This window comes from Lagenorhynchus albirostris, chromosome 5, assembly GCF_949774975.1.
Source record: "Lagenorhynchus albirostris chromosome 5, mLagAlb1.1, whole genome shotgun sequence".
Taxonomy (NCBI): domain Eukaryota; kingdom Metazoa; phylum Chordata; class Mammalia; order Artiodactyla; family Delphinidae; genus Lagenorhynchus; species Lagenorhynchus albirostris.
The window spans coordinates 132726513-132870691 of record NC_083099.1 but is presented as its reverse complement, the minus strand read 5'-3'; the positions used below and the strand labels follow the sequence as shown (position 1 = coordinate 132870691).

The window sequence follows — 144179 nt, the reverse complement described above, 5'->3', positions numbered from 1 at the left end:
TGCCTGTTCACTCGATGACAGTCCCAGGATGCCAGCTGTTGGACTGTACTGCTGTACTTTTCAAGGTACTGTACTGTAAGATTTAAAATGTTTTCTTTATTTTTTGTGTTTGTTTTTTATGTATTATTTCTGTGAAAAGTATTATAAACCTATTACAGTACAGTACTATATAGCCGATTGTGTTAGTTGGGTACGTAGGTTAACTTTGTTGGACTTATGAACAAATTGCACTTACAAACACGCTCTCAGAACAGAACTCATTCGTATGAAGGATTTACTGTAGACATTTCTCCAAAGAAGACATACAGATGGCCAAAAAGCACATGAAAAGATGCTCAAAATAGTTATTAGAGCAATGCAAACCAAAATTTCAATGAGGTATCACCTCACACTGGTCAGAATATCCATCATCAAAAAGTCTACAAACAATAAATGCTGGGGAGGGTGTAGAGAAAAGGGAACTCTCCTACACTGTTGGGTGTGGGAGGTTGAAAAGATGAAAACCATCAGGCAATGCAGGGGGTTGTTTGAAGAAGGGCAGGCTCGGTGGCCCAAAAGGGCACAGCAATTCTTATGTGTCACACCCTCCAAGGTGGGTCTAACAGCCCCCAGAATCTTCCTTCCGTGGCTACTTTCTTTTCTCTACCCCTTACTGGAACAGAGGGCCCATCGTTTCTCTTCACAAGCCTGTTCGGCCTCTGGAGAGATGGTCTGACATGCAGACAAGCATTAGGCAGACTGGGTGGGCACCGGTCCTGGCTGGGTGACCTCAGGAAGCTACTATTTCTCTCATGAGTAAATCAGCTGCCTCCCAGGAGTGCTGTGAAGGTTAAATGAAATGATGTACATAAAGGGACAGATAGTAAGTGTGCAGCAAGTGGCAGCTGTCATGGTACACGCCCAGACATACACCAAATGTGGGCAGGAAAGACTGACACACAACCAACCAGACACCGGGCGATATCTGACAGTTCTTCAATGCAAGCATCCATGCATTACAAGTATAGCCAGTGGTTTCTTTGTGTGGCCTGGTTGTGAGTTCATTAATAAAGTAGATGGTGGCCTCTTGGCTTTGCCAAACCCTTTCAGCCAGAGGATGAATCAACTCTTAGCAATCACGATGAACTGCTCACATTCTGAGGCAGAACCAGCTCAACTCTTTTTCAATGTCTGTTCTTGACTAGAGGCACTTAACTCTACCGTGATATTATCTAAAGGCAGCCCAGACTTAGCTTTCTCATAAAAAGTAAAGCCAAAACAATAAAATAAAAAGCAGTGTCTGTGACCGCAAAGAGCAGAGTATATTCTGTGGGTGGTAATAAAAGAAGGTCAGGAGGACCCAATCCTGGGACATGGTGTGGCAGACACGTCTGGCTGAATCATCAGTATTCTGTCCATTTATTTTCTCGATTAAAAAACAAAAAGTGTTCTGGGGTGAGTGGTGGGGGCGGGGGTGGGCATGTAAGAACGCCCATCCTAGAGGATGAGTCACGATTGGCACAGCCTGTCTTTCAATCACCTTCCCCTTGGCCAGTGATTGGCCTAGGAGTGAACATGTGACCTAATACTGGCCAATGAGACGTAAGGAGGGATCTGCTGGGGACTTTTGGGGAAGGTTATTTCCGCCCTGATCAAAAGTGAGGCAGGTGAGGGGCCCCCTTCTATCTTGAGGCGCTCACCTTCTCTCTTACCTCCAGTCCTTTGTGAGACATCTCCAGTTCCACGTTGCAAGCTTCCAGAGAACAGGGATGATGTCTCAGTCATAGCTTTACCCTTCCAGTTGCTGATTCAGGTAAGAAGTTTAATGAGTTATCACAGACATGTGCAACCCATGTCTGCTCTTTGAATAAAGTCATTCTACAGCCATGGTCCTCAGTTGGGGATGACCTTGCTCCTCCACCCCCAATCCCGGCACCAGGAGTTGCTTGGCAATGTCTGGAGACATTTTTGGTTGTCATGACTGGCCAAGGGGAGGGCTGCTACTGGCATCTAGTGAGGAGAGGCCGGGGATGCTGTTAAACACCCTACAATTCACAGGATGGTCCCCCATAACAAAGAATTATCTGGTCAGGACTCAACAGAGCCGACTCTGAGAAACTCTGCTCTGTAGACAACCAACTAGGGAGACTTCCTCTTGATTCTTTTCAGTCAAGATGAAATAAATGTTTGAAAACAAAAATTTTTTTGAAGAGTGGAATCTTTTTTTTTTGAAGTATAGTTGACTTACCGTACTGTGTTAGTTTCAAGTATACAGCAAAGTAATTCAGATATATAGATATAGATATTCTTTTTTCCCCAATTCTTTCCCACGATACTTTATTACAAGATGTTGAATATAGTTTCCTGGGCTAAACAGTAAATTCTTGTTGTTTATCTATTTTATATACAGTAGTGTGTATCTGTCAATCCCATACTCTTAATTTATCCCTCTCCCCTACCTTCCCCTTTGATAACCATAAGTTTGTTTCTATGTCTGTGAGCCTGTTTCTGTTTTGTAAATAAGTTCATTTGTACTATTTTTTAGATTCCACATACAACTGATATCATATGATACTTGTCTTTGTCTGTCTGACTTACTTCACTTAGTATGATAATCTCTAGGCCCATCCATGATGCTGCAAATGGCAATATTTCATCCTTCTTATGGCTGAGTCATATTCTTAAAGGGTGGAATCTTAAGACACTAGACTCCAGGTTATCTTCGCTGATTAACGAACAAACCTGCATGAACAGTTTGCTCTCAGTAGGGAGACCCTGTTCATACTTCACAATTAGTCTACGGCTCCTCAACAGGCCAGCAGCATCGCACAGTGAGAAGGGCAAGGTTATTCCTTTTTTAAAAAATTTTTATTGGATTATAGTTAATTTACAATGTTGTGTTAGTTTCAGGTGTACAACAAAGTGGATCAGTTATACATATACATATATCCACTCTGTTTTAGATTCTTTTCCCATATAGGCCATGACAGAGTATTGAGCAGTGTTCCCTGTGCTATACAGTAGGTCCTTATTAGTTATCTATTTTATATACAGTAGTGTGTATATGTCAATCCCAATCTCCCAATTTATCTCTCCCGCTACCTTTTCTCCCTGGTAACCATAAGTTTGTTTTCTACATCTGTGATTCTATCTTTGTTTTGTAAATAAGTTCATTTGTACCATTTTTTTAGATTCCACATATAAGTGATATCATATGATATTTGTCTTTCTCTGTCTGACTTACTTCACTAAGTATGACAATCTCTATATGTATGGAATATTACTCAGCTGTAAAAAAGAACGAAAAAATGCCATTTCCAAGGTTATTCTTTGATAAAGAGGCCAGTGTGACTGGGGTCTCCTCACCTCAAGGCCATGTTCTGGAGCATCAAGGTGAAGTGAGTAGTGGAGCCAGGCTTCTGGTCCATGGGATGGGATAGCCACTGAAGTGGATGGTGGCAACTCAGATCCTTTCCTTCATTTCTCAGAGAAAAGATCTCTCAACTGACAAAGCACAGCTTGTAAGAAACTCCCCTCACGTGGCCTGTGAGACAAAGAGGGTCTAGAAGAACAAACTGGGGCGACTGTCCCAAGTTTGTGGGACCTCCAGCCAGGTAGGACAGTGACTTGCGGGCTGGTTGCAGTAGATCAGTAGGTGGTGTGGCTGGCTCGTGCTGAGCCAGACCCAAGGCCCAAAGCCAGGCAGTGGACAGAATCCTCTGGGGGCCTGAGGATGCCCGGTCTGGTCGGTCTCCGCACCACCTTGTATGGTGGCTTGTTTTGTTTGTTTGTTTCACTTCCAGGAAAACTGCCCTTGCCGTCTCTTTCCCCTGATTTCACTGTGTAGTTGATTGTCAAGCTACCACACTGGCCCTTCCAGAAATTGCAAACCTGGCCTGTACAATACAAACAGAATTTCTCCCGAAAGCCCTGTTTCTGTCTGTTGCCTCCGTCCCTTCCGACTGCTCAACCACAAGTGGGGTACAGAGGGGCTATCTCTTCCGCTTGCGAAGCCCTCACGTTTAGTTCCAGGAACACTTTGGCTGGCGAAGGTGATTTCTGAGATTGTCATTTTCCCAGCTAAGCTCCAGGATCCCCCCAGGAGAAGAGAAGGCCTGGGAGGGAGAGGGTGCCGGAGTTCCCACTCTACCCCACGCGGAGGCGGAAATGCAGGCGAATTCACATTATTTCTAGAGAAGGTCCCCAGGGGTGCCTGGGCCCTCTGAGGAGTTCGTGCTTTAATTTAGAATTTCAGGGACCAATGCTGGGATTGGGTGAAAGCCTAGAATATCGGAGAACCCCCTGAGTACCTTTCAACCTCCCTACCTCCTCTCCCAGGCTGGTCCCCAGCTCTCCTGCTGCAAACCCTGCCCCCTGGAAGACAGGAACCTGATAAACTCATTTTTACCGTGGCATTCATGATGTCACCCTGTCTTCTCAGGGATTTAAAAAGCAGCACGGAACCTCTAAAAAGGAAATTTGAGAGTCTGAGGTCAGAGTGGAGACTTTGAGTTTTAGGTCCTGGGAAACATTCCTTAACTTTTCCTCTCACTGAGTTCTCTGTTCAACCAACTAGCAGCTCCCCTCTTCAGATAACCGGAGTTCCCCAAACACCAGATTGAGAACCCCAATGATTGTAGGGTCCAATGGGTGAAGGTCTTACTTTTACACCTCAGGAGGAGAAAGGAAAGCAAGACTTCGGCTACACTTGGCACTGAGCTCTGGAAGGACCCCTTAGTGAGACGTTTGTGGCTCTCAGGGACTGTGGACCAAGGACACACACACACGCACGCACATGTGCACACACGCACCCCACAAAGCCGGAACTGCAGGCAACGCAGCAGGGTGGGGAGGAACGGGTAATCTGAATGAACGATTCAGAAGAACCTCACGCTGTTTCGTAGCCTTCTCTCAGCCCGGGCACAGCTCTGGCTGACCAGACAAGGGACGAGCAGGGGAAGGTTCTCTGTAGCTACAAGAGGTTTAGTTGTGCAGCGGGTTTGCCTGTGGGGTGAAGGGGCCGAGGGAGGGCATGGAGGCCTGGACTTGCAAACCCTTCCCCTGGGAGTATGGTCGTCTGGAATATGCCGTGACAGGTGCACATGCCCGATGCTTTTCGTTTGCCTCTGTCCTTCCCAGCTCGGCTCTGCGACCTGCGGGGCTGGCCTGCATTTACTGCATCGCCAGCCTCCCTTCACCTGGGTCGCCAGTGGGAGGCAGCAGCGGAGGGAGATGGAGGGGCGGAGCGTGCGCTTAGGCTGTTTATTCTCCAGGGTCCCTTTCTGCTGAGAGGCTCCTAGTTGGCTGTGTCCATCTAGCAAATGTCACTGCTCTGTTGGCGGTCCTCGCCGCTCCACTGTCCTCTTCACCCTGACGTAACCGCTCGCTGTGCCTCCCCTCCAGGCAAGGGGAGGTAACGGCTCCCGCTGATGTTATCCCCCAGGGTAATGCACCGCCCCTGTTCTTTCTCTAAATCAGCCCACACCTTTGTAAATAGTCCTTTTAGGAAACATCCCTCAATTACCCAGCTTGAGAATACCTGTTTCCTACCAGGATCCAGACCCAGCAGATAAAGAGGAAACGAGCCACCGGGATTCAGACTGGCTCCATGGAGTCTGGTGTGAACCATCACTCTGATGAAAATGATGTGATATTTTCAGGCTTCTAGCTCTTTTCCACTCATCATCTGATGTTGAACTGGCCAGCAAAGCCCCCCACCCCGCAATTCTGTTTTCTCCCCCCAAACTGACAATCCACACTCATTTAAGAAACAGCCCTGGTGTGTACTCTCTCTCTAGTGGGTGGAAATAGAGCTCCAACTTCTCACATGTAAAGCAAGAAAGTTTTTTGCTTTGTAGAAGCAAAAGTTTGTAGAGGAAGGGAAAAGATTTTTACAGAGGGAAAAAAAAGTCCAAAAAAAGTGAAATTATATTTCACTCCCAGGGAGGGTATCTTCCAAACAGGTCTGTGCCCTGAAGTCATTGCTGCCCCAGAAAACATGGTCTTTCTTCCCCCAGCAGCATGCAAGCTCCACAACAGTAGTGATTTTAGACTGTGTCGTTCATTTATACATCCCACGTGATTAGAACAGTGCCTGGCACATAGTGGGTTCAATGACAGGAAAAAGGAAGGAAGGGAAAAGGGGAGGAAAGAAAGGGATGGATAAATCATGGAGATAGACAGATAGATAGGTGATAAATGATTGATGGATAGATATATAGATAGATAGATAGATAATAGATAAATAATACATGAACACAGACCTCTCCCTTAAGCTGAGGGGAGGTATGAGGTACTTCAGGACCCCAGCATCTTACTAAGACATGAGAGTCAGGGCAAACCCCAGAGATGAAACTCCAAGAGCTGTGGCCTGGGAGGCCAGCCCACCCTGTGTGGCCTCTGGTCAGTGGCGAGGGTGGCCGGCATGGCTGGAAGAGGTAAGACACAGACCTTGTGGTCAGGCCACCAGGTCAAGTCCTTCAGCTGGTTCTCAAACTCTAGGTGCATTAAAATCATCTTGGTTGGGAAGGGGGGCTTGTTTAAAATATTGACTCCAAAACCTTCATTTAAACAAACATCCCTTTGTGGTTCTGAGGCAGGTGGTCCCTGGGCCATATTTTGAGAAACATGGCCCCAGAGGACAGAGAAGATTGTTATTCCTGGAGGAAGCCATAGGAGAAGTATAACCTTCCAAGTCATTGAAAAGAGCCCTAAGAGGTGCCTACAGGTGAGCCCACCAGAAGAAACAACCCAGCCTAGAGAACACCTGAAGAAGGACTGCTGGCATAACCCCAGGTACAGGTGTGCAGAGCGATGGAAGCAGAGTTGCCATGAGTCAAGGCAGGGGCTCCCTGCTGTCCTAGGGTCGAATCAGTGCCTGACTCATGGTGAGCTCTCAGCAAACGTGTTAAATGACTGTTTCCAACAAGGAAGGTCTACTGATGATTTCATGGAAACCACACATTTTAATTTGTTTTAGAAATTCTTGGCCTCAGCTGCCCATTGAAATCTCCTGGGGATTTTTGAAACAAAGTCTTGTCATTTGGGTTCTAACCCTGGAGATTCCAATTTAATTGGTCTAGGGTATGGCCTGGGCATTGTTCTTGTTTTGTTTTGTTTTTAAAGCTCCCCAGTGTAATGTACAGTCAAACTGTGAACCAGCGCTTTAGCTGTTAGTGAACTTGTAGGTATTAAGCTGATGTAAAATTGGCCTACAAGAAAGGAAAATTCATATGGTTGAACTTGACATTTCACTTGAAGAGCTGGCTTTGCTTCTCTTTTATTCGTGTCTGTGCTTGGTTGTCAGAGTTAAAAGCACCTCAGCTCAAATGAAGCCCAGGCAGTCCTGCTTTGGGACACTGAATGAGTAATAATTAAAGACAGGCTGGTGCTGGGTCAGAGAGGGCACAGAAACCCTGTCTTCCACGGATGATGACTGCGTGGAAGCTATGAGAGGCTTGCTCTTCCATTTGGGCCAAATAATGAACTTATTCTGCACCTAAGAGCAAATAAAAGATGCTAATCTGAGCCTGCTTTTCTAATTCACCCTGTAATGTAGGAAAGGTTTAACTGGATCCATGTATGAAATGCTCAGAAATCCATGAAGGTAAGTGCTCTGCAATCATTTCCACTTCTTCATTGATAACTGGAGATCTGGTCCCAGAGGGGACCAGTGCAGGACCAGTGGAAGGAAGGGAAGGGGATGATGGAGGAGGCAAGACGCACAATTAGTCACAAGGGAAAAATGAAGCTTCCATCCTTTTTCCTCCCTCTACTGCTGGTCTTTGCTTGGGAAGATGTGAAGGCTGGGGGCTGTACACACATAGCCCTTGCCTCTGGCACCAACTGCTAAGTTCAGGGGGGCACATTTCCCCACCCTGAGGTTTGATGATTCATTAGAAGGACTCACAGAACTTACTGAAAGCTTTCTACTCACGGTTACAGTTTATTACAGTAAAAGGATGCAGATTAAACTCAGCCAAGGGAAGAGAAGCATAGGGTGGAGGCCAAGCAAGATCCAAGTGCAGAGTTCCAGTTGTTCTCTCCCAGTAGAGTCAGGCCAGCATCACTCTCCCAGCACAGGTGTGTGACAATCCACACAGGGTCCTGCCAACCAGGAAAGCTCAGCAAGCCTTGGAGTCCACAGCCTTTATTGGTGCTCCATCGGTTTAAACTTGGCCAGGTCCCCACGTGGTTGACCTCAGTCTCCAGCTCCTCCAGACGTCAGCTGATACCGCATAACCCAAAGCACCCACCCTAAGTCACATTGTTGATGTGGCTCAAAACTTCCAGGCAAACAAAGACACTCCCATCAAGCATGACATCCCAAGGGCTTGGATGTCCCCTCCTAGAAGCTGAGGACGAAGGCCAGACTCTCTCTGGGCAAGGTTGAATTTTTTCCACACAAAAGATGAGACTTCTTTCTCCCTCAAAGGAATCCTGCCATGCGTCGCATTTGCTTTTCTTCACTGGGCCTCATCAATCTGGACAGACTCAATGCCTCAGCCTGTTTGTCTTTTCTAGGTCAGATGTCATCTCCAAACCCTAATCTAGATTAATCCTGAGTCCTCGGGGTCCGCCAGTGATGGGAGTGGAGGTTGGTGAGAATAAGGTTGGTGCAGCTCCCTGAAACCTTCCATGTAGGTGACGTCTACATGCCTTAAGTGTAAGACAAATCGGATTCATTTTTTTTAAAGGTAATCTTGGGATTTTGTCATCTAAAGTTCAGGTCACGAGCAGGTATAACATGAATCTGTCATATTATCTGAGGATACTTAATTCTGTGATGGAGTATAGGAAATGAGATGAGTTGGATGAAATAAGGTGAAGTACAAAGAATGAATAAGCAAGTAGCTTGTAAGACATAAGCAGAATTTGTAAGAAATGTCAAGTATAGATAATAAATTAGTAACCTGTAAGTGATGTTGTATGATTTTTAAAAAAATGGATGGACTAGCAAGACTGCTGCTTACAGATAGAAAGGAATGGAAAGACCAAGTCATAATGTATGGGTCACGCCACCTCTAAGCTGATTGTTTTGTCATCCCTGGATTGGCCACCCGTCTGTGGCACTCAGTATGTCCCATTCTGATCCCCATGTGCTCTGCCCAAGGAATGCTGATAAAATCCACAGCTGTTCAGTAAGCTAGTCGGCAAACTCCAGCTATGACTGGGCATAAATGTCCCTGCATCTCTCCAGCAGAACAAGTGTATGTTGACCCCAGGTGCTTTCTGCCTGCTGACCCCTGCTCAACCTTGGCACCAAACCATCACTGCAGAAGGTTGATGTAGCTGTAGAGACAGGGTGTGGGTATGCCATGTAACTCAGGATTCACGTGGGCTGCCCGCTATGCTAACTATGGTAACTACCCCATCGCAGCCCCTTTGCTTCTTGCTGTGTGTTTTAAGTTGACTTAACAAACCATGAGATTCAAGCATCTTAGTTTGGTCTGTGTGCTGTCTGTTCAGGGACCACTGGAATTGTTTTCAGGGTAGGCTACCACTAGATCAAGGTGATTTCCTACACGACAGCAAGGATTAAATATTACAAACCATTATAAAATGACATACAACTCAGGGGTGGACCCAGCATATCACAGACCTTTAAGGAAGGAAAGAGGAAGGCATAGGCAGGGCTCTCTGAGGCTCCAGGGGCAGCATCTCCTCCCTCGCATCCCTGGGGAGGAGTCTGAATTTTCACGCAAATGTTGAATCAGACAACCCTCTGCCTTACTGATTCCCTTGTGGGAAGGAAAAGTCATGAAGCTAGGATTTGGGTATTTCTTTTGCTTCATGCCAATTAAAATACTAGTATTTTACTTTTTAAATGAAAGAGGATCACCATGACCATCTATGATTTTGTCCTCAGAGGCATTCTACCCGAGAGGAGATCAGGATCCAGGACTAAACTTTTTCTCTCTCCAAGTGGAATGATTGAGGAAGAAGGGCCTTGGAAAAATAAATTATCTTAGAAGAGAGATCTTCCCTAAGAGACTGGACTTGGCCTTGGAGGAAAAAGTGGGAATAAAGTGGAGGGAATGTAGCCCTCAGGAGTGGGAGGTGATTTGCTACTGGGGCAGGGGATTGGGTTTGAGAATCTTCCTCTTCTCATCCTTCCTTCCTCTCCCTCAACATCATCCCCTACTCCTTAATAATACACCCTTCTCCTTAATAATCCCCAGTAATTCTGAAATGGCTCTGAGAGAGTTAAGGAAAAAGATGTGGGCCAAACGCTCTGGGAAAAATATAAATGACCAATAAATATAAGATGTTCAACCTCACTAGGAACTCCAGAAATAGGAATTAAAAGCAACAATACAATTCTTTAGGAGGGTTTTGAACAACTGAGAGAAGTGGTCTCCACTCTTTCCAAGTAAGGAGACCTTTAAGCTTATAACTCCCTAGGTCTGCCTCAAGATGGACATGATTCTGATTTTGGAGGTTTTTTTTTTAATGATAGTGAAATACTACCATTATACCGACAAAAGTGGCAGGTATTTGGGGATTTAATAAAAGCGTGGTCTCCAGGGTTTATTGAAATCATAACTCATGGCAGTCTTGAGAGATGACAGTCATTTTTTTCTTTGCCATTGGTTTTGTAGAGATTTCATTTGGAGAAATCAGAGTCTATAACCAGCACTGAGTTTTGCAAGAGGAAATTATCCCACCTCTGTGTTACCCAGACCCTTCTCTTTCTTCCTCCTAAAAGACTCTCCCATCTATGCCCTGACCCAGTCCTGCCTGTTCACATGTGCACTGGATTCTGAGCAACAGAACTATAGAACTAATAAGCTGTCGATACCTGGGTACCTTCTTCATTAGCAGATCTTCTTCCTTTCCTGCCCAGAGAAAATTGAGATTTGGAAGTTCAGCAAAGAGCTTTCTGGCTGGGTTCCCCTCTGAAATGAAACTGAAACCACCTAGCATCACCTGTGAACAGACATTTACAAGATGGAATGTCTGCATGTCCCCTCCCCCCTTGTCCAGTAGAAGGACAGATTTTTATTCCACACACCAAATGCCATTTCCTATCTCCTTCCCTTCTCAGTTTCCTCCTATTCCATCAAGAAAGAGGAAAGTTCAGAAGTGAACTTGAAACTTCCTGCATTGCAGAAACGCCATAAGGCGTTTCTTTCTCCTGTGAATTGGTCTGTCCCTAGCCTACCTCCAAAAGTTACAGCTCTGCAAAATGTCAGAGATACAGGATGAGTGAGGGCCACCTTCTGCAGGGAATCCAGCAGATCCCTTGGAAAGTTCTGCAATCATTCCAAATGAGATGAAGAGATGGAAACGCTTGCAGTGGGATCATTAAGAACCATTTTCCAGAATTAATGCAAGAAGATTTGATAACATTTCCCTGGCCACCACCATCGTGACCATCAGGAAAGTTCACCAAAGCAGTTAAATCAAACAGCAGGATGACATGAAACAGAAATGCTGGCAAAACCTCCTATTTGGAGCTTCTTTTATAAACTGGTCTAACTCACTACGGTGGTATGTTGTGCCCCAAGCCTTTGAAACTATCAAGCTGGGGTTTCTGGCTGTCAGGGAGGACCACTGACACACGCCTTGCCTTGAAATTCCTGTCTGTGTCCACCCAGGAGCTGTTTGGCATCACACGGATGGCGACAGGCTGGGTGCCAGACCTGCATGCCTATTCCAGGCAGCGGATGAGGATATCTGAGAGGCTGCCTTTCATCCACAGTTTCCCTGCCCTTTGCCAACATGAACTCCTCTGGGAACCTCCCCACCCATCATGCTGAAAGGGGGCAATGCCTGGGATGTCCCTGCCACTCATACTCCTGGCTCAGACTCTCTGAGGCTGCAGTCAGCTGCCAGAAAGAAAGGTCAGGCTGGGGGAAATACATAGGGGGCCCTGGAAAACCCCATCCCCTCGGCAGCAGTGCCAGGTGCATCTGTGGCAGCCAAGGCAAGGGTCCCACCTCATCCACGTAAGCACAGAAGCATCAAGTGGAGGCCAGAGGCAGTAGGCTGTCTTTTAGTCTTGTGTGTCTTGCTAATGTAGTGGTGACCAGCCTTTGTGGAGGATGCTATAGACTGACTTGTGTTCCCCAACACCCCCCCACCAAATTCTTACGTTGAAGCCCTAACTCCCATGTGGCTGTATTTGGAGATAGGCCCTATAGGAGGTAATTAAGGTTAAATGAGGTCATAAGGGTGGGGCCCCAATCCTATAGGCCTGGTGCCATTATAAGAAGAGACTCCAGTGATTCTGTCTGCACTTGAACAGAGAAAAGGCCATGTGAGGACACAGCTAGAAATCAACCATCTACAAACCAGCAAGAGAGGTCTCACCAGAAACCAACCCTGACAGCACCTTGATCTTGGACTTTCCAGCCTCCAGAATTGTGAGAAAATACATGTCTATTGTTCAAGCCACCCATTCTGTGGTGCTTTGTTATGGCAGCCTGAGTAGACTAATACAATAGACTTTTTATGAAAACTGGGCAAGTCCAGGGAAAACCAAGACAAGGCCCTTACCCTACCTGGAGGTCCCCATGCCCTCATTACCCTTCCTGGAAAGCCACAAGTGTATATACTGCAAGCCCCGCTCCCACCACGGGGGGGTCATTTCTCTTTGCCACATCTCCAAGGAGCACAAGCCAGTGCTGGGCTACCGGCTGTCCCCAGGGATGTCAACTCCCTGGCACTTCCACTCCATGCCCTTGCAGGTGAAGCAGATCCAGTGGCAGGCATCTGAAGGACACAGGTGCAAGCATATAGGAGCAAAGCACATGGAAGCTGGGGGATGCACGCGCAGAATGGGTAAAAGGGATTCCTGGACACCTGGACATCAAGAGTGTCCCCTGGTGCTAATATCCTCCCATTTTACAGATGAACAAATTGAGGTACAGGGAGATTAAGTAATTTGCCCAAAACCAGCGAGCTTTTGTTTGAGACACCTTGATTTCAGACTTCTGGCCTCCAGAACTGTAGGAGAATAAATTTTTGCTGTTCTAAGGCACTCTGTTTGTGGTACTTTGTTATGGCAGCTACAGGAAACTAAGCCAGGAGGGCTCTGTAATTATGGACTCAGGGGAACAGTTGTAAGGGCCCTGGACAGTTGAGGGGTGTTTTATCCAGTGGGGACAGCCAGGGAAGCTGCTAAGGTCCTGAGGTGCAAGGGCCCTGGATTCGATGTCCAGGCAAAACAGTTGCTACTGGAGCAGCTCTGCCTCTGCAATCAGCCATTGCTAGCTTGACGTTCATCCGGACCGAAGCAAACCCCAAACTCTTGTTTTCCCTTCTGAGCCTCAAGAACAAGTGTTAGAAATCAGGGCTCCCTATGGACCTGCTATCGCGATATTTCTAAGTCTGGTGGCTTAGTGCACCAATAGCTGAAAAGGAGCATCACTCACCAAGTCTCTTTCTCCCACTCAGTGTCCCCACTCCAGGTCATCAGGTTCAGGGAGTCACCCAGGACACAGGAGACCCAGGGACCTGCTGGCCTCAAAGCCTGGGAAGAGTAAGCACTACCCTCCCTTCTCTTTACAAGTCCACTCATGGCAGGGAAGCCATAGCCCCGCAGTGGAGTAGGAGGCTGCCAAATAAAATGGTATTTATGGAGAGGTTTTAGTGACAGGGCCAAGTGCTTTTGTTATGTATCTGTATTTTGTTAAGTAAATAAAGCTGGTGGCCACAAAGATTGCATATGCAATTAAAAAGAAAAATAAGGTTTAAAAAATCATATATGTTGACAATCGCACTATGGTTATAGAAGATATTATCACTAGGCACAGTCATTAGGATGGTTACTATCAAAAAGAAAGAATATAGCAAGTGTTTTCAAGGATGTGGAGAAATTAGAACACTTGTGCGTCACTGGTGGGAATGTAGAAATGGTGCAGCCACTATGGCAAACACCATGGCAGTTCCTCAGAGAACTAAACATAGAATTACCACGTGATCCAGCAATTCCACTTCTGGGTATAGACCCCAAAAAAGTGACAGCCGGATCTTGAAGAGATATTTGTACACCGATGTTAATGGCAGCATCATTCACAATAGCCAAGAGGTGAAAGCAACTCAAGTATCCATCAATGAATGAATAGATAAAGAAAATGTATTATACATAGTATACATTGTATAGTCATACAATGGACTATTATTCAGCCTCAGAAAGGAAGGAAATTCTGAGACATGCTACAACATGGATGCACCTTGAAGCCTTTATGCTAAGTGAAATAAGCCAGTCTTGAAAGGACAGATACTGTATGCTTCCACTTATATGAGGTGCCTAGCACAGTCAAATTCAAAGAAAGTAGAATGGAGGTGGTCAGGGGCTTGGGGGAAGGATGATGGGGCATTCTTGTTTAATGGGTCAGGTGTTTTAGTTTTGCAAGATGAAAAAAGTTCTAGAGACGGATGGTAGTAACGGTTGCACAACAATGTGAATGTACTTATTGACACTGAATGGGACACTTAAAATTTATGTTTTGTATATTTTAGCACAATTTAAAAAAATAAGGGAATTCCCTGGTGGTCCAGTGGTGAGGACTCAGCACCTTCACTGCCATGGCCCCGAGTCAATCCTTGTTTGGGGAACTAAGATCCTGCAAGCTGTGTGGTGCAGCCAAAAATTAAAATAAAATAAAATAAAATAAAATAATCACTGGGGGAGGGTACATGGGAACTCTCCATACTAGTTTTGCAACTTGTATGAGCCTAAAATTATTTCTAAATAAAAAGTTAAAAAATAATAGTAAGATGAGCAAACCCTATAAAGGGTAAAACTGTATTTATAAATGCATGGGAAAGAATTACAAATGTTTTTAGGCATGGGATTTGGGGTAAACGGTTTTTCCTTTTTTCCTAACCTTCTAAATTTGCTAAAATGCAACAGTATTATTACAATTAGGGAAAAAAATCCCTCACCTTTAAAAAACCCTCTGCTATTTTCTAGTCAAATATAGAAACATGAGTCTCTTGATATTCAAGGGCCAAAACAAAGTCTCATTTTTAGATCCCCAAAGACTCACAAAAAGTTATTCATAGACATATATTTATAGATTTATAAATCTATATTTATAAACACAAATAAGTTTTTATTGAAGGAAATATAATAACCATCCCTATAATGAATGGTGAGATGAAAACCAGAAGAGCAATTGCTGAAAAGACAACAAAGGCATCAGTCCCCGCCCAGGCTAAAGATGGGATGCTCTATTCTGAACAGAAAAGAATGTTATTGTCACAAACAGACTAGTGGCCTTGTCATTGATGATCAGGAAGCTTTTCTACGAAGTTCAGTCACAACCTGGGGGCTCTGGTGTCTTTCATCAGACTCCCCGTCCTTTTCTAACCCCTTCTCCCATAGTAACCCAGCCCACAAACTGCAGAGAAAGTTCTTCTCAAGAAGAAACGTCATTTTGAGCAAAAATTCTCATTTCCTAGCTGACTGGCTGTTATAGGTTAAATTGTATCCCCCCCAAAAAAGACAAGTTGGAGTCCTAATCCCCAGTACCTCAGAATGTGACCTTATTTGGAGATAGGGTCTCTATAGAGACAAATAAGTTAAGATGAGGTCATTAGGATGGGCCCTAATCCAAAATGACTGGTGTCCTTAGAAAAAGGGGAAATTTGGATACAGAGACAGACATGAACAGAGGGAAGATGATGTGAAGATGCAGGGAGAAGACAGTCACCTACAAGTCAAGGAGAGCCCGAGACCACCAGAAGCTAGGAGAGAGGCCTGGAGCAGATTCTCCCTCAGAGCCCTCAAAAGAAACTAAACCTGCTGACACCATTATCTCAGACTTGTAGCCTCCAGAATTGTAATACAATATTTTTCTGTTGTTTAAGCCTCCCAGCCTGTAGTACTTTGTCACGGGAGCCCTTGGAAACTAACACACTACCCTTCGTTTCATCTTCCAAGCCAGTACTTGCCTGACAAGCCCATATCAGGCCACCGAAGGGTAGGCTCTGCCTTTGGATCAGCTGTTGTTAAACTCTCCTTCCCAGACCCAAATCTGAAATGGCTGTTTTCCCCTGTGTACCTCAAAGACACAAATTTGTCTTCTGTGTCCCTCCAGCCCTTTTACCTTGTTATTTTCCAGTCTGGTGAATTGCTCACCAAAAAGCTGACTAATTACACTAATACGCAACTGGAAGAACCCTCCCCCAATTCTACCTTGCCACAGTCCAGAGCAAGGACCACAGGACCTGATGACCTTCGGGATCCATGATGCCAGCCACACTGGGAGGCTAAAGGCAGGACATGTGGCCCTGTGGTAACCTTGCTAAACAGCTGTTATACAGCCTTGCATTTCCCAGGTCAGTTGGTGCATGGCCACAGCCACAGATCAGGGCGCCAGGTTCCCACCATGGGAGGATTGGATGGTGGCCCCAAACCCACAGCTTGTGGCTTGGCCTAGAATCAAGGGAATTCACAGCTCACACACTACATTGGGGAGGGTTGTTGGTGGGTCCAAATGGGATCACGAGCTTCAACTCTGTGTGGTTTGGCAGCATGAAAAACTGGCAATACTAATATCTCCAAACCTCAAACCTCCACTGTGTGTGGAGAAAGGACACTCAGGGAGTCTTCCCCATCCAAATTCTGCAGGGCTGCTCTGCCTGTGCACTACTGACCTCCAGCTCCTTGAAACTGGTGCATGTTGCTTCTCCTGGCTTGGTGGACGGAAGGACGTTAGGTACAAGGGGGGCAAACAACTTGCCATGCTCTTTACTCTCTGAACTACTAAATTCTTGGGCAATCTCAGCATATATCAAGTCCAGCCAAAGGTCAGATCTTAAAACCAGGATGAGATCTGTATTCATTTCATTATTCAACAGATGTTTGCTAAGCACCCACTATGCTCCAGGCACAGCTGTTACTGGGAATACAAGATGAGAAAGATATGATTCCGAAGGCTGAAGAGCAGTTGGGGGTAAAACAGGCAAGATGGATGCAGAAATAGACAACTACAAACTAACGTAATAAGTGAAGCGATCAGGATATGCATCAATAGTTATGGGAGAATCAGAGAGGGGCATTGTGGTTGACTGAATAATGCCCCCCACCAAATATCCACATCCTAATCCCCAAAACCTATAAGTATTACTTTTTATGGCAAAAATAACTTTGTAGATGTGATTAACTTAAGGATATAAAGATATTACCATGTGGGGGAAGTGGGCAGTGCCCTGGATTATCTAGGGCCCTATCTAATCACAGAGGTCCTTACAAAATGGAAGGGAGGGTCAGAGTCAGAAAAAAGAGGTATGATGAAGGAAGCAGAGATAAGAGTGATATAACTTTGAAGTGGTCACAAGCCAAGGAATCCAGGCAGCTGCTAGAAGCTGAAAAGGCAGGAAAACAGCACCTCCAGAAGAAACCAGTCCTGACAACACCTTGATTTTAGCCCCATAAGACTCATTTCAGACTTCTGACCTCTAGAGGTGTAAGAGAATGCATTTGTATTATTTAAGCCATTAAGTTTGTGGTGATTTGTTATAGCAGCAATAGGAAACTAATACAGGCATATGATGACCCACTCCAGGATGGTAGGAGTGGGGACAATGATGTCTCCTTGATAAGAGAACATTGGATGTAGTCTTACAAAATGGGCAGGAAAAGTGGGAGAGAGGGGCCCAGCAGAGAAGACAGCAGATATGTGTGTGGAAATACGAGCAGCTGAGCATGGCTAAAGCACAGTTACAGACAAGGAATGGTCAGAGTTGAGCTTGGAAGATAAGCAGGGACCAGGTTGCACAGAGTGTTCTTGCTAAGCAGTGGGGGTTGTAGCCTGTGGCTATTAGGGAGCCAATGAAGGTCTGTAAGTAGGGCAGTGACATGGTCAGAGTTTAATATTAGGAAGATCAGTGACCAAGTGGATGAAGGGTGGATTTCAGGAGACCAGTTAGATGGTTGTTGCAATAGGCTTGACCCAAGATGATAAAGACTGGTGTAAAGGCTATTGAAGGGAAGTGGCTTCGATGAAGGGGTGGAAGAAGCAAGATCCTGAGGTTGGTTGAACGTGGGAGCTGAAGGAGAGGAATGAAGCATGAGAGCTAGGATTCTGGCCTGGGGGCCTCAGGGCAGAAGAAAACAGAATGGAGGAAAGAGAACAGATTCAGAGGGGACACTTGTAAGTCTGGCTTTGCACATGTTGACTTTGAGGTGCCTATGAGATTGCTGAGATTTCCAACCAGAGACTGAACGCTCATGTCTGAAGTTCAGGGAGATATAGATGTTAACAACTTTGGCTTGGAGGGAGGAGCTGAAACAATGACAGTGAGTGAGGTGGTTGGGGATGGGAGGTGGGGACACCAGCATTTAGAAAGTGGTGAGGGGAGAGGAAATCCAGAGGGAGACAAAGAAGGAAGAGTCAAAGAGATGAGAGGAGAGTCATGGAACTGGGAGGGTAGAGAGTTTCTAGGAAAAAAAGTGTATGAGTCAGCTAGGGCTGCCATAACAAAATACCGCTGGAAGTCCAAGATCAACGTTGGTTTCTCCTGAGGCCTCTCTCTATGGCTTGTATAGATGGCAGTCTTCTCACTGTGTCCTTACATGCTCTTTCCTCTGTGTTTGTGCATCCCTGATGTGTCTTCCTCTTCTTATAAGTTCCCCCAGTTCTATCCTATTAGGGTCCACCCTTATGACCCCATTTACCCTTAATTACCACCTTAAAGGTCCTATCTCCAATTATAGTCACATTGGGGTTAGGGCATCAATGCATGAATTTGGCAGGGGGATATAATTCAGTCCATAACAGAGACAGTCCAGTGAAATAAATGAAAAATACTCATTATATTTGGCAATGAGGAAGTTCCTAATGATGCTGGAGACCAATTTCAATGACACAGTGGGAGAAGACCAGAAGGCAGTGGTGCCTGGTGGATGGAACAGCGTGAAGAAACGGAAGCAGCAAATGTGAGAATATCTTCAAAAAGTTTGGATATGTTGGGATGAGAAGGGGAAGAGAGGGAACAGATCCAAGTTGGAATTGTATTGGGTCAAGGTAGGGCAGTACTGGAGGGGCTCACAGTGGTGTATGAGGCTCTACAGAAGACAGCTTGGTGGGGAACTTCTGGTGGTGGTTCCTAGCCAGATGACATGTGGTCCTTCTAAGGAGAGTGTATTAGTCGGGGTTCTCCAGAGAAAGAGAACGAATAGAACATATATACCTATAGAGGTGTACACACACACACACACACATATATGGGGAGAGAGAGAGAAACACACACACACATATATGGGGAGACACACACACACACACACACGGGGAGAGAGAGAGAGAGAGAGAGAGAGAGAGAGAGAGAGAGAGAGATTTATCATGAGGAATTGGGGACTGAGAAATCCCACAGTCTGCCCTCTGCAAGCTGGAGACCCAGGAAAGCTGGTGATATAATTTAGTCCAAGTCCAAAGACATGAAAACCAGGGGAGCATCTAGTATAAACCCCAGTTCAAAGGCCAGAGATGAGATGAGATATCCCAGCTCCAGCAGTGAGGCAGGAATAAAAGGGGAGAATCTCTCTTTCCTCTGTTTCCTGTTCTATTCAGGCCCCCAATGGATTGGATGATGCCCACGGAGGACCATCTGCTTTACTGAGTCCACCCATTCACATGCGACTCTCTTCTGGAAACAGCCTCACTGACACACTCAAAATTATGTTGAATATGGGCACTCCATGGCCAGACAAGTTGACATGTAAAATTCATCATCGTAGACAAGACAAACATTTTTGACTCTTTGCACCAGGAATATCAGTCCATCCACTGCAGTGGATTTCTGTGTATCCAAAATGGTGGCCCGTGAGACTTGTGGAAGTCAAAGACTGATCTTAAAAGGGACTTGCTATAACCCGCCTTTGCCTGACGGCTGCAGGATTTCCCACACCAAGCAGACAGCTCTGCGCCAGGGGGTTGAAGAGGATGTGCACGTTGCTTCATGTCTGAGTAAAAATGATGGCAGTTTTAAGAGCAAAGAGCCTCCAATTTTGTATAAAATAAAACAATGGGTAAGCTAGACATCTGACTTTTTTTTCAAAAGAAAGCATTGGGAGAAAAAGCCAAGAACATATGGCAAAGAAGAGAGTTCTTGATTGTCATGGAAGGCTTAAGAAAGGAAGGAGCTGGTTCAGCGATGGAGAACGGGGAGTTGCCTTCTCACTCAAAAGAGCAGTGGAAATGCTGAAATATCGGCACACTGGACAATTAATTGTGAGCATGATGGCTGAAGTGTTACAGTCAGATGGAAGAGGACTTGAACACTAGAGAGATTTCTGTGAAAACTTGCCAAGAATTTTAATTCATGAAGTTAAAGCTAAAAAGCCTTGGCATTTGCTCTGATTTTTCAAGGGGGGTTTGAAGAAATGAACAAGCACAGGTTTTTGAGAAAAATAGTAACTAATCATGGAACGTGATGTTTCTATTATGATCCAGAAGCTAAGTTTCAACATTTATGGTGGAAAACTTCAACATCCCTAAGACTTAAGAAAAACACCCCCTTCAAAAGCAAAAGGGAAGGAAGTGTTCATTTGTTTCTTTTGCAACAGTGACATTGTTCATGCTTAATTCATCCCACAAAAGCCAATAGTTGATCAGATTTTTCTAATGCATGAACACAGAAGTCATTGAGAAATGTTAAATACTTAAAAAAAAAAAAAGACTGGCTGTGATTTGCTTCTCAACCATGCCATTGCTTTGGTTCACCACTTACTTTCTGTCACATAGTTTTTGATGAATGAGATTATTTAACTCACTTGATTACCAATCTATGTCACCAGATAAGATTCCAAATGATGTTTAGTTATTAAAATATTTTTAAAATCCACTCACAAAGGAATTGGACTTGGCACTGTTGATGGCACTCAAAAGAACATAATGAATCAGGGCTCCTTGGGAAAATGGCTGCTTCTAGGACAGAGGCAGGGAATACAAGATGAGCCTGGAGCATCTTAGAATGCCAGAAAGTAAGGGAGTGTTAAAAAAAACAGAAGAGAGGAAGCATGTCAAAGGGATGCAGAAACCAACCTGAAAGGGTTCTCAATGCCCAAAACTGGAACAATTTGTGCAACAAAATAAATAATGTATATTGGATTATAACCTAAAGTATAAACTTATAAACCACGAGTCCATACTGATATTAATAAGTGACTGAATAAACAAATGGGCAAAAATAGACATATCTTTCTTAAAGAAGAATTTCAAATAATGTATGTAATACTCCCTTTTCCCAGAGGTAGAGCTTGATTTCCCCTCTTCTCACTTAGTCACTGGCTTCCAAAAACTAGAAAAAGGGAAAAACAGGAACTTGACAACGGAGAAACCTGACAACTCTACCTTTACCAAATGATTGAGGTTCATATCATCATGTTGCCATGTGGCTCCCAGGTACGCCCTGATACAATTGAGAAGGTTGAGAAGGGTACTTCTTCTCCATGGAATTCCTTACAAAGACCCATACTCTGGTCTAATCATGAGGAAACCAATAGAAAAACCCAGATTAGGAGACATTCTACAGGACACCTGGCCAGTATTCCTTGAGACCCGCAAGGTCATGAAAAACAACAAAAGATTGAGAAACTGCCACAGGCCAGAGGAGACTGGGGAGTCATGACAGTTAAATGCAATGTGGTGTCCTGGATTGGATCATGGGATAGAAATTGTCCTATTAATGGGAAAACTGATGAGACCCAAATGAAGTCTGGAGATTAGTTAATAGTAATGCACAAATGTCAGTTTCTTAGTTGTGACAAATATACTCTAATAAAGTAAGATGTTAACAATGGGGGAAACTGGGTAAGGAATATCCAGGTAAGGGGAACTCTCTGTACTATCTTTGTAATTTTTCTGTAAATCTAACATTTTTCCAAAATAAAAAGTCAATTAAAAAAAAGAATATTTTGAATTCCAAGAGAAATACTAAAACAGAATTCCACAAAAGCATTCTGAAAATTGGCAGCAATGCTAGAACACGAGTTCACTATCACAAGGGGCTGAATTCAACTGTTTTTGTTTTATGTCAGTGAGGAATCTCTCCCTAGAGAGTGGGACAACTTGTTCATAGCTCCTTAATGCAGATCAAGGCTGAGGACGCAGGCTACTCGACTCTGGTACTCTGTACAACAGCACAGCAAATTGCCACAAGATAGCTTACACACCTATAGCACTTGCTTTGTATCAGACACTTCTAAGTGTCTTGCATATATTAACTATTTAATCCTCATTTAACTTATTATCCCAAATTCTTATTTTGCAGATGGTTCTGGATTTGATGTGTCTTCCACTGCCCCATGCTAAGTGGCATGAGAGGAGAGTGGATTTCATACCTCCATGTGGAGATCATACTAGCCGTTGGTAGCCCTTCATCTTTGGAGGGTGGAACTAACAGGATTTGTGAATGGACTAGAGGTGGGAGGTGAGGGGACAATGTGGTCCAGGATGATGCTCAGGTTGGGGCTTGGGCAAGGAGGCATCTGTGATGCCCTTCACTACAAGAGGGAGACCAGGAGAATTTGGTCTGAAGAATGAGATAATTTGTTTTGGATACACTGAGTTGAATGTGGTCCTTCTCTGGGGCTTGATAAACATGCCTGAAACTCAGAGAATATTCTGATGTGAAGATAGAGTTTTAGGACAAACAGTATGCTGATCCATGGATTTTGTGGAGAATCGAGACTTCATAAACCCCTGGACACAGCATTCCCACAATTCAGCATCCCCCCTCCCCTCCAGGGTTGTCTCTCTGTGAAAGTCTATGTCAGGAGGTGACCAGATTATCAACTTGGTCCCAGTGTCTGCCTTCCTTGGGGTGGACCTGCAAATCACTCCACATGGTCAGATGTGGTTTCCTCTCCTCCCCGCCTCTGAGCATCCCAAAGTTTCCACCCAAAGCATCACTTCCTAACATACTCAATTCTGAACATCTCGAGACTTCACAGAGTTGACTCCCCCGTGGTTCCCAAGGCCCTGTGTCAGGTCCAGACTTGCCAGGCCTCTGGCCCTGGTAACAGCAGAAGATGGTGACGCATCCATCCACCACCCACCCATCCATCCATCAGCCACTCACCCATCCACCCACCCATCCATCCACCACCTACCCATCCATTCATCATCCACTCACCCATCCACCCACCCATCCACCCACCCATCCATCCACCACCTACCCACCCATCCATCAGCCACTCACCCATCCACCCACCCATCCATCCACCACCCACCCATCCATCCATCAGCCACTCACCCATCCACCCACCCATCCATCCACCACCCACCCATCCATCCATCAGCCACTCACCCATCCACCCACCCATCCATCCACCACCCACCCATCCATCCATCAGCCACTCACCCATCCACCCACCCATCCATCCACCACCCACCCATCCATCCATCAGCCACTCACCCATCCACCCACCCATCCATCCACCACCTATCCATCCATTCATCATCCACCCACCCATCCATCCACCCATCCATCCACCACCCCCCATCCATCCATCAGCCACTCACCCATCCACCCACCCATCCATCCACCACCCACCCATCCCTCCATCAGCCACTAACCCACCCACCCACCCATCCATCCATCAGCCACTCACCCATCTACCCACCCATCCATCCACCACCCACCCATCCATCCATCAGCCACTCACCCATCCACCCACTCATCCACCTACTATGCACCCACCCATCCATCCCTGTGTTGGATGTACTCATGGAGGACCATGAGTACCCAGAGAAGGGCAAGACAAACCATGCTTGGGAAGGTGGAGAGAGCAGTTACACATACCCTCTTCCTTCAAATACTCCTCACAAATCAATTTCCTTCTTTCTATTATCCACCCTCTCTGTGGCCCAAAATTTGCAAGATGGAATGAGTAGACCCCAGACATCGTGACACTCCTAAGCATCCCCAGCCCCTCCTTTAATCCTGGGCTCTTCACGCAGGGTGGTGGAAAGAGAACTGACCATGGAGGCAGATGTTGCCAATGACAAGTTTGAGTTCCTCATGCCTTATTTCTCCATTCTGGCCTCAAATGCATCATCTGTAAATGAGGGAGGTTGACCCTGACTCTGCCTCTTAAAATTATCCCCTGAAATATCCAAAGCAGAGAGGACAATCAGGGGTGGATTCACAATATGCACACTAATTTTGCATCTGAATACATGACATATGTTAGTTTTAAGTAAAAAAACAAAAAAATTGTTTTAATTAGCAGTGAGTTATAAAAGCTCTGCTCCAAGAAGCTGCTTCGTGCTTATCTTGAGAACCCATGTTTCCTGTCGCTCTTTGTGGAATGCCCCAAACTCCTGGGGGGGACTAAGCCCAGGAACTAGGTGACCCCAAGGTCCTTGTGATTCTGTGACTTGGGCCCAAAGGCTCTGAAAGTGAGAATGGCTCACGTAATTGAAGTGGCCATGGTGGGAAGGGCTCTGAATGGGCTCTCTGGGGCTCTCTGACTCAGATGGCACGATTCATCTTTCAGTGGAGGGGATGCTGGTCCAGCCAGTGGCCACACCATGTCATTCATGTTTGAGTAATGGTCATGATTCATCGACAAGACATCATGCAGCTACACATCTGCTCTAGATTTAGACTTTTTCCCTCAAATGTTGACTAAGCTCTCTCTTTTTATGAGCAAGCAAGAGCCCATTTTGGAGAGGCCATTCACAAAGAGAATGGGGAACGGCTTGAATGGAATGTGATTTGAGCACCAGGGCCATGCTCTTCTGTGTGGATGAAGCAGGATGAATCCGAGAATGGGGACTAATAGTGGCACCGGCAGACCGGTGACCAGGACGTTCTCCTGGAGTGTCGCCGCGCCTGTGGATGGAACCACCGCTGGAAGTCTACCAAAAGCAATAAGGAAGGAGCTCTCTTTTTCTTCTTGTCAGGTGGTGGGACATTTTGAACATCTGTGGTCTGTGACTGCATTAGTGCTGGTTGTGTGAACTGGGCAAAGCTACCTCAACTTACTTGTAAAATAGAGACAATCTGACCACTCCACAGGGTTCTTGTGAGGATTAAAGCGGGAGGCCTGAGGGCCAAAGTCTCTGTGGCCTGTTTTGGTCTGCCCACCAGATATTTTTAAAGGGTTGTAGAAAAACAAAAACAAAACACAAAGAAGAATATACCACAGACTGCACGATAATCCGCTAAGCATAAAGTATTTTCTATCTGGCCCTTTACAGAAAAGTCTGTGGGTCTCTGGATTGAAGGAAGAAATATACTTGAAAACAACTGGCTCATGGGTCTAGCATATCGGGGACACTTGGAAAAGGTGGAATTTCACTCCAAAAAAAAGGACAACTTTCTGGGAGTAATTTAGTTGCAAGAAAAGGGTAAACGAGATTCAACATATGGGACAAAATCTGTAGGATTTGTAGAATATATAAATATTACTATTTGGCCTCCCCACCGTGTTAGTCTCCTGGGGCTGCCATAATAAAATACCACAGACCATGCGGCTTAAACAACCGATATCTATTTCCTCACAGTTCTGGAGGCCAGTAATCCAAGATCCAGGTGTCAGCATGTTGGCTTTCTCCCGAGGCCTCTCTCCTTGGCTGGCAGACGCTGCCTTCTCATTGTGTTTTCACATGGTCTTTTTCCTCTGTCTGGTGTCCCCTCTGTGTATCCAAATTTCCTCTTCTTATAAGGACACCAGTCAGATTGAATTAGGGTCCACCCTAATGGTGGCCTTTTTAAAACTCACCTCTTTAAAGGCCCTATATCCAAACACAGCCACATTCTGAGGTACGGGGGGTTAGGCCTTCAATATATGAATTTTTGAGGGCATACAATTCAGCTTATAACACTCTTCTTAAATTAAAGGAAGTATCTATAATTAACAATGCTTATCCCTTTATGTAGAACAAATAGTCCTTACACGTGAAGAGGGGCCATAACTGTGGAACAATGGGAAAGGCCAACCCAATTTTAGGGAACCTTTAAGAGAGAGGCATCTGTACTTCCCCTGTGGCAGAAACATTCACTGCACCCAAAATATCCATATGGTCCCACACATTTCTCAGCCTCTTGCTCACAGGCAGGGCCATAGGACTAGTTCCAGCTCTCACGAAGCTCTCAAGGGCCAGGGGAAGCCCTCCAGCTCGCCCTTCTTGGCTGTAGCAGCTAGAGAAGCTTCATTTTGAGTGGACAGAACTGGAAGCTGGAAGCAGCCTGGATCCCTGAGTCACCACATGGAGGACAGCTACTCTGGAGTCAGCCAAAGTGCATAAATGTTTGTGTAAGTAAGAAATAAAGCTTTATTGCACAAATCCCAGAGATTTGGGGGTGAATTTCTCAGAGCAAAGCCTGATCTATCTAACACACTGGCTGTCAGAGAAGAGTACACTGGTGAAGGATCACAGAAGGCACTACGCTCCTTTCAGACCTGCCGTGAATTCACTACCTAACCTTGGACAAGAAGCCTTAGTCCTGACACAGGCTTGCACTCTGCCCTTTGTTAGCTGGCTGTGGTAACACGGCCTAGAAAAAATAAATTTTGTTATTCCTGAGGGTTTATATATAATATTAGCCAAAGACTTTCCTTTCAAAATAGCTATGGGGGGACTTCCCTGGTGGCACAGTGGTTAAGAATCCGCCAGCCAATGCAGGGGACATGGGTTCAATCCCTGGTCCGGGAAGATCCCACATGCCACGGAGCAACTAAGCCCGTGCGCCACAACTACTGAGCCTGCGCTCTAGAGCCCGCGAGCCACAACTACTGAAGCCCACGCACCTAGATCCCGTGCTCCGCAGCAGGAGAAGCCACCGCAATGAGAAGCCCTCGCACCGCAACGAAGAGTAGCCCCCGCTCGCCACAACTAGTGAAAGCCCGCATGCAGCAACGAAGACCCAATGCAGCCAAAAATAAATAAATAAAGTAAATAAATGATTAACAAAACAGCTATGGGCCATCTTCTGAACAAGGAATATGTTGTGTAACTAACTCAGGCCCTTAAATTGGATCCATTTATTAAATAAAAATGAAGCGTCCTGGCATTGTCCACTCTGTGATATGTCACTGGTTAGTCCGAGTTTGCTGCACATTAGTCTACTCTACACTCCCAGAGCTCATGCCCCCAAAGACCTCCTTATCCGCACACCAGCTCAAACGTGGATATACATGTAGAAGGAAATTGCAAAGGCTGAGATGCTTCCCGCCCTTTCCCACCCCCAGGCCCCTTGGAGCCACAGACATCAGCTCTCAGAGATAAGTGTGTGTCCTGAAAACAGGTCCACAGAAACGAAGTGCAAATACAGACGCCATTTGTGTTTGGAACCAGGTGTCTGAAAAGCACCCTTGACCAAAAAAAAAAAAAAAAAAAAAAACCTGCCACAAATAGTACACTCATTTACCACTCAGGAAATATGCTCCTTTCATTGAAAAGTGATGACATTAAATTGAACCAGTACTGCTCTGCATTATTCTAACTGTGCCTGTAACACCTCGAGGGTCTTACAAAGAAAACAAATACAAAAATCGAGAGGCTTCCAGACCCCCTAAAAATATCAGTCTCACATTCTTTCTGAACTGGTCTCACGTTATGACATGGCTATATAGAAAGTATTTTATTGACTTAATCTAGTAAAACCCAGTAGCCTTTTAACAGCTAACATAGATAACGAGGCTATCCAGGGTCGCTGCTTACTTGGGAGATCTGTTGAGAATGAAAGAGTTTTTGTCCGGCTTCAAGAGTTGCCATACTGAGTGAAGTAAGAGAAAGAGAAATATGGTATGATATCACTTATATGTGGAATCTAAAATAAAATGACAAAATGAACTTATTTACAAAGCAGAAACAGACTCACAGATTTAGAGAACGAACTTACGGCTACTGGGGGGAAAGGGAGGGGAGAGCGTTAGGGAGTTTGGGGTTGACATGTACACACTGCTGTATTTAAAATAGATAACTAACGAGGACCTCCTGTATAGCACAGGGAACTCTGCTTAATATTATGTAACTACCTAAATGGGAAAAGAATTTGAAATACAATAGATACATGTATATGTATAACTGAATCACTTTGCTGTACACCTGAAACACAACATCGTTAATCAAATGTACTCCTGTATAAAATAAAGTTAAAAAAAAAAAGAGTTGATGGTAGACGGAAGGCGTGTGATGCTCAGGAGCTCTATAACTGAATCACTTTGCTGTACACCTGAAACACAACATCGTTAATCAAATGTACTCCTGTATAAAACAAAGAGTTTAAAAAAAAAAAGAGTTGATGGTAGACGGAAAGCGTGTGATGCTCAGGATCTCTATAACTGAATCACTTTGCTGTACACCTGAAACACAACATCGTTAATCAACTGTACTCCCATATAAAATAAAGAGTTTAAAAAAAAAAAGAGTTGATGGTAGACAGAAAGCGTGTGATGCTCAGGATCTCAAGAGGCTGCACAATTTTGAGAACAACTTAAAACAGCAAAGACCTGGCCCACGTGGAAACCCCAAAGATACATGCTGTAAGCACAGCCCGATCTGCTGTTGACTTTCCCCTCTGCCCACGGTGGCCATGCTGATTTCTCTGTGTTCTTTGAGGAAGGTGCCCTGCCCCCCAGACCCACTCAGGGACCCTGGAGAGTCCTTAAACCATTTGGGGTCCCAGTTTTCTCTTCTTCAAAAAAGCTTGGGTTGAACCCCATGATCTCAGGTCCCTTCTGTTCTACATTGTTCTGATTCCTAAAAGAAAACATCATCATCAAAACTAGACACACATTCTTGCCTCCCCCATCCCCACCCCATCAAACTTCAGAGCGAGCTTTGCATAGTGGAAACTGTGGGCCTCTCACTTTCTACCATGCTACACCATACAGGGGAGCCACACTGCAAGGGGGACACAGGGCTTAAGCAAGTCTGTAGATACGAAAAATGTTTTGTGAACAGTTATGAAAGAAGTCAGAACTGGGCCAATCCGAACACCCCGTCTGGACCCCCCTTCCATTCTACTCACCACTCCTCTTCCCCCAACCCTCAAACAAGGACAAAAGCTAGAGGTAATGTGCACAGATGGCATTCTTCATGTGCCATTTTCAGAGTCTACAAGGAAGATCCTGATACGCCCGCCCCCAAAACAGAAAAATGCTGATTCGTCTTGAACTGCCATCTGCCGGACATCAGGCAGATAGATGTTGGCAGACACCCTGTGGCAAGTGAAACGAAGCCGAAAATGCCCTCAGATACCCACACCTTGATCCCCTCTTGTATCCTGTCAGTTCCTGGGCCAAGAACTTTACGTAGAAGATGATACCACTATTTTGCAACGTGCTCTTAGTTTTAAGCTATATTAGCCAATAAATGAAGCAGCCATAGTGAGGGAAAAGTGTATTTCACAGTCGTTATAAAAGTACATATATTTAATAATGGTGACACAAATACAGTCCTTACTTATGACCAGATGGTACAACGAAAGCCGACTTTTCCTCCCGGATGTCACACGAAGATAGTTGTCACTTCCGGCAGTAACTATAGGCTGACTCAGCTCACAGGTGCAGACTACTACTGAGAGACAGTCATGGGTCAAAGAGACAACACGCTTTGTACCTACCAAAGGGATAATCAAGGTCTCCATATAAATATAATAAAATAATAAAGAATTAACATTTCTTCTCTCACTCGATTCCATAGATTTGTCAGGTGCTCACACACACAAAATACAGTTTCCCCCCTTCCTCACTCCCCCCTCACCTCTCACTGGGTTTGGAAGAAACCTGAGTTCACAGTTCAAGTTGCCAGTGGCGATGCATTTGGTCAGTTGTAGGAGAGCCTGCAGCTGCTCTGGAAGCATACGAGGATCGGGGAACACGTCCCAGCAAGCTAACAGCGACACAGAAATGCTCATGTTCTCGAGGCAAGTAAAACACAAGAGAGAGACATAAAGAGCGAGACCAAGTTCACAGGCACGTAGCCTGCAAGCCTGCAGAGTCGGCACTTGCAGCTGGAAACCATCTTCAAAAAGGCTTCTTCGGCGATCAAAAACCAAACACTTCATGTCAAATGGAGAGAGGGACTTTTTCAGATGCTTTTCTTCTCTCGACTTAAAAAGCTCTATTTTCAACGGAAAGTTCTGCAACCCAGTCTGCAGCCATCCAAAGGAGTGCCACCGACAGCGGGGAGCCTGGCTTACTCCCTAGCCCTAGGGCTGGGGCGAGCCCATCAAGGGGGAAGCAGCAGCCCCAGGTCTTGTCAAGGTCAGCCAAGACGGGCCACGGCAGTGGCTTCTGGGGACAGCCAGGTATCCACTGTCTCCTTGCTCAGAGATGTTTGGGGCGGAAGAAGGTCACCAGTGCTGAATGAGAAGAAATGAAGGACCATCCCCACTCCTCTCTGGCATAGGCTGGCTGCCGGTGGAAGGGAAGGCAGGCTTTGCAAATGCTCAAAGGCTGTGGCCTCTGTTCGGGATCAGCGGGCTGGGAGGACTAGCCCTGGGGTGGCCACATTAGTGGTTTCTGGCCGCACCTGCACCAGCCAACAGTTGAAGACTCCAGGCTGCAGTGTAACCTGTCCCCGAACTGACCTCTATCCAACCTGTGCTGATTCTTCTTCTTTTGCCAGTTCTGCTCACCACCCAGTGGTCCCCGCCAAGTGCCAGGGCCCAGACCCCAGTGGAGACAGCCCCCGGTGGGCTCCAAGCTACGCACGGTCAGACAACGCTGGGGTCCGCAGAACACGTACAGAGGGACGGCACAGACACAGACCCAGAGATGCATCTTTGGTTCCATCCTTGGCGAAAGGTGTGAAAACAGAACGTGGACTCAAAGCCTGCGTGAGGAACGCTGCTGTCCTCAAAGAAGATACGATACTGTATTTTGAACGTGATGCCCTCCAGACGAGCCTCTCACAGCCCACGGCAAACTGGCTGAATTCTAAATCACGCCCGTTTCCTCGGCAGCTTGAAAACCGCATTGCACAGAGCTAATGGCGCCTTCCGAGTACCTCCATATCCAACCTCAATTCTCTTCTCTCTTTCCAACTATGTGTTACACTTTCCAGCAGGATCAGGGTTCTGTTGATCCGATGGGAAGAACACACGGCCGGCTATGATCTCGCCCCTGCTGCAGGCCAGCGTAGGCCACCAGCCACTCAAAACATCACCCGGGTGAGCTCTGATGCCCTCCACGCTTATCCTCCCGTGAGAACAGGAGTTTGGTGAAATCAATTCTCATCTCTCCATCCAGGTTTTTAAAAATTATGTTGTTTCGGTCTAATGACATCACATAAAGAAAAATCATCTTCGGAGAAGAGAATTCAACCATTAGCAAGTTTCAACCAAAAGAGAAAAGAAATCTGTCAAGACCTCGCTCGGCAAATGAGTGTCCCCATCGGCCCTTTCCTTTCATTGGCGTCCCCACCGTTCGGATCGGTCTTTGACCAGATGCCCCTTTTTGCTCAGAGGGGACGGTGCTGGTTTCGGAGGTTCCTGCCTGTCCTCCCCAGGGGTTCATGGGACTGGGCGCTCCAGGTCGCCAACTCTTGCCACCCCTGCAGGGATCCACCTCTATGAAAAGAGGAGAAACCGTGCCTGGGTGAACCAGTTTGTGACGCCGCCATCTGACTGCTGAAAAGAGAACGGTCCGTTGAGAGGCGCACACAGAGCACGAAGTGGAGAAACAGCTCAGAAGGGTCTGTCATCTGAGTGGCGCAGAGCCCGATGCTGGCTTCTCACCCCCAGCGCAGTTGAGGGAGGTGGGTGGAGGGTTCGTGAGTGGGTGGGAGGAAGGAGGCCGTGCGTGACTGGAGCTGGATGCACGGGCAGGCAACCCTCCTGGGGGATCCCAGCATCTCCAGGGGGCCCTACTCGGGACTGGGCTGTATGGGCTCTTGGGTCGGTGGGTTTCAGCTGTGGGGACATCGCATGTCGGGAGGAGGTGAGACCGTGAAGGATGCTCTGTGAGAGGCCTTTGAGTCTTCATGCCCTGACAGATGTATGGAGCTGCTCCATTGCTTTCCTTAGAAATGCCAAGAACCCCACTGCTGGCCCAGGTTAACACTGGCCTTTGACCCCGTCAGCCACGTCGAAGGAGAGGCTCACGGGGGCCAGGGGCTGCAGCGGGGGCATGCTGGCCTCCAGGGGCCTGTCTGCGGAGGGCTGCAGGCTCTGATGCCGCTTCCTCAACATCTGTCCGATGCCCATCATGGGGAACCTGCCTCGGCTTTTCACACAGTTCGGGCTCCCCAGGGGCTGTGTGGTGCTGTTGCCGGGCCCCGGGGCTGGGGGACACATGCCCTCCTCTTTGGGGGGGCTGTTCTTATCTTCGTGGGCAAAGGAGACCAGAGTGGGGTGCAAAGGGGTTTGGAGAGGTGACGGGCTTCCGGGCAGCAGGACGGGAGAGAGCGTCCGCTCACCGGGATTCCCTCGAGCCAGGCCTCCAGGGGAGCTCAGAATCCTATAGTGATGGGACGGGGACAGCAGTTCCGTCTGGTCATCACGATCCACAGACTCAAAGGAGCGCACCATATCCAGCATCGGGGGGTCTTCCTTGGCAGGGATGCCAGCGCTCCCAGGCCCCTGCTGAGGGGCCTCTGGTTTCTTGACAATCCTGGGTGTCCTGGGGGGTGGCACAGGGATGAACTCCATGGAGGAGGAAGCCACACAATTGGAGTCCGAGGTTTTGCGAAAAATATTGCGGCAGCCGAAGGAATCTGCACACCAAGAAAGCAAAGGAAACATGAAGACGGCCGCACAAACAGTGCCAATGGCCCACTCCCGCCTGCTCTGACCTCCAGTTCCACTGAGACAGTGTGTTATCCAGGGAGGTCAGATGGAACCATGAAGTGAATGTGCTCAGCATCCCATCCTCCCCATGGGGAATCAGATGGTCTTCCTAGAATGGAGGAGACAGAAGGCTGGTGATGGGAGGCCTCCTGGATTCTGATTTGCCTCATGGCTCCAGCTTAACATCTGTTCTCCTTTCGGTTGCTTAAAATTCCGGACCCTGCCGAAGAGCCTTTGAATGACAAGGTCCACGGCTCTACAGAACGACCACAAAAGTGGGGAAGCACGTGGATACCAGCTCTCTGAGGACTTGCAAATTTGGTCCTCAGATAATCAAAGCTGGAAGGAGGGTTTCCCTCATGACTTTTTAAAAAAAAATTATGGTAAAAATTACATAACATGAATTTTAAAGTGTTTATTTATTACTTAACCACTTTTAAGTGTACAGTTCAGTAGTGTTCAGTACATCCACACTGCTGTGAAATAGAACACTTCACCTTGCAAATCTAACAGTGGTTGCCAGGGGCAACCGGTCTATGAATCTGACTACTCTACGTCCCTTGTATAAGTGGAATACACAGTAATACACAGTATTTGTCCTTTTGTGAGCGCCTTGTTTCACTGAGCACGCTGTCCGCAAGGTTCCTCCGTGTCAGCATAGCACGGGTCAGAACTCCCTTCCTTTTTAAGGCTCCCTCGTGTTTTTTGGTCTCACCGGAGCCTCGCCTAATTCTGAACAGGGGTGAAACACCCTTCCTCTGTATATTTAAGGCAACCAGCTGACCCCCACGGTTTCCATTTCAAGTTGGCACAGACTAGAATCCAGGTTTGCAGACTCTGCCAGAAAAGAAAGGGAAAACCTCCACGAGTTTGGAGGTGAGGGAAGTAAAGCCAAGTTCCTGTGGAACAGGCCCCGTCTTAGCTGCCTTTTCCTACCATCATATTTTATAGGCCCCGTCGGGGCTCAGAGGCAGGAGCAAGCTGCCGCCCCCGGCAGTGATTTCGGGCACAGCCCAGGGCACTGGGAATCCTCTTCACCTTACACAAATAAATACAGTTCCTGAAATAAACCTCCTCCTCGGGCCAGCACAGATGCCCGAGATTCACTGGCAGAGAGAAGGAAAATTTCATCGATGGCTAACGTCTCCAGTGTTCCAGCTGGCATGTGAGGTCCCTGTCCCTCCGAGATGGCTGCGTGCTCCTAACTTGTAGCCCGGCTTCTCCCTCCGTGCCGTCCTGCTTCCTTCACTTCCCCAGAGGTGCAAATCCTGGGAGGACGCCCCTCACACTGGCCCTACTGATCCCCAGCTCAGAGTCAGCCCCGGGGCATAGAGCCTGACACTGCATTGTCCCTGCAAGAAGGGCACAGTCACCAGCCCCGACCCTCGAGCGTGACTGCCGGCTCGTCTTCATCCCATCCTGCCCGGCAGGCAGTAGGCTACACTGGTCAGGAGAGAAAGTTCTAGAGCCAGGCTGCATGGTTGGAAATCTGGGTGCCGTCACTCACCAGCTCTCTGACTTTGGACAACTCTCTGGGCTATTTCCTCATCTCTAGAAATGGGGGCGAGAATGATTTCACTGGGTTGAGGTAAGAGTTGAAACAGTGCCTACCACACAGTGAGCGGTCAGTGCTAGCAATTATATAGGCTCCGGGGTGCTTCTCAGCAACAGGCTCTCAAATCCCAGGAAAATGCAAAGAAACAGAGGACAGTTGGTCCAGAAAAGTATCAAGGAACGCACTCCATCTCTGGGGCTGCAAAGTTACCCCCAAATATGCAGCCCTGACCTAGACTTTCCTTGGGGAATCCACAAGACGCCACTGCCGAGGGTCCTAATAGGATTTGCTGCCTGTTCCCAAGCCAGAAAGGAGGATCCCCCCAGGAGGGACAAGCACAGTCCCTCCAGTGGGGTCCCTGCCTTCCTGAAACCTGCAGAATGAAACTGAACTAAATGGAGGTGTTCTTCTCTGGGTGAGAACCGGTCTCAGAACCAAATGCACCGCGCTGCTTGGTGCTGTTTGAATCTCTCTGATAATTTCCTGCTTGCCCAGGGAACCACTGGTTGATCTCAGACAGTCAGGGCCCTCCTGGAACCTCAGTCTCTTCATATTTCAAACAGAGAGATCGAAGACCGGACTCCACAATCTCTCCCATCCGCCGTCTGTAAGGAGAACCTCTCCCCTACCCCACAGTTGGCCTCAGGATGCTCCCCGGCTCCCTGTGCCCGCCTCCCGGCTCTCAGTGTGTGTTAAGCTCCCTTCTGCATCGCTGGATGCTTGCCCCAGAGGAAGGAGACCCGTATCGATCAGTTATCTCACGTGCTGGATGATGAACGAGGCAGAGTAGCCCACACGCGTATCTCATTCGAGCCACCCGATAGCTCTGGTGGGTAGATTTCCTCACAAGTGAGGGAACCAATCAAGATCCTCAGAGGGGAAGGAACTTGGGCCGCAACCAACTATAGAGCTGGGTTTGAGCACCCTACCTCCACCCCAAAGCCCACATCACTGCCTCTCAGGGTGCACTTTTCTGGTGAAGGCTCCCACAAGAGCACGCCCCCATCACGGCTCCCGCACCAAGATCTCTGCCCCTCCAGTACTGAACACCCATTCCTGGCTCCATGATACCATGCACCCCAAGCTCTGCTCCCGCAATGCCACGCACCCTATCTGCTCCTGCAAAACCATTCCTCTGATCTCTGCTCCTTCATCCTGATCTCTACTCCCGTAATACCTTACACCCTGATCTCTGCTCCCACAATCCCGTGCACCCCATCTCTGCTTTCTCAAATCCTGCCCACACCGGTGGACAACACCAGGCAGTCTGGACTTGCTTATTCTCAGGTTGCCATGCACGCATTAATCCTGCTTTCCCACGGGCACGAGAGGTGTGTCTGTCCCAGGGGCCTACACAGCCACCAGCATGGGGTACACAGTGGCCACGCAGCTGAACACAAATGGCCTGGAGAGCCCCCCGAGCCGACCCACCTTTGTCGGGGAAGCCAGGCTTGGCGGCCTTCCGGTCCTTCAGCAGGGCCCTGGTGCTCTGAATCTGCGTGATGAGCGAGGCTGAGGGCTGTTTGTGCGATGGCAGGCTCTTATCCAACTTCTTGGAAAACGGCCGATGAAGAAAATCCCCTCTTTTCTCTTGTTCTTTGGGCTTTTTATCCTTCCAATCAGAAGCAACATAGGTACTCAGACACACAAAAGAATACACAATGGAGTCGCTCTCTGAAGAGTTATCGAATAGAGTTAAGAAACGCCAGTTTTCCAAAACGCTAGGCTCTCAGCTATGTGTTGAACAATGGAAGCGCTGAGGCCCAGCGGATGCTCCAGGGAACCTCCCTCCCTCCGCCTGGGCCACAGCAGCCTTCGGTGGTCCCCAGGTCCCTGCCTTATGCCGTTTTGATGTGTTCCAACAAGGGCAAGGTCATCCCTGGGCAGTCCATTATTCTAGAACAAGCTGAACAAACAGGCAAAGCAGATGAGGACTCCCGGAAACCTGCTGCCTTATTTATAGCAGAGCCCTACGATTCTGCCCACAGTAGTGGTTTTGCAAAGGCAGTTCTACAAAGGCAACGCAACTGCTTCCTCAGTGCTTGTGTGTTCAGTCAAGCCAGGAGGTGGACGAGCAGCCCACGGAGCCCTGAGCCCGTCTAGGTGAGCTTCTGACCCCTTTACCCGCTCTGGGCACGCGGGCTCTTACTTGCGTACTTAAATTGGCACGATTCAACCACTTGTGCTGTCAGTCTTGCCTTTATTTAACTCAATTATAATCCCTCTGCTAGGAGTGAATTTGACTGTTTTATATATCTTCCACCCCACAGCCTCGGGCATGAAGCCAGGCACAGAGAGAAAGCTTAATAAATAGTTATTGAAATATTAAAAAGCAAAAACAAAAAAGCCAGTGGAAACGGAACTGAATTAAAATTAATTGGGTTCAAGCTTCTGGGAAGGGTGATGCTGCTAAGAGGAAGCTTTTTTCTGGCCCTAAAGATTATGTTTGATGTTTACTGTTAAACAGAGGCAACTGAAACCGGACCTCACCACAAGGGAGGGGGGGAAAAAGAGACCGATTTTCACATTTCTTGCCTTAAAACCTTAAGAGCATTTGCAATTCAAGAGAGCTCATCTATTTTTCATTGATGTTGTTGAAAAGCTTCTCAAGGAAACATCCCCTTGCACTCAGGTAGCCCTTTCTAATGAGGATTTTCAGAGCCTTTACGAACTGGGGTTCATTATGTCCAGGTTTTGAGTGGGAAAGAACGACTGGGAAGAGCTGGAAAGTGGGGATGCCCAGCACCGCCTTGAGCGTCACCATGAGGACAATAGCTCCCCGGGGCTTACGCCTTGTCACCTGGGGAAGAGTGAAGTGGGATGAAAGCAGAGGTGAAACTTCTGCAAACACCCTCCCCAGCTTCTGGACAGCCACTGCCACCTTTACTGAGGATGCCTGGAATGCAAGACACTATTCTAAGAGCACGACCCATGATGAGGCAAATACTGTTATCCCCTCTTGCAGAGGAGCCTGCAGTGGTGAAGAATTCACCCAGAATATACCCAGACAAAACTATAATTCAAAAAGAGACATGCACCCCTATGTTCATAGCAGCACTATTCACAATAGCCAAGACATGGAGACGACCTAAATATCCGACAGAGGAATGGCTAAAGAAGATGTGGTACATATATGCAACGGAATACTACTCAGCCATAAAAAAGAACAAATCGTGCCATTTGCACCTAGAGATGATCATACTAAGTGAAGTGAGTCAGAAAGAGAAAGACAGATAGCATGTGATATCACTTATATGTGGAATCTAAAATACGGCACAAATGAACCTCCCTACGAAACAGAAACAGACTCACGGACATAGAGATCAGACCGGTGGTTGCCAAGGCGGGGGTGGGAGGTGGGGAGGGAGAGGGATGGCCTGAGATTTGGGGCTGGCAGGTGCAAACTGTTACATTTAGAACGGGTAAACAACAAGGTCCTACTGTATAGGACACAAAAATAGATTCAATATCCTGTGATACACCATAATGGAAAAGAATATAAAACAAGAATGTCTGCATGTGTGTAACTGAGTCACATTGCTGTAAGGCAGAGACTGGCGCAACATCGTAAATCAACTATACTTCAATTAAAAAAAAAAAGAAAAAAGAATTCATCCAGGAGCCGGACGGCAACCCAGTTTTTCACAGTCCTCCGTGAAAGTCGGTGTTCTTAACCCTTGACTCCACACTGCCCTCCAGAAGCCCGGGGCAGGGCCAGGCGTTTCCAGTGGCATAGAGAAAGGCTGGGCACAGCGACTGCAGGACCAGGGACCACACTGTAGTCCCAGGGCTCCGGGTCGGCATCTGGAATGCTACAGAGGAGGCCGTGGGCAGGACACTACGGAGGGGGGAAGGGGGCATCTGCTCCAGACCAAGGCTAAACACAATTCTCCACTGCCCCCCTCTCCCCATTTCTATCAAACACTAACAGGCCCCCGTCTCTATGGCAAAGGAGAGTGAGCTTTCACGCTCCCCAGCCTCCCCCAAGCATCGAAGGGCCTGTCCTGCAAAGTCTGGCAGAATTCCATCCTTTTGCTCTGTTCTATCTCTGTTTTTATGAGAAAACTCATAAGTTCTACCTGATAACACCTTAAAAAGGAAAAAAGAAATCAAACACGCTTTCGTGATACATTGTAAAACAAGAGTATTTGGAAGAAAAAACAAAACTGGAATCCCCCCTCCCCCCGCCCCCCGGCCCCTTTTTAAGGATTTTTTTAAGAATGATGAGCACGCCTTCCTCTGGGCTGCCCTGCGTTCCCTACACTCAGACGGCTTCCTGCCGACAGCTTCCTGGGTCCGGCTCAGCCCTTATTCTAACTCTCCGTGGGTTCTCAAAGCTAAAGGTTCCAGGTGCAAACTTTCGGGGGGCCAATATCACCACCCAGATAGAGTTCATCGGGATAACCCGCTGGGTCAGTCAGTCCCGGTGGAAGGGTCACCAGCCCCCAGGAAACAAGTTTGTTTACAAGCAGCCATCCTCATGCCTTCCAAACACAGGTTACAAATGCAACTGATCATCCAATTCTACCTTTTCATTTGCATGGCCTATTTTCTCCAAAAGAGATTTCCCAGGGAGCAGGACGCTAAATTGCCTTATGTAACAGAAACAGATCTTCAGGAGGACTAATTACGCTCCCCCTTTGACATGCCTGCACCCATTCCCGCGCACCCCACCCAGCAACGCTGGCTGCCTTCGGGTCTCTTTGGTTTCCCTTTGATTCTCACGGGAGGGCGGTGCGCCCCTCCCCCGCGTGCGCCTAAGGTTGGGCCATGGAGCTGAAGCTTCAGGGGTCTTCTCTGCCCCCTCATGCTCGGTCCGCACCCCCAAGGCAGATCCAAGAGGAGGCCACAAGCAAACCCCGCACAAAACAGCTTCTTGTTTTCTTTCAACCATGTTCCAACCACCACACATGTGCGTGGACATTTACAAAGCTGGACACTTTGAAAATGTGACCCCTTAAAGGAGTATCTACCCAAGACTCTTTGGATGTCGTGGATTGTTTGATGGAGGAGAGGGAGAAACCAGTGAGTGAGGATCCACTGGGCTACGGGAGGGAGGTGTCTGCAGGCTCGGCAGCCGGGCCGGGGGGTATGGGGGAGCCAGTCCTCAGCTTCTGAGATCTGAGCTCCAGGGCGCGGGTCCCCTTAGACTCTTCCCTGCGACTCCAGGCTCCTGGCTCCAAGGAGCCGCAGCCCTCCCCCTGCCTTTCCCGTTTTGCTCCTGAAGGTACGGCCAGGTGACCTTCAGCAAGTCATTTCCCCTTGAGGGACGGGCCTCCCCATCTGTAACCAAAAGGGTGGGTCCTTCCTAAGCTCTTCGGTTATATACATGAACCCCACATCTCGCCTGCTTCACTGTCTGAAAGGCAAAGGCATTCATTCAACAAGGACAGACGCGGCCACGCCTCCTGGGCCCACCCCCTCAGCCCCGCACCCCCGAGGCTGCAGGAGGAAGTGCTGCCCTGCGGGGCCACCTGCCCCTCACGCGGTGCAGAACTGACCACAGGGTGTCAGTGATGGCACAGCGGAGGGGCCAGGGGACTGCGGGCGAGTTACAGCTGTCCTCTTTGAGGAGCCTTCAAGTCCGCTCAGCATGGGCTTTCTGGAGCCTGGTGTCCCCTTGATGATGAGACAACCTCACCTGGCTGTTTGGAACGTCAGAACCAGCTGCGGATCGTGGACACCTGGGACGGCCCAGGGGCCCAGGTGTTGTCTGCTGGATGATTTTGGCTCCTTGCGGCCCATCCCATAAGTGAAAGCCACAGAGGCCTGATTTTGCCATAGGAAACAACCAACTGAGTTGAGAAAAAAGAGGGCTTGGTTCATAAATTAGGCCACTGAGCCGGGAAGCCCTGGACTGTTGTAAACCCCACTTCTTTTTTTTTTTTTTAATAGAGGATGATGTTGAATAAGTAATTAATTAATCTATTTATTTATTTATTTTTGGCTGTGTTGGGTCTTCGTTTCTGTGCGAGGGCTTTCTCTAGTTGCGGCAAGCGGGGGCCACTCTTCATCGCGGTGCGCGGGCCTCTCACCATCACAGCCTCTCTTGTTGCGGAGCACAGGCTCCAGACACACAGGCTCAGTAATTGTGGCTCACGGGCCTAGTTGCTCCGCGGTATGTGGGATCTTCATAGACCAGGGCTCGAACCTGTGTCCCCTGCATTGGCAGTCAGATTCTCAACCACTGCGCCAAACCCCACTCTTTACAGGTAGAAACACGAACGCATAGCCAAGCGTGTAGTTTTAGCAAGACAATAAAAAAAATGGTCAACTACGCATAGACAGCACTGATCTGATCTGAGGGATTCTGACAAATCCACTTACAACAGGATTCTGCATGGTGGAATTCAGGACAGGATGGAGGCGTGCAAGGTCCAGAGCCCTGGGCAGAGATCTGCCAACCTTCAGGGTCATAGGTGATGGTTACTTTCATGTGTCAAGTTGGCTAGGCCAGGGTACCCCATGTCTAGTCAAACACCAGTCTAGATGCTACGGTGAAGGTATATGGTAGACGTAACTGACATTTAAATTGGTAGGTTTTGAGTAAGGCAGATTAGCCTCTACAGTCTGGGTGGGCCTCGTGTAATCAGTTAAAGGTCTTAAGAGAAAAAGACTGAGGTGTCCTGAGGAAGAAGGGATTCTGCCTCCAGGAGACATGGGGATGAAGCTGAAACATCAGCCCTTCCCTGGGTGTCCAAGCATCACACACATACACATACACACACACACACACACACACACACACACACACACACACACTATTGGTTCTGTTTCTCTGGAGAACTCTGAGTAATCCAACATAACCCCCCAGGTTCTTACCTGCACAGCGTGAAATTCGAGGTCTCTTGTCCAGGTGCCCAGGGAGGCCTGTAAAAAGCAGCATTTTTCAACAATTCAAGAAGCTTCACTTGCTGTTTATTTCCTAAGCTCTACCCCCTCCCACTTGCAGCTCCGGTTGAGGATTCTCCGTTTCAAAGTTTATAGACAAGAAGCCAAACTGTCGTGGAAGCAGGCAGCAGATGTCCTAACGCCTGCCCTGGATAGATTTTCTAGGCAACATTTTTATTAAAGTCTAGGACACATAACACAAGGGTGCTCTGATGATGAGTAAGGGGTTCAATATGTTGCCTCAAACAGCAAAACCACATCGCAATGGCACCCTGATCGGGACACAGAACCCAGGTGGCACCTGGAAGTCCCTTATTCCCAGCATCCTCTCCCTGTCCCCAAAGGTAACCACTGTTCTGATTGCTAACAATTCAGCTTGACCTGATTCCATACTTGATTTTAAAAATTTGTACACGGGCTTCCCTGGTGGCGCAGTGGTTGAGAGTCCGCCTGCCGATGCAGGGGACACGGGTTCGTGCCCTGGTCCGGGAAGATCCCACATGCCGCGGAGCGGCTGGGCCCGTGAGCCGTGGCCGCTGAGCCTGCGCGTCCGGAGCCTGTGCTCCGCAGCGGGAGAGGCCACAGCGGTGAGAGGCCCGCGTACGGCAAAAAAAAAGAAAAAAAAAAATTTGTACAGATTTTAAAATGACACAAAGAAAAATCATTGTAATATTTTACCTTTAAACTTACAGTCCCCGTTATGGGTTTAATTTTATTCCCCCCAAATTGATATGTTGGAGTCCTAACCCCCAGACCTCAGAATGTGGCCTTACTTGAAGACAGGGTCAGGACAGGCCCATCACATCCTCTTTGAAGCTTGGGGGAGGGGGGAGTATGAAAGTCTGCTCTCCTTTGCCTTTGAGAAGAAGGAGTGTTGGTGTTACCTTGACAGAGGTAAGCAAGTTAAGATGAGGTCATCAGGGTGCGTTCTAGTGCAATGTCACTGGTATTCTAATAGAAAGGGGGAAATTGGTCACACGCACACACACGCACACACACACACACACAGAACGCCATGTGAAGATGAAAGCGGAGATCGGGGTGATGCTGTTACAAGCCAAAGAATGCCAGAGATTGCCAGGAGCCACCAGAAGCTAGGAGGCATGAAGGATTCTCCCTCACAACCCTCGGAGGGAACCAGTCCTGCAGACACCTCGACCTTGGGTTTCTGGCCTCCAGAACTGGGAGACAACACACTTCTCTTGTTTAAGCCGCTCAGTGTGTGGGACTTGGTTATGGCGGCCCTAGCAAACGAATACAGTCCCTCCACACCCCTGCACAACTTTTCTTCCAAAACTGCAATGTTACTTTGACGCTCCAGAGAAGCCCTCCAGTCCTAACTTACATTTTGCTACAAATTAGCATTATTCTTCAAGACTAAACAAACTTGGCTCCTGGCTCTCCACAGCTTTAATAAGCCAGTTTAGAAATGATGACTGCTCTGCCACGACCCCCATGGTCCCCCAGGGCCTCTGTCTTAGGAAAAGGAATCTCTGGGGCACATGCCTAAGGTGAGACAAGTGTCCCGCTTTTCCAGACATAATCTCTGCCTGTTACAGGAAGAAGAGGGGAAGAACGTGGTAAAGTCATAAAATGACGGCACTGTAGTCCCAAGAGGGAAGCTCTTTCCACTTAATTCAGCTCCTCCGTCTCCTTGGAGAAAAAGAACCAGGATCGAGAAGAAGAGACCATCACGTGCCCTCAGTGCCCGGACATGGCCCCAGAGCCGCTCCCCAGCCGGCTTGTGTACAACCTTGAACTTCATTCCACGGTTCCTGCTCACAACACCTCCCGCCCCTGCCACTTGGCCGCTTCTCCTCCTGGACCAGCTGATGGTAACTGGGAAGAACTCCACAGAGGCTCTGAGTGGGCTTTACCTGGAAAATCTGGCTTCTTTCAGACTTTCTCACCACTTTTTCTAACTGGCCCCATTCCACTTTCTAGGTTCCAACAGAGAGAGGAGTTGCATCATCTAGTCAGAGCCTGTAATTTAATTAGCACAAGGATCGCTGCAGTTTGGAGAAAACAAGTGGATCACAGAAAATTGAAATGCTGTCTTCCCATTAGCGTTCCTATTGAAACCCTAACCGTTAAATATTTCGACAAATGTTTTAAAATGCTTACTATGTGTTTTCCGGGCCAAATGATATAATCAACTGAGAATAATAATCTGGATGAAAAAAAGAGGCCCCTTTACCATCGCGGTTCTGACACTTAACACACAAGCAGGGCAGGGTACTAGGGCAACCAAGGACATGGGCGTCAGCCACGTGGCTTAGAGCTGCGTAGGCACACACACAGGGGCATGCGGTGCGTCTAAGTTTGTGTTATTACCTGAGGCCCCAAACAGTCAAACCAAGAGGCAGGGGAGCCTAACAGTGACTTCAGTATCCCCGGACCGCAGCCGAGGTGCCCACCCTCCCTACAAGTGACTGTAAGAGGTCCCTCCCTGCCACAGGGCATGGCCATCAGGTGACGATAATTCGACTTGCACGCTATGGTGCAGGGGGTCCCCTACTTTAATCAAGCTAGGTGTCCCACCCGGAAGGTTCGACCTTCCCCAGATGCTGGCCCAATTCTATTTTCTGAGACTAGAACCAAGGTCCACTTGATTATTTCATCTGTTCATCTAGCAAATATTTATTGAGCCTCTACTGGGTGCCAGGCATTGTGTAGGCTCTAGGGACACCGTGAGGAACAAAAGTGACACCGTCCCTGCTCTTAAGGAACTCACAGTCCGAAGTGGGGAAGACATGATAATCAAATAATCCCTGAACAAACAGAACCCTGCCAATGCGACAAGCCCCAGGAAGCAGAACGTGTGTGACCGTGTGTACTGGAGGGATGCAACCCAATGGCAGAGGTCAGAGGATGGCAGGGGTCCACGAGGACGTGAGCTGAAGTGGGAGCTGAAGATACACGTTAACTCAGCAGAGAGGGGTGGGGAGAACATTCTGGGAGAGAGAACAGGGTGTGGCCAGCCCTGGCAGCAAAGAGAGCACAGAGTCTCAAGGCCCATGGGACTGAGCATGAAGCATGAAGCATGAAGCAAGAAGCAGGGCTGTGTGCGGGGCCTGGGAGACAAGGCTGGAGTTGCTGGCAAAGCCAGTTCAATCCGGGGTGTGGTGGCCACGTCACAGAGTTTGCCTTCCAGGTTAAGGAAGCCTTTGAAGGTTTCAAGCGGGGAAGTGACATGGTCTGATTTGAGTGTGAATCGCTCGCTCTGGCCGGTGTGTGGACGGAGCGCCAGGTAGTCACGGGGAAGGAGCGGGACCAGTTAGGAAGGAGGCTGCAGCTGAGGTCCACGCAAGAGGTGATGGTGGCGAGGATGGGTCGGATGGAGAGTGGAGGGGTTGGAGAGTTTTAGGAGTCAAACCAGCAGAACTTGGCGACAGACTGGCTCTCGGGGTGAGGGAAAGGAATACAAAGGTCTTCCAGGTTTCTGCCCTGTACTGAGGGTGGGGATGCCGTTTGCAGACAGAAAATAGGGGCCAGGGGTGGGGGGAGATGGGGGAGGAGAGGTGCGGTTGGTTCCAGGCATGCTGGATTTGAGACCCCTTCATTCACGCCGCAGAAGGTTCAGTGAGCAACTGGCCGGAGGGGTGTGGAGCTCAGGGGAGTCTGGCCCTACACCATCTCTGCTCTCCCTCTCCCAGCCCTAGCAGCCATGCTCCCCGCCCAGCCCCAGTCCGCACCCCCCTGCTGCCCCTCCAAAAGCTTATCTCCGTCCTCAGCAGGCTGGTGCCTCACAGCCAGTCACAGAGGAAGGAGGCCTGCAGCCTGGGGTCGAGGCCAGGGCCCACCCCGGCTGCTCTGAATGCATGCCCTTCCCCCGCCATCACTGGAGTTCCTTCCTCTGCCTCCCAGCCCGCCTGCTCCCCAGCCCCTCTTCACCGCCAGCGGCAGCGACGGAGAGATCTCTGTTCACGGTCCTCACTCCCCCCAATCCACGCAATCTCCTTTCTGCCTTCTCCACCTCCTCCAGGACGAGAAACCGCTCAGCTGTCACCACTGGCTGCTTTATACTTGACCTTTCCCATGTCCTCCCTGGCATCCCTCCCTCCTGGGTCTCCGGCTGCCCCGTTATCTTCGCTAGCTTCTCTGTCATCAGCGCCTCCTTTTCTCTGCCTCCTTAAATGGTACCATCCCCCAGGCTGTGTAGACCGGCCAGCCCCGCCCTCCTCCCGGCCAGCCCCGCCCTCCTCCCGCAGCTGCCCCAGCCGACCCCGCCTCGATGCCCAGGGGTGGCCGCATTTACACGTGGTGCCGGCAGTTCAGCAGCCCCGTCACCGGCGTCACTGGGCTGGCCTGGGCCGTGTCCCACTTGCTTTCTGCTGCCGCCGTGGAGCGCAGCCCGGCTCGTTCCATATTCCACGGAAATGCACTGAGAAGACAGGCGGGCCCCACTGCACAAAACAGCGAATGAGGAATCCTGGTGGCAGGACCCTTACCCTGTGCTCTAGGCCTTGGATCTCGAGTTCCCAGGCACAGTCTCTTAACAAGCATGTATTTGGGGTCCAAATTTGGGGCGATATGATACCAGTTTTTACTCTGAAATCAAAGCGTCTTGGTATTTTCTCTCAGGTACGTTCCAGGTAGCATCAAGTCAGCAGGGACAGCTGACTGGAAAGGACTGTTCCAGATACTTTTTCCTGTTCCTCACTGTACTTTGTTCTCCTGATGCCAAGTGTTACATACACTTATATTTTTCAGCACCTTGTTTTTAACCTCTTGGAGATCTGACAGCGGATTCCACTGGGAACCATCCAGGGAGCTTTAAGAAATACTGACCCCCGATCTCGTTGGAGATCGAGAATGGATCGATGGAATCAGTCTGAGGTGCGGCCTGGGCATCCAGATGTTAAAATGCTCCTCAGGGATTCCACTATGTGGCCACAACTGAGAACCACAGTCTAGAGACTGAACGACGGTGGCCCCGCTGTAAACCATGTCTCAAAGGCTCAGTTAAGTCAGTATTTGTCTTTGGCTACTTTTGTGTCCTAAAATAATGGGTTTCCTTTCCCCGCTTCCCCCCCGGAATGGAAATCCACTCTTCCTAAGGGATCCTGGGGTTTGCTCTGGGGGCCACTCACCTCATAGGGCTCCTTGGTGGGCCTGCACTTTTCTATCTGGTAGAGCTGGGTCTTGTAACAGACGCTGTCCTGGATGTCGGATCTCTACCAGAGGAGAAGAGAAAAAAAGCCTGGCTTAACTCACAGGAAATAGAAATGTCCATTAAGCATTCATTAATTTTTAAACCAGCGCTTGGCTGAGAAAAGGCAGAAAGGGGTTGGCAAGGCACTTAATTGCAGTGCGAAGCCTCATCCAAGGACGAAGCGTGGGGAGAGCTCGGCACCCGGAATCAGGTGACCTATTTCTGTTCCTGGCTCTGCCAGGAAAGGGCCAGGTGACCCTGGGCACATCACTGCTCCTTGCCGGGCCTCAGTCCTTTCATCTGTGCGATGAAGACCACTCTAAGACATGAAAAATGGATAAATAACAAGGACCTACTGTGCAGCACAGGGAGCTAGATTTAATATCTTGTAATAACCTATAATGGAAAATAATCTGAAAAAGAATATATATATATATATATGTATAACTGAATCACTTGCTGTATACCTGAAACTAACACAACACTGTACATCAAATATACTTCAATTAAAAAAAAAAAGCCCTAGTTCCTGCCCCCCACCCCAATAAATGTCACAGCAATTCATAATATAGCTTAAAGAAGAAGACAGAGAACCACACCTAAGATGATCTAGGGGCACTGTTTAGGTGCAATCCTCTCTGGCGACAGGTGAAATTAAATGACTGATTAATTTTTCAGCCAACAAATATTCACAAAATGCCTTTACAGGCTCTCCAAATTAAAATCCACGCTTCTAGGTTTTAGAAAGAGGAAACAAGAATCAAGGGATAAGGGGAGAAATGACAAACAATTAAGTTACAATATTTTACTTTTTTTTTTTGTAGGTTATTAGTCATCCATTTTGTACACATCAGTGTATACATGTCAATCCCAATCGCCCAATATAATATTTTACTTTTTAGTTCACTAGTTCTGCTTTCAAAATTATACACGGTTGTTAGTAATTGGTTAATGATATTCATAACCGGCACAGTGCACAGGTGCAATTAAATTAGCCTTGTGTGGAAATTACTGAGTGGACCAGCTATGGCTGTCTGTGGGGAATAATTCATTCTTAAAAGCAGCCACCCACCTAGACAGTGGTTCTCACACCAGCTATGTCCTATGATTTAAGGTTTAAGTGTGAAACAGACAATAAAATAAGAAAGAACCTTCTCCAGTTAGAACTAAGTTAGTTGAGTTTCCAGGAACTTCTCAGGAAACAAAACCACAGAGCTTTGCAACACGGCACCATTTGTAACCCTGATGCTGGGCAAACACAGCAGATGGCAAGACAGCCAGAGAAGGCAAGACATACCCTAAGAGCTTCACACAAATGTCTCTTACTTGGAATGAGCCGTGTGATTAAGAGTGTGAGTAACCAAAGTTTGCGTCTGTAGATGTGGAGGTAGACATAAGAAAGAAACTCGGGCTTCCCTGGTGGTGCAGTGGTTAGGCATCCGCCTGCCAATGCAGGGGACGCGGGTTTGAGCCCTGGTCTGGGAAGATCCCACGTGCCGCGGAGCAACTAAGCCCGTGCACCACAACGACTGAGCCTGCGCTCTAGAGCCCGTGAGCCACAACTACTGAGCCTGCGTGCCGCAAATTCTGAAGCCCGCATGCCTAGAGCCCGTGTTCCGCGATAAGAGAAGCCCTCACACCGCAACGAAGAGTAGCCCCCGCTCGCTGGAACTAGAGAAAGCCCGTGCGTAGCAACAAAGACCAAACACAGACAAAAATAAAAAATATAATTTAAATAAGGAAAGAAACTATTTTAAAGACAAAAGCCCCTCTATCTTATTGATCAGTATCCAGAAAACTGGTTCTTCCAAAAGAAGAATGTTTGAATCTGCTAGCTCACTCAGGAAAGTAGCAATGTCATCCTTTAAATATGTGAAATCATAAACTTTAGAGTCAGTTTCATGGAAACATTTTTTAAAACGAATTTTTGAACAACATTCATCATTTCAAAAAGAAAATCAGCGTGTGACCCTCCTCTGTTCCTTTTACTTGAGAACTACTTGTCCCTAGCATGGTGATTCCTAAATGGTGTGACCTTGAGCCCATATGAGTGAAAAAAGTTGTTAGCAGGCATCTACAGTATGTGCACATTTATTTATAAATTATAAGCATGTACTGTACTAACATATCATGTACATTATAAAATAGGCAATAAAATAGGAATTTAAAAGGATAAGATAAGAAAGAAATATAGGACATATGGTCTTCTTATAAAAGAGAAATGAGAAATGGCTTCAAGTCTAACATGTCTTTTAAGCTCATCATCATAGGTGAACAGAGGACCTCTGTCCTCTGTTGTGAGAGAATTTCTTAATCCCTCCTATCCCATAATAAAATGATATAAATAACATACTATGTATCAAAGGTCCAGGCTTTCTGAACTCCACTTCTCTCCTGCAGTAGCTTTCCCATGACCATGACACTGGCTCTGAAATCCAGCTGCATATCTGTTCCCTTCCGAAGTTTTGTCCCATCACTGCTTCTGGAGCATGTGTTTTTCCCCCATAAAACATTGCTCTTATTTTTAAATGCCTTTTACTATAATGTTTCTTCTCACGTACATCATTCCTCTGGTGGCTCACCAAAAAAAAAAGGTGTCTGTGGATCATTTCCTGTTGAAGCCAAATCTAGGAAATACCCTAAGCTGAATCCGCTTCGAAACATCTATGCTTTTGTTCCATTGTTTAACAACTCTCCCGTCAAGCTTCTTCATCTATTCGGCAATGTTTTCTAGATGTCTCCAAATCCATTTGCTAATGAGAGACACATTCTGATCACGCTGTCTTCTGGGCATCATTTTGGTCATTTTCTCCCTCAACAGGGAGAACAGCATTTCCCCAACTATTGGTGAATTTTCACCTTTAGCTTTAATGTAAAAACCTCATAAAAGGTTTGTAAGCCTATTGTTTAGTGGAATGTTGTGTGATATCGGGCTATCACATGACTTTAAATAGTACCGAAAACTCTAGAAGTTCCTCTTTACGCTCTGGATTCTAAACGTCTTCCTAACAGTGATGACCCCATACAACCTGATCTCAAGGCGCCATACAGGCAAGGTGAAGGTCATCCTTCAGGAATGGGTATGAAATCAAATTTCAGATGGGCTTCCTGACAATTCCAGGTTTCTCTGGCTGACTTCCTGTTAGATCTGATCAGTCCTCACCATTCTGAGTAGGAGAAACAGAAGAAGTGATATGCAGAATCCATACTGCCTGGGATCCAGTTTTCTTTGCAGAATTCTTTTTTAACCATTGTCCATTTGGAAAGAGTTGATTTAGTCAAAACTACATACTGAAGCATGTAAATTCCCTCATCCAGGCATGTATGAACTTCATGAGGCGGAAGGATGAAGGTGACCAAAGCATGAGGGTACCATGGTCCAAAACAGGCTCCCAGCTCTACCTCCTTCATCTTCAACACACACGACACCTGGACTATCTGATGCCCAGACTGAGTGAAGGGGCCAAGGTTTCACTTTTGTTTTCTAGAGAAGTAAATGTAAATAGTGGCTTTCTCATCTACCATGCTTTAGAGGTGAATGCTTGAGGGGCTCTGCTCCCCGACTTTTATGATTACACAAGCCCCAGTGCATCTAAGTGGGGACCCCAAGGAGAAAAGAGAAACAGAGCCAAAAAGGCAACAAGAAGCTGAAAGGAACAGAGGCTTGAATCTCTCACGAGTCTGCCCAGAGCTTAACTCTGTGGGAGAATATTTTTAAAACACCTCAGATAAAAAGCGCTCCCTGAGAAGCAGGTTTTGCTACTATTGTATCCCACCTTCAGGAAACTCAGCCTCACATTAGTTTCAATTAACAGCTCAGATCAAGTGTCAGTAACTGGGAAACACTTCAAGTGTCAGAGCTCATTTTTCCACAGAGAGCAGAGAAAACCACGGCGGGGCTCCACTCACCCCTGACAAATAGCGCTCGAGCTTCTTGTTTAAGAGGAAGTAGATGGCAAGGATGTGGCAGGCGCGGTTGGAGAGCACGGTGTTGATCACGTCGCTGTTCTTGTAGCCCAGCTTCTCCGTCATGTGCAGCACCACACTCGGGCTCAGGTCTTCCAGGGAAATCCTGGGGGGCGGAGGGACAGAGAACCAGTCACCTCTCCACTGTCGCTGAGAGGCTCCAGGGCCTCCTTAGCGATGCTCACAAACATGACAGCACAGAAATCGCCCCCCCCCACACACAACACACACACACACGCCCCCTCATGAACAATCAGTCCATTCATTCACTCATTCATTCACTTGATTTTTTTTTTTTTGCAGTACACGGGCCTCTCACTGTTGTGGCCTCTCCCGTTGTGGAGCACAGGCTCCGGATGCACAGGCTCAGCGGCCATGGCTCACGGGCCCAGCCGCTCCACGGCATGTGGGACCTTCCCGGACCGGGGCACGAACCTGTGTCCCCTGCATTGACTCTCAACCACTGCGCCACCAGGGAAGCCCTCACTTGACTCTTTATTATGCAAAGTTACATATTCAGAAAAGTAAAGGGAATCGTCTAATAGCTTATGTGTGTACCCAATTCCTGGTTGAACCAGTTGTTAACACTTTGGCTTTCTTTCTTCCTTCCTTCCTCCATCTCTCCCTCCCTTCCTTTCTTTCCTAAAGTATTTTAAATCACAAACATCATGACATCTTCTTTCCTAAACACCTCGACATGCATCTTTAAAAACCAAGGACATCTCCTGTAGAACCACAATACCATCAACACACCCAACAAACTTTTAGTAATCTCTTAATATTCTCTGATATCTAGAATATATTCAAATTTCCCCAGTTGTCCCAAATTTCTTTACAATTTGACATGTTTTCCTTAAAATGTATTTATTGGAGATGGGGTGGGGCCCACACTTAGGTTGGGTGGAAGCTGAGTTGGGAAAGGAGGGTGTTCAGGAGACAGCCCAGAGCGTGTTTGAAGGAACAATGTGAGTTCACAGGTTCACAAATAGGGGATTTGGGGCTCAGCTGTAAAGTAAAGTGCTCTCAGAGGACAGGTTAAAGCTTCTACACAGGAGTATTATGAAGATAAACTCCTTGGGATAAAATGCCAAAGAAATGAATGCCAGGCATTCATTTAACCACTCATTCATTCATTCGTTTATTCAACAAGTCCCTGCCTCAGGGAGTTTACATTCCAGTGGGGAAGAGAGAAAATAAATTCATTTATTCTTCATGACAGTCTTCTGAGTAGGTACCATTATTATCCCCATTTTACAGATGGAGAAACTGAGGGCCACAACAGGGAAGTAACTTGTCCAGGGACACATAGGCAAGAAGTGGCAGCTATGGAGAACACAGAAACAGGCTGAGGGGCATACAGAGTATGTGTGTTGGTAGTGGAGGTGTGTCATCAGAGAGAACGTGCTACAGTCCTTAAGAGAGATGCAAATACAGTACTCTGTGAGCAGAAGGCGAGCACATCTGGCTAGAGAGCTCTGTAACCACCGCCAAAGAGTCTGAAGACATTTCTGGTGGAATCTCAGAACCATAACAGTAGGAAAAACCACACAGTATAACCCCATAATGGTGCAGAAGAGGAAACCGACTTGCCAGGTTCACAGGCCCGTTAGTAGGGGCAGCAAGGGCAGACCTAGGTCTCTTGACCATTGCAACCTAGGTCAGCTCTCCCTCTATTTGGCTAAGTGCCGTCCAAAGAAAAGGTGTCCAAGAAACCACAAAATCTGCTTTCCTCACTCCTGTTGGCTACAAAATCACAAATTCTAGAAAGCAGGTTGGAGTATGGTTGGTATGATTAATGGTTAAAAATAAAAACGTTTGTTTAAAAAGGATACAATTACGTGAAGATTGACACAAGCACTTAACACAGAAAGCACAACTGTTTGAAACTATCTGGTAACAACCGCGTGCTAGCAGCCCTGCCCTAGGTCAGTGACACCACTGCTGCTTGACCTCACTCCTGGCCATGAGATCACTGACATTGGCCAATCAGACCACAGCCTCACGGCCTCACCTCCCAGCCAATCAGATCATGAGTTTTGTGACCCTCCCCCCCACCCCTGGCCCATCACCCACAGCTACACACGGATGGCCCCACCCCCTACCAGGAGCAGGCCCTGGAAGGGAGGGTGCTCTGGGTGTGGGGTGCCACCAGGGTGGGGCTGGGGGTGGAGGAGAGAGGAAGAAAATGAGCAGGGGGGGACACCCCGTCTCTGCCGTTTGTACCCGTGTCTTCCAAATCAGGTGAACTCTGCCCAACGTAGACTGTGGACTGGCTCTTGACCGAGAGTAATATTTTAAACATTTTCAATAAGCAATGCATGTATTTAGTGCTCTCTTGTATCAGTTGTTGAACCTGTGTTATCTCTCCAAGTTGCTTTCTTTTTTAAATTTTATTTTTTTTATACAGCAGGTTCTTATTAGTTATCCATTTTATACATATTAGTGTATATATATGTCAATACCAATCTCCCAGTTCATCCCACCACCAACCCCTCCCCCCCACCGCTTTCCCCCATTGGTGGATGAAGAAGATGTGGCACATATATACAATGGAATATTACTCAGCCATAAAAGGAAATGAAATTGGGTCATTTGTAGAGATGTGGTGGAATCTAGAGACTGTCATACAGAGTGAAGTAATTCAGAAAGAGAGAAACAAATATCGTATATTAACGCATATATGTGTAACCTAGAAAAATGGTACAGATGAACTGGTTTGCAGGGCAGAAATTGAGACACAGATGTAGAGAACAAACGTATCTCTCCACGTTTTGATGATATAGACAATGGTAAAACATGTTCCAGAACACTAGGTATAATTTTGAGTAAATTTGCATTAACTCCAATTTTATTCCACTTTGGTCTAATTCCGTCCTGTGAACCAATGACCTGCTTTCCCTCCCACTCATCTCCAGAGCTAACTGGAGGTGTGGGAGAGTGTCCAGGCCCAGGCAGGACAGGAAGGAGGTATCCAGGGTCGGCTCTAAAAAAAAATGTCTGCTCCCAGAACAGGGAGGGGAGCCTGGCACACAGCAAACATCTGTGACTAACTGGCATGAACATTTATTATAAAGAGTTTACATTTAAAGACATTTTCCTCTTGCCTCATGGGGATATCAACTTGGAGGCCCAAACAAATTAACAGAAGGCTTTAAAGAAGAGTGATATAAAACACAGGACCTTTGTTTTCTCTCTTTCCCAGAAGTAAAACATTGACAACATCTAAAATAATTAAATCTGGGGCTATGAATGTTGGGAAACTATAAAATAGACTTTATAAAGAAAATATTCCTTTCCCTGGTCACATATTCTTATTCCCTTTATCTGTGTGCTGGTAAAACCAGAAAACTAATCATCAAAAGCACATTTTTTTTTGCATTATATATTTTTCACAATAAAGACTGTAAATAACTCGTGTCTTTTCCAATAGTTGCGATTTCTGGTTTCATTACTTAAAAACTGGACATCGATTTGCCTCTAGTATAAAATGCGTAACGAACCTTACCTAAACAGAAGATATTCAGCTGCTGTTTTCCTTAATATACAAGCTCTTAACCGGTTTTACAATCTACCCAACTAGATCATGTGCAGCCTGTGTTGCTTTTGACCAAGTCCAAATGCAGAAATGACCCATCTGGCAAAGCCAGTATAGGTTACTAGAATTTAAGTTTTAATCTACAAAAGCCTGTTTATAAGCTACAAAATGAGATGCCTGGGCCTGAATCTTTGTGAATGAAGATGTGGTCAGCAAGGAGGGGGGGACTGTATTTTTAACAGCGGCTTCACTTCCTTTAACAGCTGCTGCATCGAGTGGATTGATTCTGCTCATTTAGGCCGTGATTACATTAGGCTAATGACCCATTTGGCTGCCCCCGGGGCCTCCTCCTTTACAGAGAGCACACCTGGGCATCCCAGGCAGGCAGAATGAGCCCTGGTGACGGGGCACGGCGCCTCGGCTTTGCTTTCAGTCTCATGCTGGGCTAATATTCCCGGTGTCTATTTCAGGTACTAGCCCAAACCGAGCCAGCACTGGAAACCAGCAGTCTATTTCCAGGTTCCCTTGGTAACCTAAGTAACCTAGACTTTGTTTACATTACCTCCCACAAGTCAAATGCTAGAATTGTAGATGACAGCTATCTATGGCCATGGCGGGTGCAAATGTGGCCCAGTAGCCAGGAGGCGGGTCCCAGCACCGTCCACCCACACCCCCTGAAGTTCTTCTAGAACTTCCTCCCCAAGACGGAGCTCTGCCTGCCCATCTCATTTGGAGAAGTCAGCGCTGCAACTTTCATAAGTCTTGGTGGATGGATGTTTCCAGACCTTCCTGGGCATTTTGAAGATATGATCACAGAGGACACCTCTTCCCTGCCCTGTCAGTGCTCTATCTGTCCCACTTCATCAGTGGTTCTCTTGTCTTCATCTGAGCTTCAGATCTAGAATGCACAGGCCACTCCAGGTCTGAAGGAAGAAGGGACTCAAGGTAGGTCCCAGTCCTGGGGGGTATTGGACCCATAGGTCCTCACGTTGGGTCTAAAGTCACCAAGGGGAGGGTCCTCGTTCCTCCACTCGGGCTAGTTAACAATATGTCAGATGAGTAGGGAAAAGTACAAGGAAATGTTTTCCTGTACCTGCTTTCAAATCTGTACTCGACACCCGCGCATGGGGACACGTGGGCCATCATGAGCTGTCCCTCAGTGATACCTGAGGACTCCTGTGGACTCCTGCCTGTAAGCTTCCCTAAAGATTCCTCCTCACAGAAATGGCACAGGGAGACACGGCCCGAAGCAAAGGACTCCTGCTCTTGACTTTTCTTTCTGCCCCCAACATTTCAGGGCAGGGGACTTAGGGCTGAAACAAACATCGGAGCAAAGAAGTGGCAGAAGAGGAGCCCGGGGGATGGTTTGAAAAGGGAGAGACGCGATTCCACTGGATTCCGCCCGATGCCGACAGGAGAGGTCTTGAGTGGAACACACACACACACACACACACACACACTCACACACACTCAAACATACACACACAAACACACACACACTCACTCAGGTCATAGCTAGTCTACACGGTCCCTTGGTGTGAATTAGAAAGAGGTGCTGCTCTGGAAAAACGCACGCCCTCGGTAACAGGTTTGATAAGGGGAGTGCGGCCTGATTTCAGCGCCCGCACGCCCTCCGCCGGGCGCCCCCTGCAGGGCGCACTCTGCACAGCCACACGGGCCGGCCCCGCCTTCACTTCCTCTTGTGTGTGCAGTGGGGAAGGGCGGCCAAGAGAAGACGTGGCCTTTGCTTGAATCACGTGAAGCTTCCTGTCCAGAACTATTCAGGGGCTCGTAAGACAGGCCCCATCTTGCCCGAGGAGGAGTCCCTCTGAGTGCACTGGATTACCTGTTGGGATAGGTGACATTGCATGGCGCTTTGCCCATGTAATTCTCATTAAGCCAGCGATTCGCCAGTGCCTGCTGGATATTGGGCCTCTTCACAGGATCTGGTTCCAGGAGAGAACGCAGGAAGTTCACGGCTCCTGCAAAGACATTCAGCAGAGAACACGCACGTGTTACAGGCTGAAGGAAGACCCAGGGCAGGGGACCCACCACACCTCCCGAGCCACTGCTGATCTATTTTCTGGATCTCTGGGAGTCATAAGCCAAGAGTTTAAGATATCTGTCCAAGAGGTGCACCTGGAACACGGTAGAGCACGAACCAGTACGGGTCTCCCCACATCCTGTACTTCCCCAAACCACCTGTGGTCTTATGGTCCACCGCTGTGGTTTTATTCTCTGGCCCACTGCTAAAGGTGAGCCAAAGAGGGAGGAAAGAAAGTAAAAAGACAATGCTTGATCTCAAGGTAGGTTTTGAGGAATATATATATATTATTATATATATAATATAATTATATATTTATATATTATATATATACAAATTCTTTTCTCTTTATAGGTTATTACAAAATACTGAGTATAGTTCCCTGTGCTATACATGCATCCTTTAAGATTATAACAGTGGAGACAACTACACAACATGGGAAAATATGTTTATAATGCACATGAAGGTCACAGGCTCCAAAATTGTTCAGCAGGAGAATATGCAGGTCTTCCTATGGACAAGGAATGCCAGGGATTCCTTCAAAATGAAGATGGTCTGTCTTGCTTGAGCTTTGGGACCAGGATATTTTCTTATTTATACTCATTGTATGAAGCATTGTGATATTATCCTTGCAAGAGAAAAAAAATACTCTTTTATGTAGCTTTGTACATGATATCCAATTTCCAATATACCAAGTAATAGATTCCGGAAAATAATCTTAATTTGCTTGGTCACCAAACTTTTCTGTCTTCTCTCCAAAGCTATTTTTCAGTTTTCTAAGATAATCTAAGTTTTCGGTGATAAGTCATAAAAATTCTCACTTTCTCACAGGCTTTAGCTGTCATTTCAAAAACTGTCCTTTACAGAATGATGGGTGTTACTGTCAACCATCTTTTGCGGGGTAAAAATGAAGCCATCAAAAGAGGAGCTAACTCTGATGCCAGAATCAACCCCAAAGAAATAGCTTTTGCTAGTTCAGGACCCCAGGTAACCTCTCCAGGTGGGTTCCCACACAGTTGATGAGGTCACCAGAAGGTCATTTCCCTTTGAGAACGTTGTGGGTAAAAATACATGCGTAGATGCGAGAACAGTCAATGAGGCACATTAACTATTCTAAGTTTTATAGCTGGGTCTCCAAATAAAACTTTTCTAAAATGTTCTTCAATGCTCTGAAAAGCAAGTGGGGCTTCAAAAGAGGGGTTCCTCTTGTTGGAACCTCTATCTCCCTTCTCTCACCTCCCCTATATTGTAAGGTCATTTATATTTGTATCAGGGGCATCTATTGGTCAAAGAAAAAAAGATGTGAGCTAAATGAGTTGAAACGGGGAGGCTATTCAGTAAATGATGTTTCTTTTACAGACATCTCTGTTGCTTACCCTCAAAGGACCTGAACAGCAACCCAGGCTTTCTCAGAGTATGATTAACTAAGCTAAGAACAGAGCTAAGAACAGACTGGATGTGTGTTTTTGTTCTATTTTCAGAACAAGCGCTCTGCGCCTTCACAAATTGCTGATGAGCACAAGTAATTTTAGTTCAGATCTCTACTGGTGAATTTTCTTTCTGTGGACATCACAAATATTGCCTTACTATCCAAAAAGGACTTAGAAAACATGCTTAGAGCTCTTTGAAGTTTGTGTTAGGGTCTTGAATAACCCTATGACTCACGAGCAAAAGGGATTAAAATACTCTCCGCTGTCCTGGAAAGCCATGGGGGGCACAGCCATGAGTCCCAGCCCGTCTTCTAAGCTAGCGCTTGGGGTCTCCACTCGGGCTCAAGCGTAGGGATGGCCCACACGGGGCGCACTCCCTGTCTGTGCTCCATGTCACAGAAGGTACGCACTCCTCCAGTGCAAAACCTGTTACCTCCATGAGCTTCAGCTTTTCCAAAGTCTGGACTGGCTTGTGTGAGCTCCTGACACTGTGCCTAGGGAAATAGCCGCAGGAGACAGACGAAGCCATCAAACATTTTGCTCCAGTGCCGCCCATGGGACGACAGCTGGGGTCTCCCACACCTGAAGCTCCTTCCTCATCACCTCCCAGGAGGAAGCAGCAACAACAATTATTGGACAGTTGAGGCTTCTCAGAAAACTTTTTTTTCATATATATGTATGTGTGTGTGTGTGTGTGTGTGTGTGTGTATATATACACACACACACACACACACACACACACACATATATATAAAAATATATGTATTCTTTTTCAGACTCTTTTTCGTTATAGGTTATACACAAGGTACTGAATATAATTCCCTGTGCTATACAGTAGGGCCTTGTTGTTTATCTATTTTATATATAGTACTATGTAACTGTTAATCCCAAATTCCAAATTTATCTCCCCCCACCACTGCCCTTCCCCTTTGGTAACCATAAGTTTGTTTCCTCTGCCTGTGAGTCTATTTCTTTTTTGCAAATAAGTTCATTTAAATCATTTTTTTTAGATTCCATATGTAAGTGATATCATATATTTGTTTTTCTCTGTCTGACTAACTTCACTTATGACAATCTCTAGCTCCATCCAAATTGCTGCAAATGGCATTATTTCATTCTCTTTTTTATGGCTGAGTAATATTCCATTGTACATATATACTACATCTTCTTTATCCATTCATCTGTTGCTGGACATTTAGGGTGCTTCCATGTCTTGGCTATTGTAAATAGTGCTGCTGTAAACATTGGGGTGCACATACCTTTTCCAAGTAGAGTTTTCTCCAGATATATGCCCAGGAGTGGGACTGCTGGATCATATGGTAGTTCTATTTTAGTTTTTTAAGAAACCTCCATACTGTTTTCCATAGTGGCTGCACCAATTTACATTCCCACCAACAATGTAGGAGGGTTCCTTTTTCTCCACATCCTCTCCAGCATTAATTATTTGTAGGTTTTTTGATGGTGGCCATTCTGACCAGTGTGAGGTGATATGTCATTGTAGTTTTGATTTGCATTTCTCTAAAAATTAGCAATGTTGAGCATCTTTTCATGTGCCTGTTGGCCATCTCAGCAATCTTAACTGGCATTGGCTCAACCCTCACAAATGCTAACACCCCACCTTCAGCATCACTTCAGTGACTTCATGGTGCAAAACCCTCTAGATCTTAACTGAGTGTCTGGAATATATTCTAGGTGCCATCATTGAGGTGTAGTGATGAAAAGGTAAATGTGAAAACCATGAAAGGCATTCACAACTCTGTGATGTACAAGCACCAACAATCAGAAAGAGAAACTGTCTAGAAGCCAGAATTGGCAAGATCCCAACAGCTTAAGCTTTCAAACTACATGGTGGAGAAAAGAGGCAATTCTTCAAAAGCATGCAGAACAGACTCACAAGGGCAATAACACTGTGCTCTTTTTCAGCTCAAATATGGCAAAAATTTTTCCAACTTAATCCAAAAAAAAGAGTGCTATTATACAACAGACGTGGAAAGATCATCACAAACATGAATGATAGAGGACTTCCCTGGTGGCACAGTGGTTAAGACTCCATGCTCCCAATGCGGGGGGCCCGGGTTTGATCCCTGGTCAGGGAACTAGATCCCACATGCATGCCACACCTAAGAGTCCACATGCTGCAACTAAGGAGCCCACGTGCCGCAACGAAGGAGCTGGTGAGCCACAACTAAGGAGCCCGCCTGCCGCAACTGAGACCCAGCGCAACCAAATAAATATTCTCAAAAAAAGGATGAATGATAGAATCATCAAATTAATAAAGATGTGTTAGAGAGACACAATAAAATGGCATATCCTCAATTTGGATGTTTCAATTTTGATATTACTCAAAACATGAGGACAACAGATAAAACCACCAAATCTGGGATGGGGAGGGGAGTGGAGGCATCTTATACTGAATAACATAAAGAAAGATAGGGAAGCAACCCAGTATAGTAGGGAAGTTCAGGTTTGGGGGTCAAGCAGATGCAAATGAAAAACCAGAGAAGCTATATGACCTCACCGAGACTCAGTTTCCTCCTTAATAAATTGGGAATAATAGAACTTACCTTACAGAGTTGTTTTGAGAACAGGAGGTGCTATGAAAAGCACTTACCAATGGCCATGCAGTAAATGACAGCTACTCCTGTTACTGTAAGCTTGTATTCTAGGATGTAAACAAGGCAGTATCATACAGTATCACAAATGAAGGTGGGCCAGGCACGGTGGAAGGGAGAAGTGGTAAACTCGAGGTGCAAAGAACAAAGGGTTGGAGAAGCAGGGGGCTGATGGAAGGGCAGTGGCTGATCCCCCAAACTGAAGTCATTCCCTCTGTAAACAAGATGACCTGAGCTTCCTCAGCAGCTGGGGCACAGCTCTGGGCCCTACCGCATGGAGCCAGATCCCATATCTGAGTAGTCAAATGAATCTATGGGCTGCCTTCCCAGACCACACACGTTAACACAAGTGCCAGAGACTTAGATTCCCTGAGCAACTACTATGTGCCAACGCTATGTTTTGTACCTGGCACAAAGGGTTAAAGCCCAAGTTGAGTAGATATACACATATCCCAATGGCAAAAGAATAAAAGGGGGAGGGCAATGTCCACATTCCTTAATCGTAAAATCAGATATAGAAATGCACTTCATGCTTGTTCATGTCTGACCGGTCAAGACCACAGCATCCTGTAGGAATGTGAAGACCTTTAACAAGCACACACAGAGCTCAAGGCCAAAGTCACAACTGTCTGCCCAGCGCAGGAGCCATGTGAGCTTGGACACCAACTCCAGGGATGCTGACATTGCTGGGAACATTTCTAATTTTTCTTCTGTGGAATTTCCTTTGGATTTTTTATTTTTTAACATTTTCAGGGGTGCAACTTTTACTTCTTTAAGGGTAAAATTAATTGTCACAATCAGAAGACACTTAGAGCCTAGACTGCTAAGGCCAGATAACAGTACTGGAGTAAAAACAAGTTTGGTTCAGAAGTAATGAGACTGATTTCCTCGTGCTCTTACTCTACCTATCCTTGCCCTGCTGCCCAACCCCCCTCAGTGACGATGGCAGGGGCCACTGCCCACCCCCCATCCCCACTCCTCCTCCTACAGCCTGTGGCTCACACTGATAATGCTGTTTGGTCAACGGATATTTCTGGCTTTCTGCCTTCCAGATATATGGTAGGGTTGCACTTCCTCAGTTCCTTTAGCTGGGTGAAGCCATGTGACATGTTTTAGAAAGTTAGGAGTTATGAGTGGAATGTTGGTGGAAGATTGCACTGCTGACAAGAGACCTTCTAGATTTCTCTTTCCCTCTGCACGGATCAGATACATTTGAAATGGTGGCTGCCCCATTGGTCTGGGACCCTGACTAACTAAAATGAGCAGAACCCTTTGACCTTTGATCCAACTCTCCAGACATAAAGCAGGAATGAGAAATGAATCTTTGTTGAATTCCCTGGTGGTCCAGTGGTTAGAACTCTGTGCTTCCAATGCAGGGGGCATGGGCTCAATCCCTGGTCGGGGAGCTAAGATCCCGCATGCCACATGGCGTGACCAAAAAAAAAAAAACAGAGAGAATCTTTGCTGTCTTATGCCACCGAGATCTGGGGGCTGTTTGTTACTGCAGCATAACCTGGGCTATCCTGACTAATACAGTGAGAAGCAGCTCCAGCTCTTTAGGGTCTCACTGGGATTCAAAGTGAACACTGTCTGCCTTTTCCAGGCATGAGGATACAAACAACCTCCTATTGTTCTTTGTATTGGGCCACTTAAGACAAAACAGGCTCTGAATCATAAGAGGAACTTCAGAATCACTCTGAAAGATGGCAGTACTTATGACTATATAACCCTTAAAGAGACTACCTTGAAAGATTGAATTTATTTATAAACATTAAATCTTTTTTGTTACCACAATGAGGTATCATTAGACCCCTATCAGAATGGCTAAAATAAAAAGTAGTGAGAGTATCAGATGCTGGCAAGGATGCAGAGAAACTGGATCACTCACACATTGCTAGAGAGAATGCCAAGTGGTACAGCCACTCAGAACAGGAGTGTTAACAGTTCCTTACAAACCAAACATGTGCTTACTATACAACCCAGCGATTTCACTCCTAGGCATTCATCTCAGAGAAATGAAAACATGTTCACACAAAAACCTGTAAATGAATGTTGACAGAAGATTTATTCATAGCAGCTGGAAACTGGAAGCAACCAGTTGTCCTTCAATGGGTGAATATTTACACTATGGTATATCTATACCATGGACTACTACTCAGCAAGAAAAAGGTACAAAGGATTGATACATGCAACAACTTGGACGGGTCCCAAAGGAATTATGCTGAGTGACAAAAAGTGATATATATATATAAATATACAGCATTTTTGAAAGGACACATGATAGAGTTGGAGAACATGTTAGTGGTTGCCAGGGGTTAATTAGGAGGCAGGGAGGTGGCTGTTGCTACAGAAGGGTAGGATGAGGAATCCTGGTCCTGGGACTGTTCCCTACCTTGACTGTGTAACTGTCACATGACTCTGCACGTGTGATGAAACTGCATAGAACTAAATACACACCAACACACACAGGTGCAGGCATATCTCAATAAGCTCAATGGATTCTAACAAGGTCCTGGTGGTGATATTAAACTACAGTTACTTAAGATCCTACCAATGGGGGAAACTGGGTGAAGGGTAAACATATCTCGCTGTATGATTTCTCACTGCTGCATGTGAATCCACAATTACACCACAACAAAAAGGTGTTTAAAAATTGTAATTGGTTAAAAAACAACAAAAACCTATCTTTATTCTCTATCCCCTTATCCTGGTTTATCTTATTTTCTTTAGAGCACTTAAACTATTAAACATCACACGTGTTTGTTTATATGTTATTTTTTTGCCTCCCCTGCTGATAGGTATACTCTATAAGGGTAGAGACTGTTTTATTCTCCTGGTGCCTAGAGCATTCCTAGCACAGAGTTGATGCCCAGGACATATTCATGGAATAAGTGAATGAATGTGAAATATGGAAGGAATGAATGAATGTGCTTTCATTGCAGCACTTTCAACATTTCCGAAAGCTCTAAAACATAAAGATAACAATTCAATCAACATTTTTCACATTTTCTAACTCCAGGAGTTATGGCTCTTGGTACAGAACTATTTCTTTTACAATGACAGAACTGTGTAACTCATCTTTCTAAGTACGTAATGCCTGCTTTGCTTTCAGCCTCCAGAGATTCGAACCTCCCCAGCAGAGGTGAAAGTATGAACCGAATTAGATAATTACCTATAAGAATGCATTTCAGCTTGGGTGCCATTTGGCAAGCATTAAATTCCGGGTCAGCCTCATGGATGCTTTATAAACTCAAGAAAAAAATACCTGATAACAGTCAAACAAAAATGCTATATTTTAACCATGTTTCATACATTGAAATTAAATAATTACTCCTTTTTTCTTTTTTGGCCACATGCCTGATCTTAGTGAAGCTGAGTTTATTCTAAGGAGCCAATTAAATGAATGTCGAGGCCAAGCCAAGGCCAGGAACTTGAAATGAATTGTGAAACAAACCAAAGAACAAACTGTACTAATCTGCTGGATCTGAAACCAAACCTTAATACGAACTGTTTACTGAAACGTGAACCAGGTAAAGTTGAGCGTACTTTCCAAACACACCTGATGATTCAGTTTAATCAAGTAACCAAACCTATATATATTTAAAAGCTCCTGAACAGGCTCAAAAACTCACATTGCTAAACAAATCCCAGACCAAAGTTGAAGGAAACTAATATTTCTTTACAGTGACTTGACTAAGGAAGACACAACAGAAACGTGATGTTCAACATGCTTTTCAAAGTCAACATTATAATATGGTGAGTTTTAAAACAAACCAGCCTGAAAGTATTGTTCCAAGGGAGACTATACGATCCTTTTGATATGTGTATTTTGTGCAGAAGGAGAAAGTTAGGGGTTCAGAATTACAACGGAAAAAGAAAGGATTGAGGAGAGTGCCTCCTTAGGGATGGGAAACCCAACCATATTTTGCGACTTAGCTTTAATACTAGGAAGAGACCGAGTACAATCAGAGGGTCGTCCTAACTCCAGTGCTGCAAAACAAACACTGCTTCCAGTGGTCAGAGTGCAGCCCTGGACCCTGCATCGGAGTGGCAGGTGCATTACCTGTGGAGAGCTGGGTGGGAAGGGGGTTCATTTCCTTGTCCACCATCTTCTGGTACAAAGCCCTCAGGCTAAAAGGCTCCACCGTGAAAGGCAGGGTCCCGGTCAGCATGGCATACATGTTCACACCTCTGAAAAGAGAGACACCAGAGCATGAGACCAGAAGAAGACCCCGGGGAGAGGATGACAAAGAGGACGTGGGCTTGGGGAAGCTGCAGTCCTGCCACTTTCACGTCTACCTCGGTGCTCCTTCTTGGTCATTTTCTAGAACACTCAGCTCTTCTCTGAAACAGCAAATGTGAAAGGCGTGGGTGAAAGCACAACTCTGACGATTTGCACAGGCAATCAGAAGAGGTTAAAGAGCTTCAACATGATACAAATGAACTTATTTACAAAACAGAAACAGATTCACAGACATAGAAACTTATGGTTACCAAAAGGGGAAGGGGGGGATAAATTAGGAGTTTGGGGTTAACAGATACACACTACTATATATAAAATTGATAAACAACAAGGACCTACTGTATAGCACAGGGAACGCTACTCAATATTCTGTAATAACCTATTATGGGAAAAGGATGAGAAAAAGAATGGATATATGTATAACTGAATCACTTTGCTGTACACCTGAAACTAACACAGTATTGTAAATCAACCATACTCCAATATAAAATTAAATTAAAAATTAATAAATAAAGAGCTTCAAGAGCTATCCCAGTAAGGAGGGGAAACTATGTCCCTTCCTTCTGGAAGGAAGTCCAGACCAAATGATGTGAAAAATACCTGGGGAACCTCATATAAATAGGAACCTCGAATAAAAGTAGGTCTGCCGTGATGTGGTTTTCCAAGTACAGTTTAAAAGGTGGATCCTGGAGGAGGCCAGACCAAAAACTACACAGCAAGACCCTGCCCAGGAGGTCAAGTCACGGCATAGCCGGCGTGCCTGGTTACCACTCAGCCCTTTGAGACAGAAGTCTCAGAGCCCACACTGGTGTTCTGCTCTTCCCTTGAGTTCTGTTTTGGCCTGTCACTGGAGACATTCCTTTGGGGGTGGGGAGGGGAAAGGAAGTCTCTTTCCCACTCTTATTCTCTATCTTATTGTTTATTGAGAGATTCTGCCACCCAGCTCTGGACCAGTATCTCAGATGTGGTCAGAATACCTTCCGAACGGGCTTAACTATACTTCTATCCAAAGCCAAGCTAGAGAGCAGCAACATCTCTTGGAGGCTTTTTATTTTCCTGATGTGAAATCCTAATATCATTTTGATGAGATTTCCTGACGGGGATGAAATGCCTTGCCTGCCAAGAGGTCTGAAGTGTTCAAAAGAGCCCAAGGGAATGTTTTAAAAAGAGGCAACAGGATCTCCAGTCAAAACAAATCCAATGAGACGGACTGAAATGAAGACCCTTGGGGCCCGATTCCACCAAGGCGCCTCTGAATCACAGCGCTCTGGAGAAGGACAGGTACAGAGCCCACAGGCTCCAGCTAGAGATCATTCTCGAATCGCAGGCATATGCCAAGACCCAGCTCCTGCTCTGTAACTCGCAGTCGAGTTAGGGAGACTGATACATCAACATTCATTCCACAGATGCTTGCAGGTCAGCTCTCTGCCCCAGGCAGTGGAATAGATGCTAGCTCTGGGGCGGGTGGGGAGCCAGACAAGGAGCCGCCATCTTGGACTTAGAATTGGGTGAAGGCTGACAACCAGCAAGTCAACAAATAAACAAGCACAGTTCTTTCCAATAGCGAGTGCAGAGGGGGTACGAAAATGCTGAACTCTGCTGCCCTTGACACCAGAGGAGTGGAATTAAGGGCGACAGAGGACTATAATAAGTACGTGAAGATGGGAGGCCTCTCAGGGGTAAGTATATGTGTGTGAGCTTATCTGTCTTGGCCGGCTGGATATGAGGAAACACTGTGTAGACTAAGAAATGGAGACAAGAATGAACAAAGCACATGCAGAGCCGTTTAGAGCAGCGTTTTCCTGTGTGTGCTCAGTGGAACACGTTTCCCAGGACAAGCATAGATGTTGGGTGAATAAACCTATGGCCAGATAATCTGGGGAGTAGTCGCCTGGCATTAAGTGGATGAGGGCTCAGAATGAGCAGGAGACTGTGTCATGTTGTTATTAAAGTCTGAACGGGAGGGATGGCGTGCAGTGGAAAGAGAAAGGCAAATCAGCAATAGAGATGTCTGAAGGGGATGCAAGATGCAAACATGGAAAGCCGGATGGTGGTGGTGAGCGTGATAGAAGACAGGAAGCTGGTGGTGAGCGTGATAGAAGACAGAAAGCCAGTTTGGGGGCAGAGGGAAGGGGTGTTAGGGGATGTAACCTGTCTGAGAAACTGGGATGCAGTGCTGCATTGTGGGTCTGTTTGAGGCAGAGCCAACCATCCTTGCTTGGAGGATGCTTGGAGACTAATGAGAGGGGAAAACTAAGAGGGCCTCCAAATTTTATCGTTTTTGCATCAAAGGGGTCTTGGACACACGGCTCTTATGGATGGAAACCCCATGAGACACTCCACGAGGTTGTTGCTGGAGACCCTTGAAGAACCTCAGAGTCAAACAGCTTCCAACCTCCGTAAGGCAGCTCGGGCCACTCAGGGCAATGCATGGGGAGGGGCTTCAGATACGAAGGCCAAAGGCTACAACTTCTACCGGTTGGCTGTGGGACACGACCAGTCAATCCTGTCCCCGCTCACCTCTGTGTGCCTTAATCCTGGCTCTGACACTCACACCTAAAGCTGAACAGCCTGGTACTTAAACAATATCATTTTTCCCACAGGTGTTTTACGGTACCCAACCCATACAGTGATTCTCAAACTGAGGCCCAGGGACACAACTTCAGGGGCTCAGCAGTCCTACTTTTGCTTTTCTTGTGGTGACAATACTAAAACATTTGACAAAGCCCAACCAGGGACATGGGCCGGCCGCCATGTAACCCAGTCACCCTCCAACTGTACACACTTGACTGCAGTGCCTGCTTTTGCGTTTGTGTTTACCAACACACACTTTTATTAAGGTGTGTGCTAACATATATCACCTTTATTATCATAGGCCAATGAGAAAGGAGCAGAGGTGGACTTAATTTGTCAGTGATGTCTCTGTGCTTATATCTGTGGGAAAGAAAGCCTCCTGATTATCTGAAGAGTGTGGTGGTTCCCAAAGTGTGGTCCTCAGGCCAGCAGCCGAGGCATCACCTGGGAACTTGTTAGAAATGCAAATTCTTGGGCCCCGAGCCAGACCTACTGAGTTTGAAACTCTGGGAGTGGGCACCCGCCCCCCACGTGCTTCCCGTGCACACTCAAGGTTAAAAGCCACTCAAAGAGTGAAAAGTGGTGAGCGAGTGCAGTGATCACAAGCCGGGACTGAGCAGCTCAGAAAGCCTGTGCCCAGCGGTGAGAACCACACTCGGACCGTGTACAGCAATTCAGCTCCCACCCACAGGAGCCTTAGCATTTAGTGAATGTTGCTCATTTGAATATTTGGGGGTTCTTTTAGTCTTGGTTAGATTTAACTTGTAAATGAGTTTTGGTTTTTCATTTCTACAGGACCCTAAATAAAAGGAGTTTAATTTTTTTTTTTTTTTTTTTTTGCGGTACGCGGGCCTCTCACTGTTGTGGCCTCTCCCGTTGCGGAGCACAGGCTCCGGACGCACAGACTCAGCGGCCATGGCTCACGGGCCCAGCCGCTCCGCGGCATGTGGGATCTTCCCGGACCAGGGCACGAAGCCATGTCCCTTGCATCGGCAGGCGGACTCTCAACCACTGCGCCACCAGGGAAGCCCAAAAGGAGTTTAATTTTACATGCAAGCACAATAAGTAAAACTTAAATAAAAATCACGAGTCAACACGCGGGGTTATAAGAAGAGTGAACGAGACTGAAATTTGACGAATATCGCCCTATGACCGTTTCTATTTCCCTTTATCTTTAGGGACACAGAGCATCCTGTGACCCTAGGTGGGGTGCCTGAAGTAGTGCAGAATGCTACATAAGGTAGCATGTTACGGTAATGGGACGGGGATCCAACTGAAGAAGTTTGGTGAGTGTGATATGGGGTCAGAGAACTGACTCTAAAAGCTTTATGAACTTTCTTCCTTCAAGGAGTTCTTAAGACGTCAAACTGCTTGTCTCCTTGTCACCCCTGGCTGCAAAAGATGACAGAAATCTCCTCCAGGGCTTCCCTGGTGGCGCAGTGGTTAAGAATCCGCCTGACAAAAAAAAAAAAGAATCCGCCTGCCAATGCAGAGGACACGGGTTCGAGCCCTGGTCCGGGAAGATCCCACATGCTGCGGAGCAACTAAGCCTGTGTGCCACAACTACAGAGCCTGCATTCTAGAGCCTGCGAGCCACAACTACTGAGGCCGCGTGCCACAACTACTGAAGCCCGCGTGCCTAGAGCCCGTGCTCCGCAACAAAAGAAGCCACCGCAATGAGAAGCCCGCGCACCACAACAAAGAGTAGCCCCGCTCACTACATCTAGAAAAGCCCGCGTGCAGCAACAAAGACCCAAAGCAGCCAAAAAAAAAAAAAAAATCTCCTCCAGTCACTGCCGCTTTCCACGATCTGGCGGTGACCACAGATAAAGGTAGCAGATGCTTGTCTTAAAAATGGTGCCCGTGAACTCTGTGGTCAGACCAGGATGGAGCAAGTGGTTTTTATAGTAATTCTACCTGATTATTTCACCAAACTCACTCCAGGTTTCCATTTCTCTTGGAGGAGTTTATCATCAACAAAAAACAGTCACAAATCTGTAAAGAAGACCCAGCTCTCTCATCCAGCGTCTCTCATCCATAAAACGTGGATAATAATAGTACCTACATCTCAGGCTGTATGAGGGTCAAATGAACTAAGCCACAGAAAGTGCTGAATGCTGTGCCTGGCATAAGTTTACTGCTTGATAAATGTGACCTGTCATTTCATCACAAAACTTTTAGAAACGAGAGATAAAAAGCTACCATTATATTTGTACCTTATTGCCAAATAATAATAGAAACGTACATTAATAGTCCTACAGCCTCAGCAGATTTGAAAAGGGAAACCAGACTGAGCATCTTAATTCCCCTCCCCTAGAGTTTTCATACACGTTTAATATCTGGATAAAGAGAAATCCAGTCCCTTTGACATTTCAGAAGGATGTGAGAATACCAAGGGAAAAATGTGGAATGCGGTTTATAAACCTCTGTAATCCCATAGAATTAGTAGGAGTTTCAAAACATGCTCAGAATTTCCTGATGTGCCTTTTGAAACATGGTCCATGGGCTTTCTAGCTTCTCCATGGCAGACATGGGGCCCCCAAGAACCACAGGTAGTTTTAAAGAAAGAAAGTAATGAGATGCTGGGATGAAGGAGGGCAACAAGCACATACAATTCAGGGTTTTCCAAGCAGAAAGAAATAAGGATGGAAGCAAATCCAGAGAGACTGGCCAGGTGGAATACTGTGATGTCAAGAAAGAAGGAAAAAGTGTCACTGAAGGGCAGCTGGAAGAAGAGAGGAAGGGGCCCCAGGAAATGTAAATGTGGAATCTTTGGGATTAAATCAGGAGCCAAATGGTGGTCCTGATATTAATCCGAAACACAAAAATATTCCCTGGAGGAAAAGTTGGGGTATCACCTGGCATCTCTGAAAGGAAAGACATAGAGTCGCAGCTCCCTGGAGAAGTCAGCCAGCAACTTTAACAAGACACAAGGGACAAAGCAATTGGCAGAGCTATGGTGTCAGGGGAGGGTGTGGATACGGGTTCTCACAGGGCCGGTGGGCAGCCCAGTTTATACCAGAGTGAAGCTGAGAGAACCTTCAGCTGACACACCTTGCTTCTGTGTGATTCTTCAAGAAAGAAACTGCCTTGGAAAAATTAGAACTCTCCACTTAAAATCAATAACCTTCCATCTTTCAGTATCAGTTTTCAGTACAACTTCTGATTTAAGGTCTTAAAAACAGAGCAGGAACAGATCCATCCATTTGGTAAATCTCAAAGTTCACAACTGCTCCATTCAATGGTCTGTGTTCAGCAAGAAATCATTTTCTTGTGGATTTTAAGGCTTCCACCCCCCCCACACACACACACTTTTCCTTTTCCTCTTCTATTTTAAATGCACGTGCTGGCTACAAAAACAAAAAAGTCTTGTATTTTATAACTGAAAAAGCTCAAAAGCTAAAGAAACCTTCTCTTTTAAAAGTCAAAGGCTCTAAACTACCCAAAAGAAGCCATCAGGCTCCTCTTTCTGCCTGCTTCTCCTGCCATCTTTCATTTTAAGGGGGCCTGAATGAAGAGAAAACGCTATCCTTCCAGATTTGAGCCCTGGAAGTAGCTGATGGTGTCTGGCAGTACTTTTACAAAACAGAGTCTGAGGACTGGAACAAATTCTCCCGCTGTCCCTCCTGAATGCTTAGGTCTATATGGGGATAGTAGGGCTGGGAACAAGATGACACCCCTCGGCCAACTTGTCTACCCAAAGGGACAGCACTGGAACAGAGATTTCCCACAAAGTGAAAACAGACTCACTGAGCCTGGGAAGGTGGTCTGGGTGTATTGTGCAGGACACTCCACTAAGTACCAGGTCTTCACAAAAATGCTTCCCTCACCTCAGATGCCCCCACGAAAGCAAAGAGCAACTTTGGTGAAAAAATGTTGCATTCTCAATGTTTTGGGGATAGAACTCTCACTTTCTGTTTTCCCTACCCTTAGAGATTCACGGAAGTTCTCCCAAGAGCATTGTAATATTTTGAAAATTAAGTTAATTTGGATTCTTTTCATTTCAAAAGTACATCTGCATTAAAGGGTTTTTTTAATTAGCATATATGCCACTCTGAGGAAAAGTCAGTTGCCATAAAAAAAGTTCACTGCACCAGAATGGATATTTAATTTTTGTGTCTGAAATTTCGAAATTCACTGGAGATAGAAATATAGATATTTCATTCACAGGGGTTAAAGGAAAGAAGCAAATGATCTTAAAGGTATTCATAGGGCTTCCCTGGTGGCGCAGTGGTTGAGAGTCCACCTGCCGATGCAGGGGTCGCGGGTTCGTGCCCCGGTCCGGGAGGATTCCACGGGCCGCGGAGCGGCTGGGCCCGTGAGCCATGGCCGCTGAGCCTGCGCGTCCGGAGCCTGTGCTCCGCAACGGGAGAGGCCACAACAGTGAGAGGCCCGCGTACAGCAAAAAAAAAAAGAAAAAAAAAGGTATTCATATATAGTTCAAATACAAAAACAATGACCATTGAAAATAACGGGAGTCCCCCAAGATAGCACACGTCTTTTTCCATTTCCATTGTTAATTCCTGATTCACTAGAGGAGGAGGATCCTGGGGGCCCCATTTGTGGGGAAGAGCTTTCTTTCCCAAGCTTCCCTTGAATGACAAGCTGGTTTTCTTCCTGAGTCAGTGTCAGAAGTCTTGAAGAAAGGCCCCATCCCTCTGTCAAGGTCCAAAAAAAACCTCTGGAGATGGGAGTTTGCTTTGATTTCGGAAGCAAACTCTTCATTTTATTTTTTCAGAACAATAAAAGGGATGTTTTATAATACTGGTGTCTGACCCAGGGAGAAAATTGGTCCCACTTTCACTCTCTTTTTAAACAGCCTTTAAAATTAAATTCTCTTTGGGTTTTCCATTTCCAATGCCGCCAGCAAAGTCGTGGGCACCAAACAGAAACCTAACCAGTGTCTCAGACACAAACATCCCAAAGCAGTGGAAAATTAATCTCTCAAAGAAGGTTCTGAAGTTTTGTTTTCTCCAAGATTAAGAGCAAGAGGAATCAGACATTTCACAACTTCCCGCCTTTGAATAGGCTGTTCCCTCTGCCTGGAAAGTTTCCCCTCCTTTTCTCCATCTGGCAAACTCCATGTCATCCCTCAGGAGCAGATTAAAGGCTCCTCTGATGCCTTCTTGAATTTAACCCAGCTGGGCATCCTCATTTGTTCTCAGCACCGTGCCTCCTGACATGCTCTATTTGTTTTCAGGTGAGACTTCTAGGTCACCTATAAGCAGGTATCTTGGTCAGCTTGGGCTGCCATAACAAAATACCACCGACAGGGTAGTTTAACCACCAGAAATTTATTTTCTCACAGTTCTGGAGGCTGGAAGTCTGGATCAGGGTGCCAACGTGGCCAGGTTCCGGGGAGGTCTCTTTTCCTGGCTTGTAGACAGCCACCTTCTCCCCGTGTCCTCACACGTCAGGGAGTAAGCAAGTTCTTCTTAAAAGAACACCAATGCCATCACGAAGGCTCCACCCTCATGACCTGCCAAAGGTTCCACTTCCAAATACCATCACACTGGGGGTTACGGCTACAAAATATGAATTTGGGGGGGAACACACTTGTCCATAGGAGTAGATAAGTATGTTCAATTGCAAAACAAACAAACAAAAAAAGACAAAGGCCACAAATTCCTTGCTACTCCCCCATCAGGGGGTGGAATCTACCTCTCCTCTTGACTCTGGGCTTGGCCATGTACTCTACTTTGCCCAAAGAGACATGAGAAAAGGTGACACAGAGGCCTCTTGAAAAGTGCTTCTGCACCAAGGCTTGTCCTCTCTTGCTCCAGGGACTCTCCCACCATTATGTGAATGAAATTCTACATGTTGGTGGTTTTCTTTTGTTTCTGGTTTTCATGCAGCCAATAATGTACGGGGAACAGCAAGGACTGAGACTTCGGTATATGGTCTGACCTTTTGGTGACCTCTGCTGGGGGGCTGTGAGGGGTGACCAAGACTTCAGCTAGTCCGTTTCACTTGTCAATTAGCGCACTTGATTCACTGGGAAGGAGAATGGCTCCTGGGATCTGGAGTGGTGAGTTTTTACTCACCTTTCACCTTTCCTGAGATTGCAGAGCTTAAACAAAGGAAATCTCACAATTCTGGAGGCGCAGAGTCTGTGATGAAGGTGTTGGCAGTGTTGGTGTCTCCTAAGGGCAGTGAATGAGCATCTGTTCCTTGCTGCTCCCTGAGCCTCTGGTGGTCTGCTGGCCATCTGGGGTTCCTTGGCTTCTAGATCCATCACCCTGATCCCTGCCTTCATTGTCACATAGTCTTCTCTCTGTGCCCAAATTTCTCCTTTATGTGAGGACACAATCATATTGGACTACAGCCCATCCTAATGATCTCATTTAGCTCATTAAAGACGCAATCTCTAAGTAAGGTCATATTCTGAGGTCCTGGGGTTTAGGACTCCAACATACCTTTTTCTGGAGGGACACGATTCAATCCATAACTTTTTGTTACCCACCTGCTTATAATTGTCCAATAGTCTCTCACTACCTTTAGGGCAAAATTCAAACCCCTTCCCACCCCTTCCCACTCTACAGCCTTCACACATCCTGTTCTGTCTGCCTACAGCCTTCTCCCACACCTTCTTCTTCCCATAGCTGATTCTTCTCATACTTAGGATTTGGCTTTGAGGTCTTCTCAAGAGGCCACCCCCAGCCTTGTTCCCTGCATCCCGCCCACTTCTTCCACAGCCATTACCGCACTGAGTTTACAGCTTTTTAAAAAATTGTCCGTCTGCCCCACTAGTCTGTAAATCCTACAAGAGGAAGTACAACATAGTAGAAACAGTAGAGGGTGACGATGAAAGGCAGACTCCAGAGTCAAACCCCCTCGGTCCATCTTGGCTTGATCGCACACAAGCTGTGTGTGTTATCTGGGCAAGTGCCTTCAGCTCTTCATGCCTCAGTGTCCTCATCTGTAAAGTGGGACAACAAAGCATTCCCTTGAAGCGCTGTGAGGCAGACGAGATGAGCTAAAACTCGCAGAGCCCTTGGAACGCTGCTCGTCACTCAGCGGGAGGTATGTGAGGGTTAACAGTGATCATTACAGGAGCAGGACGGACCATTGTGCACTCAGAACTCGGCACAGGGCCTGACTCCACAAATATCTGCTGAATGAACAAATCTCTAGTAAGCCAATATAGGGCTCACATAGCTTCCTTTTGTTTTTCAAGCTTTATCAACAGCTTCTAAAAAGGGCCGAGTTTATACCATCCCTGTGAATTAGGTGTGGGTCATGTGGTCTCATCCCCTAGGGAATGTTCCAGAGTGTCAGCTAACACAGAGCTGCTCTGGGGAAACCTTGTTTCTAAGAAGGAATAAAACATGACCCTTTGTAGCTGAGCAAGGGTAAGAATTTACTCCACCTCAACTCCCCACCTCAGGGCACCAGAACAGGGACTCAAGGGGCTGCGGTTTCTGGTCTACCTGGACGCATCCCACACGGGCCTCCAGAGCTTTGCCGTGATCAGCTGAAGCCCAGTGTCTGTAAAGTGTCTAACCGTTTATCAAAGGCTTTGACATACATTACTTGATGGTATCATGACTAAGAATATTGGCCCTATTAGAGCTTTCAGAAGACTTTCAGCTGTACATCATCTTCTGGAAAAAAATGCGATTAAATGGAGGTTAGTAAAGAAGTGTCCAGCTGCCCCAGACACAGCCCCACCAGGCCAGCAGCCAGGGTGGAGGCGGGAGGCGAGAGTCCAGGCATCCTGGTCTCGGGTCATCTCCATTCCTCCTGCAGCTTCCCCTTTACCTGCCCTCCTCCGAGGCCACCATTACTTCTGGGTAGAATCACTGGATGGATGGCGACACAGCAGGTGGCAATGGACCAAGTCCCTTTATTTTATTTTATTTATTTATTTTTTAATTTATTTATCTTTGGTTGCGTTGGGTCTTCGTTGCTGCGCGCGGGCTTTCTCTAGTTGCGGCGAGCATGGGCTACTCTTCACTGCGGTGCGTAGGCTTCTTATTGTGGTGGCTTCTCTTGTTGCGGAACACAGGCTCTAGGCATGCGGGTTTCAGTAGTTGTGGCGCGTGGGCTCAGTAGTTGTGGCTCGCGGGCTCAGTAGTTGTGGCTCGCGGGCTCTAGAGCTCAGGTTCAGCAGTTGTGGTGCACGGGCTTAGTTGCTCCACGGAATGTGGGATCTTCCCGGACCAGGGCTCGAACCCGTGTCCCCTGCATTGGCAGGCAGATTCTCAACCACTGTGCCCCCAGAGAAGTCCCAAGTCCCTTTATTTTAATCATGGGGCCCCAAAACTAAGAAGTGGAGCATCTGTGGTCACTAAATGTGGATTCCTTTCCCACGTCAAGGGACTCAGAAGAAGAGGTAGGAACAAAGTCCGAGCTTAATACTGACCCTCAGATGGTGCTGTCTTTTGCAGCCTGTGCTTTTCATTTTCCTTTGTATTTCCCCACACAGGATAAATGATTTGTCCCCATCTTAGTGTTAGCACAAGGGGACGAGTGACCCCAGGCTGGTTATAAGGCCAGGCGCTCTCCTACAGCTCTGACAATCCTTCTTCCTTCCTGCCTTCCTTCCTTCCTTCCTTCCTCTACCAGCAGTTCTAGACTTTGCGGAGATGCCTGCTTTGTTAGTCGTGGGCCAGAAAGGGTCCCTCTCACACAGGCTGAGCTTCATCACCATGACAACCAGGGATTATACTGTATTATCCAGTCCCCTCTAGAGCAGGACCTCAAGAGCAAACTGTCACCTCTTCTCCAACCTCTCTTTCCCTTTGATCACTATGTCGCCCACCCCACTGCCTGTCACCACAGTTACGTGACACCCCTGAACCCCTGGTCTTTCAGACTCCCCATTCTCCACATTTTTTTTTTTTTGTACACAGATCATCCCTCTGAAAGCTTTCCATTTAGCCTAAATACGTACCCTAACTGTTAAGCAGAGAGAATGATTATAGACTCAAACTTTCATAGTCACCCATTAATAAGTAAATACTTATTAAGGGCAGATTATGTACCAGACACTTATGACACCAAGAATGGATTTCACCTGTGTATTGACTCTGATCCATTGGTGTTGGCTGCCTGGAGGGCTGTGTTGAGAAGGATTCTGAGGCCCGTCTGGGCACAGTATAAAAAGAGTCTGGGATTAGCATTGCCAGTCACACCACCCAGCGCACCTCAAAGAGAAGGTATCCTCTGCCTCTGCTTCCTTCTGCCACTCCCCCCTACCCCAGTGGCCCCCAGCAAGTCGGCAGCACACGGCACCCTCTCTACCTGCAGCCTTCACACATCCTCTGGAGAGAGGGAAGGAACCGGAAGCTCAGGCTGAGGCGTGAAGAGCCCTGAGTGCAAAGCGCAGCTCCCATACCTACAGGCTGGGGGGCTCTGGGCCACTCTAACCACAGAGCTGCCCTCCTGTCTGTGTAAAAGAGGGTAAGAGCCGGCCTCACAGGTTGTCCTGAGGAGCAAAGGGGACAGTTAGCTTCCTTCGTTCCTTCTTTCCTACCTTCCTTCTTCCCTCCCTCCAACCCTCTCCAGCCCAGGCTCTGTGCCAGGGGCTGAGGCATCCCCGGAACAAGAGATGGACTCTGCAGTGGTGACACTGGACTAACACTGGAATGTGGGAGTGGATGGGCCATTCAGAGAGCTGGGAAATGGCATTCCAGGCAAAACCAACAGCGAGTGCTGGCCAGGGGGGAGGGGGATGGGGGGGCTTGAGCAAAATAGGTGAAGGGGATTAAGAGGCACAAACTTCCGGTTATAAAATAAATAAGTTACTGAGATGTAACCTACAGCATAGGGAATATAGTCAATAATACGGCAATAACTTTGTACAGTGACAGATGGTTGCTAGACCTATTGTGGTGACCAGTTTGTAATATACATAAATGTCGAACCACTGTGTTGTACACCCGAAACTAATACGATATTATACGCCAACTCTACTTCAATAAAAGAAAAGAAATAGCGAGTGCAAAGCCCAGAGGTGGGGAAGACAAAACAGAAGCTGACATGTGTGAAGAACCGTGAGTAGAGGGTGGGGTGATAGGTGCAGAGGCAGGAGAGGTGGGCAGACCCATGAGGTCTGGGGCCAGGCAGCAAGGCTGGGATTTACGCTGATGCTGGTGAAAAGCTTTGGGAGACTCCAAGCAGGGGAAGGATATGAGTGACCCGTGAAACCAGAACGTGATCTCGGCGAGGGCACGCCTCTGTTTTCTTCCCTTCCGGCACGTTAATGAATTTTGATAAAGGCCTTTCGGGCAGTTGGTGGAGAAAAGACAGAAAGAACAGAGGTGGAAATCAGGACCCCAAAGAATCACTGCATATATATCCCAGAGCCTATAATTATAATTCATGCTCATCAAATACTCAAAGGTTATTTCATAAGAAGGGAACAGCGGAGACAGCAGGAGGGCGCATTCAGTCTTAGAAGCTCAATAACTCACATGGACCAGACATCGATTTTGGGGCCGTATTTCTTCCTGGCAAGGAGTTCGGGCGCGGCGTACGCGGGGCTGCCACACTGTGTGCTGAACGGGTCGGAGTGGCCCAGGATCCCGGCACAGTTGCTCAAACCAAAGTCTGCAAAGAGGGGAGGACAAAACCAGCCCTGAATTAGAAAACCATGGAAATGAAAAAGGGGGGAGGGTTGGGGGAAGCAGCAGGAAAGGAAACATTCTCTCGGGCTAACACATCATTTCACATCCAAAAGGAAACCCAGCAGCTGTGAACCGTAACCTCTGGGTATGGGTCTCAAGACAAAAGTTTCCTTGCTGAACTGGAAACATTTTCTATCAGGCCTCACAGTCAAATCCAGCGAGAGCTAAAAAGTATGTTGAACCAAAACATATTTTCATCAAATCTTGGAAATGAGTCATCCAGAAAAAAAGACAGGCTTGCTTTCTAGGACTAAAGGCAGAAGGAGAAAACGAGCAGAAGTCCTTGGAGTCAGCCTGCTGGCTTCCAAGTGGCCAAGTGGGAAAAAGCCGAAGGAAGATTGATTTTCTCTGGCTGGTGTTGGTGTCACCCCAGGTGACATGCGATCCCACCAGTTAGAGTTGACTTTTTTGGCTGAATTCTTTCATTTCATGCAAGTCTCTTAAAAATGCTCCTAATGCATGAGGCAACATATGGTGATTTGACGAGGGGGGAAAAATACACTCAACAATTTAGACAACGCTGAGCGTTGGCCGGAAAAATAACGCCAGAAAGATAGCAATGAGAACTAGACTAAATGACCTCCTAGCATTGCTTTGGTCCTGGATGATTAAGGCAGGGGGGAAGAAGAAAGAAGCGCCCGGGCGCCTCTAAAGCCATACTGGGTCCATTGTGCCTTTTGTGCTGTGTTTACTTTTGATCTTACAGATCCTGTAACTGACAGGTCATTAGAGGGCTGTTAGTGTTAGGTGCTCATCTGATATCTTTCCTCCGCTTCCTTGATTGAAGAATTAAGAGCATGGCTCCTCCTTTGAACTTCAATGTAAATATTATGGTTCTGGTCCCCAAACAGAAGGCTCAGCCCCCGGGGCTCAGTCAGAAAGGGGCTGTGGTCGGAGACAGGCTCCACATCGGGAACAAAACCCTCGCACTTTCTCAGCTGGCAAGATATACATCTAATTTCGTTGACTGTTTTCTCCTTGAGGCTAACACGTCTCCACCTGCAAAGCCATGGCTCTCGTGAAAGCTGCGGAAAAGCTCAGGAAAGGAGAGACACAGGGTGGGTCAGTGCTATGAGTCCGCGAAGCTACTCACACACCATGGATAGAGATGCACCACCAAAACTTCTCCCCACAGTCGCGGGTGTAAGCCGTATAAGGAAAGAGCGCTTCTGAACAGAACCCCAGGACTTCCCTGGTGGCTCAGTGGTTAGGAATCCGCCTGCCAATGCCGGGCACATGGGTTCGAGCCCTGGTCCAGGAAGATCCCACACGCCGCGGAGCAGCTAAGCCCATGCGTCACAACCACTGAGCCTGCAGTCTAGAGCCCGCGAGCCACAACTACTGAGCCCGTATGCCACAACTACTGAAGCCTGCGTGCCTAGAGCCCGTGCTCCGCAGCAAGAGAAGCCACCACGATGAGAGGCCCACACGGCAACGAAGAGTAGCCCCTGCTCGCCGCAACTTGAAAAAGCCCGCGTGCAGCAACGAAGACCCAAAGCAGCCAAAAATAAATAAATAAAATGTTAAAAATAAATAAATAGAACCCCATCCAGGCAGAGCTCTGAAAACACATCAAGGCTCTGAAGATCACCCAAACTCTTCAGCTCAAGATTCAAATGAAGAATCAGAACCAAAACTGGGGTGAGGAAACCAACCAGGAATGCTGCCTGTTCACATACTTGACTCTTCTTTCGTTTGGGGGAGTTTTTTAAAATATGATTTTATTCCTTTCTCTTAATCTCCCTCCTCCTCTCTTCCTCTGCTCTCTACTCTTCCACTCCCACCCTGACAAATAGGGGGACAAAAGGCCCCGATTTCTTTTCCCATCGGCCCAGCCTGCACTAGCAGGCCGCACGTAACCTGCCCAGAAAGGCCCTTCAGGGGATCCACGGCTCTCCTGGATTAGCAGGAGATCTCTGTTCAAAAGGATCTGAGGGCCCTGCTCTCAGGTCCCACCCTGTAGTATCACTGAAGTAGGAGAAGTGGGGGCATCCTAAGTAGAAAAATCATATTGAGCTTTAAACTGAATGGCGTTTAAAATTCCCAAAGGAAACTTAAGGAAACAACCAGTGTGTAAAGATCACCCACTACGGTAAGACGGAGAGGCAGCACCATGGAATACACATCATATTAACTGGGCCCACATTTCAAGGAAAATTTCTTTAACAGTCATGTTAGAGGCCCAATCTCCTAAGAGCCCCTAAACTAAAAGCCTCCCTTTCGAATCTCTGTGGGGTTCCATTAACTGTGCAGTGGTTGAGAGTCCGCCTGCCGATTTAGGGGACGTGGGTTCGTGCCCCGGTCTGGGAAGATCCCACATGCCGCGGAGCAGCTGGGCCCGTGAGCCATGGCCGCTGAGCCTGCGCGTCCGGAGCCTGTGCTCCACAACAGGAGAGGCTACAACAGTGAGAGGCCCGCGTACCGCAAAAAAAAAAAAAAAAAAAAAAAAAAAACCCCACAACTCCTTCAATTACTCCCTCACCTCCTGACTTGGGGTCTACAACAAAGTGCTTGATCTTAAAAGAAGGCAGGGGAGGGGAGATAAGAGACCAGATCACCCCCTTTGCTCCCAGGCAAGCTTGAGCACACAGTGTCTTGCCTTAAGTTTCAAGAAGATAAATAAGAAGAGAATCTGGGGAATGGAGAAGATAAAATCTACATTTTAAGTGACTTACGTTGACCTAGCCGAAAGGGTTTAATTTAAAATATATTGTAGAGAAATAACTAATATGTTTCACATTCATGACTGTAATTATTAAAATTTTACACATATGCCTATAATTAGAATTGTGAAACTAGGGAGAAGTTCGCCTCCCAGTAATGTCACATGGGTCTGCCTCAATTAGATTTGGTAAACGCATAAGCCAATTATCACTCAATTTTCTGGGAGCTACACAATGAATTTGAAAAGACGTCGTCCAAATGAATGCTGTTTTGGAAAATTGAAGCGCAAAACCGTTTCAAGTTGTGGCTGATACATTTTAAGATTATACTAAACTAAAAACATCAAACTGCTTTTTTTTTTTTAAAGGGGGTGCGGGGGAAGGATCCTGATTAAATCAAATCTCATTCCAGCTAATTCTAGTTAACTTGAAACATGGCTTACATGGCTTAAGTAAATTTATTTAAATCAGATTATTTCAAAGAGAAACTATTAAGAGAAAATGGTAATAGCTATAATCAACCTTTGAATAAACAACTAGGTAATTCCTTTGAAGAAAAGGTTCAAAGGACTTTCAAGTTGCAAAAGGACAGTTGTAGAGACATTTGATCCAAATTGCCCAACCCAGGGGCAAGAAAACCCACAAGACACTGGGCCTTCCTTGCCTCCAGCATCTTCCCTCCCCTCCTTCGGCCTCCTCTTTATGAAAAAAATGAGGAAACACAGATTCTGCTAAACAAAACACAACTCCCAGCTGCCCTCTGGGATGGCATAATGTCTCCTTCCATTAGGAGTTTGGTTTTAGCTGATCGTGAGAGAAGTAGACGCCAAGTGAAAAGTTCTAACAAAGGGACATCTAATTATCAGAGCCTCTTTTCCAGAAATTTTGGGAATTCCAGTTTCTGACATGGCCCATTTTGTCTGGATGAGCTGAAATCCCTGCGTGGGTACCAATCCAGCATTTGCCAAGCTGGGAGATGATGACTGAGTAAAATGGTCCCTGGTATCCAAAGGGTGCACCACTCATCTCAAGGCAACTGTGGGCTCTAATTTAGGTCCATCCTGTCTTCATCTTGTTTGTACCGGTCTCCTCTAAGAGGGTTTATTATGCAGCCAATCTGTGAGCTACTTATTAAATGCATCTGCTGTTGACAAGAGATTGGTTCTTCGAGGATCTTCTCAGCAACGAAAAGATCTGTGCTTTTCAACACTGTATACTCTCACAAATGGTCGTCTAGGGCTATCATTTGAAGAGAGAGAAGGGAAAGCAAGCACAGGGGCAGACAGGGAGGCAAAGTGAAGGGAAAAAACAGTGTAGGGGATGCTGGGTGGGTAGGGAGACCCCCTGCCGGTGGCCTGCTCTTTGCTGGAATTACCAGCCTCAGTATAGACGGTGCGCAGGGGAAGTGAATTATTCTTACTCGTACGGTCGTGGACATCCAGCCTTCACACAACCTGTTCTCTTACAATCTCTGCAGCTTTAGGGCAACTCTGTGACTGTCACCTACACACTTGCCAAAGACAAGTTCCAGGTCACCCTGCCAGGGAACCTAAAAAACAATCTCCTTTCCTCCATCCCTCACCGGAACATGCCTTTGTTTAATGCCGCAGATCCTGGAAACCAGGACCAGAAAGACATCCTGCAGGCATTTCAATGTCTGCCTTGTTTAGCGCTGCTGCATTTGGCCCTCAGGACAACTCAAATGCAGTAGTAAAACAATCTGATTTAAAAAAAAATTCTTTGAATCATCCAGGAATCTTTTAACAATACCTCCTATAAAATCTTTGGGGAAAAAAAACTGGTTTCCTCTTAATTGTTAATCTCCTAATAATGGGTGTATTTATCAACACCTGTCAGTGGCGCCTAATCGCGCAGCCAAGGGGTCTGGAGTCCCTTGCAGCCTCCTGACTGTTACTGGGTTGGAAGCCAGCTGGACTTCCAAAGAATATAATTGGTCACTTGAATGATATGTTTTAGAAAGTCTTGAGATGGTTTTCAGTATTTGACAAACAAAATTTCCTTCTTGGGTACAAAAGTTAAAATTCACAAAGTTTGGGCTTCCCTGGTGGCGCAGTGGTTGAGAGTCCGCCTGCCGATGCAGGGGACAGGGGTTCGTGCCCCGGTCCGGGAAGATTCCACATGCCGCGGAGCGGCTGGGCCCGTGAGCCATGGCCGCTGAGCCTGCGCGTCCGGAGCCTGTGCTCCGCAACGGGAGAGGCCACAGCAGTGAGAGGCCCGCGTACCGCAAAAAAAAAAAAAAAAAAAAAAAAAAAATTCACAAAGTTCTATTGATCCTTCTCTTTTCTTCTAATATAAAGTTTTTTCAAGCCATTGAGGTGGAAGAAATTACTTGCACTTGAGGTGGGAAAAGAAAGAAAGGAATAAAAGATGATGCTAAAATCTGGGTGGAAAAATGATGCCCTGAGATTTTGCCAAGAGCAACAAGACAGGCAAACAAAAGCAGAAATTCTAGAGAATAAGCCATGGAGTGAATTCTCTTCTGGACCCTGACTTGTGAACCAATTATGATTCACTCCATCCTGGACCCTCCTTCCAATTGGGACAGACCTCTAAAGGGTCCCTCTGTGGGGATTTCTCTTTGCACGACCATCAGTGTACTACAGGGCTTGGCTAAAGATTTTCAAATGAGAAGGTAGGTCACATTCCCCCTTATTTCAGTGTCTCTACATTCACTGAAAAGTAAAATAAGGCATGGCCAAGCTAAGGGCGGCATTTCTGAACCAAACTATTTTCCACTATTTTTAAGAAGCGTTCTCGTGAATTCAGATAAAAAGAACCCCTATAAAAGTTCAGCTCCGTCTGACTTAACAGAGAAGCAGAAGTTTGAAGAATCCTAAGAACATGTTTTATGTCTAAATTATTCAAATTAATTTTCTTTTTCAAAACCATTGTTAAATGTTGCAGGTAAAAGGAGGTGAACTAGAAGTATTGTCTGGGGTTTAGAGATAGATCATGATAATTTTCAAAGTCAGAAACAAATAACTGAGAATTGATAACACAGCACTTAAAGGATAATCTTGCTTTAAAAAAAAAGTCATACCAATCAGCTTGATATTATTGTCTTCATCTAGCAGCAAGTTTTCTATCTTCAAGTCTCTGAAATAAACAAAACCATACAACATTTCAGATAAGCACTTGAAATAGTGGAATGACATTTTGCTTCTGAAGGGAAACAAACTGTTTTAGAGCCACTTTGAACCAACCCATAAGGCTTTCTGCCAAAACTCACACAATCAATAAGTAAATATTTATAAAACATGATATAAGTAATTGCTGCAGACTGAAAAAGCTAAAGGATTTCAGATAAGATGGGGAGCAGAAAGGGCAGAACAAATAAGCTTCCAAAAGAAATGGGACCAAAGCTGAAACTTGGAAGTTATTAAGACCGGGAGACAGTGGAAGCATCACTCAAGGCAGGCACTGTTAGAACAGTCAGGGAAATACAAATGTGGCCACATGTTTGTGAGACGGTGAGCAAAACCCACCAGAGTAAGGAAGATTCAGGGAAACAGTTTTTAAAAAAAAAAAAATGGAAAGCTAACATAATTATCGGTCCTACAACCTCCATGCTTGGAGCCCAGTCCACAAATTGGCGAGTGATAATAAATTAATCTATTTAGCAATCAGCTATTATGGTGGGTAGAAAAGTAGACCCCAAAGATGTCAGGGTCCTAATCCTTGGTATTATGCCCAAGGATGTGTTAACATTACATGACCAAAGGAAATTACGTTTGCAGATGGAATGAAGATTGCTAATCAGATGGGTGACTTTGATCATGGACACTGAGATGATTCAGAAGGTGGGAGGGAGAAATGCACCCAGGGTCATGCTGAGTGTGAGGGGCCTGTGGTATCTGTACAAGCTGACTGTAAGCCCCTTGAAGGCAGGAAACACGTCTGCCTTGCTTACCACTATGCCCCAGTACCTTTGCACATTCCATACTCAGCAAATACCAATGAATCTACATTACCAAAGAGATCATTTGGGATTTCAGAAGGAAAAAACACAGGCAAAAGTATAAACCATCTATGTCAACGACTATGAGCTCTTAAGTTGCAGCCTGTCAATTCAGACACACCATGAACATTAAATATGTAAGAATATTCTTCCCTTCTGTACACACACAAAATGATTTCTTCCATCGTTTTGAAACACAGCATTCTTGGTCCAGCTTTTATTTTCCCACTTCTGAAAAGAGACATGGCCAATAGGATTATTTTTATCCTCTTATCTCTATTGTTAGAACTAGAATAGTGTGGTCATGATAAACAAAAATGGCAACTGATAGCACTTCTTCAAAGTGCAGAGGTAAGGGGAGCAGCAGTTGCTAGGACCGTGGTAGCCAGGAGAGCAAAAGTGTCCCATTTAACGGGGACAGTGTCTCACAGCTTGGTCTCAGCACTGCCACCTCATCCTGCTTCCCAAGAGAAGCCAGAAATCTAGATTCGATCCCAGTTTTTTAAATGTTGGCAACAAATTCACATTTAAAACAACAATAACAATCACAATGCGTGGGCCAACCTTGCAAGCAAGATCCAGCCTACAGACTACCAATTTTCAACCTCAGTATGGGTAGAAGCTGAGCCTGGAAAGGACATGAGATGCCCAGGGAGAGGGTAGAGAATGAGGGTGAAAAGACCAAGGACGACATGCTGGTGGGAACACCGACATTCAGAGCTGGCTGGGAAGGAAGAGTCGGGGAAGTATTGGCCCAGGACGACAAAAGGGCAGCATTTCAAGACGAGAAGAGTTAAGGAGTCAAGTGCAGAAAAAGGTGGGCTCTAAACAGTGACCAGTGGATTTCAAAATTGGAAGGTAGCCGGTAGCCTTAAGGCTGGACACTTGAATAAGGGAGATTGCGTTGAACCTGGCAGCTGGGGAAGGTAAATCGATAGTCTCTAATCCACATGCACCACCAACGGGAAGAACTGTATACCTGCACTTCAATTCAAATGAAACGATACACTTGAAAAACTGTGCCAGGCTTTAAAAGATGTCACATATGTCCAGATGCAGGGTGACCCCCAGTGCAAGATGTTCCTCCACACTTTCCCAGTGGGAGGACCCTGCCCCTCAGAAGGGTTTTTGGAAAACACAAATATATAAATTTTAGAAATGCAATGAAATTATCAAATGACTATTTATACTATTGACCTACGAAGCTGCACCTTCCTAGTTAAGAGCATATACTATCATCTTAACATAATTAATTGTAGAAATATTGTTCCCACACCCTCACATTTTACGACACAATTTCATTCAAACGTGTGGCAGGCAGGGGCAGGATGAATCCTGCTTCAGGTGATTCAGCAGAATCATCGCCCGCTGTTTCCAGTGTAAGATGATCTTTAAGTTGATTGGATATTTGAGATAAAGCACTTTTCGAATCTGTCTGTGACGTGCGCTTGCCGGAAATATTATCCCAAGTCATTTAAATAACAAGAACCCATTTAAAATCTCTATAAATTATCTGCTGAGTGAATCGATTTTAGAGTGGTCTCACAAACTATCACAATTGTGAGTCATCTCTCTTTAGAAGTTATTATTAAAGCCACGCAAAATGCCTCCCCTTCTGTTGGTTTCCTCAGGCGACTTCTAGAGTTCCCACAGTCCTCAGTGAGTCAGGTCAAGGTTAACTGGTCCTTTGTTGTTGAAAATAAAGAAATGGAGATTGTGCCCCCATACTATCAGAGACTTTGCAAGCACTCTGTAAGGCACGTCCTCTTTCCTGAAGAGGATGGGGACGGAAGACAGCACCCTTATATTCAAGCAAATACGGTAATTCCCAGCCACTTGCACAGACTCAGAAAAACAGTGTGCCCGCAATAGCCCAAACTGTGATTCTGTGAAAACTGATTATAAAGCAGCAGCATTATTTTAATCTAAAGGAGAGCCACAGTTTGTTTCCAGTAAAATTAAACCTCTTTCCCTGGGAAGCATGGAAGCCACACTAGGGCATTAAAGGAGAAATTTGGTTCAGAACAAATACTATAAAGAAAAACAGCTTAAAGAGGCGAGGGAAAAGGATGCAACTGTCGAGAGTAATAAGACTAAGCTGGATAATTCTGGGGTCACAAAAGCCCAGAGAACAACCACAGCGATTAGAAGAATGATATAAATAGAAGGCTAAAACGAGAAAAATGTAGAAGAAAAAAAAAAAAAGCCCACTTTTAAAATCGGGAAAATGTCATATAACCAGGGGAGAAGGCATTAAAATGTAATTATTAGGCAAAATGAGAAAAATGAAATCAGTTTTTCTTTTCACCCATTGCATCCCATAGCCACCCACAACCCCTAGGAAAAATGCTCAGAACAAACTTGGTTAATGGCTTGTTTACCCATACCCTTCGGTCAAGGATTTCAGTGATAACCAATCTAACTGCCTCCATGACTAGTTAATGGAAAGGTAGCTACATCGGTATCTGCCCAGGTCAATGTACTTAATCTACCCAAATGAAGGGAACACTCAACCTCTTTTGGCTTTATTTCCACCTCCTGCTTTGTCTTTGGAGATTTAAATAGAAAGAGGAGAAGAAGACTTTCCTTCTGACTCTTTAGGAAAAAAGGGTCCACAATCATATTTTAAAAAGTCGTTTTAGCCTAGGTATTTACCCAAATGTGTTGAAAACTTATGGACACGAATGTTTACAGCAGCTTCATTCGTAATTGTCAAAACTTGGAAGCAACCAAGATATCCTTCAGAAGGTGAATGGATAAACAAATTGGGGGACATCTCAGACAATGGAATATTATTCAGCCGTAAGAAGAAATGAGTTATCAAGTCATGGAGGAACCCTAAATGCATGTTTTTAAATGAAAGAAAGTAGTATGAACATACTACATACTGTATGATTCCAAATTCTGGAAAAGACAAAACTATAGACAGTGAAAAAAATCACTGGTTGCCAGAGGTTGCAGGAGGAGGGCTAGAATGAATAGGTGGAACACATTTTTTTAGGGTGGTAAAATTATTCTTTATACTATAATGGTGGCTACCTGACATCATGCATTTGTCAAAACCCATAGAATGTATAACACAAAGAGTATCCTAATGTACTAGGTACCCTAATGAACCCTAATGTAAACTGTGGATGTTAGTTAATAAGAATGTATCAATATTGGTTCACCAATTGTAACCAATGTCCTACACTATCATAAGATACTAATAATAGGGAAAACGATGTAGAAGGGAGGTGGGAACTCTGCAGTTCTGCACAATTTTTCTGTAAACCTAAAACTGCTTTTAAAAATAAAATCTAGGGCTTCCCTGGTGGCGCAGTGGTTGAGAGTCCACCTGCCGATGCAGGGGTTGCGGGTTCGTGCCCCAGTCCAGGAAGATCCCACATGCCGTGGAGCGGCTGGGCCCATGAGTCATGGCCGCTGAACCTGCGCGTCCAGAGCCTGTGCTCTGCAACGGGAGAGGCCACAACAGTGAGAGGCCCGCATACCGCAAAAAAAAAAAAAAAAAAAAAAATCTATTAATTTTTTAAGTAGCTATGGCTACCACCAAGTACCTCATTCAGGATGTTCACTGTGGAGCATCCTTACCACCTGAAGTTAATTATGAATCCATTCAGCACAGTGGGCCACTCAGACCCTCTGCCCAGCTACTCAACATATGACCCCAAAGGCCAAAAACTGAAAAATAATTACATGAGTAACAAAAGAAGGATGAACTTATTCACAAGGTTTTAGTGTTAGTGTATCACAATGTACCTTAAATATATAATACACAGAAACACACACACACACACACACACACACACACACACACACACACACACACACACACACACACACACACACACACTGGCAGGCCTCTATAATCCAGAAAACCTCCCCCATGGTCCATGTGAAAAGCATGGTTTTTAGCTCCATCCCGAAAGCAAAATATTTGTCTGTGTTAAGTGTCAGATCTGTCAGATGGGAAGGAAGGTTCTGACAGCTGACTGGTTTGCACTTGATGATGGGGTAATGCTCAATTTCATATTTATGGTCCTTGATCGGATTTAGCACTTTGTGGAGACGAGAGAGAAGTGGAGGGCTCTTCCTCCCGTCCTGCAGTGTGAGAAGTTCCTCTCTGTGTCTGGCAAACTTGAGGTGGTGTGAACTTGCAACTGAAAGCCAAAGGGAAGGAAAGAAAGTGGTCCCTGGATGGACAGGAAATAGCTTTTCCTTGGCCAAAGGGGCTTCCAAGAGGAGTCAGGACAAGCAAGAAAGGGGATGGGGCACATGTGGAGGATCCACTGACTAGGACAGTGCTGGGGGACAGGAGTGGCAATGGTGCGTCTTAGGAACAAAGGAGAGTAGCCAGTGAAGTGGCCTTTGGCAAAGCATGAGGCAGCCAAGCCCAGAGTGCAGGCTCAGATGCTTCTGGACCCGTCTCTAGTCACTGGGCAGTTCCAGGAAAAATGCCCAGTGGGACTCATCATGGCGGCCCTCGGCAGACCAAACATTGGGTCCTGTTCCCTACAGTGTTTGGGGGTGGGGAGTGGGGGTGGGTAGGCATCCTTCCAGAGACTGAGAGAAGGCCCAAGGGGACAGCCCTAATCACCAGCCCTTTGTTCTAGGTTATTTCAAAAGAACAAGCTCGAACAGGCCGCAGCTAATAATTAAAGGTTCACCCACAGGCTACCAAGCACCCCTCCCCCTGCCCGCCCACCCACCCAGAGGTTCCTTGCATTTCTTTAAAGATGATAATCTCTAAGATTTGGAGACTGGCCACAAGGAACTCTGCCCTCCCAGACTGAGGGGTGGAGGGGAGGGCCTTGTTGCCATAACAAACACAGGGTCCTGGGGCGCCATGGGGGAGGGGAGGGCCAGGACCGCCAGGACGCTGCAGAGCGGGAATGTGGGTGTGCATGCTTACGGGAAAAGCACACATCCGTGCATGGGTACTCGTATGAGACTGCATGTGTGTGAATATGTGTTGCACGCACACCCACGTGTGGCGAGCACACGTGTGCGTGTGTACGTGTGTCTGTGTGCCCCTGCACACACACGCTTCCAGAATACCGGGATGGGGATGAAGGAAGAGTTTCTCCCCTGGGCCTCACCTGGCCATGCAGTGAGGGTGGAAGGTCGGGCCTCTAACAGACCCCGGGCCTAAACTGAGGGGCGGGAAACTCGAGAGCCTCCAGGGGCCACTCAGGGCTGAGACCCAAGATGAAAGTGAGGAACTAAGGGGCATAAACTGGAGGCTGCCAGGCTTCCAGGGAAGGGAGAAGAGGACAGAGGGAGACATGGGGGAGCTGGGAAAGAGCTGGCGAAGGCCCAGGGTGGAGGGGCTGAGCAAGGCCTGGTCCAACACGGCAGCCTGGGGAGGGAAGGAGACAGGCTCTGGAGGCTGGGTCTCTCTCACTGACCCGCTGAGCCGCCCTGGGCAAGTTACATAAACTCTCTGGGCTTCTGATTCTTCTTTGGAAAATGGCGTCACGAGAAGGGCCACCTGGCGGGCCATTCACGGCGGAAATGAGAAAATGGGCCACTCTCAGCTGAGCAACCACTAATAGGTAAGAGGTGAGAGGCTGGTGTGGCCAGGGGAGGATATGAAGTTAAAGGTTCTAAGACAAAGTGAATGGGGAGACTCCAGGAAAGACTTAAGTGGTTCACTTGGTGATAAGCAAACAGTACTGGGGGGCATGAGCCCTCGAAGGAAAGGTCAGAGAGAAGGGGCCCGGGCAGGAGGTGGGGAGCCTGGACCAAACCCACAGAGGATTAGGTCTGGGGGAGAACGCTGTACCTGTGGAGATGGCCACAAGATGGATTTCGGTCATAAGCTAAGAATAAAGCATTCCAGAAAATCGCATAACTCCCCAAGGCAATAAGCATTTTGCCGTGAACAAGAGGCGTTTCTGTTTTCGTTTTTGATTAGGTTTTATCTTCAGAAGCACTGTATTAAAACCAAATGATTTTTTAATCTTTGATTTATTTACAAGATGGGCAATTTGGTAAAACATAAGAACAATTTGTTAAGCATGTACCTGATTTATTTATTCAAAACGAAACCTTTATTGAGTTCCTACAATGCTCCGGAAACAAATTCTGTTTATAAAATGAAAGAGCTGGTCATTCACTAAAAAGATGCCACTCTACAAATTGTGACCTGAAAAATAAACAAATTGGTATGAAGTCAATGAAGAAACTCCCTTAAAATTCCAGGGAGAATATGGAATATTCCAGAAAGAACATGAATGGGTGACCAAAACCTTCCATCCCAGTGCTAACTCTGACACTAACTGTATCCGTTCAGTTTCCCTTCATTTATCCAACAAAGTCTCTCTGTGTGAGTACTGGGCTGGGCGCTGGGCTATATGGTGGCCTATGCAGAAGACAGATAGCAAACAAGCCAGTTATCTTGTGAAAAGTGTTTGGAAATCAAAGTAGAAGGTGCCAGGGAATCTATGAGCAGGGGTTCTAGCCTGGAGGGCATCCTGGAGGACGTGAGCTTCCTAGCTGGGACCCGAAGGATGAATACGATTCATCCAAAGATTGCAAGGGCAGTACAAGCAGAGAACAGCTGTGAGGCCTTGAGCACACAGAACGCAGCCTCTGTGGATAAAGTGAATGAGGTGGACTCAGTAGTAGTTACGGCAAACACGTACTCAGTACTTCCTAAGTGTCTCGGTGTTAAGCATTTTACATGAACTGACTCATTTAATCCTCACAACAACAACATGAAGTGGATAATCCCTTATACCTGCTGTGTAGCTCTGGAAGGCGAGGCAAAAAAGCCTAAGTGATTTGTCCAGTGCAGCTTTTTTTTTTCCTCATAAATTTATTTATTTTATTTATTTATTATTTTTGGCTGCATTGGGTCTTTGTTGCTGTGTGCGGGCTTTCTCTAGTTGCGGCGAGCAGGGGCTACTCTTCGTTGTGATGCGTAGGTTTCTCATTGTGGTGGCTTCTCTTGTTGCGGAGCATGGGCTCTAGACACGCGGGTTTCAGTAGTTGTGGCTCGTGGGCTTCAGTAGTTGTGGCACGCAGGCTCAGTAGCTGTGGCTCACAGGCTCTAGAGCACAGGCTCAGTAGTTGTGGCGCATGGGCTTAGTTGCTCCGTGGCATGTGGGATCTTCCTGGACCAGGGCTCAAACCCGTGTCCCCTGCATTGGCAGGCGGATTCTCAACGACCGCGCCACCAGGGAAGTCCAGCCACGGTGCAGCTTTTAAGTGGTAGACTCCGCACGTGGACGCAGGCGGTCTGGCTTTAAAATCCACATGGCCGACCACCGTGCAACCCAGTCCACAAAGTTGTCACGTTTTTTCAAACTCAATTAAACAAAAACCCTCTGATCTATATAACCAGCACCTCCAGATATGTGCTCAGGCCCTGGTATCTCCAACAGCCCCCGATATGAGCAGAAGTCGCTCCCTTCTCGTGTGTCTTGTCCTCTCTCCCCTCTCCAAGGAAACTTAAAAGTTAAAACAGCTTCTTAAAACCCCCCACCAGTACAGGACGGGCTTGCTTCTTGTCAGGCCCATGAGAACGAAGAAGACTCCCCTCTCTTGCCCCATAGTCCTCCCAAGTGCACAAGGTCCTTCCCCAATACTGATGAGTGAATAAAGACACGGCTCTGGGAGCAGCCGTGCTGACACACAGGCTCCCGTTCACTTTGATCGTCTGTGTCTCTCTCCCGGTCCTCGGGCCCCTATGGCTTGTCTCTTCCTGCTTAGGGGATGGCGGTACTGTGTTACCCAGGTATGTTTTTTCTGTACAGTTTGATTGGACTTTGTTATTTTGAGTGAACAGAGGAATCTCAAAGTAGCCTCTTGGCAGAATCAGTATTCTTGATGATGGATGTGAAGAGTCAACGCTCTTCGTACAATAGGAAAATCATCAGATTTGGGCACCCTGCTGGGTGAGCCCGGAAGAGAAAATGAAAAAAAGAAAAGAAACCCTCATTAGGTTTTAAACCGAAAGCATCTCGGGCAATCCTCAAATGGTGTAATGAAGAAGTTAAGACCATATTCTAACTTTGCAAAAGTGAACGACAACCCTGTTGTAGAAGACACAGAAGCTACGGCAGGTCCCGTTTTAAATGAAGTTCTCTGCCAGCTAAGGAAATCTGCTTTATAGACGTTTAGTTTCCTTTTTCCCCTTCTACTTGTAATAGTTACAAGATTTTTAAAGATTTGCTTCCTTTAAATGATAGTTAAATGGTTCTGGAGAGATAATTAAATATTTAGATTTAATTTCACAGGAAATGAGGGCTCTGCTAGGCAATAAGTTGATGATGACATGACGATATAGGACCAGCCTCATCAGGAGCTGTGCTTTTTAAAGCATCCTCTAACACATGACCAAAAGCCCTTTAAATCATATAATGTAGCCACCAAAATTCATCCTAAATCCTTTCGGAAGATCCAATCTGTTTGCTCAGAACTCTTCCCGCCAGGGAATCCAGGACATCTCTGAAATGCTATCTAAACTCTCTTACTCATTTGAAAAATCTAACCTCAAAATAATTTATGAAATTCACTCCACCTCCATAGCATAAAGGAGAAGATTCTCCACCACTGAAAAAGGCTACAGCATATAGGATACCAGCCAGATTACGGCTGCTAAAAATGAGGCGTATAGAACCTTTCAAAATCAAGACAGTCCAGGTACAGCCACCCATGAATATATTCTAAACAAACATTTTCCTGTGCTGTCTCAACCACCTAATCACCTATGCCCATGTGTGCACAGGTGACACTCATTAACATGATTTCTAGAGAAGAAAATAAAGAACTGCTCCGAAACAACACCTGTATTTCCAATCTTCCCTAACTTTAAAAGATCTGAGCCTTTGCCACTATTGGCTGATGAATATATTTCCAGGGAGGGGGGAAGTAGAACGCTGGATATTGGAGAGAGAAAAAGCACACCGTCTTTGCTATCAAAACATTATTAAATTCATTCCTTTGACATTCTGACAGTAATTGCACTGAGAGGGATTGGATTTTGTTAAAATTACTTTAAAATGGTTGTTGAGAATTTCCTGTGGGAGGGACCAGCGAGCGATGCACAGCCTTTGCTGGCTTTCCCTTTGTTGTCCTCAAAGCTCCAAGCTCGGTGCTCATCTGATTTCTGACAGCACGAAACCCTTGTAATAACACCTTGAGTCTCTCGGAAAGCCCTTCCCCGGGTTCTGTCTTCTGCCGTGACCAGCTGAGTGGGTAACCCAAGCTGATTCACTCCTGAGGTTTCTGCCTTTGTCATCTTAGTCACCAAAGACAGAAGCAGAAGCACTTACGACCATCATTTTCCTAATAACGGCAGAGCTCTGACACGGCAGGTTACACAAGGGTATTGTTGGAAAGAGCCAAAAATAGCGTTATTCACTTAAAATTTCTGAATGTTCCCTTCCTTGCTGATCGAAACTCCAAGAGTTCTAATGAATCGTGATTTCGTGACAATGTGTGTGACTAAAAATATGTACAAGGAGAGGTTTTCTTACCTTAGTGAGAAAAGGATGTGCCTGAATGGGGCCTGGCCAAGGCTGGCTCCCTCCCCCCAGTGCCACCCCTCTGCCCCTGAGCCCGGGACCTCCCCACAGTGTCCCAGATTCAGGCACCCAAGGTAGAGCATCCCCCGGTGCCAATCCCATTGGTTAAGTTAAGTGAAAGAAGCCACTTATAAAAGACCATATATTGTTTCCACTTATATGAAACGTCCAGAATAGGCAAGTTCATAGAGACAGAAAGCAGATTGGTGGTTATTACCGGGGGCTGCTGGGAGGGCTGGGAATGGGGGGGTGACTGCCAATGGGTACAGGGTTTCTCGTTCGGGGTGATGGAAATATTGTAAAATTAGACAGTGGTGATAGTTGCACAACTCTGTGAATATACTGAAAATGACTGACTTGTACACTTTAAAATGGTGACTTTTATGGTATGTGAGTTGTATCTCAATACAAAAAAATTTAAACGTATGTGTGTGCACATATATATAATTCCTTGATCTTGCTTTTGTAAATGAGAATCAAACATGAGCCCTAAGTTTTCTCAACAACCCGGAGTAATTGTGAATTATGACTCCATGAAGGAAGAACTACGCATTTATCGGTGAAGTCAACACTTTCCTGGGAGGGAAAGAGAGCACTTTCATTTTCTTATTTTATTGTATCGTATTGACCTTATTTAGTCTAGCGCTAAAGTCAGCACCCACCACCAACAGCAACACGGCTAAGAATCCTGTTTCCACTCGGTTTGCTTGCAAAGCTCCTCCTCAGGAAGGAACAGGCTGTTTAAAAAAAAAAGGTTGATTTTCATAATTATCTGCAACGTTGGTTTGGCCTATGGAGAACATGCCTAACTTTCAAGGGCAAGTTCACACTTCACGTGGTGATTCAGTTCCATTGAATGAAACAGCTATTAAGCGACTACCATATGTAAAGCAAATACGATGAAAGCACCGTCACTCGCTGAAAAACAACCTCACGCCATCTTAACATTGATGCTTCTTTCAGGCACCTGAGCAACTGTTCTCATTACTTTGCATATAATAATAATGAGAGCCGCCAACACTAAACATGCCCCTTACTGTGTACCAAACGCTGTCCCAAGCTCTTTCCGTATATATATAGTTTTTCTTTAATTTTTTTTTTTTTTGGCCATGCCGTGCGGCATGCAGGATCTAGTTCCCTGACCAGGGATCGAACCCAGGCCCCCTCCATTGGGAGAGTGGAGTTTTAACCACTGGACCACCAGGGAAGTCCCTCTTTCTGTATATTAACTCATTTGCCCTTATACCAACCACGAGATAAGTATCACAAATATTCCCATTTTACAGAAGAAGAAACTGAGGTTCAGAGAGGTTAACTAACTAGCCCAGGGGCATACAACAATTAAAGGAGAGAGCCAGGATGCAAACCCAGGCAACTCTGACTTCAAACATTATTCTTTTAACCTCATGTTAGCATTAACCCGACTCACAAAACAAGTCCATGAAACAAAACTTCAGAAGAATTGTAAAACAGGCTGCAAGGATTCAACCTTGCTTGGAGCACGCTGGAGCACAGTGCCGTCCACTCAGCACAGAACTGGCGATCAGCATCATGGCGTGGCCCTTACCTGTGGACCACCCCGGCCCGGTGCAGGTGCTCCACCGCAGAGATGAGCTGCCTGATGTATCTGCGTGCTTCGGATTCCTCCAGCCGCTTCTTCTCATATATCTTGTGCATCAGGTTGCCCCCAGGACACAGCTCCATGACCAGGTAGTAGCTGTTTTCTGTCTCTAAGATATCAAGGAGCTGGGTGATGTTAGGGTGGCGGATCATCTGCTGGATCTGCCCCTCTCGCCGAAGGTTTTTGGTGACATAGGTGTCTTTTTTGGCTCTCTTCTTGTCGATGACTTTTATGGCCACCTAAGGAGACACCAAGAATATGGCTGTTGTCAGACACTGCAGGCAAAGTTTATTCCCTGACTATTCACAAAACCCTAGGAAAATACATAGCTGCTCGTCTGCACCAGGAGAAAAACTTTATCTGAAATAGCATCAAGGGAGAAAAGAAAGATGTAACATCAGCGAAGATCAAAAGATTCAATTAAGGAAGAGAATGAAATTTACTCAAGCAAACTCAAACGGTGGTCCGGAAGCCTCCGTGAAGAGTCAGCGTTGAACTTGGTTCTCCGCAGGGTGAAACACCAAGTTCTCCTCCAGCAAAGGGCCCCTCCCCGCTCCCTCTCCGGCCTCGCCACCATCCCTCCAAGTTGGGTCCCCCATGACTCCATTTCTGAAACGACCAAATCTGCCCCATCTTCAGTTCTAGAGCGTGTTTAGGGAGCTGGGGGATGCAACGCCCAGTGATGTGGCACCCCTGCCCTTCCTCCCAACCCTTTCTCTGCCCTGTACCAGGACCTCAGGGCAGGCCACCTCTGTCCAATGGTTACCTCTTTCCCTGTGAGTCACTGTACAGGTTACCTCTTGGCCCCAAGTCCAGAGAGGTATCTCAACTGCCCACTGGATGCCCCTCCTGGGTCACTTCCCCCACAATCAACATGTCACATGTGTGGACCCTCCAGCTTTTTATAAAGGGAGGGAAGGGGGAGGGAGGGACAGGAGAATGGAAGTAACGATGGCATGAGGGAGGGGAAGGGAAGATTGTCCCTTCTGCCCAAGTCTGCACCCTTCCCCACTCTCCCTTCCTTCAACGGCTGTCACCAATCCACTCACCTGGCCTTCAAACACACCACCGTTTGGCCCTCTTCTTTTCTTACTATGTCTTCGCTCCTCTCTAACGTGACCAGCCAGGGACATCATGTCAATGACTTCTGCTAACTGCCTTCCTCACTTTCCCTTCCTCTCTGTTCCCATGCCAGGTCGGGTTCATTTAGGACCTTGTTTCGCAGCACCCAGACGCATTGTCTCTACGTGAGACTCCAGCAACCCAAGGGATGTTCTCATACAAGGCTACCAAGCCACTGGGCTGCAGGACAAAAACAGTGGACCTTCCATTTCTATTTATTTCCTTTTTTGTAATTATATTTTTTAACGGCTTCATAATGCACTCAGTGTGCAGAGGTGTGATATAGATCAATCAGCAAATGATTGATAGATGACAGATAGATAGATAGATACATGTTTGCAGCAAGGGGCTCAAACGTTATTTTCTTGACAGAAGTTTGTAATAAAATAAAATAAAAGTCTATCCACCACTAGCCTGGACTATGACATCAGCGTGCTACCTCTTTTTCTCGATGCTCATCCTGGCCCCTTGAATTCATACTCGAAATCAGTGGGTCTGGAACTCTGATTTCTTGCTTAAAGCTCTTCAGCGGCTCCCTGCTGCCCACAGAGCAAGGTCCACAGCCTCAGCCCAGCCCTGAAGCTCCCTCCCCATCAGCCCCGCCACTGTCCAGCCCCGACTCCCAGCTCCCCGGGGCGGGTCTCCTCACTGCCCAGACCACACGTTCTGCTACTCTCCAAGCCTGCACTCACAAGCCCACTTCACCCCTTCAAATCCGCCTGGTCCCGCAGACGCTAACTCCAGGCCCACCTCCCTTCCAGGAAGTCTCTTCAGCCTTCCTTCCTTCCGCTCTCACCACACCCACTGTCTGCAATACCATTTAAAGCCCCCACCCCTCCCTTAAAACAGGGACTGCTCCCCCCTCACCACACACAGCACTTTATAAACAATGAGTGAACGACAGGTCACTAACTGAGCAAATCAGTGAACCTTCTTTTTTAACCATTGAAGCAAAAATAGCTGTAACAGCTTAATCTATTATCTCTTCTGGGGAACAGTCTTCTTTTAAGCTTTTTTTAAATTGCGATATAATTGACCTATAACAGTGTATTAGTTTGTACAACATAAAGATTTGGTATATGTATATATTGGGAAACGGTCACCACAGTAAGTTTAGTTAACATCCATCACCAGTTACAAATTTGTGTGTGTGTGTAACGACAACTATCAAGATCTTCAGTATTAGCAACTTTCAAATATACAATACAGTATTGTTAACTGCAGTCACCAGGCTGTGCATTACATCCTCAGGACTTATAACCAGAAGTGTGTATCTTTGGACCACCTTCACCCGTATTCATGGAGATTTTCAGGCCCTTAAACCAAAGATATGACTAAGAAGGGACAATCAGCCATTGGACCAGACAAGCTGGGGGCCTGTACTAGCCCTGGGCCATGAGAGGATGGTGCTGTCAGCCCACAGAAGCGGGCTGTAGTTTGGCCTACGAGTCCAGTATATATGAAACTAAAAGCTTTAAAAACTGTACTCATTTGTGTGTATATATGTATAACACATACGTATACATATATATACATACAAATATATATCCATCATCTTGTGGAGGTGGAGAGAAAGAGGAATGCTGGGAAGTACAATTAGATTCTGTCTTTGCTCAAGTCTACGTTGTAATGTTTTAAAAATTACACTCTTTGGCAGTGAAATCCTCAAATGTACTCTGAATAAGTAGTCTGAAAACCCAGCAGTAAAACGATCTGCCTTTCTTAACAGAGCACACAATTATTATTAGGATAATTTATTTAGCTCTTTAATTGCCTGGAGTAGGTTATATAATGGCCACCCAAAGACGTTAAGGCCCCATCTGTGGACCAGGTGAAAGTGACCTTATTTGGAAAAAGTGAAGGATGTTGAGATGAGATTCACCTAGATTATCTGGGTGGGCCCTAAATGTCATCACAAGTGTCCTTATAAAATAGAGGCAGTGGGAGATGTCACACGAATACACAGAGAAGTGGCGAATGGGGCAGAGGTGGCAGGGATGAGCCACAAGCCAAGGAATGGTGCAGCCACCAGAAGCCGGGAGAGGCAAAGGACGGATCCCCCTAGAGCCGTCAGAGGGAGCACTAGCCCTGTCGACACCTTGATTTTGGCCCAATGAAATCGACTGTGGACTTCTGGCCTCCAGAACTGTGAGAGAATGAATTTCTGTTGTTTTAAACCACCAAGTTTGTGATAACGCATTACAGCGGGAAACTAACACACCAGGTGTCTGTTCCACCATCATTTGCCATCTTGGTTCCCAAGTTCTACTGTTTCTGAGAGTCCCTCAGTGAAAACCCTGCACCCTTAGGCAGCCTCACCTGGAGAAGGTTTTCTATAAAGCTCCCTCTCTATTTTTAAACACCCTTACTTGTAAGTGACCTTAAACTTATAAGCTCTGCATTGATAATACTGAAAATGTAATCCGTTCTTGATGACACAAAACCATTTAATCAACGTCATCTGTAACAACTGAAAAGGGAAAAACTAAATTGGAAGTTAAGGAAAAGGCAGTGATCAATGATCAGCGAAGGGAGGCATCTAATTTAATCTGACAGTAATCAGAGATTTAGAGGCACTAATTCTACCCGGGGGGAGCCCAGTGTGATGATGGGTCTCTAGCTGAAAAGATAAACTGCTTTAGTCAGGGGAGTTTTAAAGAGTAAAATTAAATCTGCACAGACTGACTGAGGCCCCAAGTCCCAGGACCACACTGGAACTCCCAAGCTGGTCCTCGAGTGTGGGAGGGAGGGGAGGGGAGGGTGTCAGGGGAGTTTCTGAGTTGCATCCTGAGCACATTGGGACAGGAACTTTTGCTGTGAAAGGTCAGTAAAACGAAGACTCCAACCCTTCGATGGATCCAAGTTGCAAAGCCTCCTGACATTTTACAGAGGAAGCCGTTTTCAAAGATTGTCCCCATATTTCCGAGTAAGTAGCAGTCTTAAGGTGCTAGGAACTTAGTAGAGAGAGATTAACACAGCGCCAGTATACCACAGCTGAAACTGATCACTCATCAACTTCTTATTAAGAAGTTGCACTTCCGTGACTTCCCTGGTGGTGTAGTGGTTAAGAATCCACCTGCCAATGCAGGGGACACGGGTTCGAGCCCTGGTCCGGGAAGTTCCCACATGCCGCGGAGCAACTAAGCCCGTGTACCGCAACTACTGAGCCTGTGCTCTAGAGCCCGTGAGCCACAGCTACTGAGCCCGCGTGCCACAACTACTGAAGCCTGCGCACCTAGAGCCCGTGCTCCGCAGCAAGAGAAGCCACCGCAGTGAGAAGCCCGTGCACCTCAATGAAGAGTAGCCCCGGCTCGCCGCAACTGGAGAAAGCCCGCGCGCAGCAACGAAGACCAAACGTCACCAAAGAAAAGAAGTTGCACTTCTCACAGTATGGCAACTCCCACCCCACCCCACCCCACCCCGGCTCCCGCCAAAAAAATACCTATCAATGATGGATAAAATCAGCAAACTTTTAAATAACTAAGCTCATACGAAAGAAAAGGAAACCCTCCAAGGCCAAGAAAAAAAAAAGTGAGTAGATCTAAGATGAGGAGAGGGCAGCTATGGGGTAGTGAAATAGAAGATACAGGAAAGAAGGAGTGACTGCAAGGAAGGATCCTGAGGAAGGAAAGGAAGAGGTGGCAGAGCGCTCTGCAGGGATGGGAAGCACGACTCCCTCCCACACGGGAAGGAGGAGGGACCGAAGCGCGTGAATCCCAATTCTCCAGGAGAGGCGCCAGCTGCAGAAAGGTATTCATGCTTAATGGCCCCTGTGACGTATTAGGAGAAAAATTCCAACACAGAATTGTACTTAGAATGCGGGATGCACAAAATCACATGGCTGCAGTCACGGCACACACTCCCACAAACCAACTGGTACCTAAGATAACGTACGTAAAGCACTCAGTACAATGTCCGGCACATAGTAAGAGCGCCTGAAATTGACATTCTTATTATCATTATCATTTTACTTTCACTGAGGCAACCTGTAGAGGGTGAAAAGCATTTAAGCTTAATTCAGCCAAGAAGAAAATGTGCACTTCCTTGACCTGTCGCTTTGGCATATTTCAAAAAAGAAAAAGAAGCCTGAACCTCATTTCAGTGTTTTGAACTCTCTGGAATAGAGTTGCTTTTAAATCCCAAGGAGGAGGTTTAATATCAGTCTAGTCCCTCATCTTCTTTAAATATTGACTTAGTTGAGACTGTCTACGTAGGATCAGAGTTAACAGGATTTAAAATTCATCCCTTCATCCTGGATCACCGTTCACTGCCTTTAAAATTCATTCCTCTGAAACACATCGAGGGTTGTTCACGTAGCCGATCTCCAAACTGAAAAGGCAGATGCAAAACGGATGCATCTTCCATACAACGGAGAGGGAGGGAAACACCGATCAAAGAAACTACTCTTTAATATCACAGAAATATACATATATGTTTTACCCATTGTACAATGTATGCTGTGTAAGTTCAGCCTTTCTTTCATTAAAGCAATTTTATACCATGATGTTTTAAATAGTCAGAATGCACAGGGAATGGGAGGCTGTCATCAGCAGGATTTTCTTTTTACATGGAAATTAGCCAAAAAGAGCTTCCTTTCCAGAACATCTTGGTTTCTTAATAAATACTGTATGTTAAACTCAAGTGAATCTTTTCGTCTTCAGCAAACATTTATTAACCACCTAAAATATACATGACACTGTTCTACATGCCAAGAGTACACCATGAGAGAGAAACGGATCTTCAGGTCCATTTGCGGCCATAATTCAGATTTTTTATAGTGGTTTAAAATGACCATCTGTCATGGGCTGAACTGTCTCCGCCCACACACCCCACCCCCAAATTCACATGTTGAAGCCTTAATCCCTAATGTAACTATATTTGGAGATAGGGCTTTTAGGAGGTAAAAAGGTTAAATGAGGTCATAAGGGTGGGGACCTAATCTAATAGGATTGGTGTCCATATGAGAAAAGGAAGAGATACCAGAGATCTCTCTCTCCACACATGCACAGAGGAAAGGCCATGTGAGGACACAGCAAGAGGAAGGCCATCTACAAACCAAGGAGAGAAGCCTCACTAGGAAGTAACCCTACTGGCACCTTGATCTTGGACTTCCTGCCTCCACAACTGTGAGAAAATAAACGTCTGTCACTTAAGCCATCCAGTCTGTGGTCTTTTGTTATGGCCACCCGAGCAGACTAATGGACCACCCGAGCAACGTACAATTCTACTACGCAGACGAGTGTAACTGTAAGAACCAAGGGCTAGCATCCATTCTCCAAGGACTGGGGTCAGATCTGATAGTTCCTTTCCTGCCCTCCCCCAGTTATCCACACCCCAGCAGTTCAGAGGGTGGAACAGCACAGCAGCCAGACATACAGATTCCGAGGTTGGATGCCTTGACTTCAAAGCCTGCCTCTGCCACCCAGTAGCTTGCACCTTAGTTTCCTCGCTGTTATAAAAAACGGAGGCGGGGGCCGCTTCCCTTCCCTGGTGGCGCAGTGGTTAAGAGTCCGCCTGCCGGTGCAGCGGACACAGGTTCGTGCCTCGGTCTGGGAAGATCCCACATGCCGCGGAGCGGCTGGGCCCATGAGCCATGGCCGCTGAGTCTGCGTGTCTGGAGCCTGTGCTCCGCGATGGGAGAGGCCACAACAGTGAGAGGCCCGCGTACTGCAAAAAAAAAAAACAAACCAAAAAAACGGATTGGGGATAATAGTACCTATCTCGTGGAGATGTTGGGGATATAAATGAGGAAACCCAGGAAGGATGGTGCGCACCAGGAACATTTCTGGAAGCCCTCGGTAAGTGTCCACTGTTAGGATTTGCATGTTTTGTGCAGGAAGAGAAGCCAGGAAGCCCCTGCCACCCAGCTTCCATCCCCATCACTCCCCCTCGTCAGGGTCCCTGGTGCCTCTCGACCACCCAGTCCACAAGGTCACTCTCCCTCCTTGTCTCCTGCTTTTCCTCCCAGCCCAGTCTTCCCAAGGTTCTGCCCCAGGCCCCATCCTTCCTCACATTAGGGATGTACAGTCCATCTCCTCCACTTCCAGGACTCCTACGACCGTCCACGTGCTGACCAGTCCCAACACCTCCATCCTGCTTATGCCTCTTCCCCGAGCTCTGACGGCCCCGTGGACACCTCCCATTTAGGTGGTCCACTGGCTCTCCAAACCCATCACTTCCCCCTGGTCCTCCCTGGGGCTCCCCAGCTCAGCCTGAAGCACCTCCCTCCATAGGTGTCCTTGCACCCCAGCTGTGCATCTTCCTCCACCCAGCGCACCGCTAGTCCCCCACCTAACTAATCACCGGGGCCAGTCACCTCCACCTGCTAAGACCTCCCCACCCCCTCTCTTCCCCCATTCCATCTGCTGCCTGCTGCACCACCATCCTCTCCTGCCCAGATGTCTCCCAACCCCGCCCACCACTGCCTGAAATTCCCTCCCACACAGGGCTGTCTGGGTCAGGCCAACTCCCAACTCCCACTCCTCTCTCCAACCTCAGATTACAGTTTGCTTCTCCATCCCAGACTGGCTCGGGCCACCCTGCAGTTCCCCAGCTGTCACACCCATCACACACACTCTTAACGGTGTGGGACACCCTCCACTGTCATTTCCAGGAAGGCAGGACTTGCCCAGCCTCCCCACTTTTGTGTTCCTGGCTTCCACACTGTGCTTGGCTCATTTAGGACAAGTACGTGAGAGAAAGAAAAAAAAAAAGAACAAAAGGTCCCAGCAGTCTGCTACAGTGGGTCAGGATGGTGAGCTGGGGGTCATCTCTACGCCTGCCTTGGGTAAGCTGGCAGCTCGAGCCCTCCCCTTCCTAAGCTACAACACAGGCAGACCAAAAGCCTTCCCTTCAACCATTAAGGTTATAAAACGTGATGCCACCTGTGGACGTGGTTTCAGCTCGTGCGTGATTGTGACGCGGAAACACTCCCTTCCCCTTTTGAGAGATGTCACCTCGTCAGAGGCTTCCCTAACCAGCCTAATTAGCGCTGCACCCACGCCCTCCAGCCCCGCCCCCAAGGCAACACTCATAATCCCCTTACTCTATTCTGGTTTCCCACTGGGCTCCAATAGGACATTCCTCCTTCACAGCATCAAATTCTCCCAGATTTGGGGATCAGCCCTGCTGATCACCCTTCTTCAAGCCTCATCCTTTTCATAGAATACTCTTCCAGAACCCCAATCCCCGTTGCCACTTCAAACAGTGCTCACCCTTCCACGACCTGTGCCGAGCAGTGTCAGGAACAGAGAAGAAGCTCAAGTAACGTGTACTGGACCAATGACACAGCCAACAATTGTGCAGGTTAAGGAGAGAGGAAGGGAGAAAGGGAGGGTGGGGGAGAGGGAAGATGGATGGATGGCTCCGGTCCTTCCCACTTACATGCGAGCTTTGTGGATCCCCGGATAGAAGCCAGACGATGTACCCTAAATGCCCACGCTAGAAAACAGATTAGATGACATGGAACAAACAGTATCCTTGGTGACCCTCTCTGGGAGAGCCAGAGCAGACAGAGAAATTCAGAAACCCTGCTAAGCTAAAGGAGGTGGATTGTGGTTCCCTGCTCACCACGTGTGGACTGGAGCTGCCCAGCCATCCTGCTGCAGAAAGCATTTTCTTACTTCCTGAGAGTCTGGCTGAGAGCTGGGAGAAGTCACCAAGGAGAAGGGGTGCTGGAGGACACCCATGACCAGCGGTGAAGTGTGTCGTCTGGGGACCTGGTGTCCACCACAGAAGCAGCCTCACTCTTCCCCCTCATGCCCACTAAGTCCCTCCTACCCCAACATCTTATTCTGGCCTGTGCCCCTGCCATGTACCCTTTCTCCCTCCTAAACTTGTCTGAACCATCTGTCACCTTCTCTAGAACAGCTAATCTAGAGGGGCAGGAAAGTTCCCCCAAGGCAAGGACCACCCAAAAGCACCCAGAATCCCCATTTCTCCCAGAGAAAGAGCCAAAGTCCTGACAGCCCCTGGACACCCATCTCCCTCCCATCTCCTCTCATTCCCTCTGCTCACTTGAAGGTCTTCCTGTAGGTCCACGAATGTGACAGATGTATTCCCGCCCTGGCCATACACTCTCTCCCTCACCTCCAAGACTTGCCGAGACGTCACCGCTCAGAGAGGCTCCCGTGACCCACCTATTTACAGCCACACCTGGCACTCACCCTCCCCTCAATCCAGTCTATTTGTCCCCATAGTGTTCATCACCTCTTAAATCCTATAGAACTCACTGACTGAGTGTGGAATCTACCTGACCCATGGCAGCTCTAGAAGGGAAGAAACAGTTCTTTGTCTCCTTTGCTGTCATGTTTTCAGCATCCAGAATCATCTCTGGCTCATAGACAACATTCAATAAATATTTCTTGAATGAATGAATGAATGCAAGTGCAGTTGGAAGAAAAAGATTCTATTAACTATATCAGAACCTGTTATGGACCAAATTGTGTCTCCCCTCAAATTCATATGTTAAAAGACCTAACCCGCAATGTGACTACTTGGCGATGGCTCTTTACAGAGGTAATTAAGGTTAAATGAGGACATAAGGGTGGGGCCCTGATCCAATAAGACTGGTGTCCTTGTAAGAAGAGGAAGAGACACCAGGGATCCACTCACAGACAGAAAAAGCCATGCGAGGACACCGCAAGAAGATGGCCATCTGGAAGCCGAGGAGAGAGGCCTCAAGAGAAATCTAACCTGCTGACACCTTGATCTTGGACTTCCAGCCTCCAGAACTGTGAGACAATAAATTTGTTGTTTAAGCTACCCAGCTGTGGTATTTTGTTAGGGCAGCCTGAGCAGACTCATACAGAATCTTCATGAAAGTTATCAGTGATGATAGGACGGCTTGCTCTGTAGATCTCATTACAACAATAATATCTAGGTGACCATGCTGGCTGAAGTGAGTTGAGCAGGGGTGAGCTGGAGGGGACATCCCAAAAGCCATGAAGAAAACAGCAAGGGACTGAGGACTCTGAGGCTCTGGCCCAAGCCTGAATTCGGTGTAAAAGGGCTGAAAACTGTGGTGATTAGCGTGACCCAGTGGGAAGATTTGAAAATAAATTGGTTTCACGCCTTTTTCCTGTAGAAACAGTGTATGTGTAAATGCATTGGAGTAGAGAGTGTGCCTGTGCGGAGGATACTTACTTAACAGAAAGCAGAAAATATCCTCTGCTGGCTTTATAATTAATTTCAGGGTAGCTCCAATTCACAGAGAAATGATGCTGGACAGCACACACAAATAGCTCTTTTATGGGGCCCATTAATTACTGCTATTTATGTCACAGAGCACAACAGCTCTGACCCCTGGCTCCCCGCCGGCTGTCTTTGTGGAAATGAGGGGAGAAAGTTTCTTTCCCCAGTTTAAACAACAGAGCTCATTAGGGCTGATCTCGGTGACGAGAGCAGAACTCAGTGCTGGGCAGATGTGAGCAGAACCCAGCTCGCAGTGCAGGGCTGGGAGACCCTCCCACACCCACCCTGGGAAGTTCTGAAGCCACCATCACCGGGGTTCCCTGCGCCCTGACTCCAGCTCCGATTCAGAAAGCAAATCACGTCCCGACACCCTAGAAACATCCCGTGGGTGGGAAACCAGAAACTGGCTCCTGCAAGGAGGAAAAATGCAAAGCACAGAATTTTGAGAGAGCTATGTAGACCGGCCAGGCTGCCCCCAAAGGGCAGTAGTTGTGCAGTTGTTGGAATTCTTATCAAAAGCCCGCCTACTTAGTTAGAATATGCATGCCTCATTTGTCGTCAGAATGTATTTATTATCCACAAGGATAAAAGTAACCCCCAATTCCCTGCCCAGTTGGAATTCACCACAGCTCATGAATCCTATGGGGAGATGAGAATTAAACGATGAATTAAAACAGGTAGTGCTAGAATCATTTCTCCCTGGTTTTGGAAAAGGTTCAAAAAGCCCCAGCTCAGTAACAGATTACAAGTTTTTTGAGACCATGGGTAATTCATCTTGGTATTCCCCACGGTGCCTGGCTCCGAAAGTACCAAATATATTAAATCGATAAATATATTGGTGAAAAAACTGAATGTCCGTTTGTCTCAAATACTCTTCAACTCCGATCCCCCCAGGAGCCTCTTCCTGCTCCAGTTCTAACTCCGCCCCACTTTTTAATGACCCAGAATGTAACTCGGGGCCAATATGGAGGAAGCCACAAATTACATCATCTAGAAGCAAATCGATCCGTGGAATCCAAAAGATAATGGGATGGTTAGGCTTGACTACCCCTCGCCAGCCATCAATGTCAACTGGCTGGAAACAGCAACTCCCGGCTGCCCGCGGGACACCCACACGGAGAGCCGGCATCCAACCCTCCCATTACAGCCTCTCCAAGATCATACCCGCCATGCTCCTCCTCTGAGTGAATCGCTCTCTGTGCTCCCCTCACTGAGGCCATCATCATCCCCACCTATTGGCTGAGCACTTGACTCCCTCCCCTTCTCCCCCCAGCCCCCAATTCCCGTGGCAACCAGTCACCAAGTCTTTTCTGGAAGTTTCCTTCCTCGCCACCCCCACTGCTGCTGGCCCAGCCTCCTAAGGGCTTCCTGGGGCTCCCTCAGGTCTCCACCTTCTTCCTTCTCTACACACTGAGGCATCAGAGGTTTCTTTCTAAGGATGGTTATCATCATCTTCTGTGCTCAGAAACTTTTAAAAGAAACTTGATCCCTTGAGGAGAAATTAAAAATCCTTCATGACCTGGCACAAACCACCACGCCCCCTTACCGCCCCCTCTGCATATTTTTTTTTTTGAGCAAAATTTTGACTAGCTTACATTCTATCAACTTTCACTTAGCCCGACTGCTGTCAGCCAAATGACATTTTCATTCTTTAAAGGGGTTCACATAATAGTCATAGTGAGACATATAGTCATGAAGTTTTTGTTTGTTCTTTATTATTTATTTTTATTTTGAGAAAAGACACAATATAAAATCAAGCATTATTTTTTTAACATCTTTATTGGAGTATAGTTGCTTTACAATGTTGTGTTAGTTTCTTCTGTACAACAAAGTGAATCAGCTATATGTATACATATATCCCCATATCTCCTCCCTCTTAAGTCTCCCTCCCACCCTCCCTATCACACCCCTCCAGGTGGTCACAAAGCACCGAGCTGATCTCCCTGTGCTATGCGGCTGCTTCCCACTAGCTAGCTATTTTACATTTGGTAGTGTATATATGTCCATGCCACTCTCTCACTTTGTCCCAGTTTACCCTTCCCCCTCCCCATGTCCTCAAGTCCATTCTCTACATCTGCGTCTTTATTCCTGTCCTGCCCTTAGGTTCTTCAGAAACTCTTTCTTTTTTTTTTTTCAGATCCCATATATATGTGTTAGCATACAGTATTTGTTTTTCTCTTTCTGACTTACTTCACTCTGTATGACAGACTCTAGGTCTATCCACCTCACTACAAATAACTCAATTTCGTTTCTTTTTATGGCTGAGTAATATTCCATTGTATATATGTGCCACATCTTCTTTATCCATTCATCTGTCGATGGACACTTAGGTTGCTTCCATGTCCTGGCTACTGTAAATAGAGCTGCAATGAACATTATGGTACATGACTCTTTTTGAATTATGGTTTTCTCAGGGTATATGCCCAGTAGTGGGATTGCTGGGTCGTATGGTAATTCTCTTTTTAGTTTTTAAGGAACCTCCATACTGTTCTCCATAGTGGCTGTATCAATCTACATTCCCACCAACAGTGCAAGAGGCTTCCCTTTTCTCCACACCCTCTCCAGCATTTATTGTTTGTAGATTTTTTGATGATGGCCATTCTGCCGGGTGTGAGGTGATTCCTCAATGTAGTTTAAATCGAGCAGTATTAAGTATACCATTCAGGGGCCTCAAGTACATTCCTATTGTTGTGCACCACCACCCATCTCCAGAACTCTTTTCATCTTGCAAAAGCGAAGCTCCTTATTCTTTAAGCAACAGCTGTCTGTGACACCCTCCTTTGGTAATCACCTTTCTACTCTTTGCTTCCATGGGTTTGATTTTTCAAGATTCCCTATAAGTGAGATCATGCAGTATTTGTTTTTCTGTGTTTGGTTTATTTTACTTAGCATAATGTGCTCCAGGTTTATCCATATTGTCACAAGTGGCAGGAGTTTCTTCTTTCTCATGATTACATAATATTCTATTATATAGATGCCACACTTTCTTTGTCCACCCATCCAACAGATATTTAATTTGTTTCCATATTGTGAATAATTCTTAACAATCTGTTTTACGCTTTCTTTTTCATACTGAGTCTCTGACGTCTGATGTGGATTTTACACTCACGACACATCTCAGTTCAGACCGGGCACACTTCCAGTGTTCCACAGGCAGACGTGGAGAGTGGCCAGGGTTAAACAGGCAGTCCTGCTTCATGACTCTGACCAAGTCACTCACCCTCTGAGCACAGGACCCAGCACGCTGTCTGCCTGAGACAGAGGACTCAACAAAAAAGCCTGGTGAATGAAGAAAGGAATGAAGAGGTGCTTCTTGGTCTTCATCTGCACATTGTGTAGGAGAACGCCAATCACACAGATTTGTAGTGAGAATAAAATCTCACCTTTTGGAGCCAAACCAAGGTCAATCTCCAGAACTGAGAAGTCGCAGGCAAGAAACTTAACCTCAGTAAACCTCAGATTGTTGATCGGTAAACTGGGGGTGATGGTGGTGGCCAGGATACGCCGCATAAAGTGCTCGGCACATAGCGACTGTTCATTAGTTGAGTTAAAACTGAGCAAAAAAAGGTGACAACACAGTGGGATAAGGATATTACTGCTCTAATCACACCGTGCTAATGCGGAGGGGAAGGAAGGAGGGGAGGGAGGAAGGGAGGAAGGGAGGAAGGAAGGATGGAGGGAAAGATGGAAGGAAAAAGGATGGAAGGAAAGAAGGAAGGATGGGAGGAAGGGAGGGAGGAAGGAAAGATGGGAGGGAGGAAGGAAGGATGGAAGGAAGGAAAGAAAAGAGGGAGGGAGGAAAGGAGGAAGGAAGGAAGGAAGGGTAGACTGCAGGGGCAGAAGGGGGGCGTCTCATGGAAGCCTTCAAGAAGAGGGACGTACTGCTCTAGGTGGAAAAGAGTTCACCAGCCCCCAGAAAATGAGGCAGGGCAAAGGCCCGGGGGAGGGAGAAATGCGGTGGTTCCAGGAAAAGAAAGTCAAAAGAATAGTTGTGCACCCACCCAGCACAGGAATCTTTGTCAGCCCTCCCGTCTCCAGCGCCCGGGACGGCTGCTGCCCTTTCACGCGAGGTCCTCAATCAGTGTCTGCAATGGCTTCCCCGCGCCACATGCACACAAAGCTTCCTTCCTCTCCGCGTAAACCACGCGTTAAACATCAGGCCTAGCCCCAGTGCCTGTGCTCTTCAGAACGCGAAAACTAGGTCTTTTTTCCACTCTTGCTCTGATTTATACGCAGCCATTTATGGTGTCAGTCTGTGTGAAAGGAGAATTTGTGTTCCTGCAATGACACCATAAATCCTCCCGGTCTCTCTTCCATTTGCTGGGAATCCTGAAAGCTCCGCTTCCACTGACAGCAGATAATGGCTTTTAGGAAGGGCCAGGAATTCACAGGCAGATAACAAAGGGGCTCAGCAGGCAGTGTACGAGTGTTCGCAGGCACTTGTGCACAGGGTGCAGTAGGCTGCCTGGAGAGGGCCTGGGCGAAACCAGAATGCTCCAGTACTCGATTCTTTTTTCGTTTTAATACAGGTTGTTCTTTCAATCATTTTAATTAACGTCTCCCAGTGTATTCGCTTGCAAGGGCTGCCGTAACAAATGACATCAGATCAGGCGGCTTCAACAACAGAAATTTATTTTCTCACAGTCCTAGAGGCTAGAAATCCGAGATCAAGGTGTCAACAGGGTTGGTTTCTCGTGAGGCCTCTCTCCTTGGCTTGTGGATGGCTGTCTTCTACCTGAGTCTTCACGTGGTCCTCCCTCTGTACATGCCTGTGTCCTAACCTCCTCTTCTTTTAAAGACACCAGTCAGAGCTTCCCTGGTGGTGCAGTGTTTGGGGGTCTGCCTGCCGATGCAGGGGACACGGGTTCGTGCCCCGGTCTGGGAGGATCCCACATGCCACGGAGCGGCTGGGCCCGTGAGCCATGGCCGCTGAGCCTGAGCGTCCGGAGCCTGTGCTCCGCAGTGGGAGACGCCACAACAGTGAGAGGTCCGCGTACCGCAAAAACAAAAAAATTAAATAAACTAATCTGTTTGGCCAAGAATTAAAATTATTTCTCAACTCAACTGTATCGTCAGTACCTGGGAAACATTTTTTGTTATTCTGATGGCAAAAAGTAACTGATGAAACAACATGAAATATACACACACAGCAACATAAATATTTATATAGTCAAGTCCAATAAAAGAATCATTTCAAGAGAACAGACTATCACAGACTTCAAAAGGATGTTTCCCACTTAAAAGAAAGGGATCGGGGCTTCCCTGGTGGCGCAGTGGTTGGGAGTCCGCCTGCCGATGCAGGGGACACGGGTTCGTGCCCCGGTCCGGGAAGATCCCACATGCCGCGGAGCGGCTGGGCCCGTGAGCCATGGTCGCTGAGCCTGCGCGTCTGGAGCCTGTGCTCCGCAACGGGAGAGGCCACAACAGTGAGAGGCCCGCGTACCGCAAAAAAAAAAACAAAAAAAAAAACAAAAAAAAAAGAAAGGGATCACTAACCATGAAAATACATGTTAAATTCTGAGATTTTTTTTTTTTAAGTTTTGGTGGAGGTATACCTGTGATGGGAGTTATTACCCAGTTTATGATTTCCTACACTACTGGGTCCCATACTGTGAATTTGGACCAAGTACCAGTTATCTATTTCTTCCATCAAAATTAATGGAGCTTTGCTATGTCAAAATCAGGATGGAAAGATTTTAATAGTGTCTTTCATAGGAGACAAAATTTACTGGTTGCAAACCCCACCTCTCCCCCTTCAAAAAGAAAAAAAAAATACTTTGATCATTATCATAGTTTTTAAAGTGGATCAGTAGTGATAATCTCATTATATTCAACATATTTTTATCATTACATAAAAGATTCATAGTGCGAATAGTATTAAAAATTCATTTTGTAGGGCTTCCCTGGTGGCGCAGTGGTTGAGTGTCCGCCTGCCGATGCAGGGGACACGGGTTCGCGCCCCGGTCCGGGAAGATCCCACATGCCGCGGAGCGGCTGGGCCCGTGAGCCATGGTCGCTGAGCCTGCGCGTCCAGAGCCTGTGCTCCGCAACGGGAGAGGCCACAACAGTGAGAGGCCCGCGTACCGCAAAAAAAAAAAAAAAAAATTCATGTTGTAATTAGGATTGGGTCTCTGTGGTCCAGATAACTTGATCAATCAATCAATGTAGGCAACTGTCTGAATAACTGAAGCTGTGCAAATATTCAAAGTGGCTAGGGATCCATTTAGCGATCTAACTTGTCTAGCTGAGCTGTCTGTAAGCATAAAATTAACGAGCTATTTGGGCAACTGCATAGTGTGAAAACAAATTAAAAAGTACACGCGTAGACCACAGTCACCAAGCCACAGAAAGCTCAGACTGGGACTAGTCCTATTTATTAAGTACTTGCCAAGCAAGGCTCTGCAAGACGTTTTACATGCATTGACTCATGTAACTCCCATAGATCCTATTATTTTCCCTTTTTTTTTTTTTCGGCCACACCGCATGGCACGCGGGATCTTAGTTCCCCAAACCGGGGATGGAACCCGTGCCCCCTGCAATGGAAGCGCAGACTCTTAACCAATGGACCACCAGGGAAGTCCCTTTTTCCCCTTTTTACCAGAGGGGAAACTCTTGTTTTACACAGATTAAGAAACTTGCTCACAGGTCACCCAGCTGGGATCTGGTACAGCCTGAATTTGACTCTCAACCCACAGCTAAGCTCGTCTTGCCATGGAGAGGGGCCATTGGATCTGAGTTGGAGCCCGAGCTGGACTACCCAGTGGATTATTTGATTATTGTAAACAGCTAAATCAGGTAATTCGATGTAACCAAGAAAAACAAAAACAACTTATTTTCCTATCCACATTAGTCACTTAAAAAGCCTAATTCCCAAATCTCTACATCTTCCCACTGCTTAATAATACATCCTACACGAACTGACTTAGCAAACGGGCAGTAGTTCAATCACCCACAGGAGCACAGCACTTGGTGAACAGAGAAAGAAATCGTACAGGTGGGACAGTGTGAACCGAAAAGGGCAAGTGACAAGTTTAAACATTAGCTAAATACAGATGTGACTGATGCTGGGACCTTAACTCAGACACCTCGAAAGCTCTCTCCAAGAGGGCCTACCAATTCCTTCCCGTGGGAGAAGTGCTTACAGTGTATCCACAGCCAGGTGTATGGACCAGAGTTATTTCCCAGGGACCAGAGGGGAACAGGGTGGATGGGAATGGTCAGATCCTTCTCTTCACCTCCTTCACCCCTGAGGGAGCATCCCTCTGCCCTGGCAGACTTCATTGCCTCACCCAAGTCAACCTAGCAGACACACCCCAGGCTCTACGGGGTGTCATGGGTTGAACTGTGCCCCCAAACATTCAAGTTGAAGTCTTAGCCCCCAGTACCTCAGAATGTGACCTTCTTTGACATAAGGTCGCTGCAGATGTAATTAGTTAAGATGAGGTCACTAGGGTAGGCCCTGATCCAATGACGGGCATCCGTATAAAAAGGGGAAGTTTGGACACAGTCGCACATGGGGAGAAGGCCATGTGAAGGTCAGAGTTATGCTGCCACAAGCCAAGGAACTACCAGAGCTAGAGGGGAGGCCTGGACAGATGCTTTCTAGAGCCTTCAGAAGGAGCCTGGCCCTGTTGACAGCTTCATTTTGGACTTCTGGCCTCCAGGACTGTAAGAAAATCGTTTCTGTTGTTCTAAGCCACCCAGGTTGTGGTTCTTTGTTAGACAGTCCCAGGAAATGCATCCAGGACGCTAGGGTTACTGGCACCCAGTTCATCCTGAAACCTCTGGAAAAATCCTTTCCAACCACTCCACATCCGGTCCATCAGGAAGTTAAAAATAAACCACAATAAACCAGCGGCCGACTTTGGATAAAAGCTTTCTTCCACAGTACTGATTAACTGAGGTCTCATACAGGGCTCGGCAGTCATGTTGCCCGAAGGAAACCCTTGGACGGTAACAAGGCCTCAGAAGTACAGCCAGAGCCTCCACAGGAAGACCTCGGTTCTCCCGAGCTGCCAAGTCCCACCATGTGCGAAACATCAGGAGAAGCACAGAAGAGTATTTATTTTGAGTGACTAAAACCTGGTTCTACCTAAACAGTCCTACGAATTGATGAGGAAGCAAACACATGCTCCCTCATGACCAAGACGTCACATGGAGTGTGAGAGGTGACAGGGGCAGGAAGACACAGAAGCAGGAGAAACTGCTTCGGGTCGGGCAGATCAGGGCAGGCTCCGTGGAAGAAGGGGCATCTCAACGGGGCTGGAAGGGTGGGCCCTCGGGTGGCACCAGCAGGGAGCAGAGGCATGCCACAGGCCCCCGAGAAGGATACTCCAAGGACAGAGAACCCATCTGGCCTGGGTGAACACAAACGCTGATGGGAGAGAAACCAGAACACAGCTCGGGGACTGAACACTGAGAACCCTGGACGCAGGGGAGGGAATTTGGAATCTGCTCTGTAGAGAATAAGAAAACCAACCAATTGAGGGTGGTTTTGTTGTTTTTGTTTTAGGCAGGGCCGTGGCATAGAGTTGGTTTCTAGATGGTTAGGATGGATTCTGGCCCTGAGGATCTGAGGGTGGGGCGGATGAACAAGGACTAAACCTGAATGCAGCCAAGAGACTGGTCAGTGGGTGATAAAATCAAAATGCAACGCGGAAGTGGAACTCACAGGAGCTGTAAATAACCCGGGAGGGGCTGAGGCAGCCGGAGGAGAGGACACCAAGCCTCCGAGCAGAAGCAGGGAAGGCAAAAAGGCCATCGGGGGGCACAGATGGAGACAGATGTGTTTGGGGTGGAACTGTGTCCCCTCAAAATGATACGCTGAAATCCTAACTCTCAGGACCTCGGAGTGGGGCCTTCTTCGGAAACAGGGCCATTGCAGATGTAATTAGTTAAGGCAAGAGGAGGTCCTACAGGGGTAGGAAGGGTCCCTTATCCAAGGTGGCTCGTGTCCCCATGGGAAGAGAAGGGACACAGGGAGAATGCCTTGCGAAAATAGAGGGAGAGATGGAGTAACGCGGCTACAAGCCAAGAAACACGAAGCGGGCTTCCCTGGTGGCGCAGTGGTTGGGAGTCCGCCTGCCGATGCAGGGGACACGGGTTCGTGCCCCAGTCCGGGAAGATCCCACATGCCGCGGAGCGGCTGGGCCCGTGAGCCATGGCCGCTGAGTCTGTGTGTCCGGAGCCTGTGCTCCGCAACGGGTGAGGCCACAGCACTGAGAGGTCCGCGTACCGCAAAAAGAAAAAAAAAAAAAGAAAAAGAAACACAAAGCTTGCTGGCAAACCAGAAGTTGGAAGAGGGGCAAGGAAAAACTCCCCTACGGGTTTCACAGGGAGCCTCGCTCTGCTGACACCTTGATTTCGGACCTTCTCGTTACCAGAACTGTCAGACAATGAATTTCTGTTGTTTTAGGCCACCTTGTTCATGGTACTTTGTTTCGGCGGGCCCGGGAAACGCATACAGAATGTGGAAACAGAAGATCTGAGCAGGGTTAGCTCATCGGCAAATCACCGCCAGCCCTAAAGCCATGTCGTCTGTAGCACTAAGTACGGGACTCAGCTTTCCCCCCATTATACTCATATACCTATCAGAGCAGTGGAAGACGGTGATAACTTATAATCACTGAAACTGTTTCCCCTGTAACATCCATCATCAATGTTAGTGACATTAAGCCATAAAGGAGAGTAAGTTCACAAACGGTGGTCCTCAAGAGGCTCACAGCGAACTATTTAAGCATACTGATGGGATGCTTTGCGGATATCAAAGTCTTTACTTTCAAATCCATCTCTTTACCAGCAGCAACTGCCTTTCGCCTAAACTTGCCGAACTCCTTACTTCCCTCAGGGCTGGGCCAACGTTAATCAGCCTCCGCCCCACCCCTGCCCTGGCCCACCCCAATCCACAGCAAAGTTCAACGCTGGGCCTCTCCAAGGGGCGACCCAGAGACAGAGGAGAGGCCTCCAGAGTCTGGAAGGAAAGACAGCTGGCAAAACGCATATTCCATACACTGACTTTTGCCCTAATAAAACCCCCAAATATAAAGCTGGTCTTGATGGTAATCACAAACCATAAGATGGTTCTGCCAGGTGGGGATTCACCAAGGGGCACGTGGGTGAACGTCAAGGCTCAGAAATACTGAGCTGGGAGCCCCACAGATGGGCAGGCTTCCACGGAAGGCAGAGAGCTGAGCAACACAGGGCAGAGTTTCTCAGATCCCCTCTTCTTAGGAAGACACCAGTCCTACTGGTTCAGAGCCCATCCGTACAACCTCATTTTACTGTAATTACCTCTTGCAAGTCCCTATTTCCAAAGACAGCCACATTCTGAGGTCCTAGCGGTGAGGACTCCAACATGGGATTTGGGGGCAGGGGGTGGGAGTTGGGGGACACAGTTCAGCCCATAACAAAAACCCCAAGATGTGCAAGACTTGGGTCTCTCTATGGGGATGCTCAAGATGACAGTGGCTCACAACCACTGCAAACACCAAGCAGCAGCTTACACACCCTTTCAGGGGCAGAAGCCACACTGAGCAACTATATTGAAAAGGTCGCTGATGCCCAGGCACCAGTGAGGCATGGCCCACCCAGCTGTTTGTGATCAATCAAAAGTTACTTTCCTAATGTTGAAATTTTCCTCTGTCACAGTGAGACGGATGAGCCTCTCAGATTATACACAGAGAAACCCAAAACGATCACGTTCCTTTCCCAGAAAAAACAACAACAGAAACCAACTCTGTTCAAAGACTCTGGCTTCTCATTCTCTCCACTTGCGTGTAATTGTCGCTGACCCTTTATTAAGCGGTCACACTATTTACCCATCCAAGGGAGGTACTGTGCCAAGGGGCCTGAGGTGCAATCAGTGCTTTGGGGGAATTTTTCTGTTCAGACTCATAGAGCAGGGTCTATGGGACCCCAGCTGAACAGCTGCTGCAGCTCTTAACACACAGGAAGTCTGAGCCCTGGGCCTCTCCATCGGCTTGAATGATGACTCAGGAGATGGGGTGGGTCACAGGCCTTGAGGCTCCAGTGAAGGGCATTTCCCCAAGATCTTAACATTACATATGCCGGAGTATGTCTTATGTCTTCCGGACAGTGAGTAACACAAACACAACTGAATTTATTTCTCACCCAGATGCTTCATCTTGCTTGGCTTTCTCTTATAGAGCAAAGCAACACAGTGGATGTTTCCAGAGAGGAACCAGGACTGATTCTGCAGAAGTTTACTGGAGCTTTCCTAAAACCCTAGGACTCTTCATCTGTCACTCTCTGAGGAAATTTTTTTTTTTAACCTTACTGAAGTATAGTTGATTTACAAGGTTGTGTTAATTTCTGCTGTACAGAAAAGTGATTCAGTTATACATATATTCTTTTTCATATTGTTTTCCATTATGGTTTATCACAAGATATTGAATATAGTTCCCTGTGCTATACAGTAGGGTTTGAGGAAACATTTTCACTGTAATGCCATGAGCTCTGTGTTTGTGGTTCACGGCTTGGTTCTGATTCTAGAACCCAGGTTTCCTGAGGGCAGATCTGATTCTTCTGCCTATTCACAGTGCATCTGGTGCCTTACACACACACACACACACACACACACACACAAACACCCATTGGAGGGGCCGCTTGGGACAGAAACCCAGACTCCACTTGACTTGCCAACCCATGTGCCCTGGAGGTGCCAGGTACCATGGTACTGCAGCCAGTCGTGGGGGGCATCTTTTTCCAACTGGTCTAGCAAAGGAGACTCCTTTTTCTAAACAGTCTGCCCAGGGCAACACCTTTTTCTAACCAGTCTGTCTAGACATACATGTCTTTTCTAATTTGTACAAAAGCCCATACAAGTTGCCAGCAGCTGTGCATAATGAAAGAAATCAATAAATGTTTGAATGAAAAAACACATGATCATCTCCAACGGCCAAGTAAAGGTAATGCTTTCTTTAAAAACCATCCACAACCGGGAAACTTCTCCAGCCATGAACGTTCTGACCTCACAGTACACCTAGCAAATGGCTTTAGATTAAGAAATAAATCTTTAAAAAGGACAATATGAAAATGGAAAGAGTGCTCCATGAGTGTAGACGGAATGATTCAGAAGAGGGAGAAGAAGTCATCAGCTGTTTTCTCTTTTCGCTTCTCTTTCTTCCTTTCCCTTCCCCTCAGCCTTGAATGACCTTCCCTTGTGTAACAAAGCAATCTTAAACAGGCTATCTTCAAAAGTTGACACTGAGTACTTTAAACTCCAAAATTAGCTCTAATTCAAGAAGCATTCCTGTCCCACAGGCAACAGGAAACAATCAATAGTCTATTCTCACATAATAGGACGGCTGGCAGTCAAGTGTAGCTGAAAAAATACAAGAATAAAGTTGCCTTTGAAGGGGGGCTAAGTTTGGGAGGCACTATAGGAAATGGAAACACAGATATTTTGGCAATAATAATCCAATAAAAAATTCTCAATCCAATCCTGGACTCTAAGGAGATCTTAGATCACACTGGAAATAATGGGAACTTCTAGCAAAGGGCCAGTTAACAAATGTAGTGCCATATCCCCAAAACCACAAATGGAGAAGAAATCAAAACCCCTAAAGACAGTAAAATGTTTTACTGAGTGTTGAGGAAAGAGTTGGCTACCAAATCAAAAACATGGAGAACTAAGTTGTTTAATACATTTTTCTAAACCATACCAATCTGGTAACTCGTGGGGAATCACCTATAAATTGACTCTTTCTTCTACTGTTAAAATGATTTTTTACGGTTAAAGGATGCTCAGTGCCAAAAAGGTGACAAGAAGGTCAGGGCAGTATGGATTCAAGGATCAGACCTTCCAAGCACTATGTCACCAATTCAAAAAATGTCAGGGAACCAAATAATACTTAGAAAGAGAAGAAAGGGAAAACCAGGAGACAGAGAAGACAAAAGGCAGAGAGGGTGGGCCGGATGGAGGAATATTCCCTAGGAGCCTGGGAAGCTCCAGGCAGAGGCAGGGAAGGGAAGCGGAATGTTTGGAATGCAGACATCCAGGGCCCTGGGGAGTCCTGCAGACCTTCCAGACCTCAGGGAGGTGCTGACTGCAGAGGTGAGAGATGTAGCCCTAGTCTTTCTTCCTCACCTTCCCTTTATCATTAAAATAAACTCCATCTTCCATGATGAACTGAGTGGGTGTCTGTTAACTTGCTATCTGAAAGAGCCTAATTACAAATCTTTAAGGATTAAATATAAATGTGAAAATAAAACAGAGGAAGATAACCAACTGCCATTTGTTCACTAACACAATATTGAACACATTTTCAGGCTAACTATGTGCTTTACCCATATATACACATACATCCACATCAAATACACATGTATATATATATATATATATTACATACATGTGTATTTTATACACACACATATATATTTAATCAATTTTCTATTGAATTCCCGTGAGATATTATCATTATTTTACAAATACAAAAACTGAAGTTTAGAGGATTTAAATACCTTGCACAAGATCACACAGATACTAGGTAGCAGCAGAAAGGACATAGGAACCCAAGGCTTTCAGCTCCTAAGCCTGTGCTTTAGTACATGACCCCATTAAGTTAAATCATGCAACAGGCTAGAAAATTCAGTCAAAAATCCCTACTCACCACAAAGATTTTTCTGCAGATGACAATGAAACACTGGCAAGACTCACTGATAATTTATAAAGCAAAATCAACAACAAATTCTCTAGTTTACTTAAGCATAAAAAATAAGAGAAAACTAAAGGAAAAAGACTAATTGGTTTAACTATACAAAATATAAAATCTTATGTACCCCCTCCCCAAAAAAGGAGCCATAAAATGAATCAAATCCAAATATCAATTGGGAGAAAATATCTGCAACATAACATATGAAAAAGCTAATATCCTTAATATGTAAAGAGTTTGTGGAAATCAACAAGACAAACAGAAGAAAAATGGGGAAAATCATTACCAGTTGTTAATAAGAGGAAACACATTTTCAATCAAGTACACAAATTACGATAAACTCTACTAATTATCAAAATATGCTTTTTAAAAGTATATACATACTCACATATGTATGTGTGTGTGTGTATATATATATATATATATATATATATATATATATATATATCTGGATCACAGGTAACCAGCCCAAACACCTAAACCCACTGATTGTTGCTGGGTTGTATAATTACAGGTGATTTTTAATTTCTTCTTCGTGTTTGTGTTTATTTTCCACAAGGAACGAGTGGGGAAAATTACGTTTCATTAATCAGATTAAAAAAGGATAATTTTTTTTAAGGTATCTAAAACAGAAGGGGAGTATATAATGAAACATGTCAAGTGTGGTAGCGTTAATAATGAAAATAGGGCTTCCCTGGTGGCGCAGTGGTTGAGAGTCTGCCTGCCAACGCAGGGGACACGGGTTCGTGCCCCAGTTCAGGAAGATCCCACGTGCAGTGGAGCGGCTAAGCCCGTGAGCCATGGCCACTGAGCCTGCGCGTCCGGAGCCTGTGCTCCGCAACGGGAGAGGCCACAACAGTGAGAGGCCCGCGTACCACAAAAAAAATAAAAATAAAAAAATAATGAAAATAGGAGACAGGAGAAGGTGGCGGAAGAGTAGGACGCGGAGATCACCTTCCACCCCACAGATACATCAGAAATACATCTACACGTGGAACAACTCCTATAGAACCCCCACTGAACGCTGGCAGAAGACCTCAGACCTCCCAAAAGGCAAGAAACTCCCCACGTACCTGGGTAGGACAAAAGAAAAAAGAAAAAACAGAGACATAAGAATAGGGACGAGACATGCAGCAGTGGGAGGGAGCTGTAAAGGAGAAAAGGTTTCCACACACTAGGAAGGCCCTTCACGGGCGGAGACTGCGGAGACTGCGGGTGGCCGGGGCGGGGGGAGCTTCGGCGCCGCGGAGGAGAGCGCAGCCACAGGTGTGCGGAGGGCAAAGCGGAGAGATTCCCGCACGGAGGATCGGGGCCGACCGGCACTCACCAGCCCGAGAGGCTTGTGTGCTCACCCCCCGGGGCGGGCGGGGCTGCGAGCTGAGGCTCCTCTTCGGTGGGAGCGCAGGGAGAGGACTGGGGTTGGCGGCGTGAACACAGCCTGAAGGGGTTAGTGCACCACGGCTGGCCGGGAGGGAGTCTGGGAAAAGTCTGGACCTGCTGAAGAGGCAAGAGACTTTTTCTTCCTTCTCTGTTTCCTGGTGCGCAAAGAGAGGGGATTCAGAGCGCCGCTTAAAGGAGCTCCAGAGACGGGCATGAGCCGCAGCTAACAGCGCAGACCCCAGAGACGGGCATGAGACGCTAAGGCTGCTGCTGCCGCCACCAAGAAGCCTGTGTGCGAGCACAGGTCACTGTCCACACCCCACTTCTGGGGAGCCTGTGCAACCCGCCAATGCCAGGGTCCTGGGATCCAGGGACAACTTCCCCGGGAGAAACGCATGGCGCACCTCAGGCTGGTGCAACATCACGCCGGCCTCTGCCGCCGCAGGTTCGCCCCGCATCAGTGCCCCTCCCTCCCCCCGGCCTGAGTGAGCCAGAGCCCCCGAATCAGCGGCTCCTTTAACCCCGTCCTGTCTGAGCGAAGAACAGACTCCCTCCAGCGACCTACAAGCAGAGGCGAGGCCAAATCCAAAGCTGAACACTGGGAGCTGTGCGAACAAAGAAGAGAAAGGGAAATCTCTCCCAGCAGCCTCAGGGGCAGCTGATTAAAGCTCCACAATCAACTTCATGTACCCTGCATCTCTGGAATACCTGAATAGACAACGAATCATCCCAAATTGATGAGGTGGACTTTGGGAGCAAGGTAGATTATTTTTTCCCCTTTTCCTCTTTTTGTGAGTGTGTACGTGTATGCTTCTGTGTGAGATTTTGTCTGTATAGCTTTGCTTTCACCATTTGTCCTAGGGTTCTGTCCATCCGTTTTTTTGTTTGTTTGTTTTTGTTTTACTTTTTACAATTTTTTTCTTAATAATTATTTTTTATTTTAATAACTTATTTTATTTTATCTTACTTTATTTTATTTTTTCCTTTTTCTTTCTTTCTACTTTTTCTTCCTTTTATTCTGAGCCGTGTGGAGGACAGGCTCTTGGTGCTCCAGCCAGGAGTCAGGGCTGTGCCACTGAGGTGGGAGGGCCAAGTTCAGGACACTGGTCCACAAGGGACCTCCAGTTCCATGTAATATCAAACGGTGAAAATCTCCCAGAGATCTCCATCTCAACACCAAGACCCAGCTTCACTCAACGACCAGCAAGCTACAGTGCTGGACACCCTATGCCAAACAACTAGCAAGACAGGAACACAACCCCACCCATTAGCAGAGAGGCTGCCTAAAATCATAATAAGGCCACAGCCACCCCAAAAGACACCACCAGACATGGACCTGCCCACCAGAAAGACAAGATCCAGGCTCATCTACCAGAACACAGGCACTAGTCCCCTCCACCAGGAAGCCTACACAACCCACTGAACCAACCTTAGCCACTGGGGACAGACACCAAAAACAACGGGAACTGCGACCCTGCAGCCTGCAAAAAGGAGACCCCAAACACAGTAAAATAAGCAAAATGAGACGACAGAAAAGCACACAGCAGATGAAAGAGCAAGGTAAAAACCCACCAGACCTAACAAATGAAGAGGAAATAGATAGTCTACCTGAAAAAGAATTCAGAATAATGATAGTAAATATGATCCAAAATCTTGGAAATAGAATAGAGAAAATGCCAGAAACATTTAACAAGGACCTAGAAGAACTAAAGAGGAAACAAGCAACAATGAACAACACAATAAATTTAATTAAAAATACTCTAGATGGGATCAATAGCAGAATAACTGAGGCAGAAGAACGGAGAAGTGACCTGAAAGATAAAATAGTGGAAATAGCTACTGCGGAGCAGAATAAAGAAAAAAGAATGAAAAGAACTGAGGACAGTCTCAGAGACCTCTGGGACAACATTAAACACACCAACATTTGAATTATAGGGGTCCGAGAAGAGGAAGAGAAAAAGAAAGGGGCTGAGAAAATATTTGAAGAGATTATAGTTGAAACCTTCCCTAATATGCGAAAGGAAATAGTTAATCAAGTCCAGGAGGCGCAGAGAGTCCCATACAGGATAAATCCAAGGAGAAACACGCCAAGACACATATTAATCAAACTGTCAAAAATTAAATACAAAGAAAACATATTAAAAGCAGCAAGGGAAAAACAACAAATAACATACAAGGGAATCCCCATAAAGTTAACAGCTGATCTTTCAGCAGAAACTCTGCAAGCCAGAAGGGATTGGCAGGACATATTTAAAGTGATGAAGGAGAAAAACCTACAACCAAGATTACTCTACCCAGCAAGGATCTCATTCAGATATGATGGAGAAAATAAAACCTTTACAGACAAACAAAAGCTGAGAGAGTTCAGCACCACTAAACCAGCTTTACAACAAATGCTAAAGCAACTTCTCTAGGCAGGAAACACAAGAGAAGGAAAAGACCTACAATAACAAACCCAAAACAATTAAGAAAATGGGAATAGGAACATACGTTTCGATAATTACCTTAAATGTAAATGGATTAAATGCTGCAACCAAAAGACACAGACTGGGTGAATGGATACAAAAACAAGACCTGTATATACGCTGTCTACAAGAGACCCACTTCAGACCTAGGGACACATACAGACTGAAAGTGAGGGGATGGAAAAAGATATCCCATGCAAACGGAAATCAGAAGAAAGCTGGAGTAGCAATTCTCATATCAGAGAAAATAGACTTTAAAATAAAGACTATTAAAAGAGACAAAGAAGGACACTACATAATGATCAAGGGATCGATCCAAGTAGAAGATATAACAATTGTAAATATTTATGCACCCAACATAGGAGCACCTCAATACATAAGGCAAATACTAACAGCCATAAAAGGGGAAATTGACAGTAACACAATCATAGTAGGGGTCTTTAACACCCCACTTTCACCAATGGACAGATCATCCAAAATGAAAATAAGTAAGGAAACACAAGCTTTAAATGATACATTAAACAAGATGGACTTAATTGATATTTATAGGACATTCCATCCAAAAACAAAAGAGTACACATTTTTCTCAAGTGCTCATGGAACATTCTCCAGGATAGATCATATCTTGGGTCACAAATCTAGACTTGGTAAATTTAAGAAAATTGAAATCGCAGCAAGTATCTTTTCTGACCACAACGCTATGAGACTAGATACCAATTACAGGAAAAGATCTGTAAAAAATACAAACACATGGAGGCTAAACAATACACTACTTAATAACGAAGTGATCACTGAAGAAATCAAAGAGGAAATCAAAAAAAAACCTAGAAATAAATGACAATGGAGACACGACGACCCAAAACCTATGGGATGCAGCAAAAGCAGTTCTAAGAGAGAAGTTTATAGCAATACAATCCTACCTTAAAAAACAGGAAGCATCTCAAATAAACAACCTAACCTTGCACCTAAAGCAATTAGAGAAAGAAGAACAAAAAATCCCCAAAGTTAGCAGAAGGAAAGAAATCATAAAGATCAGATCAGAAATAAATGAAAAAGAAATGAAGGAAACAATAGCAAAGGTCAATAAAACTAAAAGCTGATTCTTTGAGAAGATAAACAAAATTGATAAACCATTAGCCAGACTCAAGGGAGAAGACTCAAATCAATAGATTTAGAAATGAGAAAGGAGAAGTAACAACTGACACTGCAGAAATACAAAGGATCATGAGAGGTTACTACAAGCAACTCTATGCCAATAAAATGGACAACCTGGAAGAAATGGACAAATTCTTAGAAATGCACCACCTTCTGAGACTGAACCAGGAAGAAATAGAAAATATGAACAGACCAATCACAAGCCCTGAAATTGAAACTGTGATTAAAAATCTTCCAACAGGGCTTCCCTGGTGGCGCAGTGGTTGAGAATCTGCCTGCCAATGCATGGGACACGGGTTCGAGCCCTGGTCTGGGAAGATCCCACATGCCGCGGACAACTGGGCCCGTCAACCACAATTACTGAGCCTGCGCGTCTGGAGCCTGTGCTCCGCCACGAGAGAGGCAGTGATAGTGAGAGGCCCGCGCACCGCAATGAAGAGTGACCCCCGCGTGCCACAACTAGAGAAAGCCCTCACACAGAAACGAAGACCCAACACAGCCATAAATTAATTAATTAATTAATTTACAAAAAACAAATCTTCCAACAAACAAAAGCCCAGGACCAGATGGCTTCACAGGCAAATTCTATCAGACATTTAGAGAAGAGCTAACACCTATCCTTCTCAAACTCTTCCAAAATATAGCAGAGGGAGGAACACTCCCAAACTCATTCTACAAGGCCACCATCACCCTGATACCAAAACCAGACAAAGATGTCACAAAGAAAGATAACTACAGGCCAATATCACTGATGAACATAGATGCAAAAATCCTCAACAAAATGCTAGAGAACAGAATCCAACAGCACATTAAAAGGATCATACACCATGATCAAGTGGGGTTTATTCCAGGAATGCAAGGATTCTTCAATATACGCAAATCAATCAACGTGATACACCATATTAACAAATTGAAGGCGAAAAACCATATGATCATCTCAATAGATGCAGAGAAAGCTTTCGACAAAATTCAACACCCATTTATGATAAAAACCCTGCAGAAAGTAGGCATAGAGGGAACTTTCCTCAACATAATAAAGGCCATATATGACAAACCCACAGCCAACATCGTCCTCAATGGTGAAAAACTGAAACCATTCCCACTAAGATCAGGAACAAGACAAGGTTGCCCACTCTCACCACTCTTACTCAACATAGTTTTGGAAGTTTTAGCCACAGCAATCAGAGAAGAAAAAGAAATAAAAGGAATCCAAATCCGAAAAGAAGAAGTAAAGCTGTCACTGTTTGCAGATGACATGATACTATACATAGAGAATCCTAAAGATGCTACCAGAAAACTACTAGAGCTAATCAATGAATTTGGTAAAGTAGCAGGATACAAAATTAATGCACAGAAATCTCTGGCATTCTTATACACTAGTGACGAAAAATCTGAAAGTGAAATTAAAAAAACACTCCCGTTTACCATTGCAACAAAAAGAATAAAATATCTAGGAATAAACCTACCTAAGGAGACAAAAGACCTGTATGCAGAAAATTATAAGACACTGATGAAAGAAATTAAAGATGATACAAATAGATGGAGAGATATACCATGTCCCTGGATTGGAAGACTCAACACTGTGAAAATGACTATACTACCCAAAGCAATCTACAGATTCAATGCAATCCCTATCAAACTACCACTGGCATTTTTCACAGAAGTGGAAAAAAAATTTCACAATTTGTATGGAAACACAAAAGACACCGAATAGCCAAAGCAATCTTGAGAACAAAAAATGGAGCTGGAGGAATCAGGCTCCCTGACTTCAGAATATGCTACAAAGCTACAGTAATCAAGACAGTATGGTACTGGCACAAAAACAGAAATATAGATCAATGGAGCAGGATAGAGAGCCCAGAGATAAACCCACGCACATATGGTCACCTTATCTTTGATAAAGGAGGCAAGAATATACAGTGGAGAAAAGACAGCCTCTTCAATAAGTGGTGCTGGGAAAACTGGACAGGTACATGTAAAAGTATGAGATTAGAACACTCCCTAACACCATACACAAAAATAAGCTCAAAATGGTTTAAAGACCTAAATGTAAGGCCAGACACTATCAAACTCTTAGAGGAAAACATAGGCAGAACACTCTATGACATAAATCACAGCAAGATCCATTTTGACCCACCTCCTAGAGAAATGGAAATAAAAACAAAAATAAACAAATGGGACCTAATGAAACTTCAAAGCTTTTGCACAGCAAAGGAAACCATAAACAAGACCAAAAGACAACCCTCAGAATGGGAGAAAATATTTGCAAATGAAGCAACTGACAAAGGATTAATCTCCAAAATTTACAAGCAGCTCATGCAGCTCAATAACAAAAAAACAAACAACCCAATCCAAAAATGGGCAGAAGAACTAAATACACATTTCTCCAAAGAATATATACAGATTGCCAAGAAACACATGAAAGAATGCTCAACATCACTAATCAGTAGAGAAATGCAAATCAAAACTACAATGAGATATCATTCCACACCGGTCATAATGGCCATCATCAAAAAATCTACAAACAATAAATGCTGGAGAAGGTGTGGAGAAAAGGGAACACTCTTGCACTGTTGGTGGGAATGTAAATTGATACAGCCACTATAGAGAACAGTATGGAGGTTCCTTAAAAAAGTACAAATAGAACTACCATACGACCCAGCAATCCCACTACTGGGCATATTCCCTGAGAAAACCATAACTCAAAAAGAGTCATGTACCACAATGTTCTTTGCAGCTCTATTTACAATAGCCAGGACATGGAAGCAACCTAAGTGTCTATCGACAGATGAATGGATAAAGAAGACGTGGCACATATATACAATGGAATATTTTTCAGCCATAAAAAGAAATGAAATTGAGTTATTTGTAGTGAGGTGGATGGACCTAGAGTCTGTCATACAGAGTGAAGTAAGTCAGAAAGAGAAAAACAAATACCGTATGCTAACACATATATATGGAATCTAAAAAAAAAAAAAAGGTTATGAAGAACCTAGGGGCAGGATAGGAATAAAGATGCAGACGTAGAGAATGGACTTGAGGACACGGGGAGGGGGAAGGGTAAGTGGGGACGAAGTGAGAGAGTGGCAAGGACATATATACACTACCAAACGTAAAATAGATAGCTAGTGGGAAGCAGCCGCATAGCACAGGGAGATCAGCTAGGTGCTCTGTGACCACCTAGAGGGGTGGGATAGGGAGGATGGGAGGGAGGGAGGCGCAAGAGGGAAGAGATATGGGAACATATGTATATGTATAACTGATTCACTTTGTTATAAAGCAGAAAGTAACACACCATTGTAAAGCAATTATACTCCAATAAAGATGTTAAAGAAAATAATGAAAAATGTATATGTAAGGGGCTATGCAAGAACAAAATACATGGCAATTAACAAATATTAGCCCAGGATTTATTTTGATAAATTAAAACCCACAAATATTCTAGAATGTGCCAGTGACTAGACTAGCTGGAAAAATTCTAAAACACGAAGTACTTGGTCCAAAATACTTTAAAAATTTATTTTAAAAATATTTATAGCTGATCATAGGAAAAACATGGATTTATACTGGATGATTTACATATATATTTTAAAAAAATATGCCCTGCTGAAATCTGTAGCACATTATTCCAAGTCTGATTATTGGAAAGAAACCATTTGTTACTCTATGTGCTCTCAGGTGCTTTAATTTAATGGCTTCTACGACAAAAAGCTCATTTTTGATCTAGGAAGAAGCATCTCAGGGTACTGAATTGGGTGGGAGTACCATAGCCATAAAGCACCCTCCCTCCAGAGGGAAATTCAAGTTTCATTATGTCAAATTGGGCTTGAAATTACAGCCACTGCTCACAAATGTTAGTTTTTAATAGAATAAAATGTCATCCCGGGGCTTCCCTGGTGGCGCAGTGGTTGAGAGTCCGCCTGCCGATGCAGGGGACATGGGTTCGTGCCCTGGTCCGGGAAGATCCCACATGCCGCGGAGCGGCTGGACCCGTGAGCCATGGCCGCTGAGCCTGTGCGTGCAGAGCCTGTGCTCCGCAACGGGAGAGGCCACAACAGTGAGAGGCCCGCGTACCGCAAAAAAAAAAAAAAAAAAAAAAAAAAAAGTGTCATCCCGTGGAACTGACACTTTACAAACCTGAAGAAGTGTTTTCAAAACAAGTTTTTTTATTAGTATTATAAATGTAAATGTTCAACTGAGAACTGAGTCATCAACTAGTTTCTCTAATTAAATTTTTAACCTGGAATAAAGAATACAGTTAAAAACCTCGACTTCTACATCAAAGCAGTAATTCCACCGAAAGACCAGATTACGTAAGTGATAACACTTATCTCTATCCATTTGGTTTCACTAAAGTAGGGCTCAGGTAACATGCTAGAATATTCTGATCCCAGACTTTACAGTCACTTTCCTTGCAGCTTCATTTTCACTTGGGCACTTCCTTCTGTTTGGCTCCAGCGTCCCTTCTTAGCCCAAATGGGGACAGAGCAAAGGCTTAGAAAAGCTAGTCTAGCTCCAACCGTCTGCATAAATAAACTAGGCAAAGGTACTGGGTGTTCTGCATTGTTTTTTAATAAATAATCTGTTCATTCTTGAAGGAGGGTGGTCTAACAAGGAGACTCTCAGGGACTGTTCAGTGAGCTACATAAGACGTGCATTTGCAGCTTACCTTTATTCAAAATCCTCTCTCCCCTCATACAGATTTTTCTCCCTCCAGCGCAAAAGAAAGGTATTAAAACTAAGACTGAACGCTAATCAGAGCTGCTCAAGGTAACTCCTAGTACCCATCACTTCCTTCATTAAGAAAATCTGCTAGCGGGTCTTCCCTGGTGGCGCAGCGGTTGGGAATCTGCCTGCCAGTGCAGGGGACACGGGTTCGAGCCCTGGGAAGATCCCATGTGCAGCGGAGCAACTGGGCACATGAGCCACAACTACTGAGCCTGCGCGTCTGGAGCCCGTGCTCCGCAACGAGAGGCCGCGACAGTGAGAGGCCCGCGCACCGCGATGAAGAGTGGACCCCGGTCGCCGCAACTAGAGAAAGCCCTCGCACAGCAACGAAGACCCAACACAGCAAAAATAAATTAATTAATTAAAGAGTGAAATACCTTGTCATTAAAAAAAAAAAGAAAATCTGCTACCAAAAAATTATGTGTGGGGACTTCCTTGGTGGTCCAGTGGTTAAGACTTCACCTTCCAATGCAGGGGGTGTGGGCTCGATCCCTGGTTGGGGAGCTAAGATCCCACATGCCTCATGGCCAAGAAAACAAAATATAAAACAGAAGCAATATTGTAACAAATTCAATAAAGACTTTCAAAATGGTTCACATCAAAAAAATCTTTGAAAAGTTATGTGTGTTTATATTTAGCTCGGTATTATGATTTTTATTTAATAATACACACACACACATACACACACACACACACACACACACACACACAGCAGGCTCAATCTCTTCATCTCATTGTGAACTTGTAAAAGATGGCAGACCAGGACCTCTGCCCACACTGGAGACTTGGAGTGCACGGTGAACCTAACATATTGGAGCCCAGGGGTGGGAAAAGCCCCCCTCACCACCCAGGACCACGAGTGGAGGTCTTCGTCCACAACAAGCATCTCAGTTACGCCCAGGGCTTTGGGCTTTGGGGTTTGGTACGTTCATCACTTATTCATGACCTGATTAACTGCTCTTTAATACTTTCATTTGAAAACCCTCAGTAGGATTCCAAATACTGATGAGATGTCTTCTTGGGTTCCTCTGGTTTTGCTGTTATCTTAGGAGTTTCCCCAAATGCAGGACTTTAGAGACTCTTGGGCACCCCGGATGGCTGGTCAACCTAAGCTACAAAACTGGGACAACACTGCCTACTACAAAAGCCACTGTAAGGAATAAATCCTATTCTGCAGCAAAGCATCTAGGACATGGCCTAGCAGATGCTATGCGATCCATAAATGTTAATTATTACTATTGTTATCAGTATTACATCCTCGTGGTCAAAGCAAAGAGCAAGCACGCAATCCTCTCCTGTAGGTTTCTGGTGATTCAGAAGGTCACGAACACCCTGCTCTGCTCCAGGTAGACAAGAGAATCATTGGGATTCAGAACTTCATCCCATCGTCTGAAACAGAGAGAGCAAGCCTCCTCGTGGGTAGCTGCTGCACTTTCCGCTTGCTTTGTCCGCCAGCACCATGACCAGGGAGCGCCCCTCACCGCTGTTCACCCTTCCTGTGCACAGAGCTCTGGCGAAGAGCAAGTCGTGACCAAGAGAAGAGATTCGTGGAACAAGAGTATGTGAACAGGACTTCCCTGGTGGCGCAGTGGTTGAGAGTCCGCCTGCCGATGCAGGGGACGCGGGTTCGTGCCCCGGTCCGGGAAGATCCCGCATGCCGCGGGGCGGCTGGGCCCGTGAGCCATGGCCGCTGAGCCTGCGCGTCCGGAGCCTGTGCTCCGCAACGGGAGGGGCCACAGCAGTGAGAGGCCCGCGTACCGCAAAAAAAAAGAGTATCTGAACAGAGTCAGAAGGATGGCCAGACCCCTTACCAAAAAGCCATGGGGCAGGATGTAAGACAACAGAAACTCAGTAGGAGATTAAAATGACAGAGATACAACATCTCTAGTTATTAGAGAAATGCAAATCAACACTACGGAGGCACCACCTCACACCGGTCAGAATGGCCATAATGAAAAAGTCCACAAATAACACTTGCTGGAGAGGGTGTGGAGAAAAGGGAACCCTCCCACACTGCTGGTGGGAATGTAAATTGACACAGCCACTATGGAGAACAGTATGGAGGTTCCTCAGAAAACTAAAAATAGAGCTACCATATGATCCAGCAATCCCACTCCTGGGCATATATCCAGACAAAACTATAATTCAAAAAGATACATGCACCCCTATGTTCATAGCAGCACTATTCACAATAGCCAAGACAGGGAAACAATCTAAATGTCCACTGACACATGAATGGATAAAGAAGATGTGGTACACGGAACTCCCTGGCAGTCCAGTGGTTAGGACTTGGCTTTTTCACTGCTGTGGCCCCGGGTTCAGTCCCTGGTCAGGGAACTAAGATCCTGCAAGCCGCAAAGCACAGCCGAAAAAGAAAAAGAAGATGTGGTACATATGTATAATGGAATACTACTCAGCCATAAAAAAGAATGAAATCATGCCCTTTGCAGCAACATGGATGCAACTAGAGATTATCATACTAAGTGAAGTGAGTCAGAAAGAGAAAGACAAACACCATATGATATCGCTTATATGTAGAATCTCAAGTATGACACAAATGAACCTATCTATGAAACAGAAACAGAATCATGGACATAGAGAACAGACTGATGGTTGCCAAGGGGGAGGAGGTTGGGGGAGTTTGGGGTGAGCAGATGTAAGCTTTTATATATAGGCTGGATAAACAGCAAGGTTCCACTGTGCAGCACAGAGAACTATATTCCATATCCTATGATAAACCATAATGGAAAAGAATATAAAAAAGGAATATATATATATATACATATATATATATAGACACACACACACATATATAAAACTGAATCACTTTGCTATACAGCAGAAACTAACACAACATTGTAAGTCAACTATACTTCAGAAAAAAAAACCATGACAGAGATAACGCAAGGAAAGGGATGAGAATGAATCAAATGGCTCAGAGAACAGGCAAGACAAGCAAGCAGGTTTGCTAAATGTTTCGGCAGCAATTTGGCTAAGAGACTGATAAACTCATAAAAAAATCTTTAGTTAAAGAGACAGAATCCAAAACTCCATATATCTCCATGGGAAACATCCAAAGGAATGTATGTTTGCAAATAGCAACGTCGCCCATCTGCTGCAGTGTTGGTACGTTTTCTCAGGAAAGAGCTGAGGGTCCATTAACAGTCCCATGACACTGCAGGATATCTTTCTGTCTCTGGCTGGTCCCTCTGGTACCTAGGTGACTTCCTTAACAAGTCCCTGCAGAAGGCACAGCTGTCCTGGGTCTGGGATTTTTCCCAAAGAGCACCAGCTGAACAAGCTGTCCAATCTCCTCACTGCTCACACAGGCGCACCCAGGAGCTGCAAGGAAGTGAGACAGACAGGGCTGTCAAACCGTTCCCGGCCAAGGAATTCCCTGGTGGCCCAGTGGTTAGGACTCCATGCTTTCACTGATGGAGCCCGGATTCGATCCCTGGTCAAGGAACTAAGATCCCGTAAGCTCTGTGGCACAACCAAAAAAACAAAACGAAACCATTCCGGCCAACCGTCCTCATGGCCTGGGGAGATCAAAGCATTCTTTGATCCATTCAGAAAATATTGACTGAGCACCGTCTCTGTACCAGATACTATTCTAGCCACCAAGCATAAAGCAGTGATCCTTTCCTCATGGGGCTTACGGTCTAATGGGGAGAAAAATAATAAACATATGAACACAGAAATACATACCATGGGGTCAGGTGATGGTATGAATTGAATGGAGCCCCCCCCCAATTCATCTGTTTAAGTCCTTTCTTAGTCTGTTCAGGCTGCTATAACAAATACCATAGGCCAAATAGCTTATAAATAACAGACATTTATTTCTCACAGTTCTGCAGGCTGGGAAGTCCAAGACCAAGGCAGATGTGGCGTCTGGTGAGATCACTCTTCCTGGTTCCTAGACAGCATCTTCTTGCTATAGCCTCACATGGAAGAACAGGCAAAAGAGCTTTCTAGGGTCTCTTTTTTAAGACCAGGAATCCCATTCATAAGGGTTCTGTCCACATGGCCTAATCACCTCCAAAAGGCCCTACCTCCTAATACCGTCACATTGGGGATTAGGTTTTAACCTATGAACTTTGAGGGGACACAAACATTCAGACTAACCCCCAGTACCTCAGAATTTCACCTTATTCGGCAATAATGATCTTGACAGAGGTCATCAAGTGAGGTCATTAGGATGGACCCTAGTACGACTGATACGTTCATAAAAAGGGGAAATGTGGACACAGAGACAGACACACACAGAGGAAAACAATGTGAAAATACACAGAGAGAAGAAAGCTATCCCCAAACCAAGGAGAGGGGCCTAGAGCAGATCCTGCCCTCACAACCCTCAGGAGGAACCAACCCTGCCAACACCTTGATTTTGGGCTCTGGCCTCCAAAACTGTGTGGCAATAAGTCTCTGCTGTTTATGCCACCCAGTGTATGGTACTTTGTTACAGCAGCCCTAGCAAACTAATACAGGTGGTGAGAAGCACTTTGAGGAAAGACAAAGCAGGGTGAGGGGGCAGAGAGTGACAAGGGACAGGAGCAATAGAGAGGGTCATCAGAGCGAGGCCATGCTGCCCTCCAGGACTCCAAACAGGCCCAGTTCACTCCACCAGTACCACCCGCCGGAATGCTTCGAGCGTGGACAAAATAGCCCCAAAGGGTTCCAGGAATATTTTTACACACGTGCTTACACTTGGTGCATTTTATGTCCAAGTTAAGAGGCAGCTATTGCTCCTTAAAAGGTTTTCATTTCCCTCGATGCTCCCTCTTTCTCTTTCTTCTCAACCACCCACCATCAACTGTATCTATCACCTTTCCCATGAAGAAATAATGGGACATGATTCAAACATGTCCTAGCAAGAGTCAACGTCTTCCAAAAATCTGTCCACACTCTATCATGCCCTTTCCCTGTGACCCAGGCATGGTGGGGGACAGGAAGGCAGAAATTAGGCATGCCAAGCCAAGGTCACAGTCATAGAATCACCTGCCTAGCCCGAGTGTAACCTGCAACTTCAGCCCAGTTAGTACAGGTGCTAACATGCCAAGGTGATCCAAATCCTGATCCCAACGTACAAACCTCCATTCAGACAGCATTGCTGGCACAGATGGGCAACGAAGCAGTGGCTCTTAACATTTTGGGGGTAAATAATTCCTTGTAGAATCTGATGAAGTCATGGATCCTTGCCCCAGAAATCTAATTATACACATACAATTTGTAGGGGTCCATGGAACCGCAAAGCTCCTTATGGCCTCTCACTAGTTAGCAGAATCCAGGGAAATAACCTCTGCAATGGTGGGGATGACCAAGAAACAAAGACAAAGAATAAGCAGGGAGCAAGCAAGGTGGAGGAGGCTTCAAAATATATCACTGGAAGAGGACTGGTTGCCTTAAAATATAAAAAGTGCCTATAAATCAATAAGAAGAAGACCAAAAACCCAAGGGAAGATGGAGAATGGACATGAACAATTAACAGAAATGAAATCCAAATTGGTTTTGGACATATGAAATATGTTCAATTCACTTACAAATATGATAAACTACACATAAAAAAGATACCATGTTTAATCTACTAGATAGGCAAAGATCAGAAAGTTTGAGAGTACCTTATATTGATAAAGATGTGGAAAGAAACTCACATACCAGGTTGATGGAAGTATAAACTAGGACAACCTCTTTGGCAGGCAATTTGGCAATATTCGTCAACAGTTAAAAGTCATACCCTTGGGAATTCCCCCGTAGTCCAGTGGTTAGGACTCAGAACTTTCACTGCAGGAGCCCAGGTTCGATCCCTGGTTGGGGAACTAAGATCCCACAAGCTGCACAGTGTGGCCCAAAAAAAAAGAGTCATACCCTTTCGCCTAAGACTAGGAATTTATCCCTCAGATATACCTGAAACATTTACAAGATGACACAAAGACACAGATATTTACTGCTGCACTATTGGGGAATAAGAAAAAATTGTATACAACCTAAATGTCCATTCTTTAATTGTGCTTAATTCCTTAAGTAATGTCCATTGGCATACTTATCAAGGAATGACTAAGTGAACATGGTACCTCCATACGATGAATACTATGCAGTAATTAAAAAGAATAAGGCAATTCTGCAGTAATTTGGGGGAAGGATGCTCAAGATATATTGTTAAGTGAAAAAAGCAAGATACTGAACAGCATGTATAGTGTAAAAATATATTTCCCTATATCTATACCTTTACAAATGCATGCATACGGAGTATCAAATGTATGTACACTTGTATGCAGATAGCGTATGTTTGGAAGGATACACAGGAAACTAGAAGTGGGGTTGCCTCTGGGGAGAGGAACCTGTCACTGAGGCACACAGGTAAAGGCAGAATCACCTTTCACTGCAACCCCTCTTGAAACCTTTCCATTTAAGACCACGTGTCTGTATTTCCTACTGCAGACTTCAGCCAAATGAATCTTAAAACACACACACACACGTGATTAAAAACCAGAAAGAATCCAGTAATTAGAAACTGCATAGCTGTAGGGAAGAGCCGGTTCGCTGGAGGTAGACGTGGTAAGAGGGTGTTAAGAGATGGCTCCCACCCGAGCAATCCTTCCTGTCACCCGAATGTCCCGAATCATGACTCTGTTTGGCAACAATCCAATTTCCCACAGCTCAGGAGTGATGGGGGAGGGACGATCTCTCCCACTGTCTCTGATTAGACACGCTGGTCGACAAGTTAGCCCGACTCTGTGGACATAAAGTCCTCAAGAGAAAACACATAGAACACATGAAAGTACCCCAAAGGTACCCACAAAGCCAACAGTGAGCCCTAAGCATCCTACGTGAAAAGAAACGTGAGGCCAGAATATTCCCAGGATGCTCCCTGTTAGGAAGTAGACTGTGGCTGTTCCCTCATTTCAGGTGGAGAAGCATCATAACCAGGTGGGCAAGGTAGGGCGGGAAGCTGCCCACTTTGTTTACGGATCCGGCCTGGACTCAGATCAAGACCCTGGACTCTGGCCCGTCTCTCCCAGTAAGCAGTGGACACCTGGCCGCGCTGCACCACTTCCCTTTCTGGACTAAGAACTTCCTCCCCAGCTGCTGACCTCTGCTGCGAGCTCACCCCGGGAACTACCCTCAGCAAGTGTCCAAAGCCACGCCCCTTCCCAGGGCAGCCCTCACCCAATGACGGGTCCAGGGTCCAAAGTTACAAAGGCTCAGTCCCCTCGCCCCAACCTGGACACCTCAGTAGATATAAAGATGCAGAGCCCCAGCTTGGACCTCTCAGCTCCAGAGTGCAGCATGGCATGGGCGGGGGGCTTCAGCTGGGACTGCATCGGGGCCCAACTTCTGCCTCTGCCCCATGCTGCCTTGCCCCTCTCCTCGCCTCTCCTCCCCTCACAGGTGCTGGTCCCGAGTATACACCGTAAGACCACATTCCCCTCCTTCCTTATAAGGAGAGGGAGATCTGGAGACAGAGAAGACACACAGGGGAAAGAAGGGCATGTGAAGGCAGAGGCAGAGATTGGGGTGTTGCATCCACAAGCCAAGGGATGCCAGGGATGGTCAGCAAACACCAGAAGCTGCAAAAGGTGTGGAAAGATCCTCCCCTAGAGCTTTCAGAGGTTCTGCCAACACCTTGATTTTGGACCTGTGGCTTCCAGAAGTCTAAGAGAATACATTTCTGTTGTTTTAAGCCGCCCAGTTCGTGGTCATTTGTCAGGGCAGCCCTAGCAATAGAGAAGAGAAGGTCAGAGGAAAAATCTACTCAGGGCATACCTCCACGTAGTCAAGAAAGGTAAGGACACCAGCGAGTTGGTTCTCACCTGCCCAGGGCTGCTTCTAGCCACTAATGAGAAAATGCATGGAAGACCCTGAACATGCCACAAGGCACTATACCGCTGAGCTGGCGTTCAGGAGACAGGAGAGGCAACAGCTCTGTCTACCTTTGTAGAAGTATCTACCTCCTCGGGTACCATTCAGGTCCCCTGGTTCACCCCTTCCCTGCTGGTCGTCCTACCAGCCAGCACCATTTCATCAGAGAGCATGAAATTCAATTCAGGTCAGCACTTGAAAGTGGCCAGGGCCCAGGCTGAGCAGAGGAAGAGGTTTCACCAGTTTGCTAAAAGTAAGGCTTGGGGATTATCTACGGGTTTCAATTAACCAAGAGAGCAGGTCGCTGGGTTACCATGAATAATCGAGATGGGGCGTACATCCCGAGGTAAACGATACTTGGTGTCCAAACCACCTTCCCACAGGACACCCAGTCTGCTCCTCTCTCTGGGCAGACACGGCTGCCACTCCCCACACCTCCTGGAAAAGTTAACCCCTGGGATGGATGATTGCCACGCGGCACTGGAACAGCCACCAGCGAGCGGACCGCTGTCGTTGAGCCCAGCCTGTGCCGGTGACTCCACACCCGCAGAGAAAATGTCAGGCTGTGTCCTCTTCGTCGGCACTATTCAGCACTGTTGTGCTGACTCAAAGCGCCCTTTGAAGTCCATGCGACCTGCGTATCAATGAACACTGAGAAGTGAGCCCAAAGTGCCAATTTCCATCATTCACAAGGACTTCAAAAAGATGAGGCAGGGCAGGAAGTTCAAAAAGATTGTGCCTGTGAACTGCAGCATGCAATCTCGGAAACTATAGGCACTGCTTTATCACAAGCAACACACTGAGCAGGTGCTTTTCCCCAATGCCTTTCGCTTGCCAAGAAATCCCTGCTGGGGACTAATAGGAATTTCCAGTTCCCTAGGCATTTCTTGAGCCTCAGAGCTATTACCCCTAAATTTCTACCACTTAAAAAAAAAAAAAATACAGGATTTAGCACCTGTTTGTTTCCGAAATACTTGCTAAAAACAGATCTGCCAAAAGGCCACCTCTAAAATTAGTCATATTTCCTGATCCAAAAAACATAGTAAATTGTATTTTTAGTAACTCCTTCACTCCAGGTATCTGGTGCTGTCATGCTTGAAGCATAATTATTGGCAACTTACTAAGCAGGCAACCCTTATTTTTAGCCCCAAAATAGCTCCAATGAAAGTGATAAACAGGCTTTTTTTTTTTAACCAAGGGTTAGAACAAGGTAAACATCTCAACCAATCATTTTCTGTACCTAACTTTGTCTCTCAGAGAGACTTAATCACACAAAAAAGTAACTGTGGCCTCAACTATTTTTCCCTTTTTGCAGCTTTGCCTACCTGTGGAACCTGCTCTATACTTGAGATACCCCTATGCTCTTCTCTCTAAGCCTCTGCAACTATATTCTTTCATCTTTAAAATGAATAACCTATCAAGTACCAGAGACTGTGCATTTCATAGGTATTGGAGACCGATACCGAGGCCGCAAGCACACCTCTTCCTGCACATTTCAAAGTTATCACTTAATACTCCTGCACAGCAACTTTGCTCTTTGTCTCAAAGCCACTGAGAATCCTTTTTTTCAAAGTCTGATTTTGTGATCATTTTTCCTTGTCTAATCATCAACTTAGTCAAAGACAGACTGAGAACGTGCGGGTTAAGAGTTTCACATGATCGAGTGAATGATTTATTTTCAAAGCCGCGTTAACGGAGGATGGCAGCAACTCAAAGCTACAGGAGGACAAAATTAGGTCTTGCCCAAAGCCATCCTTTCTTTTCCAGTGGTAAAAGGGCACTAGATTCAAATGACTTTCAAACAACTTCGGAGAGAGGCTGGCCAAAAAAAAAAAAAAATACTGTCCCGCAGGCAGTGGTGGGAAAAGGAGCCTCTTGATAAGATAGGATTGAAGCCTGATTGAAAGTCAGGAAAAAGCGGCTCCGTTTGTCAGACGGACTCAGACAGTAATTCTCAGCGAGCCATGTAGGATGGCACCCAAAGCGTTTTGGAAACGTGCGCCAAGTCAAAACACACACACACACACACACACACACACACACACACACCCTAAGCCAGCAACACTCTGGCTGTTGGCATAAATCACCCAACACAACGTGCACAGTTTGAGACTGCAACTGCAGGCGTGGGGGTACCTCCCCTTCTTCCCTTTCTCCATCCCCCTTTGCAGATTTTTCATGAACTGATTCCTCAGGACGGGCTGCCCTGGATCCTTCCACTCAGGGGATGGCGTGGGGGGGATACATCTATTTCTTAGGACAGCCTTCATGACTTAATTCCCCTCCCGCGGTGGTCTGTGTCCTTTCCAAAAAAAAGGAATAGAGAAAAGTCGAGTGCTTTCTCCAGAAAGTATGCACCTCTGCAAAGGGGGAATTATTGAAGGGAGGGGCCCTTCTGGAACACTCACATCACCCACTCTGGGGACACTTCGTCTCCTCCCTTCCTCTGGGTCCTGTCACCTCGAGGTCTCCCCTTGTTTGGCTCACAGGAGTAACCCCTCTCTGGGTGAAAACCCTCTTAATAGGTCACCTTGTAAAGAGACCTGGAGGCTGCAAATAGTGTGAGGTTGACTTCACCTTTGTTTTGGCCTTAGTAAGACATTATCCAGCACATGAGTGGGGCTGGGGACTCATGAACTCAGCAATACTTCCCAGACAGAATCATGTATACATACACACACACACACACACACACACACATACACATTTTAATCTCTACGATCTGCCAAAAACCAAATCTTTTAGTTAAGCATTAAGGTGTTGGATCTGGGAGATAAAAAGCTATGAATGACACCCATTGTTTCTTTCAAGCTGGCCATTAAGTGAACTAAAACCCAGATTTCTCACGACGCCTGCATTCCCTGAGCACTGATTCTCAGGGCTGAAGTAGGGCACATCGGAAAAATCTCTCAACCTCCTTCTCCACTCTAAGAACCACACTCCTTAACTAGATCCAATCAATTAGTCCAGCACAATAATTTTACGTCCAATTAATTGTTCCTCCCCTTGTGGAGAGGAAGTGAGATGCATCATTTAAGAAAGACAGGATGAGATAAACGGGCGTTAGCACCTAAGGGTGAGGGGGAATCCTCACTGGACCCCATCCGGGCAGGAATTCCCCACATTTCAGTGAGCCTTTGGGCCCAGCACAGAGCTTCAGAACCCAAGCATCGGGCTAGGGACTGAGCTCTGAGTGCATCCGCGGGCAGTGCAGCCAAAACGAACAGCCTGATGTTAAGAAGCAAAAATGCAGCGGAGAGGAGCCGGACCCACAGCACGGACCGGAAAGGGGAAGGCAGCCCGAAGCAGCTGAGCCGCAGGGCAGGGGAAGCGAGCGTGCCTCTAACGTTGCCCATTCTGCTGTCAGCATAACGCCCGGTCTCTTTTTGCTAAGTTTCAAGAGGAAACACACACAACTAGACTGAATCCTATACATTTCGAATCAAAATAAAGTTCTACCCCCGTGTGCCGGGCACAGAGAATTGAGCGCACTGTAGTTAGCTAGCTGGGGCCTCGGGCATCCCCGTGCCATGACGGGATGTGTAAGTTCCCCAGCCCACTGCGAACCCAGGAGTAAACGGTGCCGCGCTCCCTTTGGACTAGAATGAGGTTTGGAGTTTTTTGGTTTTGTTTTTGTTTTTCTTCTTCTTCTCCTTTGAAGAGTTACTCAATTCAGTGAGTTCATCCTGAACACTCCCCTTTTGCATGGAAATTCAAGCAAGAGGCACTTTTAGAACTGCTCACTCTAACCCCACTTACCCAAAACAAAGGGCACCCCACCCAGAGCAGCTGTAGGAAAAGGACAAGTGACAAGGGTGATGGAGACCTGCACTCAAATGCAAGGGGCTCCAGGACACACTGGGGAACCGAGGAGGGAGATTACAGACAGGTGAGGCTTGGGACTGGCGGGCAGGGCAGCTCGCCCAGTAATCAGAGGTCACACGGCAGTGCACTCCCAGGAACTTCCAGGCCGGACAGAGGATCCCAGGGCAGAGGGTGGAAGGGCAGGTAGGAAGCCTGGAGCTTCCCACTCCCACCCACACTGCTGATGCCTCCCTGGTGAATGGGCCACAAAAAGGGGCTACTACCCCACCTGTGCTGAGCAAGCCCCAGCCTGGGGGGAGCCTTGAGTCTCAGAGGATCATGAGCTTGGGGCAACCCCAGCCTGAAGTAGTTCCAAGCTTAGGGTAAGTCCCAGGCTGGGGCAGCCTCCCGGCTGGAGCCTCACCTCAGAAGTAAGTCATCATATTATGGGTTTCTTCTCACAGATCTAAGTTACAACTTCGATCTAGCTGAGGCTTGCCTGGCAAGGGTTCACACACTGCTAACGTCTCACAAGGCTGGAGGGGGTACCCTTGCAGGTGTCTGGGGTTCCTCCTTTGCTTTCCCCTCTTCTAGGAAGATAAGAAGGCGTCTCCCAACCTCTGAAATCTGGGGAGAGCGGTGTGTAGTTCTGTATCTGCCAGAGCAGGATCCTTACTGCAGCTCCCACCCCAGCGGCTGGAGTGAGGAGGGAAGGAGGGGGTGATATGGGGATGCAGGGGTGGGAAGGGTGGGTGGAGGGAGGGGCGGCGCGTGAAAACCCTCCTGTGAGCACGCAAAACTTCCCCTAGCTGCCGCAGCCCACAAGCGGGTACGTCCCTGGGCTCTCGTCCTTCCCCCACCTCCTACCCAGAGCCCAGGGCGCGGATCAGACTCTAAGTTCCCCCAAGGGCTGGTAATCGGCTCTCCCACCCTCAGCGTAAGGGCCCACGCACTCCATTCCTGGCTCCAGCCTCTCCACTGATCTGCCGCCCCTACCGGCCCGGAGATCAGAGTCCCCCAGACCCCAGCCCACCCCACCCGCGCGCTGGTGTCCGCCAGGCGGCGCCCTTCGAGGAGCAAAAAAGGCTGCGGGCGGCTTCGCGGGGAAACCAGTCGCCCCCCGGGGAAAGTGACCCCAGATCGCCCCTCGGGAAAGGCCGGTATCCCGGCTGCGAGGGTCTGCGCGCGCGTCTGGCTCGACCCCACTTTCAACCCGAGAGGAAAAGCCGACGGAGCGGGAGGCGCCCGTCCGGGGCTCCGCAGCCAGACTCGCAGCGCAGGGCTCTCCGCAGGGTCCCCGCCGCCCCTGCCTCCCCGATCCCCCAACCCGAAGGCCAGGGGCCGGCGCCCCGGGCGGCTCACCTTCTCTCCGGTCAGCACGTGCAGCCCCTCGCGCACCTTGGCGAAGGAGCCCTCGCCCAGCTTCCTGCTGCCTATGAGGTAGTTGCCCACGCGCTTGTGGTGCTGGAAGTCGCGGAGCCGCTCGCGGGGCACGCCGCTCACCCAGGCCGGCAGGAAACTTCCCTCGCAGGCCGCCGCCGGCCTGGCCGCGTCCTCGGCGCCGCCGCCGCCCCCGGGCGCCGCCGGCTCGCCCAGGAGCCCGTCCCCCGCCGCCGCCGGCATCACGCTTGCCCGCTGCCCGCGCCGCTCCGGCTCTGCTCCCACGGGCGCGGCTCCTCCTCCTAGTCCGGCCCACGCGACTCCTCCGGCTCCTCCCGCCGCCACCCCGGGCCCGGCCCCGCCCGGCCCGCGGCTCCCGCGCCCCGGGCCGCCGCCGAGCGCCGCGCGCAGACAATAGCGGTCGCCCAGGCCACAGGGTACCGGGGACCCGCCCACAAGAAGTTCTTCTTCGGAGGGTCGCCCGGGCCCCTTTCGGGACCCCGAGACCCTGCCCGGGGTCCCGTCCGGGCGGCTAGTGACAGTCGCCCCGCTCGGGTGCGCGGGGAACAAGCCGGCTGCAGAGGGGCGGGCGGCGGGGGGGGGGGGGGGGGGCGCGGTCCGGTGCCCGGTCCCGGAGCCGGGGTGCCTGGTCCCGGAGCCCGGGCGCCTCGGCAGCCTCCGCCCTAGCCGCCGCGGGCTGGCCCGCACGGGCTCGTGTCCGGCTCGCTGGCTCCTAGCTGCGCGCCGGGCGGCCGCTCCCGCCCGAGAGCAGCGCGCGGCGGGCTGCAGGCGCCCTCTGGAAGGCAGCAGAAGAAAGCCCCATTCAGTTTGAATTTGCAGAAATTTAATCCGGGCGCGGGCGGCGGGAACAGATGCGAGCTCCACTCTGCAGCCTGTACACTTTCAAATCCCTCGTAGCCCCTCCTTCCCCGCGCGCAACAGCCAAACTCGACCCTCGCCGGAGAGGGGAGGGCCCTGGGAGGGGAGCAGCGGAGTGGGCGGCGGAGCCACCTGAGCGCCGGACAGGGGGACCTCGCGCTGCCTCGGAGACGCGCGCTCCCGGGCCGCCCAAGTCGGGCCGCCTCCGGCTGCGCCTCTCGCCTAGATTCGGGGCTCGGGCTTTCTGGACCTTTCGGCGAAGAAATCCCCCACTACCAGCCGCACCCACCCTGGGCAGGAGGAAGGGAGGGAGGCTTTCTCGAACCCGGTGGACTGTGGGTTAGGTGCCCGGTGTGCAGCCCCGGGCGTGGCACATAGTAGGACCCTCTGGACCCTGGATGGGTGGATAGATGGATGGGTGGAAGGAAGGATGGAGAGGTGGCGGGGCGTCTGCCCGGGCTCACACCAGACGGGAACGCTGTGTTGGAGGAGGAGCAGCCGCAACAATACTAGTAGCAGCAGCAACGTAGGAACCAGGGCATTTGCTGCCTCTGCTCGTACGTTTACACCTTCTCTGCTTTCCATTGAAATGATGCCGGTGATTGCAGGATGCGATGGACCAGCGCTCCCTGCTCCTGGAGGCTTTTGTTCTGTGCGCGCCCTGACTCTGCTCATCCCTCGTAAACAAGTGCAGCTGCCCTGACCACTCTGATCTTCTCCAGGATCCCCAGCGTCTTCTCAAACCAAAAATGAGGAATCTCGTGGCAGGGAGGGGGGAGGAAGCGGGGGGGGGGGGGGGGAGGAAGGGGGAGGCATTTACAAAATGCTACCTGTTGAGCAGCCAGATAAAAGGCACCAGCGTTTCAAGCATACTTAACCCCTGACATTACAGCATCAGAGTTCAAAGGCAGGATTCGGTCCTCAAGTTCCTTTCACTACTGACTCCGCTGTAAACAATTATGGCACGATCCACGTCAGCGCTCTGAGATAGGGGCGGGGCGGGAAGAGGAGGTGGTGCACAGCAGGCGTTAATCCAGTGTCTTGGGGGCTTTCTGACCCATGTGAAAAGTGACCCAGAGGAACGCGTGTTTTAAGTAGATCTAATTTTAAATATGCTATGATCGACTACTCACGTGTTATGACTGGAGTTGTTTTCCATCAGTCTCCTCATTGTTCCCTCTTCTCAATATTAAAAATACACTTTCAAATGTTTTTCTTGCTGTGCTTAAGGGACTTCATTACTCCCACCCCACCCCCATAATTTCCACAAGGCCAATCCAATCGCTATAATGTCTCCGATTCAATGATCAAATTTTAGGACAGTAACCTGGCGGAAGAAGGGGGCTATATGACCAGCACTGAGTGAATGTTCAACAAAGATCTGATGGACGAGGAATATGGAGCTCACTTTGGGATCAAAACCATTC

General features: G+C 46.8%; 1 protein-coding gene across 1 annotated transcript; it reads right to left on the bottom strand.

The window, feature by feature from the left end:
* Nucleotides 1-29276: 29276 nt before the first annotated feature.
* HUNK (hormonally up-regulated Neu-associated kinase) lies at nt 29277-142116 on the bottom strand. Its single transcript, XM_060149432.1, has 11 exons — nt 141856-142116; nt 95061-95353; nt 83043-83098; nt 77106-77241; nt 63934-64061; nt 55631-55766; nt 50193-50355; nt 46222-46305; nt 41060-41107; nt 35669-35849; nt 29277-32609 (listed from the first exon to the last, which is right to left on the bottom strand). The coding sequence occupies exons 1-11, from the start codon at nt 142114-142116 to the stop codon at nt 31951-31953; spliced, it is 2145 nt and encodes a 714-aa protein (XP_060005415.1). The 3' UTR covers nt 29277-31950.
* Between the last annotated feature and the right edge of the window lie 2063 nt (nt 142117-144179).

What these genes read in the sequence shown, in the direction of transcription:
- HUNK (XM_060149432.1), bottom strand. Translation starts at nt 142,116, where the DNA reads ATGCCGGCGGCGGCGGGGGACGGGCTCCTGGGCGAGCCGGCGGCGCCC. An exon ending in CGGGCCGGGGTGGTCCACAG is followed by an intron (nt 83,099 to 95,060) that starts GTAAGGGCCACG and finishes TGTTTATTTCAG; the next exon opens with AGACTTGAAGATAGAAAACT. An exon ending in CCACCAAGGAGCCCTATGAG is followed by an intron (nt 41,108 to 46,221) that starts GTGAGTGGCCCC and finishes TGCTTTTTACAG; the next exon opens with GCCTCCCTGGGCACCTGGAC.